Source organism: Trichosurus vulpecula, chromosome 8 (genome assembly GCF_011100635.1).
Source record: "Trichosurus vulpecula isolate mTriVul1 chromosome 8, mTriVul1.pri, whole genome shotgun sequence".
Classification (NCBI taxonomy): Eukaryota; Metazoa; Chordata; class Mammalia; order Diprotodontia; family Phalangeridae; genus Trichosurus; species Trichosurus vulpecula.
This window is the reverse complement of record NC_050580.1, coordinates 413,163-535,058: the sequence shown is the minus strand read 5'-3', so window position 1 is coordinate 535,058 and position 121,896 is coordinate 413,163. Positions and strand designations below refer to the sequence as shown.

At 48.1% G+C, this 121,896-nt stretch overlaps 2 protein-coding genes across 2 annotated transcripts; both read left to right on the top strand.

The window, feature by feature from the left end:
• Nucleotides 1–1,007: 1,007 nt before the first annotated feature.
• On the top strand, nucleotides 1,008–101,695 carry KNDC1 (kinase non-catalytic C-lobe domain containing 1). Its single transcript, XM_036737117.1, has 30 exons — nucleotides 1,008–1,185; nucleotides 7,361–7,559; nucleotides 8,554–8,612; nucleotides 28,241–28,387; nucleotides 30,686–30,803; nucleotides 32,371–33,236; nucleotides 53,448–53,562; nucleotides 55,312–55,383; nucleotides 56,158–56,219; nucleotides 58,566–58,724; nucleotides 61,621–61,698; nucleotides 62,762–62,861; nucleotides 63,389–63,551; nucleotides 63,635–64,401; nucleotides 64,801–64,945; nucleotides 66,549–66,649; nucleotides 71,659–72,035; nucleotides 78,203–78,296; nucleotides 78,405–78,502; nucleotides 79,282–79,502; nucleotides 86,043–86,156; nucleotides 86,590–86,737; nucleotides 86,876–87,055; nucleotides 87,321–87,527; nucleotides 88,580–88,662; nucleotides 89,365–89,515; nucleotides 99,495–99,617; nucleotides 99,718–99,777; nucleotides 100,610–100,767; nucleotides 101,298–101,695. The coding sequence occupies exons 1-30, from the start codon at nucleotides 1,060–1,062 to the stop codon at nucleotides 101,527–101,529; spliced, it is 5,523 nt and encodes a 1,840-aa protein (XP_036593012.1). The 5' UTR covers nucleotides 1,008–1,059; the 3' UTR covers nucleotides 101,530–101,695.
• A 17,620-nt stretch (nucleotides 101,696–119,315) lies between these two features.
• VENTX (VENT homeobox) lies at nucleotides 119,316–120,748 on the top strand. The gene is made up of 3 exons (XM_036734766.1): nucleotides 119,316–119,536; nucleotides 120,040–120,301; nucleotides 120,398–120,748. Exons 1-3 carry the CDS (start codon nucleotides 119,316–119,318, stop codon nucleotides 120,746–120,748), a joined length of 834 nt encoding a protein of 277 aa, XP_036590661.1.
• The last annotated feature ends 1,148 nt before the right edge of the window (nucleotides 120,749–121,896 follow it).

The following is a 121,896-nucleotide window of genomic DNA, read 5'->3' as shown; positions in this document are numbered from 1 at the left end:
TCCATCCATCCATCCATCCATCCCTCCCTCCATCCATCCATCTATCCATTCATTCACCCATCCATCCACACATCCACCTACCCCCATCTATCCACCCATTCATCCTTCCATCCATCCACCATCTATCCATCCAGCCATTCACCACCTATCATTGCTTTAAGAAGGTAATAGAGGAGTGCATTTCCCTCCATAGCCCACCACTGGCCCTGTCAGTGATCGGATCTGTTGGTCTGGGGAGGGGGGAGGCGGGGACATGGAGACAGACCACAGGATACGCCCCGCTCATCCCCCTGCCGTGCCACCCACAACGAGGCCATCCCGGTCGGGGTGCCACTGAAGCCCCGGAGTCAGGCCTCCGGGGTCCAGGGCTGGAGGGGTGGGGCATAGGGTCCCGAAAGTCAGGCCTCCGGTTCTGGTGCTTCAGGTGAGCCCCAAGTCGGGACTCCAGGTCCCGAGGCTTCTGGGGACGGGTCGCTGCAGCGTCCAAGGCCAGGCCCCTGACACCCCGCCACTGCAGAGGGTTGGTCGGTCCCCCGCCCCAGACAGCCAGCGCTCGGCCAAGGCCAAAGTCCCCCCTCCCCCCAAGGACAGCGCAGGCAGGGAGGAAGGAGGTGGTCACTGCGGCAGGAGCCGGGCGGGGGCGGAGCCAGCGCGGACAGCCCCGCAGGGAAGGGGGGGGCAGAGCCCCCGCCCCGCCCCCCCCCCCGCGCGCTCCCGAGAGCGCGAGCGCGTTGCCATGGTGGCGCAGCGTCCTTAGCCCGATCTCCGCTGGCGAACGGGACCAGAGGCAGCGGAGGGCTGGCGGACAGACGGACAGAGGGCCTGGGGTCGGCACGGCGCGGAGCCGAGCTCAGCGACCAGTCTCACACACCCAGCCGCCACTCCCGGCACAGTCTCTCTCCCCGCCACCAGGAGCACCATCCTCGGGCGGCCTTGGGGCCGCGGGGAGGGAGGCCAACGAGCCCCCGGACCCTGCCCTAGGGCGGCCCCTGCCGCCAGCCCTTGGCCGTAGGGGCGGCACGGGGAGCCCGCCGTCGCTTCATCGGTCCCAGAGCCGCAATGGACGCCGAGCTGGTCGAGCCGCTGCAGCAACAGCTGTACGGAGGCCAAGAGGAGGAAGAGGAGGAAGAGGAAGAGCTGGACTTCTATGACTTCGAGCCGCTGCCCGCCCTGCTGGAGGACGAGGTGAGGCCCCCGCCCAGGGAGAGCCCCCGGACAGGATTCCCAACTTTTCCCTTCCTGGGTCGGGGGCTCCTGGCGGGTCTGGACCCGGCTGGGCTGAGATGGACCCTCTGTCCTCCCTGGGAGGGGTCCTGGCCCCGCCACGACCCCTTGGGCTGGAGGCATCCTGGAACTGGAGAGCTGATGTGTCTGGGGAAGGGAGGGGCCACCGCACGCTCCAGTCAATCAACATTTATTGAGCACCTACTGAGAGCCAGGCATCAGGATTTAGAGATAACCCTAATTCGTAATATCATCCTCCTCCCGCCCCTTCCCAATCCCCCCCAGGAATCCTTCTTGCAGCCTCGGGGTTCTGGCAAATTCCGTAGGGCAGGTTGGACCCCCCCACACCCACCCCATGAGGGCCAGGAGGACCGCAGGAGCCCCAATATATGCTGTTCCCCGCCCCCCCCCCCAAGGCTGCTGAGACTGGGCTAGAACCAGGACCTCCAGGCTGCTGTCCTCCTCCCCCAACCCAGGCTGCTGAGGCTGGGCCAGAACCAGCACCTTCAGACTTCCCTAGGCTCAGCCAGAGGCTTAGTCTGGAGACCCTTCTGGGTTGGAGAGAGCAGAAGGGTTCCCTTCAGCACTCCCACGGCAGCTTCCAGGACCCCACCCCAAGTCCCTGCCCATGAAGCCTTGGGGGGGAGGGGGGAAGTCCTAGGGTTTCTGGGATCCGGCAGGTATGGACTCCTTTTAATAGAGTGGAACTAAACATTTCTCCAGCCTCCTTCAGATCTTAAGTATATCATCACAATTAATGACCAACGACCCCCCAGGTCAGCAGGTCCTGGTCTCAGGGGTGTGGCCATGCATAGTGGGGACCAGCCTTGCTGAGCCATGGAGATCCCATCAGATTAGTCTCAGCCTGAAAGCCAGGACTGGATTGTTGCTGCCCCCAACCTCCCCAATGACCCCCACCCCAGGCTTGTCTGCTTCTGGAGGACTCAGAAGTCCTGGCTTCCTCATTCTCTCTGTATTGGTATGAGGCTGTTTCCTCTTCTGTGAACTCAGGGAAGGTGGACCAGGTGGTCCCTGAGGCCCCTTCCAGCTTAACCCCCCAGGAGGGGCACATGCCCATGCCCTTACCAATTTGCAGAGCTATGGCTCATGAGGGACCCCCAGAACCCTTAGAGAGAATATTGGTCCTCATTACTTGGCATGGTTGGGAAATGGGGCACAGTCTGTCTCTGTGAAGGCCTGTTGACTTTGGAGGAGGGCTGGCACTCTGCACTGAGCTTACATAAGGCCTGGCTGCTCTGGCCAGGGTACCAGTTACCCAGAGAGAGGCTCCTTCGCTCAGCCTAGGGGCTGATTCCGTTTATGTCTCCAGTCCAATGGTCCCCTTTTCAGATGAGGGAATGCCCAGTTAGCCCTTCTCACACAGACTCCCTCCTAACAAGGATTTTGCCAATGTTTGCTTTGGGATCTCCTAAGAGAGAGGCCCCAAGAATGAGAGAAGGAAAATACAGGCTTAAAAAAAAAAGCCTGATTACCAACTGGAGTGGAGGCCTGGAGTCCACTGAGCTGATTTGGCTGCCTGGACCACTCAGGGGTCCTGAAAACATGCACAGGACTGGCAGAATCTCTGCCTTGATCCGACTTGTGACCTAAATTTGGCCAGGTGTAATGCTGCTTGGGAGGGGACCATGAAGATAAAGCTTTGTTAAGCACCTGGAAGGTTTGTCCTATAAAGGAATCTAGAAGCCCAGGGGAGGTGGGGTCTCCTGGAGACAGGACTACAGAGTTTCCTCCAAAGTGTAAGGCTTTGACTGAGGACTGGTTGATATCGGGAGGATTTGTAAAGGACAGGTGCTCTCCCTGGTAACCAGACAACCCCACACAGGATGATGAATGAGCCTTCCTGATCTGCTCCAGGATCCCAGAAACTGGAGACAAGCACATTCACTTACCAAGTTTGGACAAAACATGGTTAAAGATGAAAAAGTGAGTCTATGGGAGAAGGGATCTCAGAAACCCCACTTCCAAGACAGCAAAGAGGACTTAGTCTTTGGGGCTCCTGATGGACCCGCAGCCCCAGTCTGATCACTTGCTTCAGGCCTCTCTTTTCAGTAAGATGGGAAGCTCTTGGCAGACTGGGAGCCTCCCTGCCTCCCTGGCTCAGCCCACAACAGACCTCTGAGAGGGCATATTGGGTTGAGTTTCCAGTTTCCCTTTTTATCCCTAGTGCTTAGCATGGTGCCTGACACATAGTAGGCACTTGTTCTCATTGTTGAGTTGTGTCCAACTCACTATGACCCAATTTAGGGTTTTCTTGGTAAAGGTACTAGAGGAGTTTGCCATTTCCTTCTCCAGCTCATTTTACAGATGAGGAAACTGAGGCAAACAGGGTGAAGTGACTTGCTCAGGGTAACACAGCAAGTAAGTGTTTGAGGCCTGTTTTGAATCAGATGCTTTTGATCTGGGGCCAGTGCTCTATTCACTGCACCACCTTGCTGCCCTAGGAGTCTCATCTTCCCTGGGAAGCCTTTCCCAGTTCTTAATCTTAGAGCCTTCTTGTTCATACCATGTTTGTACCTCAGTGTTTGCATATTAATTCCCCTATTTAAATATGAACTTCTGGAGGGCAAGGACTGGCTTTTACCTTCTTTCTTTGCTTGTTTGGTTGGGTTTTGACCCCAACACTTAGCATAAATTATGGGTTGATTTGTAGTCAAATCATTGAGGTACCCTATTTAATGGGAATGAGTAACAGAATGATATTGGACCTGCAATAACCCCCAATAGCCTGTAAGAAAGCAAGAATTAACACTTCCAACTGGATGGGCCATCCATTGAGGAGACTAGCTTTGTAAGAGCAGGTAGCTTAGTGCCTGGTACATCTCCTTCCCTTCCTAACCTCAACAATTGAGATACCTGGAAATAGATGTGGAAATAGATGTAAAAGCTTTTTAGTAAAAACAGAAAATATGAAGATGTACTATTTCTCTGGTCTTATACTGCTTTCCAGACTTACCTGATTGTAGGTGGGTTAGGTAGAAGACCAAAGGCCTTTCTTAGAGAAGTGGATCAAGGGTTATTGTTGTTCAGTTATGTCTGACTCTTCGTCACCCCATTTGGGGTTTACTTGGCAAAGATCCTGGAGTGGTTTCCATTTCTTTCTCCAGTTCATTTGACAGATAAGGAACTGAGGCGAACAGGGTGAGGTAACTTGCCCAGGGTCACACAACTAGTAAATGTCTGGGGTCAGATTTGAACTCAGGAAGATGAGTGTTCCTGCCTCTAGGCCCAGTACTCTATCTAACTGCACAATCTGGCTGCCCATTAAGGGTTGTTACCAAACCTGAGAACCAAGAGAAACTCCTATTTTATTTGGGTCATTGTCCCCCTCCCCACACACACAGCCAAAGTGATTTGAGCTCTTGACTCACCAAACAGCTCCTAAGGCAGCCTCTTCTTTGTCCAACTTTGAAAGGAATTCTTGGTGCAACGAGAGTCCTCACCTTCTCTTTTAAGAAAGGATTAAGAAATTACGGAAGAGGCTGCTTGGCTTACTTACTTCTGGGGAACCTTTGAGTCCATTGGATGGTCCTGAAAGGAACTCATAGTGACCATTGTTTGGAATGCTATATTTTAGAATCTTATGATCTTTTCCTTGTTGAGAATTCTTATAAATGTCACCTCAGATTGTTTGAGTTAGACACGTGGGAGGGCATTGGGGGAATGCTGCCAGTTTGGCCATCTCCTCCTCTAGACTAGAAATGCTTAGATATTAGAATGTTAAATTAAATAAAGCTGTTTCTGGCAGACGTGCCTAGAATGTAGAGAACAGTATTAATATTTTGTCGCTGACACCTCCTGCTTGGTTTTCCTACCTCCTGTCCATTCTTCACACAGCTGTCAGAATGCTATTTCTAAGCTCCCCTTGCCCATGCCCTTTCTCCTGCTCCAGAAACTCCAGTGAGTCCCTATTGCCTTTAGGATCAAACATCAGCTCTTCTATTTGCATGTAACCCCCTTCCCAGGCTGCAGCTAGCCTTTCTTAGCCATCATTCCACTCCCTCCCCGTACTCTTTGGTCCAGCCAATGAAGCCTTCTGCCTCTTCCTCCCATGTATCATTGAATGTTGTTTCCCCCATGCTTGGGATGTACTACTTCCTTTGCACTCACCTCCACATCATAGGATCTCTCATTTCAGTCAAGACTTAGTTCCAACACCACTTCTTCCAGGAAGCCTTCCCAGATCCCTCTTCCTGCTAGTGAGTCCTCTCCCCCATTACCTTGTATATGTTTTCTATACTCTGCTATGTTGTCTTTTCCCTGTGGAATGGGCAGAGAAGGACGGTTTGTTCCAACGGCCATGAAGACAGCTGAAGCAGGAGCTGTGGAGCTTATTTAGACATCAAAGGTCATCTACTGCATCCCAGGCCATGTCCAGTCCTTCTGACTTTTGTCTGGCCACTGGACACTGGACACTGACTCAGGAAGAGAGAGTGAAGCTGACAACTTTGTGCAACTCTACCTCATTTCAATCCAGTTCACTCTCAAGTCAAGGCATCTCTTGTGATGTCATTGGCCCTCTTTGAAAATGAAGGACAAACAGCAGCAATATTGTCTCTCCCATAGGATGTAAGTTCCCGAGACCAGACTTTGTCTTAGGATTGCCTGCACCTCCATAGTGGTGCTTCATGAATGCTTGTCTGATTGAGCTATCCCCATTTCACATTCTTGAGTACAGCCCAATGATACTCTAACCCTTGGAGACCTTTGTTGGACCCTGATCTTATCATCTGCATATTTGATAAGGACTCAGTTGACACAGTGGAGGGGGTGGTTGCCTTGGAGTGGGGGAAGGCCTCAATTCCAATCCCAAGTTAGATCTTGGAAAAGCCATTTCACTTCTCTTTGCCTCAGCGTCCTCATGTGGAAAATGAGGGAGTTAGACTAGATGGCATTTGTGATCCCTCCCATTTAACTCTAATTCTATGCTGCCTTGGTCTAAGTCATCAGTAAAGAGCCCAGAGGCTGAGGGCCAGGCCCAGAATCCTGGGACACTTCACTGGACTTCTCCTTCTTCCTTCCAAGTAGACATCAAATTATTCACAAGGGTTACTTAACTTGTTTTGGCCAACTTCTGTTAACTAGTCTTTGGTTTGGGCCATTCCACCCTTCCTGGATCTACCTGATTATTCTCTCATTTGGCCCTAACCTCCATCATTTCCATGAGACTAGCTTGAGGAACTTCTCTGAAATCTAGGTAAGCTCCATCTACCTCATTCCCATGCCTTTCCAGTTTAGTTGTCTTGTCACAAAGGGAGCCTGGGTTCATCTGGCATTTCTTCCCAATGAAGCCACGCTACCTCTTTGTGATCACTGCTCCCTTTTCTAGAGTTTCACTAACCAACCCTTTAATAACACATTCCAGAATTTTGTCAGAAATCCAAGTCAGCTTCACTGGCCTGTGGTTTATAGACTTGTATCTCCTGTCCTCATTCCTTCTCTCTTCATGATCATTTGGTGACGTTTGATAGTGGCTCAGCAGTCCCATCCTTTCAGTTTTCCCATGTTGTAATTCATCCAGGCCAGGGTGACAGATGTCATCCAGAACTTGGTTGCTGCTCCTAGGTCTCTGTCTGAGCCTGTGAAAGGCACAATCTTCTCCCACTGACTGGCCTGTCCACCTTCTGTAGCAGGAGGACAGACTATAGTCCTGTGGACATTGGCCTGCTGTGGCCTCAGTTCCGTTCTATGGGGGAAGTTTCTGACAAGGCTGTGACCCACCTGCTGAGGCTCCCCAGTCACTGTGCTACTCCAGGAGCAGGAGAGAATGAAGGGGGCATCTTCCCCATGCTGCCAGTCTGGGGATTCAGCTGGTTTATGTTGTATTTCAGAAGAATTATTGAAACTCCATTCTCGGGATTCTTAATGACACTCTTCCTATATTAATTCCACAATCTCATTAGAATCCAAGGATATAATGACATAAAGTACTGTTTGTGGCAATTCCTTGGTTTTTCCCAGAGGGCCAGTTGTGAATGAGGTACAAAATCTTTGATTTCCAGAGGCAAAAGAATTTGCTCGAATTAGTCGTGGGGTCTTGTTTCTATTGGATTCCCTGTGCCCCCATTTGTTTCCACATCCTATGACGTGGAGTAATTTTGAATTCCTGTCTTGGCAGGAGAATGTGTCACTTGCTGACATCCTGTCCCTGCGTGATAGCTGCCTTACGGAGCAAGACATTTGGGCAGTATGCTTGGAATGCAGCCGCTCCCTGAGGAGCATCTCCCATTCCGCCATCTTCCAGACACTGTGCATCACCCCAGACACGCTGGCCTTTAACACCAATGGCAATGTGTGCTTCATGGAACAGCTCAGCGGTGAGTGCCAGAACCCCCAGAATGCAGGGCCAGCTGACAACATGTCCACTGCCCTGGGTACACAAATAGGTCCTGGGCTTAGCCATCCTATGGGCATCTCGGGATCTGTTTGTGATTCCATAGAAGAGCGTCATTTGTTAATGAATGTAATTAAAACTGGAACCCAGTTAGTTTGAGAAGTAGGTCTGCCTAGTCACAATAATTATGTCTTCACAAATGTTTGCAAGACAGCAAACCCATTTTACTGGATTTGCTGAAATTATTGTGTTGGGGGAGTAAAGCTCTAATTTGCTTTGTGCTTGGCTGGGGGATCCTCGACCCTGAACCTTTTGGGGACAGGCACTGCACTTCATTGGCTATAAGAACTCACATTCTGCTTGTGCTGGAGTCCATACCCCAAACCCAAGCAGGGCTGGATTTGGCTCCTTCTTCTCAGACAGCTCATGGCTTCTCATGTCTGTTTCCATTGATTCTCACAACTCAATGAATGGAAGTCAAGTTTTCCATTCAAAGTAAAAGCTCTTCTCCCAGCAGCTTCCATGTCCAGTGGAAATCTGCTGGGCCATTCCTGTGACCCTGTTTCTCCTCACCTCCAGGAGAACAAGCTTTGAGAATCTGGTGGCCAGAGGGCAGTGACATTTTTTAACTGCCTGGAGAGGCACAGATGGGGCAGGAATCCTGGTTGAGAACAAGCTAAAAACAGGCACCAAGCTCAGCTGATGCTGGATATAGAAGAAAGGGATCCCGAAGCACAGAATTAATTCTTCAATGGGATGAGTTGGTCCTCCAGAGGCCTGGTCTCTACATGTGACATTGGGCCTCCCAAGTCCTCAGCAGAATCCATCCTGGTGGCACAAATCTCAACTTAGGCTCCTGCTCCCACTGCTGCCACTGCTGCTGCTCAAGTGTAGAAGGGAATGAGCAATGGAGTTTGGTTTCACTACAGGGTAGTTGTACAAGGTTATTTATTTCTCTGTCTCTCTTTCTTCCCCAGATGATCCTGAAGGTGCCTTTGTTCCACCAGAGTTCGACATAACAGGAAATACGTTTGAAGTAAGTAAGAGCTGCTGTCTGCCCCAGATGTTGCCATTCTCTTCCCTAGCTTGCCATGAGCACCTTGGAAGAGCTTTGTTATAGTGAACTGTTGTGTCCTCTGTTGCCCTCTCCTGGATCTCTCCAGTTCACCCTGTCTCTAGCTAGTTTGTCCCTGGTTGTTTGCCTGTTGGCTCCCCCACTGGACATCAAGCTCCTTGACTGGCTTTCTCCTTCTTCTTCTGAATCCCCAGCACTTAGCACAGTGCCTGGCGCATAGTGGGTGCTTAATAAGAGCTCATTTCCTTTGTTTCTTCCTCTTATCTCTCTGCTACTCTGCTCCCATGAGTAAATCAGCAGCTGGCTTCAGAGGTCAGCTGGCTCTTGTAAACATTACCTTCCCTCCTTAGAGGACTTCGGCTCCTGGCCTCCAGAGCATCAAGGGTTTCCTACAGAAACTTGGATTTGGGCAGGGAAGAGAAAGGGGTGTCTAAAATTAACTAATAAACTGAAAAATTTATAAATAAACTGAAAAGTTTAACTAATAAGGTGATAAGCCCTAGTTTTAGAGTGAAAAAGCTGCATAAGATGCTCCTGGCGTGCCATGTTGATTGAAAATGCCCCTTCCATTGAGTTCTGCGTGTGAGGCAAAAGATGGTCAGTGCTGGCAGTAATCTTAGCAACTGTGTAGACTAGGGGAAATTCAGGCCAGGAGAGCAGATGGGTGTCTGGAGAGTAGATGCCTGTGTGGAATGTGCAGCCAAGTGACTGAGACTATGCTCGAGCTGCTGACTGGCAAACAACCTCCCCCACTCCGTAGGTATCAGGAGGATGAAATATGCCTTTAAAAATGGAGGAGACATGTAGTGGTGAAAATCATGGAGGAAACCAAGCTAGAGAGGCAGGGAGTCTTTCCCTGTGTTGGGGGATACCAGGAGCAGGAGGACTGGAGGAGGGGAAGTGTGGCCCAGAAGAGAAGTGGCTGAGGCCCCTGGGAGCCAAGGAATGAGCATGGTGTGCACTGTGTCCTTTAGGCAGTGAGGCTGGGAGCCCACAAGTATTGTTAGGTGAGGAGAGAAGACCATCCAGGTGGGGTCCAAGGAAGAGGTGGTGAGGACTGGTAGATAAGGAGGACTCCTTGCTAAGCAGAATCAAGGCACCAGAGGGAGATGTGCCATCTTCCCAGGGCACAGATCCAGGAGGCAACAGAGAACCTTGGTCAAATGGGGTGACTGCTTCCTCCAGTGCTGTGGTCCTCAATGATAATGGCACATGCATTGCTAAAGGCCCCTCTTCCCAGTGGAGACAGCACTGCACCTCCCCCTTGAGGAGAAAGGGATCCTATCTCCTGCAAAGATGGGAGGTGACAAGGCCCGTAAGCAGAACAACACAAAGACCAGGTGTGTGAGACCATCCAGTGGCTGAAGAGGGCCAACTGACATCATTAAGCCTGGCAGGCACCTTGCTTGAGGCTTCAGATGTCCCGTAGAGGAATTAATATTGTATGCTGGAGACAGTAGGGAGCTCTGGAAACTTCTTAAGCCAGGGAGTGACAGGGTAAGATATCAACAACCTTTTGTTGAGTGCTTACACTGTGCCAGGTACTAGGCACGCAGAAAGAAGGGGGAACGACCCTCCCTTCATAAGGAGATTACATTCTAATGGGGGAAGCTTCGAGGTGGAGGTTAGGAGGGAGAGCTCCATCCAAGGTGGGGAGCCAGGGCAAAGGCCTGAGGATAGATTATAAGCTCCCTGAGGGCAGGGCCTGTCTTCTGTCTCTTTTTGTATCCCTGGAGCTTAGCACACAGGGTCTGGCACACTGTAGGCACTTAATAAATGTCATTGATTGTAGACTGTGGAAGGAGCGGCCTACAGACCAGTATGGTTGGACTGGGGATGCGAACACAAGGCCTGGGTAGAGTGGATGGAGGGGAAAGTAATATGTAAGACTACAGAGATGGGATAGAGCCAAACTACTTAGAGCCTTGAATGTCAGCAAACTTTGCATTTTAGTCTGGAGGCAATAGGGAGCCACTGAGGTTTGTTGATCGGGGTGACATGGTCAAGTCCACACTTTGGGGAAATTGTTTTGGCAGCTGAGTGGAAGGTAGATTGAAGAGGGAAGAGATCTGAGGCAGAGGGCCACTTGGAAGGCTTTTGCTACAGTCCAGGAAAGATGTGATGAGGGCCTGATGACTGTGGGTGGAAAGAGGGAATATACATACACACGCACGTGCACACACTTGTACACACACACACATACACACACAAATGAGATGATGTGAAAGCAGGAAGAAAACCTGTCAACAGATTGGAGAATGTGGGGTAAGTGAGAGGAACAGAAGGTGATGCCAAGGTCGTGATCCTGGGGGGCTGGAAAGATGGTGGTATTGTCACTCACCATTTGAATGTCAAGCTGGCCCAAAGGCCCTGTTTTCAACGGGTGTATAGACTCATCTCTGAGCTGAATGCTGAGGTGATGGAAGCCTTAGAAAGGTATGTTCATGTTCACTCTTGAGAAGTCTGATTTCTGAATATGCTTTCCTTTCTTTGTATCCTTAGCATTTAGCACAGTTCCTGGCACATAGTAGGTGCTTTAAGATGCTTGTCGACTGACTGGTTGACCTCAAAGCAACCATTCCCTCTTTGCTTCTGGTAATCAACAGCCATGTTGTAAACAGTTGGAGGTGTCACCTCAGGGTCACTTGTGGGGTTTTTCTCTGACTTGATCCTGAATTTCCTATTGCTACCAAGTTCCACCTTATTCCTTATAGATAATTGAGATTAAAGGCCAAAAAAGATCATGAGTCTCACCAAGATCTCAACACAGGAAAAAATGAGAGGAGGGTGTTATGGCTGCTGTGGGGGTGGGGATGTCACAGACAGGGTGACATTTCCCTCTGGATTAAACAGAAATAACTTGGACATTTTCATTTGCAGAATAAATTCCCCCATCTAGTGATATTCTTGTTGGCAGCTGTTGCTGAAATAAATCTGGTTGTTTCTGCAATGGATATAGTTATGTTATTCAAAAAAGAGTTCTTCATGTGCACTTTTGGCACAAATATAGTATATAGAGAAAGGGACTCCATTTAAGCATTTTGAGACTTTGTGATGTAACATCTGTCATCATTTCCTAGAAGGGATTATTTTTCTTTTCTTTCTTTTTTAAATTCAGCTTTATTTTCATTTCCAAATTCTCTCCATCCCACCTCCCATTGAGAAAGCAAGAAAAACAAAAGCATCACAAATTTCTAATCAAGCAAAACAAATTCCTGTATTAGCCATGTATATTAGGAAGGCAGAATTTATGATTTCAAAGAGAATCTCATATGTGCCTAAAAGGTCCGGAACCGCAGGATATAAGGAATTCTCCAGGCAGAAGGCAGGAGAACTAAAGCATGTATTTACACTCCACAGTAACAATCCCACAAACCAGCATCCCCATTTTGATATTTTCATCAAAAGCTTCCAGGCCCAATAAGTCCGCCTCACAAGGGTAACCAGGAGGCCACAGAGAAGCGAGATGGTATAAGGCAAAATTGTATACATGCTTCCCCTCTATGGTAAGAAGATTACCCACTAGCCTCCAGTCAGCTCTGCTACCGGCAGCTCAGCTTTGGCTGTAGGCATCTCTGGCTCCAACTGGAAAAGGAAAGGAGGATCTTCAAGCTGTCCTCTCCCCTCTTATAGAGTTTTTGACATCATCAAGCGCCGCCTGAACAACCAGGGCCGATTGGTTCTTGACTTGGCCCCTCCCCCAGCATAGACCACATTAACACACCTCCCCTCAGCCAGCGCCATGACTCATCACACAGGAAGCTCTGGTCCTGCCCCAGAAGAGCAAGCCCCAGCGTCCAGGGAAGCTCAACGAGGCGAGCTGAGTCATTCAAAGAAAACAAAGTCCATTCTGGCTACACCATGTCGAGAAAGCGATAAAGCAACGATTCCTCAGTCTGCATGCTGAGTCCGTGAGCTCTCCATCTGTAGGTGAACTGCACCTTTGAGCATTGGTCCTTTGGAATTGTGCTTGGGCTTTGAGCTGATCAGATTTCCAAAGTTTTCCGAAGTTGTTTGTCTTTGAAACATTCTTGTCCTTGTATAAGCTGTTCTCTTACTTCTCATCGCTTCAGTTTGTATCAGTTCATAAAAGTTTTCCCAGGTTACAATAAAACTCCCCCCTTCATTATTTCTTGCAGCACATTACTATTACATCACCTTCATATACCATGACTTGTTTAATGATTCCTCCATTGATGGGCGCCCCCTCAATTTCCAGCTCTTTGCCACCACAAAAAGAGCTATCAATATTTTTGTACATGTGGGTCCTTTTCCTCTTTGATCTCTTTGGGTACAGGCATAGTTGTGGTATCCCTGGGTTAGAAGGTAAGCATAATTTAATAATTGGGGGGTGGAGGTGTTAGTTCCAAATTTCCTTCCAGATCGATTGCACCAGTTCATAGCTCCACAAACAGTACATTGAAGTACTTGTTTTCTCACATCCCCTCGAGCATTTGTTATTTCCCTTTTTTGTCAGTTTAGCTAATATGATGAATATGAAGTGATACCTCAGAGGTTTAATCTGAATTTCTCTAATTATTAGTGATTTAGAGCATTTTTATTATGGCTCATTATAGCTTGGATTGCTTCCTCTGAAAACTGCCTATTCGTATCTTTTAACCACTTATCTATTGGACAATGGCTCTTATTCTTATACATTTTAATCAGTTACTTACATATTGGGGAAAAAAAAAACATTTAACAGAGAAACTTGCTACAAATATTTTCCCCAATTTCCAACTTCTCTTCCAATTGTAGCTTCATTGGTTTTCTTTTTCAAAACTTTTAATTTTATGTCATCAAAGGTATCCATTTCATCCTCTGTGAACATATGTCTTGCTTGGTCTTGAGCTCTTTCCATATCTATAGATCTGACAGGTGGTTTCTTCCATGTTCCTTTAATTTGCTTGTGATGTCTAAATCACATGCCCATTAGGAGCTTGACTTGCTAACAGTGTGAGATACTGGCTTACACCTAGTTTCTGCCAGACTGCTTTCCAGTTTTCCCAAGCACTTTAGCTGAATAGCAAGTTCTGGGATCTTTGGGTTTATCAACCACTGGGTCACTGTGCTCTTCAGCATCTGTGTATTGTGTACCTAATCTATTCCACTGATCAACCTCTCTATTTCTAACCCAGTACAGATCGTTTTGATGGTCATGGCTCTTGAACATAGTTTGAGATCTGGTACTGCCAGGCCCACTTCCTGCCCACTTTTTTCATTAATTCCTTTAATATTCTTGACCATGTGTTCTTCCACATGAATCTTCTTCTTATTTTTTATTATTTCTCTACTCATGCTTAGTTCTTCATTACATAGTTCTCTACCAACCCTGCTCTTCTTTGTGTATCACCCTCAATATGGCAGGTGACCAAGCCATATGGGGAATCCTTCTGATGGTAGGAATCAGGCTGCTTGTTGACATCAGTATTTGAAGGCAAGATTGGTGGGGGGAGCACCCACTTTTTCTATACACCCTGAAATCATCCCCTTTGGGAGAGATGTCCAGGCAGAGCCAGAGGCGCTGAGCTGTTGGCTGCTGTTGAGGTCATTTTCACTATCCAGTGAACCAGGATTTGTAAGGCATTCGCCAGATGGCTGTTTTATGGCTGTCATGTTTTTTGGAATACTGCCGGTAGTTATTGCAGGGAAAGTGTTCTCTTTCCACTGGCACCTGTGTTCCTCTGGGTACATGGGAGTGGAATATCCTAAAAGAATTGCTTCTGTCTGATGCTAGCTTTATTTGCTTTTCCCTTTGGAGCCTCAGGTTCCTCATCTTTCAAATAAAGGTCACCCTCTAAGATCACCTTCAGCTCTACAGGTCTGGAATAGATTTTAGGAAAGTTGAGGTTTGTTTTAGTGGGGATAGAGGAGAAGAGGGAAAAAATACAGAAATTTCTACAGACCAAAGGTAATTTCTAGTGGTGCCCTGAATCCATGGGAAGCTTTCTAGTGAGGGCACAGCAGTAGCTTGGCTGTCTATCCTCTTCCCTTCCCAAGAGGAGTGTCTTTGCCCCCTGCCCCCAAACATCTTTTCATGATGATATGGAAGAGGATATCCCAGTAACTCAGGAGCAGCACTTCCCAAAACACACCTTGTGAAAAGGAGAGAATATGAACAGCCCTGGGACAGATGCATCCTAGGTTTGAGTTGGCACATTGAGCTCTGTCATGTTTAGTATCCTTGAAGCCAGGACTCTGAGGGAGCAGACCTCATGTTTAGTGGACAGGTGGCCTGGTTAATGTAAATAGGTACAAGGCTACCTAATAGTTCTGCCTTCATCTTGGGAATTTGGAGGATTTTGTCATATTATGGCAAATGCTTAATACTTCCCATTCTGCTCCTCTTCAGTGACTCTTCAGATAGGAGGAATCTTTCTTGCTGCTTCTAGAACTCCCTCCTTACCAAGTTCCTGCTGAAAATGGGATTAATGATGTGTCCCAGGTAGTGCAAGAGGGTTGGCAAGCAAAAAGGTTTAATAGGTTGATGAGCAACAACTCCCCTGAGCCTCAGATTCTTCACGTGTAAAATGAAAGAGTTGGACTGGATGATCCCTGGGGTTTCCAGCTCTAAATCTTAGGTTCTGTAATACCATACCTGGGGCTGCCCATGGAAGCCACACAAAACTGCAGAAGGAGACACCACAGAGAGCACCATCACCCATCAAGCATGAGGTGCGGCCTCAAGAAAGGAGACATCACCATGGAGAGCAAGCAGCATCATGGAACTTCTGGGGGAGGTGCCTTGGAGAGCAACCTCACCCATAAACTTGCTGCAGAGCAGGCAGCACCATGGAAAGCAGCATCATGGAGCTTCTTGGGGGAGGCACCATGGAGAGCAGCCTCAGCAGTGGACTGGAGATGTCAGGGAGGAGGCACCATGGAGGGCAGCATCACAGAGCTATCAGAGGAAGCACCACAAAGAGCAACATCTGTCTGTACTTGAAAGAAGCTGCTCAGAGCTGAGGGAGGGGCCCTTTTTGGAATGAAGACAAACTTGCCTATATGGGTTGTCTGGGAATCTCTACAGAATCTAAGCTGTAGAGCTGGGAGAGAACTCAGAGCCCATCTAATCGATTACTCCCCTTCCCTCCATTTTATAGATGAGAAAATTGAGAGCCATTGAAGGTTAGGTAAGTTCAGAGATCCCATAGGTTATAAGTAGCATAACCAAGGTTTGAACTCATGTCCTCAGACTCCCCAAACACTGCCCTTTTCTCTTCAGCACATTGAGAGGGAATGGAGAGAAGGGAATAAGCAGATATTTTTTTTGTTTTGTTTTGTTTTGTTTTTTTATTTAAATTTATTTATTTAACATATTTGGTTTTCACCATTGATTTTCACAACAGTTTGAATTACAAATTTTCTCCCCATTTCTACCCTCCCCCCCACTCCAAGATGGCATATATTCTGGTTGCCCTGTTCCCCAGTCAGCCCTCCCCTCTATCACCCCCCTTCCCTCTCATCCCCTTTTCCCTTCCTTTCCCATAGGGCCAGACAAATTTCTACGCCCCATTGCCTGTGTATCTTATTTTTTAGTTGCATGCAAAAACTTTTTTTTTGTTTTTGAACATCTGTTTTTAAAACTTTGAGTTCCAAATTCTCTCCCCTCTTCCCTTCCCACCCACCCTCCCTAAGAAGTCGAGCACTTCAACCTAGGCCACGCATGTATCATTATGTATAACCCTTCCACAATACTCATGTTGTGAAAGGCTAACTACATTTTGCTCCTTCCCAACCCATCCTGCTTTATAGAATTTTCTCCCTTGACCCTGTCCCCTTTCCAAAGTGTTTGTTTTGATTACCTCCACCCCCATCTGCCCTCCCCTCCATCATCCCCCCCCTTTTATTTGTTTTTATCTTCCTCCCTCTTCTTTCCTGTGGGGTAAGATACTCAACTGAGTATGTATGGTATTCCCTCCTCAGGCCAAATCCGATGAGAGCAAGGTTCACTCATCCCCCCCTCACCTGCCCTCTCCCCTCCTCCCACAGAACTGCTTCCTCTTGCCACCTTTATGCAAGATAATCCACCCCATTCTATCTCTCCCTATCTCCCTCTCTCAGTATGTTGCTCTCTCATCCCTTAATTTCATTTCATTTCTTTTAGATATCTTCCCTTCATCTTCAACTCACCCTGTGTCTGCTCTCTCTCTTTTACATATATACATATATATATATATATATATATATATATATATATATATATATATAAAAACACACACATATATATATATACATACATACACATGCATACATAAACACATAGATACATACATACATACACATTCACATATATATATATATATATACATAAACATATATATGCATATTCCCTTCAACCACCCCAACACTGAGGTCTCATGATTCACGCACATCGTCTTTCCATGTAGGAATGTAAACAAAACAGTTCAACTTCAGTAAGTCCCTTGCAATTTCTGTTTCTTGATTACCTTTTCATACTTCTCTTGATTCTTGTGTTTGAAAGTCAAATTTTCTATTCAGCTCTGGTCTTTTCACTGAGAAAGCTTGAAAGTCCTCTATTTTATTGAAAATCCATATTTTGCCTTGGAACATGATACTCAGTTTTGCTGGGTAGGTGATTCTAGGTTTTAATCCTAGCTCCATTGACCTCCAGAATATCGCATTCCAAGCCCTTCGATCTCTCAATGTAGAAGCTGCCAGATCTTGGGTTATTCTGATTGGGTTTCCACAATACTCAAATTGTTTCTTTCTGGCTGCTTGCAATATTTTCTCCTTGATCTGGGAGCTCTGGAATTTGGTGACAATATTCCTAGGAGATTTCTTTTTGGGATCTATTTGAGGAGGTGATCGATGGATTCTTTCAATTTCTATTTTGCCCTGTGGCTCTAGAATATCAGGGCAGTTCTCCTTGATAATGTCTTGAAAGATGGTATCTAGGCTCTTTTTTTTGATCATGGCTTTCAGGTAGTCCAATAATTTTTAAATTATCTCTCCTGGATCTATTTTCCAGGTCAGTGGTTTTTCCAAGGAGATATTTCACATTGTCTTCCATTTTTTCATTCCTTTGGTTCTGTTTTATAATATCCTGATTTTTCATAAAGTCACTAGCTTCCACTTGCTCCCATCTAATTTTTAAGGTAGCATTTTCTTCAGTGGTCTTTTGGACCTCCTTTTCCATTTGGCTAATTCTGCCTTTCAAGGCATTCTTCTCCTCATTGGCTTTTTGGAGCTCTTTTGCCATTTGAGTTAGTCTATTTTTTAAGGTGTTGTTTTCTTCAGTATAGTTTTCAGTATTTTGGGGGGTCTCCTTTAGCAAGTCATTGACTTGTTTTTCATGGCTTTCTCGCATCCTTCTCATTTCTCTTCCCAATTTTTTCTCTACTTCTCTAACTTGCTTTTCCAACTCCTTTTTGAGCTCTTCCATGGCCTGGGACCAGTTCCTGTTTTTCTTGGAGGTTTCTGTTGTAGGCTCTTTGACTTTATTAATTTCTTCTGTCTGTAAGTTTTGGTCTTCTTTGTCACCAAAGAAAGAATGCAAAGTCTGAGACTGAATCTGGGTGCATTTTTGCTGCCTGGCCATATTTCCAGCCAACTAACTTGACCCTTGAGTTTTTCAGTGGGGTATGACTGCTTGTAGATTACAGAGTTCTATATTCCACGTTTGGGGGGGAGGTGCCCACTCTGCCACACCAGCACTGCTCCTTCCCCAAGAACCCCCAACCCGAACTGGGCTTAGATCTTCAGCAGGCTGTGCACTCCTGCTCTGATCTGCCACTTAATTCCTCCTACCAGGTGGGCCTGGAGCCGGAAGTAACAACAGCTGTAGCTGCCCCACCTCCGCTGCCCCCGGCCGTGGAAGCCTAACCGCAAACTCCTTCCACTCCCGCAGCTTTTCCCACTAACCTTCTCTGCAGTCTTTGGTGTTTGTGGGTTGAGAAGTCTCGTAACTGCCGCAGCTCACTGAATCAGGGCTCTAGGGCCCCCTCCGCCCGGCTTCTGGTCTGGATGGTCCACGCCGCTCAGGCTGGGCTCTGCTCCACTCCGTTCCCAGCTCCCAGCTCCGAGCTCCGCTCCGAGCTCCGTGTGGGATAGACCTCACCCAGAGACCATCCAGGCTGTCCTGGGCTGGAGCCCTGCTTCCCTCTGCTGTTTTGTGGGTTCTGCCATTCTAGAATTGGTTCAGAGCCATTTTTTATAAGTTTTTGGAGGGTCTCCGTACGGAGCTCACACTATTCCCTGCTTACCAGCCGCCATCTTGGCTCTGCCCCTCGGAATAAGCAGATATTAAGCACCTACTATGTGCTAGAAACTGTGATAAGCACTTTTTACAAATATTATCTCATTTGATCTTTGGGAACGTATCCCATATTGGAAAGTGTCTGTTTTTCAGAATTTCTTTTCATTTGAGTTCTTTTCCCCTCTTCAATCCCTTAATAAAACTCCCTTTTAACTTCTCAGTCTGTGTCCAGGTGCCTGCATGACAACTGGTGCCCATGAGCCAGAGCAATGGGAAGCCCCCCTCCCCCCAAGGAAAGACCCCTCTGCTCTGGTCACTCTTCACATCCGGCTAGGCACATGTTTGAACCTTGGCCCCTGGGGGCTGCAATGAGTGAGTGGAAGGGAGGGCAGCTCTGAGGTTTCTCTGCACTTCTCATTCCTGCTAGCCTTGGACACATCCATTCTGCAGCATTCTGTCCCAGTCTTTTGCAACATTCTTCCAAGTAACTCTCTGTGCAGGGAGGGCTGGTCTGTGTTGATGGAGCCAACCCAAGGCAAAGCTACTGCACTGTGGATGGCCTGGCCAGGTCAGTATAAATGTGAGTGAGGCAGGCTTGATCCTGGCCCTCTTGTGATGGCCTGAGCCGTTCATCTTGTGGGTTGGCACAGCGAGGATTTAAGAGAAGGATGCTGCCTCCAGTTTGTTTCTTTAGAAAGAAATCCAGGTATCGGTCACTTGGGGCATTGTTGGGCAAAGGTCATGGAAACCCTTATCAAAGTAAGTGAACCCAGAGAAGCTGCTCATCATCCCTGTTGGATCAAATCAATCAGTCAACATTTATTAAGTGCCCACCATGTGCCAGGCACTGTGCTCAGAACTGCATCAAACATCTCTCAGTAAATATGGGGCATCTCTGTTGGCCTCCCAGCTACTGCTACCTTCTGCTAACTCTGTGGTTGGGGTGCCACCTACCCATTGACTTGCACAAGCCCAAGGAAAAAAGGAGAGTCAGGCACTGGGCCCTGAAAGCACTGTTTGCTCTGTTTGGGAGAGAAGTGAGAGTGATCTCTTTCTCCCCTGAAAACTAAAAGGCTTTGCCTGCAATGCCTGCCCATGGGCCACTGGACTTGCCATTTCAACTCCACCACATCTTGAATGCCTATCCAATTATCTAGCCACCTGTCATTGAGGCCCTACTCACCTCACTGCACGGCTGATTGGAGTTTCACTCCCACCACTCTCCTTTCTCCAGCCCATCTCCCATACAGTTTCCAAAAGCAGGTCTGCCCACCTCACTCCCTCCCTCATGATGCCCCTGTGGCTCCCTATTACCTCGAAAAATGAACATGAAATCCTCTGTTTACCATGGAAAGCCCTTGATGGTCTGGCTTCAGCTGGCCTCTTCACACAGTGTACATGACATACCATCTGCCACAACTATACCTTTGCCAGGGCACTAAATCCTACCCATGCCTGAAACAACCTCCCTCCTCAACACTCCCTCTTAGAATGCCAGATTCCTTCAAACACTCAGCTCATGTCACCTCCTAGACAAGGCCAAGCCTAACCTGCCCCTTAGCTGACCCAGCTAGCACTGCCATGGACATGATTTTGGTTTTCTTCTATGAGCATTTATGTCTCCTCCAATAAAATGGAAGGCCCTTGGGGGCAGGGACCATTTTGATTTGGTCTTTGGGTCATCAGTGCCTGGCCTACAGTAGGCACTTATTAAGTTCTTATTGCATCAATATGCTGTCCTCCTGCCCCTGAATGCCATCCTTAGTTGTGAAAGGCATGGGCCATTCACCATCCCAGAGGCACATGAAGCTTGAATGGTACCCATCATTCATTCAATAGTGAGCTCTCCCTGTACGTTGGAGCTGAATGAAAGGGACTGGGAATACCATTTCGAAGCTAAAACCCCAAATCTAAAGAAAGATCTTTGTTATTTTCATCCCCTTCTAAGATAAAGGGAAAGCTGTTGCCCCCTCTTCTAACACCCCAAGTGTAATAAGTGCTTGGTAAGTCAGACACAGCTTGAGATGGCCTCACGCATCTCTCTCGGCTCCTCATTTCTAAGGTGTCTGCGCCATCAGGCTCTGCTTTCTGCAAGGGTCTTCATTTGATACTCCAGGACATGGCAAAGGAGAAAATACTGGATTGTTTACTGTCAAGTAGTCCAGTGGCAGTAAGGTGGCTCCTGCTTCCTGGTGGCATCACCACACTCGAATTCTCATTCAGCCTCTTTGGCTCTGCTTCTTCCCTCTCCCCTTTCCAAAGAGAGAGTCTCTGCAGAGGCAAAAGGGGCCTAATAGTCAGGAAAGGCTCTGAGTATAAACTGGCACAGGCTGCCCAGCAGGGAGGGTCTCTCCTTTGTACAGAATAATGGCTTTCCCCACCCTTGTCAGGGCTGGCACTGTTGACTCACAAAAAATAAAGGGAGAAGCAGGTGGTATAAACATATAAAGCATAATGAAGAAAATGTATTTGTGCCCAAATTTGGAGGCTCCTACAGTGCAGTGAACCCTTCCTAAAATTGCTTGCTCTGAGACTGGGCACCATCTTGCCAGATGGTTGATCTGGCACATGTCCCACTGCAACATGGCAACCAGTCTTTCCACATCGACACGTGTATCTATTGAGAGGATATCGTGGGCAAGGCCCTGGCAAAGTCCTGGCTGATTCTCTATCACCCTCTCTCAGCATAATTTACCAGAAAAATTGGACATATCATTTGTGGCACCTTCTTCTCTCCAAAACTGTAATTCAAATCCTCTAAATTTCACCAGCCCATTCTCATATCCCATGTTCCAGTCCTTGAGGGAAAGGGGGCTCTTCTTGTCAACACTAAACCCTCTACTCTCAACACAAAACCCATCCCCTTGTCTCCTCCAAGATCTCGCTTCCTTGACCACCTTCCCCTTTAATCTTCAGTTTCCCCTTATCCATTGGCTTCTCCCCTGAAGCATGCAAACATGCCCAAAGGTTCCCCACCATTAAAAAAGCCCTCTGCTTGACCCTGCCATCCCCTCAAACTTTCATCATCTACCTCTCCTCCTTTGCACAAATTCCTAGAAAAAAAGCAATCTACCCTACTGTCTCCATGTTCCTCTCTCCCATTCACTTCTCAACCTTTAGCAGTCTGATTTACTACTCCACCACTCTACTGAAACCTCTCACCAAGACCTGTTTCTTAGAACCTTGACTGAGAAATCTGATGATCTCTCTTCAGGCACCCTTCTTGAGCTGTCTGTACCATTTCACACTATTGTGCACCCGCACCCTGGCACCTCCTGGGTGCTGTCAATTCTCTTCATTCTCTAACTCCTCTCTTTAACTTTCTTCAGTCTCATATTCTGTGTCATTGTTCATATCCCATCCCCTAATGTGGAGGAGCATTCCCCAAGGATCTGCCTTGGGCCTCCTCTCCTTACATCCCCTCACTTGGTGACTTTGTCATTCCCAAGTTGGTACATGCTAGCATCATTGAAACACAGAAACACAAGGCTCTGGGATTTCCTCACTTCCCTTTCTGGTACCTCTCTGCCTTCTAAATAAATCCCAGGGAGTTGCATACAGCATATAAAGCTTAAGTGACTTGCTGAGTTGTGAACAGACCCTTGATTATCAAGCTTTTGCCTTTTCTACCATCCAGTCCAAGTTCTGGAAGCTGTTGTCTACTGACCTCCAGGATACTCCCCTTCTTTCCTCAGTGAGTTCAGTACCTGGCTCAAAATCTTTCTCTTCTCCTCAGTTCCTCTCCTTCCCCTAGGGGCTTTCCATAAATATATGTACACTGCCTGAACCTCCCAGTTCTTCAGCTTATTTTACATGACCTACTCCTCCACTCTTCCACTACAGAAATGCCTATTGATATATCCATGGCCCTTGATCTTGTCATTCCCCATAAATATACCTCTTCTATGTTTAAGAACTCAGAAAATGCCTTATCTAACCATCATCTATTGGCTTTCCGCTTCTGCCTCTGACTTCCAGTACCAAACCTTGTTCCTCACTAACACCCCAACTTCCAATATCTGGACTCCTTGGTTTTCTCCCAAGTTATCACCTCTGCACTAACCACTCTCCCTTCCTTCCCCCTACCTTGACCCCTTGGTGAAACAGTTCAACTCTGCACTATCCTCTTCAGTCCCTAGCCCCCTTATCGTATCATCATTCTTGTCTTACTAAGCCTCAACCTTGTATCACTGCAATCATTCGCTCCTACGCACATGTTGCTGAATGTGACCATTCTGGCTGAGTCTACCACAAATTTGTTTTACACAAGCTCAGCCAGGCCTTCACTGATGCCAGACAGCCCTTCTATACCTCCCTCATTCGTTCACTTTCCACCTCTCCACAACAGCTCTTCCAAACCTTCTTACCCCTCCTCGAACTTCCCATGTTCCCCTCTAAAGGGGAAGTCCTCTAAGAACTTTGCTCCTTATTTTACTGAAAAATGGTGATCACTGATTGAGAACTCCTTCTTCTCCCTCCTCTTCATCTCAGATCACTCAGATGCCTTCTGCCCCTTTCTCTTCCTTCACCTCTGTCTCACATGAGGTTTCCTTATCCTTGACAGGGCCCAAACCTCTGCATGCACAAGTGGACCCATTCCATCCCATCTTCTCTAGCAGATTTCCCCCTCCACCTCACTCTCTCACTTGTCTTCAGTCTCTCCCTCTCTGCTGGCTGCTTCCCTGTTGCCTACAAACAGGCCCGTGTCTCCCTTATCTGTGAGGAACCATCACTTATCACTACGTCCTCCATTTTGTGGCTTGAGAATACCATCTGTGATAGGTGCTTCCACTTCTTCTTCTCTCACTTTCCTTAATATTCTACAGTCTGAATTCTGGCCTCAACCATTCAACCAACATTGCTCTCTCCAGAGTTACCAGTGATCTCTTAGTTGCCAAATCCAATGGCCTTTTTCTCAAAGCTCATTCTCCTTGACCCCTTTGGAGCTTTGGATGCTGTTGAACACACTCTTCTTCTCGATACTCTTCTCTCTCAGTTGTTGGGACACTGCCATCTCCTTGTTCTCCCCATCAGAGCACTCCTTGGTCCCCTTTCCTGGGTCTTCATCAAGGTCACACCTACTAACAGTGGGTGTCCTACAGGGCTCTGTCCAGAACCCTCTATGCTTTTTCACTTAGTGATCTCATCAGCTCCCAGTAGTCCAATGATAATCTTTATATTGATCATTCTCAAATCTGCTGACTCCAGTTTTGGCCTAACTGGTGAGGAAGGAGAGCTTTCCAGGCATGGGGGACTGCCAGTGCAAAGACATGAGTTTGGAGAGTCACGTGTCCAGGAAGGGCAAGGTAGCCAGCTTGCCTACCCTCTCCAGTTGTAGGAAGGGGAGCAATGTCTAATGAAGCTGGAAAGGTAAGAAGGAACCTGAGTTTGCATTTGATGCTAGAAGTATTAAGGTGCTGAGGGAGGGTTACTTATCAGGGGAGGGATCACTTAAATAGCTTCGTGGATATAGGTCAGAATGGGTAGATAACTAGCCAGTCAGTCAATATACATTTATTAAGCACTTACTATGTGCCAGGCACTGGGCTAAGTTCTGGAGATACAAATAAAGGCAAAGACAGGCCTGCCTTCGAGGAGCTTACAATCTAAAAAACAAGCAAACACATAAGGAAGCTACGTACAGGATAGGTCAAGAGGGAAGACACAAAATGAAGAGGGGTTGGGGAAGGCATCTTGTAGAAGGTGAGATTGGAGTTGAGACTCAAAGGAAGCCAGGAGGTGGAGATGGGGAGGGAAGAATATTCCAGGCATGGGGGATGGCCAGAGAAAATGCCCAGATCTTAGAGATGGAGGGACTTGTTTGTGAAACAACCAGGAGGCCAGTATCACTGGCTAAAAGAGAATGTGTTGGGGAGGAAGGGATAGGAAGCTTGGAGTTGTAGGAGGGGGCAGGTTATGAAGGGTTTGAATGCCAAACAGCACTTTCTATTTTGGCCCAGAGGTGATAGGGAGCCACTGGAGTTTATTGAGTAGGGGAGTGACCCGATCAGGCTTGTGCTTTAGAAAAATCACTGGTGGCTGGTGGAGAATGGACTGGAGTGGAGAGAGACTTGAGGCAGGCAGAATCTCCCCCCAGAAGCTACTGCAGTAGTCCAGATGTGAGGTGATGAGGGGCTGTACCAGGAGGGGACAGAGCAAAGGAGAGGAGGGGGATACTGGAGAAATGCTGCAGGGTGAGATTGCCAAGCCTTGGCAACAGCTTGGATATGGGGGGTGAGGTAAGAATGCAAGGACGACCCCAAGACTGGGAACCTGGATGACTGGGAGGTTAATTATGTCCTCAGCACAGTTTAGATGGCTGGGCTAGGGGATAAAGATAATGAGTTTGGTTTGGGCCATTTTGCAAAGCTAGTAAGTGTTTGAGGCAGGATTAGAGCTCAGGTCTTTCTCTGTCCACTGCTCTAGGACACTTGTCTCTGCTGTAGAGCATCACTGTACTACCTTCTGTGCCTGAGCTGTCAGGCTACTCTTTAGCCTTACAACAAGAAAGCCTTGTATCAGATGTGTCCCAGGAGCAAGGTGGCATTGGCTAGGATGGAGAGGCAGAGATGGAAGATACCTCTCAGGTGACTTCATCAACGTTTCTCAGCCTTCCACTTTGGCAGCATTCAAAGGGCTGAGGATGGCTTTTTCATGCTAGAAGTGTTTTCCTTCCAAAATCTGAAAAGCAAAATTACTTGGTATCTAAAAGGCCGTTGACTTGTATTCTAGGTCATCCTGCTTATGACCACCATCCATCCATTATGCAAACAGGGATAATCACCCCTTCTTTCTTCTTCATCTTCCTTCTTTCAGGGTCCCAGGTAAAACTCCTTGACCCACCCCACCCTTATAGCACTGAGAAATTTCACCAGGAAAGGTTAATCCCCAAAGTGTTCTGTGGCTGGATTCACCAGGCTCCAACTTCATCCAGCCTCTTCCCGCACTTCTCCCATTTTACAGAAATGAGAGGAAGTGTCACTGCAAATGCCAACCATTTCCCTAAGCTATGCTGCAAATCATTGCTATATCCCCAGGACATAGCCCTTCCAGGCTGCTTGTAGGCTCATTAAGCAAGCAGCCATCCAGACCCTAGATGCTTCCTTTTTTCCTCCCCCACCCTCTTCACCTCACCCCTAGTGGCACTTCCTAGAATTTCTTTCCCTCTTTGTGCTCATTAAAATGGGGGGGAGGTGGTGTCTCCCTGTAAATTCTCTCAATTCAGGACATCTGGGCTGGGTCTGACTACCCACTGTGAAAAGATCTCTTTTTTGTCGATGAGTTAACCACATAGTGGCATTTGGTTCTTCCACTTTCTTCTTTAAAAGTTTGATAGAGAAGAGATGAGCCAAGTGAAAGGATAGAGGGATAGACATCTGGATGGATGTATATATGTGGAGGGATGAATGGAGGGATGGATGGATAGACATCTGGATGGATGGATATATGGAGGGATGAATGGAGGGATGGATAGACAGCTGGGTGGATAGATATATGAAGGGATGAATGGAGGGATAGGAGAATGGATGCAGGGATGGAGGGGCAGTTTGCCTGCAGCTGAGTTATTCAGACTTATCTGTTGGTTTGAATGGCCCATGTCTGTGATACTGACTCACTGTGGTAGACTTCACTAGTCTGTGCTGTGTAAGAACAGTAACATCATCTCACTCTCACAGGAGAGAAGATGAAAGGGACTTTGGAAGCTGCTTCTTTTCTCTTGTATGGGTTGTTTTGGGGGCCATTTCTACTAGCCTTTTTCCAGGGGCACCCTCAGCTTTGCCTGGGGCCCTGGGATGACCAAGGCATTTGCTTTTCCCTGAAGGGAACAGGCTTCATCCTGAGTGTATCCAGTTCTCAATCTTGAGGTGGTTCTGTGAGCTAGAACTCCTTAATGGATCAGCTAACAGGATCAGTCAGTCCTTCCAGCTGGAATGAAAGGCGGGCTTCCCAAGTAGGTTTGAGCAATCTAAAAGTGGAGGGCTTTTCAATCCCTTTTTAATGCAGTAGGAGATCCTAAGGGATGATGAGGATTACATGGGACAGACCACAATATGCATCTGGGTAAAGAATGCCCTTGCTGAGGAACCCCTGCCTTTGCTGCAGAGTGGCTGAAGACTTGGAAGCTCAGCATGTACAGAATTGAAAACAATGTTTTCATCTGGGAAGGCAGGGAGAGGCCCCCAAGTCTATCCACTGCAAAGGGTTTGATTCAAGGTCCCACAGCTAGTTGCAATGGAGCTGGAGCTAGAACTCCTTCCTCCTGCTCTCCAGCCCCATGAAAAATGCTTGGTGGAAGCTTGTCTAGTCTGGGGTCAGTCCTGTGGGTGCCTGGTAGTATATCCTTTCCAGGACCCACCAACTTTATGGCTTCACTTAGAAGAACCCAAACTTATACTGGTGAGTTCTATTTATAAAATCATAGGAACACATCACCATGCCTCAAAACATTCCTTGGTCCCAGCATACAGACCATTAATGGACAGAGTAAAGCCTCAGTGGATCTAATAGGAATTGTTCTTGAGGACATGGTGGGGCTAACCCATCTCCATATGGCACTCTGGGATTTGCAGCATGCTTTCCTTGTGAGAACCCACTGAAATCTGAGTCACCCATGTCATGTCCCCATTTGGCAGAGAAAATCAGCTCAGCACTTAGTCTGGGGTTCATGCCCTTGGGCAGCTGACACCAAGTCCAGTGTCCCTCTTTCTTTGTTGCATCTGCCTCCAGAACCAAGGCTTACATGCCCCTCATGACTTTGGTTGACTGGCCGGGTGTTCTAGGTCAGGCCTCCCTCAGGAGATCCAGTGATTCCAGCTCAGGATTGGAACCACATGCCATCATGGAGGCCATGGAACCTTTTACACAAGGAAATGTCCTCAGCCGGTCCCCGAAACTGAGATATCTGCTCAGTGTCCTCCAGCTTCCCTTACCTCTACACCCTCCATGTTGGCATGCTTCCCTCACCACAAGGCTGTGCTGAGGGACTAGAGGAGCAGTACTGAGCCCTTCCAGTCTGAGAAGCCCTTGGACCTGTGGTAAACAGGGGGTTGTGGTAAGAGTTGAAGCCCTGGTCCTCTTGGCTGCTGAAGCCTGGAGGATGCTCAGCAGGGGTCTTCCCATCTTAGGCCATGCCTGATGAGGTTCAGCCTCTCCCCCAGGCTGACAACAGACTGGAAGCCTTGTGCAGTAGGCTCTGCTGGGACAATGGTCTGTGGCTCATTGTTATCAAGGGCCTGATGGACCTGCTAGAAAACTCGTTTTTCCAAATTGTTTATATTCTTTAGAGGCGCCAGGGGCCGTTTTTGCCTTTGAAGAATGGCTGTAGACTTGCTCACACCCAGCTGAATGACACCATTTGCTTTTTCTGCAGGCTCACATCTATTCTCTGGGGGCTACCCTGAAAGCCGCCATCGAATATGTGATTGAACCGGAGCTAGAACCAAAGTTCTGTAAGGACCTGGAGGCCCTCCTGGACCAGATGCAGGAGGAGAGTCCTGGCAGCAGGCCTAATATTGAGGTAAGCTGGAAGGAGGATGGGTGGTTGGGTTCCCTTTCAATGGAGGAGTGTGTGTCTGTCCACCTCATCCCAGGGAGTCAGTCAGCAAGCATATATAGGGGTGCTTGCTTTGTGCCAAGTACTGGACTAAGCCCTGGGTGTACCAAAGTAGGCAAATCTCTGCCTGCAAGAGGCTTACATTCTAATGGGCAGGGAGAGATAATGCCTAAAAGGGGAGGTGAAAGGGGGTAGGGGGTGGGTGGAGGAGGGAGGGAGAAAGGTACCTGCTAGGGCATTAGTCTTAAAGTTGGGAGTATGAGACATGGCTGGGCTGAGCCCTCCCATAATGGAGGTCCCAGGGAAAACCCACTCATGGAAAAAAGGGGTAGGGGAGGAGGAGCAGGCATCTAAGTCATAGTGGTGAAGTCCAGAGGATGAGGTGTGGCTAATCTGGTCCCTTCCCCAAAATAGCGATTCTGAGAACTCACCAATGGGACTAAGGCCCACAGGTTGGAGGGAGGAAGTTCCTGAGGCATGGTGGTAACAGATCTCATTGTGAGGGACAGTAGGGCACTTTCCCAGTGACTGCTCTGGGTCAGCTCCACCCTGCTCCCTGGGGATGTAGCCCTGTGGCCACACCAGATCTGGGTGTGTCCTGGCAGAGGAGGTGTTCCCAGGCGTTCCCAGTAGAAAGACATCCACTCATGCTGACTACCAATGCCATGGAGAATCCATTTGGAAGGGTCCGGTGTGGGCTCGGTGTGGGCTCGTGCACAAACCTGGGTGTGTCAAGAGATATCTGCCTGCCCATTCAGCCTCTGGCCCCATGTGGGCAGCGACGTGCCTCCCTCTGGTCCCAGGGAGATTTGTTTGTCTCCAGCTGGAAGGGCTTTCCCTTTTCACCCACTCCCTGAGCCCCCTCAGGGCCTGTTGTCCCAGCTTGTGGAGGCCCCTTCTTGTGCTTCTGCTCTTCTCCCTTGGCAGGTGGTCATAAAGAAAGGCCTTTCACTTGTCAGCCCTATTGGTCTTAGCGTCTCCATGATATGAATGTGCCTCAGTTTATTTCACCGTTGCCCTGTTGGTGGACGCTTAGGTTGCTTCCAGGTTTTTGCAATTCCCCATAAAGCTGCTATGAAAATCTGTGAGCAGGTAGCCCTTTTTTATAACCTTTTCAGGGTATATTCCCAACAGTGGAATGATTGGGTCAAATGATATGATGGTTTTAAAACTGTCACTGAATATTGCCAGAGTACCAAAAAAAAAAATCAAATTCTCTTGACAGTGGAGGAGTGCGCCTGCCTTCCCACAATTCTGTCAGAGCTGAATCTCATTGTTTCTAATTATTTGCATAAATTTGGTGGGGATCAGGTAGTCCAGCAGCATCTTTGATCATTAGTTAAATCGAACAATATTGTTAAGTGGTTGTAAACAATTTGAGTTTCTTCTTCTGAAAATGGTCCGTTCGTATCCTTTGACCATCTCTATCCATTGTGGCATGGGAATTACCACTGTTGGCATGCACTGATCAGTCATGAACAATGGACCAGATGATGCCCAAAGCCTTTGTTCTATGCCCAATGCTCATTAGCCCTCCTCATGCGAGTGAGTTATAACCCGTGTTCCTTTCTGGGAAGCCTTGCCTGAGTCCCTGCAGTGATATACAGCGTAGGACATAGCCTCTGACTCCACATCCCCACACTCCCCATCAGCAGGGTTGGATGTTCTGGAGCTCTTGTCACGTGGTTCACCCAAGCATGTTTCCTGGGTTACTCACTGAAACTCAAACTTCATCTCAAGCCTGATACAATGCTGATACAAGAAAGGGGCTTGTGGAAAATGGCTTCCTTCCTCATACTCTCACACTTAACTAGAGTGGCATCAAAATGATGAAGCAGGGGTTCATCCATCGTCCTCTGAGAATGGCTACCCTTTTATGGGTCCCATTCCTCTCCCCTATGATGTGCTTCAGTGCTTCAAGTCACACTGAGACAAAATACGTCCTGGGACCTTGGCTGGGCAAGAATTCTGTATTAGCACCGCCCAAAATCAGCAGGCTATCAGGAGGGGGTTAAAGACCCTTGTCCTAACCACATGGAGCCCTTGTCCTTGTCCTTGACCCAGCCTCTAAGAGTTCTTCCCAGTCTTCCCAGGGATTGTTGGCATGCTGTGGGCAAAATAGCTTTCATAAGGTGGGTGCCTAGGAGAGACTCCTGGTATGGAGAGTCTGGCCATTGCTGTGATTCTTATCAGCAAAAGCATTCTTGTGTGATGGAGAATGCAAGCCAGGAGATGTTTCTTTTGTCTCTGCCTTGTGTATAGAGCATCATTGCCTTGTGTGAAGGCAAAGTGCAGGCGGCCTCCTCCTGTGAGATCTGTCGGGACCTGTCTGCAGTTGGGAGAAGAGTACTTTCCATTGAATCCTTTGGGACTTTTCAAGGTAAAATGGCCTTGATACCTGTTTGAAAAAAAAGCTGCCATTTGTGAGCTAGGGAAAGCAGGAGCATAATGGGAAACTGAGAAGCAAGTCTTGCATGGCAGGTGTGAAGGCCAACATCACCCCAGGTCACTCCCACATGTCAGGGCATGAGAGGTCCATGGGGGTTTGGATCAGTGCTTTTCCCTGGAGACATGTCTTTGTTCCTTAGGAGCACAGGGAGGCTCCTGGAAAAGCCTTCCTGGAGCAGCAACAGCTTGCAAGGAGGTCAGTCCAAGGCCACCTGATGCAGGCTTCTGGATGTCAGCTCTGGCATCACTACCTTTGTCCTCTAGCCTGAAGAGAAAGGCCTTGTGGACCCCATGGCTGGGGCAGGGAAGGCAGGCAGAGCCCAGAGTTCTGCTTATGGCCCTTCCAGGCCGTGCCTGTGTGACCTTGGGCAAGTTACCAACTGCACCAATCCAGGCTGCCTCATTTTCCTTATCCATGTGTCTTCTGGCTCCCTGCTGCTCTTTCTAGGAAAAGGGGAAGAGCAGCGGCCCCCATTGGTGACATGTAGTCAAGAAACTCCTTTGTCCAAGGCTCCTTTCCCATTTGCTCCCTCTTTTATTTCCTGCTCTAAGATTCTTGGCACCACAGAGCCTTCCTGGGGTCACTCTCTGTAGAAGGCCCCTCCTTCATTCTCCAGCAGATTGACCCACCATTCTCCCCACCCTTTCTAGGCTTTCCCTGCTTGCTGCCTACAGTCACACCCAAGCTCTCTCACACCCTTAAAAACTCACTGAAGTGGCCCAAGAGGAACATGGGAAAGGAAGTTTCCAGCATTTGTCCTCTAGGCCCTTTGTAAGGCCCTGAATATGAGGAGAAGCCCATAGGGAAGGTGAGTGGAGGAGAAGGGGCCTAGCCCTAGCCATCCGGGCAAGCCCTACCCAGGGGAGAAGCTCAGGGAGCCTTCAGGTAGGAGGACTTGGGTGGCGAGACCCAAACTTCCAGAGCACTGGAGGCTCAGGCCATGTGCCTCTGAGTTTATCAGTCTCTGATGTAGTCATGCCCAAGAGGAAGGAAGAATTCAGAAGGGGTTGTTGGAAGCCACATGACATGGAACCCTCCAGAGTCCCAAAGCCCAAGATCTCAGGCTGGTTTCAGCACAGCACTACACCTAGACACAGCCCCTGCACCCTGTCCAGAAAGTCATATTCCTGCAGCTGCCTTGCTATTCCCTGAAAGATTTGATGTGGCTTTCTCAGCTCCAACCAGGGCCATCCATTTACTTACCAGTAAGAGAGAGGCTGGTGCCCTCATTGGGGCCATTCCTGACTAGGGTGATGGTGAGGCCCCAGGAAGTCTGAAGCATGAGAGGAGCTCTTTGGGTGAGAAAGAGGAATTCAGGGAAGCCAGGTGTGTCCTTACTCAAAGGTGTTCTTGGGGCTGGGTCCAAGGAGAAGAGCAACTGATTGTCTATGGCTGGACTTCCCATACCCTGACATGTGGGAGTGACCAGGGGTGATGCTGGTCTGCATTGCAATGGTTCACTGCCTAACATCATCACATTATTTTTGGTCACACACAGATGTGAATGAGAACATGTGGAGGGGGAGGATGGGCCCAAAAAGCATGGGACCCACAACCCAACCAGATGAGAAGAGGCCAGACAGTGATACATCCACTGTGCCAGACTCACGAGTTGGGGACAGCAACTCCACAGCCCACAGAAACCTGACTCAGAGGCCACCAACTGGGGAGAGGGATGACCAAGAAAGCTTCTCTAAGGAAAAACTGGCCAACTTCTTCTTGGATTCGGGGTATTTCCACAGTGACCTGGACAGAGGTCTTCTGAAGAAAAGTCGTCTGAGAAAAATCCAGACTTTCCCACGACTCCTAATGGAAGTCCCAGAATCCAGCAACTTCTGCATGTCTTTTCCAAGTGGGGGCTCTCTGGCTAGGAAAAATCAGCTGCCTGCATCTGAATTACTTCCCCCAGATTACAGAAAGATCTTCCCAGAGGGGAAAACCTGTCCTTTCCCCATAAAGACCCAGCCTAAGCACCGACTCAGGCCTGAGCGCTTGATTGACCCTCAAGGGGAGAAGTTGCTGCCTCCAGCACAGGAGCAAGCCACCAACACTCAAGGAAGTGGCAAGGGTAGCAGTGGCAGCAGTGGTTGTGATGGGGAGAACAGCACTAGACTTCAGGCTAGGCCTGGAGAAGAAACTCCTGACATGACAGAGAGGGCCAACGATGCCGAGACCTCAGGAGCATTGAACAAAAGTGCACTGTTGTCTCTCAACAAGTTGAGCTTAAGAAAGAATCCTGGTGAAGAAGGGTGCCTTCCAAGTCCCACAAGCCCACAGGAGCCAAGTGAAAATGTGGCAATGGTGGGCAGCCATGAAGAACATGGGCAAGGAGGCAGGAAGCTGGACACTGTCAGCAATGAGCAGGTAGGTGGTTACCTTGTGATTTCTATGTGGGTTCCAGAGATGCTGGGGCAAAAGGGGGACCCGAACCAAGAACAGCTGCCTTTGGAACCTCTTCCATGTGCCTGTGTATGTACCTACTTGGATGCCAGTCTGTCTCTTAGCTGGAATACCTTGGCCCCTGGGTCCAGGATCACCTGATGTGGGCTTCAGTGGCAAAGTCATGTGTGCAGGAGAAATCACTCCTTGTCTGAAGGTAGTCCCTGAAGACATTTCAGCCTAGACTCTTTGACACACACACACAGAAAATGGGGTCCAGAGGGCTCATCAAACAAACTGAGTCCCTGGGCCCCCTGGTGGAGCCCTCCTGAAAGCTCTGTCATTTCAGTTCAGCTGACTCCCAACAGGTGCTAGTTGAGCACCTTCCATGGGCCATGCAACAAAAACAGCAGCCCCTGCCCTCAGGGATCTGACATCTGGCTCAAGTCATTAGGAGACAAGAGAGCCCAGGAGGGGCCTCCTCCAGCTGCCGGGGGGGGAGATTGGGGCCCTCAGGTCTGTGTCAGATCTTCCTTGGGCCCTAGGAAAACAGAAAGCTCCAAAACCCTTCAGTGAGCCCAGTGAGGTCACAGGTCACCTTCAAGCCCCTAGTCCCAGCTAACCCTTTTGGAGTCAACTGGAAACTAACCTATAACTTAAGCATTTGAAGTCCATGATTTTGTGAACAAGCCAGTGGCTGGATTTTTGTCCAATTTGTTCCTCTTTTCCTTTGAACATCACGATGGTAATCTCTCTTAGGAAGCTACAGACAGATTAAATTTTAAATTCATAGTTTTACTCAGAGAGGTGTTAGCCTTAGAGGCAGAAAGACCTAAGGTCAAGGCCCTACCTCAGACCCATTTGGACTGTGTGATGCTCAGAAAGTTCCTATTCTTATCTTTTGCTGTTTTTGTTTAGTCGTTTTTCAGTCATGTATAATTCTTCCTGACCCCATTTGGGGTTTTCTTGGCAAAGATACTGGACTGGTTTGCCATACCTTTTCCAGCTCATTTTACAGATGAGGAAAATGAGGCAAACAGGGTGAAGTGACTTGCTCAGGGTCACACAGCTTAGAAGCATCTGAGGTCACATTTGAACTCAGATCTTCCTGACATGAGGCCCTGTGTTCTGTGCACTATAGCATCACCTAGCTGCCCTAGAAGAGACAGTGTCATGAAAACACAGAATAGACAGTATCAAGGACAAGGACATTGATGATTTTGGAGAGAGCTTCTTCAATTGAATAATGAGATTTGAAACCAGATGATAGAGAGTCGAGAAGAGAGTGAGAGGAAAGAGAGTGGAGGCATTTGTTTTCAATGGCCTTCTCAAGAAAGTTAACCACAAAAGGCAAGAAAAATATCAGACAATTTTGATAACACTAAACTTGCACAAACAAAACTAATGCAGCTAAAATTAGAAGAGAAGAGGAAATTGGGGAAAATCTAATGGCCTAACTTGATACCAGCTGGGAAAGAAATAGTTACCCATTACTAAATTGTTTTAACAAGGATGGCTCTGTGTGTAGTATAGTTTTGAGATCTAGTGCAATGGTCCCTCCCTTCCCGTCTTTTTCATTGATTGACTTGATATTCTTGACCAGTTGTTCTCCCAGATAAATTTTGTTACTTTTTCTAGCTCTATAAAGTAATTCTTTAGTAGTTTGTTATGCCAATGAATGAATAAATTATTTTAAGTAGTATTGTCATTTTTATTATATTGGCAAAGCTACCCATTAATAATGAATATTTCTCCAATTATTTAGATCTTTCTTTATTTGTGTTGGCAGCCGAGTGGAGCAGATAAAATACTGGGCTTGGAATCAGGAAGACTCATTTTCAGGAGTTCAAATATGGCCACAGACACTTACTAGCTGTGTGATCCCTGTTTGCCTTTAGTTTCCTCATCTGTAAACTGAGTTGTAGAAGTAAATAGCAAACCACTCCAGTATCTTTGTAGAGAAAACCCCAAAATTGGGGTCATGAAGAATGAGACATGACTCAATAGCAACAACAGCAACAACTCATTTGTGTAAAAAATGTTTTGTAATTGTGTTCATCAAGTTCCTGTGTGTTACTTGGCAGGTAGATGCCCAAGTGTTTTATACTGTTTACAATTATTTTATTATTATTACTATTGCAAAATTTTACTTTCATTTTCATTTCCAAATTTTCTCCCTCCCTTTGCCCTCTCCCTCACCCATTGAGAAGGCAAGAAATATACCTATTCTACATATGAAGTCATGCAAAATATACTTCCTCTAGACATCTTCTGAGGAAAAAAAAAAGAAAGAGAAAGGAAGGAAAAAAGAAGGAAGGAAAGAAAGAGAGAGAAGGAGGGAAGGAGGGAGGGGGAGAGAAAAAGAGAAAGAGAGAGAGAGAGAGAGAGAGAGAGAGAGAGAGAGAGAGAGAGAAGGAAAAAAGAAAGAAGTTTCAATAGTTCATTACCTCTTCCTGGAAGTGGATAGCATTTTCCATCATGAGTCCTTTGGAATTGTTACGGATCATTACATTGATTGGAATTGCTAAGTATTTCACAATTCATCGTCTTTACAATATTGCTGTTGCCGCGTATCTTGCTCTCCAGACTCTGCACACTTCACTCTGCATAGGCTATATATCTTCCAGAGGTTGTCCTAAAACCATCCTCTTCATCATTTCTTACTAGCTGGGCAAGAAATAGTTGCCCATTACCAAATTTAATATTGATGGCCTAAATGCGCCCTAAATGTGCACAATAGTATTCCATCACATTCATATGCCACAACTTGTTCAGCCATTCCCCAATTGATGGCTATCCCCTCCATTTCCAATTCTTGGCCACCACAAAAAGTGCTGCTGTAAATATTTTCATGCATATGAATCCTTTTCCTTTTTCTTTAATCTCTGAAAGACAAAGCTAATAGTGGTATTCTTGGGTCAAAGTGTATATAGTTTTATGTCCTTTTGGGCATAGTACCTAATTGTTCTCCAGTATGGTTGGACTAGTTCATGGCTCCATCAACAATGCATTTTTGTTGTTTTCAGTCATTTCCAACTCTTTGTGACCCTCTTTGGGGTTTTCTTGGCAAAGATACTGGAGTGGTTTGCTGTTTCCTTCTCCAGCTCATTTGACAGATAAGGAAACTGAGGTAAACAGGGATTGATGTCTTGGCCAGGGTCACACAGCTAGGAAGTGAGGCCAGATTTGAATTCAGGTCCTCCTGACTCCAAGTCTGATCCTGTATCCACTATGCCACCTAGCTGCTCAAAAGACAATCCCTAAAAAAAAAAAAGACAATCCCTGCCCTCAAGAAGCTCACAGTCTAAGGGGGGGAACCAACATGCAAATAATTATGTACCAACAAGCTCTATAAAGGATACATTTGGGGTAATCTCAGAAAGAAGGATCTAGCGTTGTTGATATTCAGCCATTTCTGTCGTGTCCAACCCTTTGTGACCTCATTTATTGTTTTCTTGGCAAAGATACTGGAATGGCTTGTCATTTCCTTTTTTAGCCTATTTTACAGATGGGGAAACTGAGGCAAACAGGGTAAAATGACTCACCTAGGGTCACACAGCTAGTAAGTGTCTGAGACCAGATTTCAATTCAGGAAAATTATTCTTCCTTACTCCGTGCCTGGCATTCTCTGTAGTTCAGTGCCACTTAGATGCCCCATATAGTACTTTAGTCTACCTGTTTTCCCACACCTTCTAGCATTTCTCATTTTCCTCTTCTGTCATTTTGGTCAAACTGGTAGGTGTGAGATGGTACCTCAAAATTGTTTTAACTGGCATTTCTCTAATTATAAGTGATTTGGAGCATATTTTCATATGATTATTAATAGCTTAGATTTCTTTCTCTAAAAACTACCTTTTCATATCCCTTGACTTTATCAATAAGAGAATGATTCTTATTTTCATAAATTTGCCTCAGTTCCCTATATATTTTAGAAATTAAACCTCTATTAGAGAAACTTGCTGCAAAATAATTTCCATTTCCTGCTTTTCTTCTAATTTTGACTGCATTTGGTTTGATTTGTGCAAAAAAAATAATTTTATGTTATCAAAACTATTTTATTTTCCATGATCCTCTCTATCTCGTTTGGTCATCAACTCTTCCCTTATTTGTAAATCTGAGAGGTTAATTTTTCCATGTTACCCTAATTTGCTTATGATATCACCCTTCATGTCCAAATCATGTACCCATTTGGAGCTTGACTTGGTGTATAGTGTGAGATGTTGATCTGTGCCTATTTTCTGCCAAGTGTTTTTTATCAAATGGTGTTTTTGTTAAATGGTGAGTTCTTGCCCCAATAGCTGCAATCTTTGTGTTTATCAAACACTAGGTTCTGTGCTCATCTGTTTCTGCATATTGTGTGCCTAATCAATTCCATTAATTAATCATTCTATTTCTTATCTAGTACCAAATTAATTGTTTTAACCATTACCACTTTTAGTATAGTTTGAGATCTCATACTTCTAGGCTACCTTTCCTTGCGTTTTTTCTCACTGATTCCCTTGATAGTCTTGACCTTTTGCTCCTCCAGATGAATTATGCTATTTTGTTCTAGCTCTATAAAGTAATTCTTTGGTAGTTTGATTGGTATGGCACTGAATAAAAGTAAATTAATTTAGGTATATTTAGGTAGTATTGTCATTTCGATTACATTGGTTTGGCCTTCAGTTATTTAGAGCTGTCTTTATTTGCATGAAATATTTTGTAATTGTGTTACTACAGTTCCTCTGTGTGTCTCGGCAAGTAGATTCCCAAATATTTTATATTGTCTGCAGTTATTTTAAATGGAATTTCTCTATCTCTTCCTATTGAGTCTATTCATAATATATAGAAATGTTGGTGATTTGTGTGGGGTTTGTTTTACATCCTGCAACTTTGTTGAAATTGTTCATTGGATCACTTAGTTTAGTTTGTTGGCTGGTTCTCTAGGGTTCTTTAAGTATCTCATCTTATCATCTGCAAAAAAAAGTTATTTTGTTTCTTCTTTACCTATGCTTATTTTAGCTTATTATTATAGTTAGAATTTCTAGTACAATATTGAATAATAATGTTGATAATGGGCATCCTTTCATCATCTTTGATCTTACTGGAAAGGCTTATAGCTTATCTTCATTACAGGTAATGGTTGCTCTTGGTTTTAGATAGATATTATTTATCATTTTAGGAAAAGCTCAATTTTATTCCTGCTCTTTCTAGCATTTTTTTTAAACAGGAATACATGTTGCATTTTGTCAAAAGCTTTTTCTGCATCTTTTGAAGTCATCCTATCATTTTTGTTGTTTTTGTTATTAATATGGTCTATGATTACAGTTTTCCTTATATTGAACCAGTCCTGAATTCCTGGTATGAACCCAACCTAGTCATAATATGTGATCTTTGTAATTATAATGCTATAATTTCCTTGCTAGTATTTTATTTAATTTTTTCAACGATATTCATTAAGGAAATTGGGCTGTTGTTTTCTTTCTCTGTTTTGACTGTTCTTGGTTTATGTATTAAAACCATATTTTTGTAATAAAAGGAATTTGGTAGAACTCCTTTATTTTTTTTCAAACAGTTTGTATAGCATTAAAATTAGTTGTTTGAATTGGTAGAATTTTATTGTAAATTCCTCTGATCCTGAGTTTTCTCCCCTTTGGGAGTTCATTTGTACCTTGTTCAACTTCCTTTCTTAAAGATATGGTTATTTAAATACTTCTTTTAGGTTTATTATATTCTTGTAAATATTTATCCATTTCATTCAAATCATCAGTTTTGGGGCATAAATTTGGGCAAAATAGCTCCTAATAATTGTTTTTATTCTTATTTGTCAATTCACAATTCACATTTTTCACTTTTGATACTGGTAATTTGGTTTCTCTTCTTTTAAAAAAATCAAATTAACATCTATTTTATGGTGTTTTTTTCCCTAAGAAACCAGCTCCTAGTTTTATTTATTAGTTGAATGGGATTTTTTAAACTTTCAATTTTGTTCATCTCTCCTTTGATTTTTCAGGACTTCTATTTTGATATTTTTTTTTTAATTTGTTGGTTTTCTAGAGTTTTTTACTTGTATGTCCAATTAATTGATCTGATCTTTCCCTCTCTTTTTTGGAGGTTTTTTATACCCTTAAAATATGATCAGTTTTTGTGAAGATGCCATGAACAGCCGAAAATAGGTATACTCCTTTCTATTCCCATTTGATAGTTTCTAGAGGTCCATTATATCTAACTTTAATAAAATTCTACTCATCTCCTTGACTTATTTCTTATTTTATGGTTAGATTTATCTACATCTGGAAGGGATAAATTGAAGTCCCATACTATTATAGTTTTGTTGTCTTTTTCCTCCTGAAACTCCTTTAACTTTTCCTTTAAGAATTTACATATGATATCATTTGGTGCTTGTCTGTTCAGTATTCATATTAATTCATTGTCTATGGTACCTTTTAGCAAAATGTAGTTTCCCTGTTCATCTCTTTTAATTCAGTGTATTTCTGTTCTTTGTTTGTCTGAAATCTTCGCTGCTATCCTTGCCTTTTTTTTAATTCAGCTGAAGCAGAATAGATTCTGCTCTGGTCCCTTATTTTAACTCTATGTGTATCTTTCTATTTCAAGTATGTTCCTTATAAACAAAATGTATTGTTGGATTCTGGTTTCTAATCTATTCTGCTATCCTCTTCCATTTTTATCAATGAGTTCATTCCATTCATATTCACAGTTATAATTGTGAATTTCCCTCCATCCTAAACTCATACTTTTCCTTCATTTTTTCCCATCCCCTCCTTAAGAGGCTCTTTTGCTTCTGACCACTGCCTCCCTTAATTTTCCATCTGTTTTAATCCCCTTCCCACCCTTTCCATTAACCCCTTTCCTTCCTACTTCCATTTGGTAAGATAAATTTCAGGGGTGTGTGTGTGTGTGTGTGTGTGTGTGTGTGTGTGTATTCTTCCCTCCTTCAACCAGTTCATATTACAATGAAGTTAAAATATCTCTGCCTTCCCCCCACTCTGCTACTGTCTTTTCCATTATATAAACTCTCCCTTGTGCACCACACTTCTGTTAGATTATTTTCTTTATTTTTCCTCTCCCCTCATCTCCCACCACATTCCAGTTACCTCAGTCTTCCATTCTTTTTTTTATATCACCCCTAACAGAATAGAAACATACTTTAATGTGAATGTATATGTAGAGCCTATACCAGATTGCATGCCATCTTGGGGAGGGGGAAGGAAGGAGGGGGAAAAAATTTTGGAACTCAAAAGCTTGTGGAACTGAATGTTGTAAATTAAAAATAAACTAGTTTTAAAGAAAAAAAACTAAGAAAAAACAAACAAACAAACAAACAAAAAAGAATAGAAACATACTCAGGCCCTTTGCCTTAATAGACTCCCTGTAAGAGCCCTGGTGATGATAAAGTTCTGAGGAGTTAAATGTATCATTTCTCCCTATAAGAATGTGCACAATTTAACCTTATTTAGTCCCTTAAGGATTTTCATTCAATTTTTACCTTTTTGTGCTGCTTCTCTTGAGTCCTGTGTTTCATATGTCAGATTTTCTACATAATTCTGGTCTTCTTATCAGGAACACTTAAAGGTCTTCTATTTTTTTAATGAACCCCTTTCCCCCTATAGGATTATACTTACTTTTACTAGATAATTTATTCTTGGTTATAAGTCTAGGTCCTTTGCTTTCTAGAAAATCAGCTTCCAGATGCTTCATTTCATTATCATGGTGGCTGCTAAATTTTGTGTGATCCTGACTGGCTCTGTGGTAGTTGGACTTTTTCTTTCTGGCTTTTTGCAGTATATTTTTTCCTTGCCCTGGGAGATCTGGATTTTGGCTACAATATTCCTGGGAGTTTTCATTTTTATGTTTTAGAATATGCCAACAGATTCTTTCAATTTTTGCTTTTGCCTCTGGTTCTAAGATATCTAGACAATTTTATGACATCTTGACCTATGATGTCTAAGCTCTTTTTTGTTTGTTTGTGGCTTACAGGCAGTCCAGTGATTCTTAAATTATCTCTCCTTAGTCTGTCCCCAAGTTAGTTGTTTGTCCTACGAGATAGTTCACATTTTCTTCTTCTTTTTTACTCTTTTTAATCTGTTTTATTGTTTCTTGATGTCTCATGGAGTCATTTGTTTCCAATTGGCCAGTTCTAATTTTCAAGGAGTTATTTTTGGGATGGATTTTGTAACTCTTTTACCAAATTGTTAATTGTTTTTTCATAATTCTGTTCCATAGTTCTCATTTTTTTTAATAATTTCTTTGCTCTTTTTTTTAACTATTGCTTTAACTCTTCCAGGGATTCTTAATGGACTTGTGTTCAATATGCTTTGAAGCTTTAATTGTAGGTGTTTTCAAGTTATTGTCATCTTCTATGATTTTTTTTTGTGTCTTGAATTTCCCTGTCACCATAGTAGCTCTTTATAGTCAGGGTCTTCTTTTGTTTGCTCCTTCTTCTGGCCTACATCTTGATTTTGGACTTTACATTAGTTCCAGGCTTTGTGCACTTCTGGGAGAGGATATCTAACCTGAACTTCATCCTTTTACATATCCTGTTGCTGATTTCACAGCTCAGTCTGGGACCTTGCAAGTTTTCAGTGCAGTGTTCCCCAAGTGATGTGATACAAGGAGATGTCTGTTCCTGCCTGCCTGGTCAAAATATGCAAGTTCCTACCTTAAGTTTGGGTATATTGTCTTATGTGTAGTTGAGTTCCCATAGATTTTTTCTGGACTCAGTCACTGGTACCTTGCTGGGAAGTTCTATAGTTTCAGAGCAGTTAAGCTAGCTTTGGCCTGGGTTTCTGGCCATGGTTATTTCACATGATGGGATAAAGGCTGGAATTGAGTCACCACTCTGCTCCTGGGCTCAGAGCCACATTTCTAGAACTTTTTCTCTCCCCTGTACACATCTAGGGTTCACTCTCATTCACAATTGCACCTCTCAACCCTGATCTATTACCCAAAACTGAGTAATGGGTGCCATTAGTGCCAGGTGGTATTGTTCCTACACCCAGGACTGGTTCAAGGATCCTGTGAGATCTTTTTCCACTCTGATGCTTTTTGCCCTGGTTCTATTTCTGAATTCTAGAATGCTCCCAGCCACTGCTATATCACTGCAGTCCTGGCCAGCCCCCAAACCCATGATTCATAAACCTTTCTACCTCCCTAAGCTGCCTTAGGCTGGAAAAATGACTCGCTGTGACCTTTTTCCTAGCTTTTCTGACCAGAATCTGGTGCATTTTCTATGTCATTTCTAGGTCACCTCTGGAAGAGGTGAGTTGGGCAAGATACACAAAAATATTACCTCTCATTCTTTTTTTTTAACAATAGACACTGATTTCTTTTCTTTTTTTTTCTTTTTTTAATTTTACCAGAACACAAATACAGAATAGAGAAAAGAAACAAAAATATATCATAAACTTAAATATTGAAACTTAAATACAAAATAAGAAAGAAAAAAAGCATATCATGTGCATAGCAGAACATGAGAGGATTCAAAATATGTAACAATAAATTGTCATTTCAAGAAAGGCTATATGATAAATAATACACATTGTGTTGAGAATTGTCTATCTTTTCTTTGCTTCCTTGTGTTTTCTTTTGTTCTCTGCAGTGCACTTTTTAACTCTGTTCTTTTTCCCCCTTCCCCTAACCCCCCAGAAGGCTACAACATAGTTTAGATATGTTTCTCGATATATACATACACATACAGATTATATATATACATACATATATACATGGGTATATAGACATATACTTTCGCAAACATATTCTATTCCTGATCTTTGTTTTCATGTCTGTACATGTGTCTTATTTCCTATCCCTCCTGCCTCCTCTACTTTACTTCTACCTACTACATCGCCCTCCTATTACTTGCCTTCCCCACTCCAAGTATCCCTCCCCTATCCTCCCGTTCCTATTAATCTAAACTCCCTTTACCTATTCCCTCATTCTCCCCTCTAAAAATCCCTCCCCTGTCCTAGTCCTTCCCTTGTCCTCTCCCCCCTCACTATACCCCTACCATTTTATTTCTTCTAAATTTAGAAGACTCTTATACTCTTCTAAATATTTATGTATTGTTCCCTCTTAAACCCATTCCCAATGAAAGTAGGTTACCAGAACTACCAGCCCTCCTCCCCCATCTAAATCCTCTGTATCCTTTCTTCCTCTTGCACATCTTTTGTGTAAAATAATTACTCTTTTTAGCTGTTTCTAAATGGCTTTACTTTTTAAATTCATTTCATAGTCAGGTTTATCCCTATCTTTCTTATGAGCTCACCAATTATTAATAAGAATCTTAGACATACATGTTGCATTTTATGTTATATAAAAGGTAAACAGTCTGTCCTTATGAATCCCTTATAGTCAGTCTTTGGTATGTACTTTATATTTCTCTTGGTTCTTGTATGTCAAATCTTCTATTAAGTTGAGGATTTTTTTTAACAAAGTCTTGAAAGTCTGAGGGTTTATCAAATGTCCATTTTTTTTTCATTCAAGATAATACTTAAATTTCAAGGGTATGATATTTTCAGCCAGATTCTCAGGTCTTTTGCTCTTTGATATATTGTGTTCCAAGACCTATAGACCTTTAATGTCTCTGCTGCTAGGTCTTGTGTAATTCTAACTGTGGTACCATCATATTTAAAGTGTTTTAATCTTGATGCTTTTAATATTTTATCCTTGAGGTGTGGATTTCTGAATTTGACTATGGTATTCCTAGAAGTTTTCATCATAGGATCTCTTTTAAATGGTATTCAATGGATATTTTTCTATTTCTACTTCCCTGCCTTGTTCCAATGCTTCAGGACAATTTTCTTTAATTATTTCTTGTATTATTTTATCAAGATTCTTTTTTTGATCATAACTTTCAGTTACTTTCAGATTATTTTTATATTTTCTCTTCTTGATCTACTCTCCAAATCTGTTGTTTTTCTTATAAGATGTTTTATTTTCTCTTCTATTTTTTCATTATTCATGTTTTGTTTAATTATTTCTTGATCGCTTATAATTTCACTGCCTTCACTTTGCCCAATTCTAATTTTCAAGGTGTCATTTTCCTCCTTGGGATTCTGGATCTCCTTTTCTAATTGGTTGACTTTCCTTTCAGAACCTTCTTGTTTTTCTTGGATTATTTTTCTTTTTTTTTTTAAGTTTTTCCTCCATCTCTGTCATTTGATTTTTAAAGTTTTTTTAAGATCTTCTATAAATTATTTTTGGGCAAGTGACCATTTGACGTCGCTCTTTGGGGATTTCTTTACTTCAGTGTCCTCCTCTGAAGATGAACCCTGGTCATCTCTATTCCTGTAATAGGTTTCTATGGTTGGATTCTTTCTCCTTTGCCTGTGCATTTTTTTTTTTGTGATAATAACTTGATTTTCATAATCACCTCTAGCCCTGGGGTATGGGAAATGGTGCCTCATGGCCCAGATCTTCAGCTCTTCTCTAGCCTGGAACCAAAGCCAAACCTCCAACCTCCTGCAAGTGCCCACAGCCAGTGGTTTTCTGTCCCACTGCTTCTGCACTCACTGGGTATGTGCTGGTTACCTCTCGCCCCCACTGCTCTTCCCAGCACAGCTGGGTCTGGTGTTCCTCATCAGCAAAAGTTCCCTCAATCTTCCTGGGGTCAAATGCAGGACTCCCCTCACTATCCTGGGGTGAAAAGTTCCAATGGCTGGGGCCGAGGCAGCCTCCCAACTAACCCCAGGGCTTGCCGCTAGTTGTTTAAGGAGCTTGCCCGCTTGTTGTTAAAATGAAACCTAGCCTGGAGGTGTTTACTCCTCCCAGGGACCAAACCTGGTGCTGGGATTTTTCTTCAGATCTTCTCAAACTGTCCCAGGAAGATCCTGGTTGTGCTCGTATTCTTCTTTGTCTCCACCCACCCTTTGTTTGCCCCAAGGTGCTGTTTTAACTCTTTTGTGGGGGAGAATCTTAACAGCTTGGAATTTTCTGACCTACTTACTCTGCCATCTTCCCAGAATCCTCTCCACTACCTTTCATTCTACCATTTTGACTCTGTCTCTCATAGCATCAGGTAGTTTTATGAAATGTAACATAAGATTCTCATCTGAGAGAGTTGGGAGGGGGAACTATGAGCGGCTTGAAGAGGGATAAAACATTTGGAGAAGCCATTGTGATGAGTGGGTTGGTGAATCAATATGGGAAGCATGAAAAGATTACCTAGCAGTAATAAGTATTCATTTGAGATTATATAACATAAACTTGTAGTGGACCCAATCAGCACAGTTTAACAATTTTCTCCAGCTTCATTCAGTGTTGCACGAGTGGGAACAAAGGCAGTAGATGATGGGAGTGATCCAAAGCTGAGGCTTGATGGTACAAGGGACTCAAGAGAAGAGGTTAATGTAGAGTTTACTGGGTTCACCAAGAACCAAGATAGGAAAAGGAAGAGAGTAGTGACGTCCTGGGAAAGAATGGAGGGATGGAGGAATTAAATAGTCATGGTTAGGACAAAGAACAACGTTAGGGGTCACAAAGCAGAAGAAAAAGTAGAAAGCCAATAGATCAGAGAAGGGAATTTCAGAGTTTTTGAACACAGAAGTGATGCATTTGTGGATGATGGCAACATCTAAGATATGGCTACCTCTGTGTATAGATAAGATGGAGTGGAGGAGGAGGTCATGAGAAATGACTCAGTTGAAAAATTTTGAAGTTAGGGTGTTTAAGGATATATGTTGAAGTCCCCTCATATGAGAACAGGAGTTGAGGAGGAGAAAAAGACTTAGCCAGGAACTGAACCCATCGAGAAAAGAAAAGGAGGAGAGGTTACGGAGTGATAGAAGTAGGGGGAGAGCCTGAAAATGGCAATGGGGAACAAGGAGTGTTCCAACTTCCCCAGCATGATCAGTGACTAGTCATGGGGGAAATGAAGGCAGTGCTAGAGTGGGTGGCCAGGGAAGCTGGGTCATCAAGTCTGTACCAGGTCTCACCAAGTAGAATAGGATGAACCAAGTAGGAAGGGAAGATATTTTAGATGAAAGCTACTTACCTATGGAATAGGCCAAAGAGCTCAATGGATGGAGTGCGTAGCTTTAGAGTGGGAGTGGTGAGTGCAGGGTTAGGCTGGGGGATGGGGATAAGGGAATGGGAAGGGGGAAATGGGGTTTGAACAATAGCAACAGTGGTGTTAGTGATGCCGAGTCACTGGGCTGTTCAGATGTGGAGAGGGCTGGCCTGAATTTTAGCATCTCTGGGTGAGGGCCTGAACTCTGCTCCTTTTGCTGTTTGGGGGGCTATCTAAGCAATCAGTAATGATTTAGTAAATGCTTATTGTGTGTTAGACACTGTAGATATCAAAAAAGGCAAAAAGAAAGTTTTTGCCCTCAAGGAGGTCACAATCTAATGGGTGACACAACATGAAAAACAACATATATACAATCAAGCTACAGAAGGGATAAATCAGAGATGAAATGGGGGAAATGGAGACCAAACTGGGACAATATGGGGTAAATTGGAGATCTCAGACAGAGGGCACCAGAGTATTGGTTTGTGAAGAAGAAGCCCGGGCTTGATTCCTCTGTCACTAACATGACATTGGGCAAGTGACTTCATCCTCATCATGACATCATCTGTAAAATGGAGAAGCATGATATGCCATTGCCTTCAGGGGCTTGTTGTGTGGATAGAACAAGATAATTCCTCACCCTAAAGAGCTATTATACCAGCAAGGGGTAATGTTGGGATAAAGTGCTTTATCCTTTCCAGAGCATTTTCTTACCTGCCCTTTGCCTTTCTAGACCCTCACCACAACTTACCCGAGAGGCAGGTAAGGCAGAGATTACTGTACTTACTTGATAGATGATGAAATGATGATGAAATGCTGGGATCTAATAGGCAACACAGGTTCCCTGAGCCACAGCAGCATTACTCAGCCCCAGGGCAGCAGAGTAACTTGGAGAAGAAACACCAGAACGGAGGAAGAGACATTATGGTGTAATTGAATAAGAAGGACTGAAGTCTAGTCATCACTGCTTCACAGAGTCACCACATGCAGGGAACTTCCTCTCTGGAACTGGGGTCCTTGTCTAGGAGAGCTAGGTGTCTGACACCTAGTGGCTGCTTCTGGGTCCCCTGTGGGTGAGCATTTTGTGACCTTCGGTAAACTAATTATCATGTAATTATCATCTCTGTCCATGATACTAGCAGTTGTGTATATAGCCTGATGGTTGATAATGATTAAGGATACCCCATTGCACTCTCTACAGTCTAGCATCATTGTCTTTTATATATATATATATATATATATATATATATATATATATATATATATATATATATATATATGTACACTACTAGTATTAGTATTATATTATTATATATTTATAATATATATTTTATATATAATAAATTATATATATTTTTATGTCTTCTGGTTTTTTAGATCATCACATTGTTCCCCAGCATTCCCTCCCCCTTCCCTTTCCAGAGAACCATCTTGCATAACAAACTATATTTTTTTAAGGAGGGAAAAAAACAGAACAAGTGGTGATACGTTCCAATTAAAAAAGTCTGAGAACATGTACAATGTGCAGTCTTGGGTTGGGGATGTCCTCTCATCTCCCTTCTCAATCTTGGTTGTTTTGTTCCATTCACTTCTGATTCGTGGGTGTGTCTGTTGTTTTCTGACTCAGTTGATTTCACTCTGCATCAGTTCATGGAGTTCTTCCCACGTTTCCCTGTGTTCAGCATGTTCATCATTTCTTACAGTACAGTGGTATTCCATTTAATTTATGTACCCAACTTCTTTATCCATTCCCCAGATGGTGGACATTGACTTTGTTTCCAATTCTTTACTCTCAAGACAACAAGAGCTGCCTCATTGTGGTGCTTGGGGAGGAGAGGGTGACCTTCTTTGGGGCCAAGCCTGGAGTGAGGTCTTTAGGTCCAAGGCTATGGTTATTTCAATTCCTGTCTTAGCATTGGCCAAACTGCTACTCAGAATGATTGAGTAGATAATTTGATAGCTTTAAAACAGTTGCACTGGTATTAGCTAAGAAATAATGTGGTAGATCAGTAAAACAGATTAGGCACAAACTGTATTATAGTAAATGACCATAGTGATCTAGTGCTTGATATACCCAAAGATCCAAGTTTTTGAAACAAAAACATTATTTGACAAAATTTCTAGGAAAACTTCGAAACAGTATGGCAAAAACTAAGTATAGGCCAACATCTCACACCATATACCAAGATAAAGTCAAAATGGGTACATGATTTACACATAAAAGGTGATACATATGCAAATTAGGAAATCATGAAATAGTTTACCTGTCAGATCAATGGGTGAGGGAAGAATTTAGGACCAAACAAGATATAGAAAGCATTACAAAATGTAAAATAGATAATTTTGATTATGTTAGGAAAATTTTTCCCAAACAAAACTAATGCAACCAAAATTAGAAGGAAAGCAAAAAACTGGAGTGAATTTTTTTGCAACAAGTATCTCTGATAAAGGCCTCATTTCTCAAATATATAGAGAAATGATTCAGATTTATAAGAATACAAATCATTCCCCAGTTGATAAGTGGTCAAGAGATATGATGAGCAGGCAGATTTCAGACAAAGAAATCAAAGCTATCTTGGTCATTAGAATAAATGCTCTAAATCAGTATTGATTAGAGAAATACAAATTAAAACAACACTGAGGTACTACCTCACACCTTTCAGCATGGCTAATATGGCAAAAAAAAAAAAAAAAAAAGGAAAATGTTGGATATTGAAGGGGACGCGGGAAAACTGGGACACTAATGCACTATTGGTGGAGTTGTGAAGTGATCCAACCATTCTGGAGAGCAATTTGGAACTATGCCCAAAGGGCTATAAAACCCTTTGCATACCCTTTGATTCAGCAATACCAGTGTTAGGTCTGTGACCTAGAGAGATTGAAAAAAGGAAAAGGACCTACATGTCCCAAAAGTATTTATAATAGCTCTTTTTGTGGTGGCAAAAAATTGGAAATTGAAGGGATGCCCATCAATTGGGGGATGGCTAAAGTATATGGTTGTGATGGAATATTATTGTGCTTTAAGAAATTACAAGGAGGATTATTTTAGAAAAACTTAGAAAAGACTTACAAGAACTGATACTGCATGAAGTAAGCAGAACCAGGAGAACATTGCACACAGCAACAGCAATATTGTATGATCAAGAACCGTGAATGATTTAGCTATTCTCAGCAATACAGTGATCCAAGACAATCCCAAAGGACTCTTCACAAAACATGCTGTCTGTCCAGAGAAAGAATTGATGTTGTCTGCCTGGACTGAAGCAAACTATTTTTCACCTTCTTTCTTTTTACTTTTTATTTGAGTCTTCTTGTACAAAATGACTAATATGGAAATGTTTTCAGTGATTACACCTGTATAACCTATGTGGGATTGCTTATTGTCTTAAGAAGAGGGAGGGGAGGGAGGAAGGGAGGGACAGAATTTGGAACTCAAAACTTAAAAAAAAAACACAAATGTTTAAAACTGTTTTAACGTGTAATGGGTGGGGAATAAAACATTACTATTTTTTAAAAAACCAGCTGCAGCTGGGGAGGAGTGAGATCAGGGCTTCTTTACCCGAGGTCTATGAACTTGGTGTTGTAAAAAGATTGTGAGGGCCACATTTCAATAGAACTGATTTGTGTCTGATCCTGTTTTTAGGTTATTCCTTTAAAAACTTGACTCTGAGAAGGAGTCACTAGGCTTCATCAGACTGACTGACAGAGGAGCCAGCACCCAGCAAAGGCAGAGTTTCCCTGGGTGTTTCTGACCCTCTGGGTCAAAAAGCCAATGGGGGGAGATAGGTGCTTTGGAAACAACTGAATACCAATTTTCTCTTCACAACATCAGGCTTAGCTGTTTACCCAAAAAAGCAGAGGGAACAAAGATTTCTCCTTAAGTAACTAAAACCAAAAGGGAGAAAAGAAAGCTGATTCAGTTGGGGGAAAGCAGTCCTCTTGAAAAGGCTCCACACCTAAGTGAGATTCTGTCAGGGACAGATCACACCGCACCCCCCCCCCCCCGTGCCCCGAAGGCCCCAAGACTATCAGAGTTAACTCAGCTGGCCTCCAAGCTAACCCAGAGGCACAGAAAGCCAAGCCAGGATTTTCCTCTTATTAGCTTTAGGGTTAGCTCCTGGAACTTCAGCTCTGCCTCAGAGTCACACAGCAACGTGTGACCTTGGGGGGGACTTTAACTATATGTGAAAAAAGGAACACTGAGATACAAAGACGAGGGATCCCAAGGCAAAAGCCAGCTCCCACCTTCAGTGACTTCCCAGTGAGTCTAAGAGTCAGACTCAGCCTCAGGACCCTCCCAGACTCAGCCCTGGCCCTGACCTCAGAATGCTCAGCTATTGGCCTCTTCGGTAGCCCAAGGGCTCTGTGATGAGGGAGGGTATCCTTGGGATGCACCCCACCAGTGGGGCCCACTCCCAGGTTCTTGTCCTGCTTCTGCACCCAGCACCACACCCAGCTTGCTTAACTAAATGCAGGACACCCCGCCCCCAGACTATTTGAATATATTGCCGTGGAACCAAAGGAGGAACCCCAGTCCCTGCTTTGTCTGCACTCATCCATGCACGGAGGAGCAAATCAGACTCTCCCTGGGTCCTGCTTTCTTGGGGGACAGCTGGTGGAGTGAAAGATTCCCACGGCTTCCCCTCCTCCCCAACACACACCTAAATAAACAAAGTCTAAGCTGTTGTTGGGGTTGAGACAAAACAGCCTCTGCAACAGTGCCCCCCCCCCCTTGCTGGCTCCTCCTCTCCCACTAAAATCCAGCCCTTGGAGCCTCGGGTCCTTGGCTGGCTTCTCTACGTGGTTCTGAGATGGAAGGCCATTACCCAGCAAGCTACTTCGGTCATCCGGCCAAATGTAGGCCCGACCCAGCACACAGTCCCTAAAATGCGGCATCTGAAATGGGACCCATTGGGCTTGTGGGGATGGCGCTGTCCTTCCTGAGGCCAGTGCCAGCCCAGGGGAGCAGAGGAGGAAAGGGTGAACAGAGACCCACGACCCAAACATCCAGCTGGTCGTGTGCTCCTCCCTACAGATGCTTGGCCCCACCGTATCTGGGGTTGTGTAACCCTGTTCTCATCAGTGAGGCAGCTATATCCTGCTGGTGCCCATTTCAAACAGACCCCTTCCTTTGAAACTTCCCCAGGAGCAACCATCCTGGTGGCCTGGGGGTGCTGAGCCAGAATTCCAGTCCTGGCATGGGGCCTCCAGGCTGCCTCTGCTTGGGCCTCTGCTCCTGTGCAGACAGGCCTGGGGTGGTTTGGGCCTCAACCCTTGTCTGGCTTTTTAACACCCTTTACTGACACCCCTTTGAAAATAACACTGCTGGCTTCCCGGTCACTCTCCCCCCACTTGGACCTCTCCTTTAGAACAAAGAAATTTAGTGAAGAATTGCATGATGAGAGGCAGCCTCAAGGCCAGGAAGAAGTTGAATGCAGATTGGCTGTGCCTCTAGACACATCTTGTAACCTCTCGAGGCTTTAAACTGACCCTTTCCTGCACCAGCCCCTCCCCCAGCTGCTGCCCACCATACAGGAGAGTCATGATATGCTCATGTCTTAACCACCAAACAGGGAGCCATCAATGCATTGGAGTACCTGGGAGAACACACTGATTTCCCTCCTTAGCCATCCCATTACAAAGTCCAAGTGCCAAAAGCCCCAGTAGTACTGCCCTCCCCCAGGATACACAGGGAGTCACCTGACCAGGTTGGTGTCCTCTGGGAGCCTGGGGGCAGATCCTGCCTGTCTGTCTCCAGTCAGCCTGGATGATACCGAGCACTCTGGGGTCTCAAGGGGGTCCCCAAAACGCTTTCCTCCAGGGTTCTTATGAGAGTCAAAGGGTGTGGAAAGCTAGCCACCATTATTAGGGCCACACAGTCACATAGTCTTACAGTCATAATCACAGTCACTCACAAGTCACGTACACAATCACACACAGTCACAATCACAATCCCAAATCCTTGCATAAAGCGACACACACACACACACACATGCACTCACACACATACACACTCATGCACTCACACACATATACACACTCACAGACTCGTACACATACATGCACATATACACACATACACACATGCATGCACAAACATACTCACATACACACTCATGCACTCACACATGTGCTCATACTCACATACACGTATACACACATGCATGTACACACTTATACACATACACTCACATACACTCACATCCACACATGTGTTCACATACACATGCACACATACTCATACACAGACATGTACACACACATCCACATATGCTCACACATGTGCTCATGCTCACACACACTCACATGCCCACACTCGTTCACATACATGTACACACACATGCATGCACTTATACACGCCCGCACACATGCATGCACATGCACATACACATGCACACATACTCATACACAGACACGTGCACACACATCCACATATGCTCACACACATGCACTCACACATACTCTCAGACTCACACACTTGCACACACATATGCACACGCACACTCGCATACACACTCACACATACACACACATACTCTCGTACACATACACACACATATGTGCACATGCGTACGTGTACTCACGCACACATACACTCATACACAGACACGCACACACACATGCTCACGCACATATGCACTCACACATACACTCGCACACATACATGCACATACACACACATCCACACTGACACATACACACATACATGCTGACACATCCACATAAACACATACTTGTGCACGTACACACATGCACACACTAACACATACATGCACACACACAGACACTCATACAGAGACACACACTCATCCACACGCTCACACACACACTCACACACATGCACAGTCACATACACACTCACACATATTCTTACACATATATACATACACTCATACACACACATATAGACACACACTCACATACATACATACATAGACATGTACATACACTCAAATACACTCACACGCATACACACTTGTTCACACACACACACACACACCCCTATGGGCATATTTACTTGGGCATTTTTTGGAAGCATCATGGCTGTAACTCTATGGCTCTCATTACTTCCTCTTTGTTTGAGGAGAGTTGGGTTTGACTGTGGTTCTGAAGGGGAGCCCAGTGGTAGCTGTGTTAATGGATTTCCTCTGCCCCCTCCCTGTCTTGTTTGTGTCTCCCACCCCACACAGTGGGTGTCTCTGCAGGAGCTCTTGTCAAGGCTGGGGAGGCCCTTTGGAGAGTATGAGCTATGGGCACTCTGTCGAGAATCTCTGTTTACTCTTCAGAGCTACATAGAATACCCAGGTAATCATGCAGGTGTCTGGGAATCTCCATTGCTGACCCCACAACAAGGGAGAACCTAGAGCTGGCTTGGGCTGTGGCCACAGAGCTGAGTGTTACGCTGATATCTGGGCCCTTCCCAAAGGCCGCAGGGTGAGCCTGCCTGGCTGTCAGTCCCCACCTGGAATTTAGGGCATCACCACCAGTGGCTACTTGGGGGCTGACACCACAGAACATAGAAAATGGGGCAGCCAAGAGGATGGAGTGCAGATATTACATTTTAATCCTCCACATTTATTAAGCCCCTGTTGTGTGCAAGGCACTGAGGTTAAAAAAAACCTTCTTTGGCCAGACTTCTTAGGTGCCTTCCCACTCAGAAACCGTGAGGAGAACGTTCGGTTAGGCATGGAACAGGGTCGATATTGAGGCTCTTTGCAGCTCAGTCCCCAGTCAAAGATCCTCCATTAACCCCTGCTGAGCCAAGTTTGTCCAAGGTCATCACCCTTCCCTCCCCCAAAGTAGTCAGGGCAGCCTGGCTGTGCCTCCACAGTGCTGCTCCCAGAAGCTCCCTCTGCTTTTCCTTTTCTTTTTCTAAAGGTCATTCCATTTTATTTGATTTTCAGTTCCAAATTCTCTCCCTCTCCCCCCGACTGAGAAGTCAAGAACTCATTACATATATGAAGTCATACAAAACATATTTCCACATAAGCCATAATCTCAGAGAGAAATGGGGGAGGGAGGGAGGGAGAGAGACAGAGACACAGAGAGAGAGAGAGAGAGAGAGAGAGAGAGAGTGAGAGAGAGAGAGAGAGAGAGAGAGAAAGGAAGGAAGGAAGGAGGGAGGGAGGGAAGGAAGGAAGGAGGGAACGAAGGGAGGAAGGAAGGAAGGAAGGAAGGAAGGAAGGAAGGAAGGAAGGAAGGAAGGAAGGAAGGAAGGAAACTTCAATCTGTTTTCTCTCTGGTCTCTCCACTTTTTCCAAAGTCTACCTTGGGGAGCAAATACATCTACATGCACTTATTAAGCATAATTCTGTGCTGGGCACTGAGCTTAAAGAAAACAGAGGTGACACAGGCCCTGCCTTCAAGAATCTCCTGTACCACTGGCGGCAGGGGAGCAGCATGCAGGTGCTATCTGCTCACAGAGAAGTTGTTGAGACTGGCTTGATGCAAATATTGATGGGGGATGGAAACATCAAGGAGGCCCCAAAAGGATGAGGCTCTTAAGCCAAAAGGCAGAGATGGGGTTGAAGGGAAGGATAGTCTTCCAGTAGCACAAGAAGACCTGGGTTCAAATTCAATCTCAGACACTTACTAGCTAGGTGACCCTGGGCACGTCATTTAAGCTCTACCTGCCCCAGTTTTCTTCTCTGTAAAATGGGAAGAATGATAGCACCTACCTCCCAGGGGGTTGTGAGAATCAAATAAGGTATTAAATTTCAGGTTCTTAGCACGGTATCTGGCACAGAATAGGTACTATTTAAACATCAGTTATTATGATTATCATTCTTAAACAGAAGAGTTTACATTTTGGCCTTCAGGCAGTGGGAGCCATGGAAGTTTCTTAAGCAGGGGAGTCACAGGTCATGGGTTAGTATCATTTCATTCCCTCAGTGTCTTTGGTTCCATCAGGTCTCCAAACTCATCTCTAGTCCTAGCAGCCACCTATACCGTAGATCTCTGTCCGTCGCTGCTGCCTGGTGCTCTCCTCCTGCTGGGGGGCAGGAGCTGCAGCCTCTGTCCCCTGATGCCACTAACATGTCCTTCCTTCCATAGCTTATTTGTGTTTGGACTCTGTGCTGGTAGACTCTGAAGGAAATGTTCTCTTTGGAGCTTTGAAAGATGCAGGTAAAACGTCCCCCCTGTGTGGGCATTTGTGTCTGCCCTTGGATTCTGGGTGTGTACCTTTGGGTGCTTATGTGGGTGCTGTTTGTGTGTCTTTGGGTTCTGCATGTGTGCATGTGGGTGCAGTATATGGACATTTGGGTGCTGTGTGAGTGCAGCATATGGGCATTTGGGTACAGTGTATGGACATGTGGGTGCTGCGTGGGCGCAGTGTATAGACATGTGGGTGTTGTGTGAATATAGTGTATGGACATGTGGGTGCAGTGTATGGACATGTGGGTGCTGGACATGTGGGTGCTGCGTGGGCGCAGTGTATAGACATGTGGGTGTTGTGTGAATATAGTGTATGGACATGTGGGTGCAGTGTATGGACATGTGGGTGCTATGTGGGTGCAGTGTATGGACATGTGGGTGCTGCATGGGCGCAGTGTATAGACGTGTGGGTGCTGTGTGAATATAGTGTATGGATATGTGGGTGCTCTGTGGGTGCAGTGTATGGATATTCAGGTGCTGTGTGGGTACAGTGTATGGACATGTGGGTGCTCTGTGGGTGCTGTGTATGGACATGTGGGTGTTGTGTGAATATAGTGTGTGGATATGTGGGTGCTCTGTGGGTGCAGTGTATGGACATGTGGGTGCTATGTCAGTGTGGTATATGGACATGTGGGTACATGTGGACAAGGGCTCACCTCTGTCCTAGTTTTCAGGAGCTGGTGGCCAGAGGACAAACATGCTTCCTCTGAAGCTAATTTTGACCCTTTCCTCTGACTCCCTCAGGCTCTTATAACCCATTTTATGTGGCTCCTGAAGTGGAACGAGACAAAGTTGTCACAGAAAAGGTCAGTGGGCAGGTTCCTGTGACCATGGTGCATGAGTGGGGCAGTGCATAGTGCCAGGGTGTGGCCTCAGGCCACACATTTGTATTGGTCCAGGGTCGCCCAGCAGCCCCTCTGGGCCTCTTCCCTAGGTCCTTCACTTCCAGCATAGTCTAGTGCCCTCCCCATCCCACTCCCTACACACTGGCAGTTCTGAAAAAGCAGAGCTGGAGGGACCAGTCTGGGGTGGGTGAGGCTGGGGTTATCCGCTGGCATGGTGGCCAAGGCCAGGCAGGGAGGCAGCTATCTATGAAGCATCCCAGCCCCTTGGAGAACAATTTTGCTCTTTTCCACACTTAGGAAAGGGCTTGGCTCCCTAAATCTGATCTCCATGTAATATGGAGACTGGGAGATGAGAGGTGGAAGGCATCTTTGTCCCATTCCCCCATCCCCACTTTGAAAACAGCTCCTTGTTGTAGCCGGCTCTAGTGAGGAGGAAAGATGAAAGAAAATGAGGAAAGAAATGAGCATTTATTAAGCATTCACTGTGTGCCAGGCCCTGCACTTGGCACAGTGTCTGGCACACAGCAGATGCTTAATAAGTGTTGATTGATTGGTTTATTGATTGGATACCAAGAAGGCCAAAACCTCCAGGAGATGCTGGTGACTTCCAAAATGGTGACCTTCCCCATGCTGCTTCCCTTCCCCCTGCCCTGGGCCTCTGGGTTCACAAATGGACCAGAGCATCTCCAGGGTCTTGGAATAGGACTAAAGAGTGGGGAGCAGCTGGGCGAAGAGGTCAGATAAGAGCGAGGCCACAAAGGGGTGGCCTCCAACTGCATGGAGTCTCAAATGCTGGCCACAGTCATGTAAACATTGTCTAGGAGGCAATAGGCAACAACTGGAAATATTTGTGCCGAAGTGTGATGCACCCAGATCCCTTAAGGAGATGCTTAGAGCAGCCAGGTGGTACAGTGGATAAAGTGCTGGGTCTGGAGTCAGAAAGACTCATCTTCCTGAGTTCCAGTCTGGCCTCAGACATTTGCTAGTTGTATGATCCTAAACAAGTCACTTTACCCTGTTTGCCTCAGTTTCCTTATCTGTAAAATGAGCTGGAGAAGGAAATGGCAAACCACTCCAGAATCTTTGCCAAGGAAACCCCAAATGAGATCATGGAGAGTTGGACATGACTGAAATGCCTGAATAACAAAACCATCACAATTCTGGACTGGCCACAGGGACCACAGGAAGGCATGAGAAGGACCTCTTCCAGGCAGGGGCAGTGCCAGTAGACAGGAGGGTGCTAATAAGACATTGTAAGTGACAGGGGGGCCAGCGAGGAAGGGGCCCAAGGGACCTGGCCATTGGTGCTGCCACGGACAGAGATGGGCTTGCCAAGGCAAACCCTTCAGTTCTTCTACTAGGGAGGAAATAGCAGGGTCCTGCCCTCCAGTACTTTCCTTCTTCTAGGGGACAGAGCAGCAGTGCAGATAAGGAGTCCATTAAATTCAGCAATTACTATGGCCTCCTACCTACAAGACACTGGGCTGGCCTCTGGACATACCAAGAAAACCTTGTCAGTCACTCAAGTAGCTGACATTCTGCTGGGGGGTGGGGGGACAGGATTCAAAGCACATGGGCTTAGGAGTTAGGAAACTCAAGTTCAAATGCTGTCTCTGTGGCTTACCCTGGGCAGATCACTTAGCAGACATGGACCTCTATTTTCTCATCTGTAAAAATAGAGGGCATCAGGGAAGGCTAGACCCTGGAGGCCCCCAAACTCAGTGAGAGGCGAATTAAGGCTTTCTGTAAGGAAACAGAGCTGTGTCTTCAGCAGACATGGAAGGAGAGGCTGCCCCACTCAGGAAGTCCTTGTTCAGAGGCCAGGGATGTTGTTGAGGGTTTCCTGTGCCAGTCTAGATGTGAATGGAGGCCTCTGAGCTCCCATCTCTAAGAGCTGGTGCTTATGGATCAAGGAAGTCTTCCTGGAGGAGGTCCCACTTGACCAGAGTCTTGAAGGCTGAGTGGAATGAGAGGGAGGAGAGCTGTGAGGGCCCAGGAGCAGGGCTTGTCTACCCCCTTCCTCTTCACTCTTCCCAGGTCACTCTTTCTCTCCTTCACCTCCTAGCTGCCTTCAGGTCTCTGCTAGAATCCCACCTACAGGAAGCTTTTCCTGATCCCCCTGAATCCTTAGTGCCCTGTGGGTTGTTGGCATGCTGTCTGTCCAATTAGACTGGGAGCTACTTGAGGAAAAGGTCTGTTTTTGCCTTTCTTTGTATCTCTAGCACTTGGCACAGTGCCTGGCATATAGTAGGCACCTAGTAAATGTTTATTGACTGACTGATGGACTTTCTCCTCCTTTCCTGACAGGCCTCTGTTTACTGTGTGGCAGCCATCCTGTGGACCGCAGCCAAATTCAATTTAGCACCTAAACAAAAGCTGACCTTGCCTCGGAAGCTCAAAGGTCTCCTCCTGGACATGGCCCGGAGCAGTGCTGTGGATAGGCCATCTGTAGCCCAGGCCATGAAGGTGATTACATGGCTGCCCCATCCTCCAATAAGCCAAGTCTGGGCAGGGGAGCATGAATCAGGAGGTCTTCAAGACACCCCCCCAGGGCAGATGGCCAGTGGTCAACAGAGGTGGGGATCAAGGCATGTTTGGGATGAGCCCAGACTGGTGCATGAGAGGGAGAGTTGGTCTGACACATAATTTTCCTGGCTTTGGTTAAGCTCAAGGACACGACTCTATTGCCTCTTTTCCCACTGCAGCCCCACATGAGTGATAAATGCAGGGCCATTTGTAGACAGGCACCCTCCCATACTGTGAGTGGTCCCAGTGGTCATCAGAGCTGAGCCAAGCCCCACCATTCCTTGCTTCAGGGGCTCCACCATCTCACTAGCTTCTTAAAGGAATATTAGGCTTCCCTTAGGTGAAAGGTCCAGCATGTATAACTCAGGCCCTGGACTAGCTGTCCCCTCTGGATGGAGGCAGAGGGCCTTCCCTCCAGTGTGTGCCTCCTTCTTGCCTCCAACCACAGGTGCCAGTGGCTTGTGGATCTCCCTGTCTCTCCTGGCCCTTCAAGTGGGATCTGGTCCTGTTGCTATGTGGGGGCCTGGAGCAGGTACTAGTATCTGCACCACAGTTCAGGATTGTTCCCTTCCAAGCCTGGCCTTGACACATCTTCCATTATTGTAGCTTTCAAATTCAGGCTGAGCCCATCCCACTTCCCTCTCTTTCCATTCTTCTTTCCTCAGAACCCAACAGAACCATTCCTAGACCTTGTGTCTAATGAGACTGACCCCACGATGATGATTGAGTTCTGAGGAAATGTGTGTGTCATCTCCCCATATGAGAATGTAAATAGCTTAATCGTGTGAATCCCTCACAGTCACACATTCACACTGACCTTTCTATCCTTCTCTTAACACATGGATTTGAATGTCACCATTTCAATACAACCCTAGTTTTTTGATAAGGAGTGCTTGGAAGTCCTCCAAATCATTAAAGATCAATTTTCCCCCTGTAGGATTGAGCTCTTGGCTGTTGGCCTATATCTTTTGCCTTCTGGAATACCATTCCTAGCTCCCCGCTCCTTGATGGTGGTGGCTGCCAAATTTTGGGTTCTTCTGATGGTAGCTCCTTGGTATTTGAATTTTTTCTGCCTAGCTCTTTGCAGTATTCCTTCCATGGCCTCAGAGAGCAGGATTCTGGCTATCACATTCCTGGGAGTCTTCCTTTGGAGATTTCTTTCAGGAGGTGATGACTTAATGCACTTTCTACTTTGTCCTCTGATCCTAAGGTCTGGGCAGTTTTCTTTTTGGTTGTGATATGCATGTAGTCCAGTGATTCTTAAACTATCTTTCCTCCATCTGTTTTCTTGCTCATTTGTTTTTGCTGAGTTAACTTACATTTTCTTCTATTTTTTAGTCTTTTGACTTAATATTTTGTGATGTCTCTTGGAATCATTGGCTTCTGTTTGGCCAATTCTCATTTTGGGGGAGTAATTTTCTCAGGGGAGGTCTCATACCTCTTGTTCAATTAATTCTCTTTTCAAATCTTTCTTTCATAGCTTGCCTTCCTCTTTTAGTTCTTTTTAATCTCTTGCTTTAACTTTTCAAGGAATGCCGCATTCTGACTGGCCTTATGTCTCAATGGCGTTGTTCTCATTAGCCCTGGCCTAGAGATCTTTCTGAGCCATTCTCTTTGAGTCTGGAGCTTCCCTGCCACCATCTTTGTAGTGGATTGGGCTCCCATTGTGTTGGCTCATTCTTCCAGCCTCCTCCTTGACTTTGGGCTCTGAGTGCTTCCAGAGGGAGGGTGTGAGCTGACCTTTGGTCCTCACTTTCTCTAAGCAGCCAGTGTTGTGTTATTCCAGGCTCTCAGGGACAGCTAAGGCAGGAGTCCTGCAAAGTGCTCCCAAAGTGATCCAAGGCACAGTCTGATCACTGCCTTCATGGGGGAAGGGGAACTTTACACATTTCTGACCTGGGTTTTCGTCTGAGAACAGGCCTAGAGGCTTGCCCAGGTTGGGGATTTGCTGCTGTACCTGGCCACCATCATCTCACTAGGAAGTGCAGATTGAGAGTAATCAGCCTGCTGGATGTCCTTTGTTCTGGGATTCCTACCCTGGTCATTCCTCTGCAGCTTCAGCCTGGGCTGGTGGCTTCAACTGAGCCTCTGCTCTGCTCCTGGGGTCAGAGCCACATGGCTCCAATTCACTTCTGAATTTGACTTTGCTCAGTGCCCAGCAAGGGCCCTGGACCTTGACCCCTCTTCTCTGCCACTTCTAGCTGCCACTTCCCTCCTCAGTATGCCCTGGTTCTGAGCAATGGAGCTGCCAGTTGGCACCCATACCCATGCCCCTCGACCTTCTTCCTGCCCATGCACCCAAGCCTCTGTCAGACCCTGGGCACTGGTATTTCACCCTTTGCACCACTGGGCAGACTCTGTGCCCAATGGTCACAGGTCTCTGTGTGTCTCCCTACACTGACCCGAGTTGGGACAGTGGTGCCTTGTGACTTTTTCACTTGGATTTCCCCATCAGGATTCATAGATCTAGGTGCATGTACTAGATCTTGGTGGAGATGTATCTGGAGAGGTGGGCTGTTCTTCCAGCCCATCTTCTTCACCATCTTTGTGACTCCTTAGCTGAAACCATCAGCACCTTTGTCTGGGATTGGGACATGGAGAAGGCTGTGTTGGCTCTGGGTCCCAGAAGGGGCGTGTGGATGCCTAAGACCCCTCCCTGGAGAAAGGTCTTTGCCTACAAGGTCAGATAGCAGTTCTTTCATTTCCTAAACACTACTCCCCTTCCAGGGTTGGGATGCTTGTTCAGACATAAAATGAGAAGTGCTAGGAGCATCAGGGAAACAGGTGCTGTGTCGTCATTGCTTCTGTGTGCCCTTCTCTGCTTTGCCTTGTCCAGGTGTGTAGCAGCTACCTGCACCAGCGAGGCATGGACAGCAAGAAGATCCTTGCCCACCTGAGCACATCTCCACTGCAGGTAAAAAGCCTTTTGGCTCTGGGAAGAACTGACCTTTGGGCTTTCTCATTCCTCTCAGACCTTTTCTTGGGGGCTTCATCTAGGCAATGACCACCCAGGGTGGCTCCACAGACAGGATCGCCAGGGTGATCCTCTCGTTGGCATAGATAAACCATGTCCTCTTGTCAGGCAGAGATGGTCTGGCTGTCTGTACTTTGTGAGAGCTAGGGCATCATCTCTCTGCATCTCTAAAGAAGATCAGGGATGTGTGCAGCCCTGCCTCAGTAGCTCCTTTAAGATTAGGACCAAAGCTTATTTAAAATGATCACCAGAACCATGAAAGATGAGTTGTCACAATGCACCAGGGGGTGTCTGGGTTTGCCCAGAGTATCATGGAAAGGCATGCCTGAATTACAAAATGGAGCTGTTTGTTCATGGCTAAGATTTGAAAGGTAGAGCTTTGTACCAGGTGCCAGACACCTGTCTCTTAAGAAGCTGTATTGTCAGCAGAGACTTTTGACATTAGCAAATGGTCATCCTGGAGAATTCCCTTGTGCTTCTTCTTTGTAAGTCACAAATGAGTCCCAGGGCCCAGCAAGCCCCTGAAGAGGGGAAGGGATGATCAGCAGTCCTAGGAGGCCTTTGTGAACTCGGAAAGTCATCGGAGGACTGTCTCCATCCTGCCCAGAGTGCAGGCACTTCTGGTTGGTGTCTGTGGAGGTAGCTGCAGCCCTGCCTATGGCCTGGTGAGCTGCTGGAAATGCAGAATGGTGTTTAAGAGCCTTGTGATGTCTCTGAACCATCCGTGGCCAAGGAGGCATAACACAGGGGAGGGGAGAGCCTTGGATTTGCAGTCCAGAGGACCCTGTGAGGTGAGGTCTGGAGGACAGAGCCTCAGTTTCCTCATCTGGAAATAGGGGAATTGATCCTGTAGTCCTCCCCTCACACAGCTATTGTGGGAACCAAATGAGATGGGGTCTGTGAAAGGGCTTCAAACCTCAAGCCTTTCCAAGGTTTGTTGGGCCTCTTATTTGTGATAAGGTAGCAAGCCTCAGTCCATGCCCCTCATTCTGCCTTCTGCCAGGTTTACCAAGAAGAAGAAACCATCGGCCTACAGAGTGCCCTGAGCGGAGCGGCCCTGGGAGCTAAAAGTGGTCTGGAGGACATAGAAGAGGCCGGTCCAGGTGGGCGTTCCCCTTCCTTGGATAGTGGTGCTCAGGTATTGGGCACTGTGGGTAACCCCTCCTCAGCCAAGGATGGTCCAGACCAGCATCCCCCTCCTCAGATGGTGTTGGTCCAGGTGGGTGTCCCCCCTCCTTGGGCAGTGATGCTTGGGTATTGGACATTGTGGGTAACCCCTCCTCAGTTGAGGCTGGTCCAGATCGGCATCCCCCCTCCTCAGATGGTCCAGGTGGGTGTCCCCCCTCCTCAGGCAGTAATGATTGGGTATTGGCCACCTTTTTCATGGGCACTGTGAGTAACCCCTCCTCAACCAAGGATGGTCCAGGTAGGCATTCCTCCTTCTCCTTGGACAGTGATGCTTGATTATTGGTCACTTTTTCCATGGGCACTATGGGTAACCCCCTCCTCAGCCAAGACTGGAATAGGTGGGCATCCCCCCTCCTCGGACAGTGCTGCTCAGGCATTGACCGTCTCTTTGATGGTCACTGTGGGTGTTTCGCTGATGCTGGGTCTTCTCATTTTATCATAGGGTTTGTTCCCTTTACTGGGGATGGCAAGCTGGTAGCTGTGGAGGGTTCAGTGCCTCACCCACTGTCTACATGCAGAGAAAGCCCAGTTTTGCCTGCTGCATTCACCTCTTCAGCCACTCACTTTAAGCCAATTGTTTTGGCACAAGAGGCAGATGTGACTGAGTGAGTACTGGCGAGGAGACCAGAAGTGGAGAGGAGGTGCCAGGCAAGCTTTACAAGATATGTTTTTCTCCTCTCTGTCTCAGGGAAGGCTCCACATTCCCCTCTGATCAGGGTGATCAGCTCGAGGGCCCCTGCCCTGCCCCTGGCTCTACAGATAGTGCTGAAAACAAAATGGCTGAGGAGCAGATGGCCACTGTGAGCCCAAAGACTCCAGAAACTCCCACACTACCCAGGACTCCACCAGGCTCCCCTGAAGCACTGCCCCCAGGCAGCTCAGCCCAGGTCCAGCCTTTAGCCAGACCCACCTCTTCAGGGAGCCAACATGAGAGTGATCCATCCACTCCTGGGGACCCTTCTGAGGCCTCTGGACCACCTACCACTCCCCTGAAGAATGGCTTCCTTCCCACACAGGCTATAGAGGCCAAACCAGTGTTGCAGGAGGAGCTTCAAGGCCCTGACCTTCCTTGTGACAGAGACCACAGGGACCATGCTCCCTGTGACTGTCTTCACAGCAGTGACCCTGTGGGCAAGGAGTCCAGTACCCCTGGGGCTCCAGGCCTGGAGCCCAAGGAACCCAGCAGCCACAGGGACTCTGCCTCTGCCGCCCCAAGTCAGCCTCTGCAGAAAAGTGTTCCCAGAAGTCGAGGAGGGGAGAAAGAACCCAGTAGTACAGGGCCTCCCCCAGACTCAGCAAAGTCAGGAGATCGGAGGCCACCTTCTTCTCATTCAGAAACCTCCTCTGGGCAGAAAAAGACAATTGGCCCTTCACTACAGAGAGTGATGCATCTCATCCAAGAAGAGTTTGCCTTTGATGGCTATCTGGAGAATGGGCTGGAAGCCTTGATCATGGGTAAGTGTATGGAGCAGAGTGTGTGCTAAGGGTTGGTGATTGTTGGAAAAGGGGATTGGCCGTTGTGGGCCCCTGTGCTTGCTGGGCTGGGTGGGCCCAAGGGAGGCAGTGCAGGCAGGGAGGCTCTGGCCCATCTGGGGACACTTTGGCCCCTAGTCTCAAGGAATTCATTTCCTCCCAAGTTGTTAAAGAAGCCCTGAAGCCACAGCAACCTTTTGGTCTTTCACACCATTTTCTAAGGCAGCCAGTAGACTACCCACCCCACCAAACCTCCCTCTTTAGGCAGACTTGGGAGGGAAGTGGGACACAACATGGGACCCTGGTCCCCTGAGGGCAACATTCCCCCAGAAACATTCAGAGGTTGGTAAAAATGATCTTTAAACTTTGATCCCCACTAAGGAGAATACATCTACGCCTTGAAAGATCTCACATATGCAACTTTCTGTGGGGCCATATCTGAGAAGTTTTGTGACCTCTACTGGAATGAGAAACTGCTTCAGAATCTCTTCAAGGTTGTAAATGGGAAAATGTCCCCACCTGGGAGGTGAGTGTCCCCCACCCCAGCCAGTTTCCATGCAAAGCGTGGCCTGCCCAGCATGGAGGCCTGGCCTCTGCTCCCGCCACTGTCACTCAGGGCTGCAGATCTCAGCTTTCTCTCACTGCTCAGCTTGACCACAGCCATGACTGGGAGGCAAGAAGTGCCTGAGACCCCAGCCACTCAGTGAGACCCTCCTCAATGGAACTTTTCAATCAAAGTCCTTACTTTTAAATCCAGAAAATCCTGTCCTCCATGGTATTTGTTTATTTGGGAGAAAACAGGAAGAGTTAGTGCTGCCAGTGGCCAGGGAGGGTTGATCACCCCTCATCCCGGGAGGCAGGAAGACCTTTTTGCCCCTTGTTCCAGCCCTGCTTCCCACCATGTTCCCTTTTTTCTTTTTCTTTATGGCCCACCATCCACCTTTGCCTCTTCCTCTATAGCCAAGCTTCTCCTCTATTCCTGCTTCTCCCTCCCTAACATTGTTTCCTGCTCATGTGGGAACCCACACCTAGGTGGCTGTTGGCCATGGGTGTACAACTGTGCAGATACTCTCAGACATGACAGTGTCTTGGCTCAGTTTTTTTCTCCCTTCTATGTCATTCTTTGTTATAGGGGATGGCTTTCAGGGTGGGAGTGAGGGGTGATGGTGATGATGGTATAAAGAAAATGCAAGGAAACCCTTTTGGGGAGGTAGGTCACAGAACATGAGAGCTGACAGGGACCTCAGTGACCTTCTCGTCTGACCCACACAAGACAGAAGTCCCTGCTAGGATCTCCCCCTCACCTGGCTCCAAGTTTTTTGTTGGACTCTAGGTCCCTGATGATTTTGGGAGTCCTTCTGTCTTGTCATGGAAGATAAGAGTGCAGAGTTGGGCATGGCACCACTCAGCACGCACATCCCTGAGGCCAGGCCCCACCACTCAACTCTTCATTTTGATCTTGCCACAGAAAGAGCAAGTAGACATAAGTGGCCTTGGCATACCAGCTGATTTTCATTTTCTTCATCATTTTTCTGATGGGTGTGCAGTAATATGTCTCATATTGACCATCAGTTCCAGCCTTCTTGGAGAGCCCTCCATCCATCCTTTTCTTCAATAACCCCAAACAGAGGGAACCCACCCTAAGTCTAAGCCTACTCCTTTTGGGGCAGCTGGCATCATGAGGAAGTTTTTCCTAATATCAAGCCTCTTTGCCAATGTCCCCACCCAACCACCATACTCTCATTGCTCCTGACTCTGCCTTCTGGGGCCAAACAGAACAAATTTAGTCCTTCACCTAGGCAGCTAGAGGACACAGTGGACACAACCCTAGGCCTGAAGTCAGGAGTACCTGAGTTCACATCTGACTTTTGTCCATGGCTACCCCCCGTAGTCTGAGCAGTCCTGTTTAGCCCCTGCTCTGTTCATGACTCTATCCTAGGCTGTGGGGACCCATGGTCCCAACTTCTTCTCTGCCAGGTCATTTGTGTAGTGGGGTCACCCCTAGAAGTCCAGTCAAGGGGGCTTTCCCCAATGCAGGCATGAACAGGGTGATGTTGGATGACAGAAGGAAACCATGGGCTTTGGCCCAGAGCCCTTTGAAATGTTAAAATAGAGGTTCTGATTTTCAGCATATTGGAAATGGATGACTCTGAATGGGGGAGTCAAGGCTATGGCAGACAGAAGCCAGTCAGTGGGCCAGCAGGTGGAAGACAAACAAAGTTTGAAGCAGGTAAGACACTCCACCCAGAAATGGGCAGGGAGCCTTTCCCTTGTCAGGGGCTTTTCTTGTCTCCATTGAGGTACCCCACCCTTCTTGCTGAAACAACAATTTATCACTGGGCTCATTCTTAAGCCAATCAATGATCAGTCAGCAAACAAATTATTTAGGTCACATGAGGAAGTGTCCTGTGTCAAGAGGGACAGTGGTGCATTAGGAGAAGGCTAGACCCAAAGCCAGGGATCCAGGGGGTGACACCTGCCTCCCATGGCTTGGTGTGACCTCAAGTGTCATTGAGAGCATGAAAGATCACCAGCAAGGCACTAAAGAGTGACATACAGATAGACAGATAGATGAATGAGTAGATAGATCAACAGAGAGATGATAGATCAATAGATGGATGGATGGATGGTTGGATGGATGGTTGGATGGTTGGATGGTTGGATGGATGGTGGATAAATTGATGATGGATGGATGGATGGATGGTTGGATGGTTGGATGGATGGTGGATGGATTGATGATGGATGGATGGATGGATGGATGGATGGATGGATGGATGGATGGATAGAAAAATAGATGGGTGGATGGGTGGGTGGGTGGTTAGATAGATAGCTCAGTAGATGAACAGATAGATCAGTAGATAGATAGATAGTAGATGGATGGATCTATAGCATAAAAAGTTTGAGAGACATAGATTCTGGGTAATTAATCATTTTATTAATCATACTAGAAACAATTAATAAAAGAGTGAGTGGCACTCTCGAATGCCAAAGACCCCTCATGGAATCCACTCATTGCTTATGTGCCCTTGGAAGAGTGCATGTTCCTGAGTGTACCAATCAACTCTTAACAAGTAATGAAACGAATATTATAATGAGGTAGGCTTATTCTAATGAGGGTCTAGGAGATGTGACTCTGATCACTCAGTTTTTCATGAAAGAGACTTATCCATGCCCATATCACCCCACCTGGGGCAATCTAGACAAAAGGAAGAATCCACTTTTTCCCAGACTTGTCTGAGTAAAACACAATTCACCTAAACTAAAATTTCTTTACCTTTTCAATAGATCTGAGTTTTCCCTCTTATTATCAGCCCTACACTTCAAAGGCTGCCTGAATAACCTATAAGGACTGGTTTCTGAAGGAGGAAGTAGAAAAGGGGAAAAACCTTAGTCTTAATTTAATATTTGTTTTAACATAAAAGAGAAATAATCATTTCTCAAAGAGAGAGAGAGAGAGAGAGAGAGGGAAAATATATAAATGTGAGTTTGTGTAGCCTGCCCTCCCCTTCTGGTCAGTCTCCTTCCATCCCCAGTAGAGAAGCCTTCTTGGAGATGCTAGAGAAATAGCCACTTTCCCTTTGGACTTGCCCCATTCCAGTAACTCACAGTATTGGCAAAGGGCAAAATTCTTCCAGCTAATGAATGTGTCATGCCTCAGTCCCTGCTGCTCCCCCAGATTTAGGACTATATGCTCAAGCTCCTTTCAAAGATACTGGTCATTTCCACACATTGCCCCAAATTTTCAGAAACTCAGAATTGTTTGGGAAATGTTCCCTCCTCTCTCCAAGAGGCTATGTCTCGTGGCTTCATCCTCTCCTGGGGCCATTTCGTCGAGAGACTCCACACCCTAGTACCCAAGACTGCCAGGTCTTAGGCCATATGCAGGAATGGCCTGATTCTACCACGCATCTCCAAGGCTGCCATTAGCAGCTCCGAGGGCATGTAGCATTCAAAATGCCCAGGCTTCTCCCTATGAGAACTGAGCTTAGCTCTGCCACCATTTTCTCTCTCTACTTAACCTTCTCTATGGCTGGCCTTGACACCCTACTCCTTGTATGAATCTGGTACAAAAAGGATGGTTCCTATCCACCATAGCCTGGGCCTAAGAATGAGTCTTCAAGGACCCAGGTCCAGGAGATGCTCTCAGTGCTCTCAACAAAATGTTAAAGGGCGCATCCCCACACTCCATAGGGAGACGCTAAACAGTGGCCCCAGCTATAGCTGGGCAGTGTGATTTATGGGAATGTTTTACCGACTCTCCTGATCAAACCTTTCTGTGCTCCTCCATAGTGAAATGTTTGTGCTCCCTACAAAGCTTACTGGAGGTCACCTGGGTACATGCTTCCCCAATCTGGATATTTCTTGGGGACTTAGAGGAGGGCTCCACAGCCTCAGGAAACTCCCTCAATGAAGCAGTTGCCCCCTCTCTCAAATACCTCTCATTGCCCCAGGAGCCATAACTGTCATCCATGATATTCCCCTCACAGTTTTTAGACACTCCCTAAATTATCAGGCTCTTGTGAGGGGGCTTCCCAAAGCTTAATGGCTCTGGTGCTTATACTCATTCCCAACACACCATTGTACAAGGTACCCTAAAGCCTGTGCCTACCTTAGTGTTTGCAAGGTTCTGACCTAAAGCTGAAACAAGAAAAAATGTCCAAATAAAACAGACAAGGGAGGGAGGGAGGGAAAGGGGAGAGAAGGATGGAAGGAGGGAGAGGGAAGAAAATACACTTCCTCCACCAAAGTAGGAAATACTTTGGGTGTTATAGACCTACCCATGTCCATTTCTAACCCTGTTCAAGCCCAGAAGGTGACACCAGACAGCTTTAATTTCACCATCTAGGAAATACATAACAATCTAAAGGCTCCATGACCTATAGCTAGCTAATCCAGTTTCTGGTGGCTTCCATCCTCACATGAGGGGCCTGTACAGGCCGCCATAGTGTTACCCTAAGGGCTTAGACCCTCCTTGAAAAAGAAATGACCTTGAGATTTCTGAGGAGTGATGCCCTCACCAGTGAGGTTTGAATGTGTTCCCAAGCCCCAGGAGACATCCTCAGTCTTGTTGCTGAGGCACATATCCATAGCTCCCAAAGGAAGATGCGACCAAAACCTTAAGAGAAGGCCTCATATCTATTCACAAAATAAGATGATGTGAATTTTCACATCTCATCAAGGGAACCAAGTCCTCCTGGTCAACCATGTACACTGTTATTCACGTGAACTCGTATAGAGTGTGAATGCTGAGTTTGCATTTAAAGTGTAATCAGAAAGTCCCCCTGATTCTGTTGCTGAGGTTCTTCGAGATTTCTGCTAGCTCCCTGACAGCCCCTGGAGTTGTACTGGGCCGCTTTCCCATTGAGACAGCATAAAACCGGTTTACCTGAGGTTATTCAAGCACGGGCTTGACTGCAAAGTCAACGGCGTGTTCAGTGAACAAAGAAGTCATAAAACTACCTGGGTCAAGCTGAGAGAGTATGGTTGGACTTGTTAGCCTCCTTGGTTCACAGCAGGGCTTCCCAGCAATCTTGATATATCATGGGACCCTCTGCTGGGCAGTCTGGGGCAACCCAGAAACCCCTTCTCAGAATTATGTTTTTAAATGCATAAAATAAAATTCAGAGGATTATAAAGAAGCCAGCTATTAACGAAATGAAAGAAATACAGTTATTAAAATGTTGAAGAAGAAAAAAACCAAGCTTTTTGGACCCGCAGGTAAAAAAAAACACCCTGACTGATTGCAGGGAACTGATTCAAATTTAAAAGAATAAGTGTGATTCCCCAATTGATAAATCCTCAAAGGACATAAAATAGGTAGTTTTCAGAAGCAGAAATCCATGCTATTAATAGACATGTGAAAAAATGTGGTATTACCTTATATTTATCAGATTAGCAAAGATGACCAAAAGGGAAAATGACAAACATTTGGCAGGGCTATGAAAAAACAGGTATGCTCATGTGTTATTGGTGGAGCCATGAACTGGTCCAACCATTCTGGAAAGCCATTTGGACTATGCCCCAAAAGGTATTACCAATCCTTTGTGCATACCCTATGAATCAGTGATAACACTAGTAGGCCTAAACCCCAGGGAGATCAGGATCCAGAATATTTTGGGCCAGAAATATTTTTTGTGGTGGCATAGCCTTTTTTGTAGTGGCAAACAATGAGAAACTGAGGGATTGCCCAACAATTCAGGAATATCTGAACAAGATATGATACATGAATGTGATAGAATATCATTGTGCTGTAGGAAATGATAAAAGGGATGATTTCAGAGTAATCTGGGAAGACTTGTATGAACTGATGCAAAGTGAAGTGAACAGAACCAGGAGAACAATTTGTACAATAAGAGCAACATTGTAAAAGCAAACTTTGAAGGACTTAGGAACCAAGCACAATTCCAGAGGATTCCTGATGGGCCGCACTGCCTGCCTCCAGAGAAAGAGCTGGTCCACTTAGTGTGCAGACTGAGGCCTACTTCTTTGGATGTGGCTAGGGAGAGAATTTATTTAGCTTGACATGTTTGTATTGGGTCTTATTTTTCTTGCTTTCTCAGTGGAGGGAGGGAGGGAGGGAAAGAAAGGCAATGAAAGAGAGAGAATTTGGACCTGAAAATAAAATTGAATTTTCTTTAAAAATGTGATCTAAAGCTATCTAGGCCACCCTCCCCCTCATTTTACAGATGAGGAAATTGAGGTCCACTGAAGTTAAGTGACTTGCCCAAGTCACCCAGGAAGTAAGCATTAGATGTAAGATTGGAACCCTAGTCCTCTGGGCCTAGTGCCATGGATATTTCCAGTCCCACATGCTGGAAGGAAGAAATTTCTTTGTGAGGTGGGAGGAGTTTGTGTGTTGAAAGGAGTGGGGTGAAGACAGGATGTCCCTGGAGGCCATTGTGATCATTAGTTTAAGGGACCCATTTTCCAGATGTGAAGTATGGCATGAGGGAAGCCCCAGTCCATCGTTTTCACTTCTACAAGCAGGATATATAGAAGTCTCCTTTTTGTCGAGCTATCCAAGGTAGTTTGGGGCTAGATCAAAAGAAGACCACCTGATGTCAGGACCACTGACTGACCCATTGGGGAGGGCCCTCTGTACACTCTCACTGGCAGCAGGCATGTGGTCCTGACTGTCATAACAATCATCCTTTGTGGCTAACTCTTTCCTGTTCACATTTCTGTCTGAATAAGAAAATTGGGGTGGGACTGGTTCTTTGTCTCATTCTTCTTTCCAAGGAAAACTGAGGCCAAGGGCCTCCCGCACCCCTGGGGCACCGCCTTCCCCAGCCTCGCTCTCTGAAATGGATGCAAATGAGCTGTCCCAAAGTAACTTTGAGGTGGGATTCAGGCCGCAGAAGATGACCAGCAATGAGAACCAGGAGCACTCCACAGAGGGCAGCTGCCTTCAGGACAGCCCAGGAGGGGAAGGCACAACCTACGGAGTCAAGAACATCACCCCCTCTCCCTGCCCAGCTGAACTCCGCAGCTGTAGCCCTGGCTGGTGCAGCGCCTTCTATGAAGCCGACTGCTTTGGTCCAGATGTTTACACTTATGTGAAAAAGCTGGGGAGGCAGAAAGATAACAACTCACAAAATGTAGATGCCCCGAGCCTGGTAAGTCCTTAAAACCATCCCTGGGAGTCCTGACCCCATCTCCTCGCCCTGGGCTGGCACCTCAAACACCAGCGTTCACACCAACAATCTGGCGGCTTTTGTCCACACTCACGTTCACTCTGGGGGTGGTTAAAGACCAAATAGGAGAAAACTGGTCCATCATCCTGGTCATGGTCCTCATGGTAAGGAAGATGTGCCATCCAAGTCTGGATTCTCGAGGGAGCTCAGGGGTCCCTGGACCTGAGGCTGGAGTCTGATGGTAGGGGTGCTTTGGTCCCAAGAACGAGAACATATCTTGAGACCAAGCTGGGGGACACTGGGGCTTTGGCAAGCCCAGAAAGGCCCAAGGCCAAACTCTCTACCAGCCAGCAAGTTCCAGGTCCACTACAACACCCCATTCCTGGAGCACACTATGGGGGCCCCCAATGATGTCAAGCATCCTGTAAGGCTGCACCCAGGAGACTGCAAAGCCCATGACAGGGTTTGAGCCTTGTCCAAGGGTCCCAAGAGCCAAATGGCTTCTTGCACTTTAAGGCATATCCTTTCACTGAGTTCCTGACAGTCATTTTTTCCTTTATCTTTGTCCTTCCGGTTTTCTGGGAATACAGTGACCTGTGTGGGTGGTCTGCTTGCTTCTGGTTTCCCCAGAGTGTGGCTCCAGAGCCAGGTGCCTCCACCTTGAATTCTGCCCACATTTTAGGTTCTCCAGGTGTAAGGAGAATAGACCCAGAGGAGGATCGAAGTCTGTGGCCAGTCCTAACATCCTCTCTGGAATGACCAGGCCAAGGCTAGACACACTCTCCTCTGGAAGTTATACAAATGCATGGCTGTCCATTTGCCAGTGGGCATCTTGCAGAAGTAGCAGCCATGAGTGGCATCAGGTGCATTTCTGGTTGGAAAGTGTTGAGCAGAGAGGCCTCGATTGAACCAGTGGGGAATCTCTTCCTGGGAGTCTTCAGAATGCTGCACTGAAGAGAGAAAGCTTAATGAGAGTGATTAGCTTGATGAATTTGACTGATATGTGAGCTGGAAAAGGCCTGCCCTGGCACCCCTAGGCTCTGGCTGCTCCTGCTTACACAGAGCCCCTCTCCTTAATGTTTGGGGGAAGTGAGTTGTCTCTGCAGGACAATGTTAGGCTTTCCAGAAGAGTTCTTTACCTTGGGTACTATAGGAATGAAAGTGTAGACAGGCATTGCTTTCCAGATTTTGCATTGCTTATAAAGGCCTTTTCTCCTTCTTGGGGGGCAGACAATCATGAGTAACAAAGAGCTCACTTTGAACTTTCTACATCTCCTCCTGGAATAAATTGGGCCCCAATCTGCTGTTAATGTAAAAAATAAACATCCATGATGTCCCAGGGCTCTGCTCTGTTTAGTGTGGCCTTGAGAAATTCTGGTGTGGGCAGAGAATTGGGGGTAGGGGTCCCAGTCATGATCTCATCCATGGTTCTTACGTAGCAGCTCAGCCAGAGAAGTGTCCTTTCTATAACAGAATGGAGGAGGTGTGGCAGCACATTAATTCCATTCAGTGACCACTTATGGAGACCACCTACCATGTGCAAAGCTCTGAGCAAGCTCAGAAATGAGTCAGTTATGGCCAGGTCAGGTAGGATTGAGCCCCAAGGCAGAATATTAAGTGGGCATCTCTCCTCCCACTCTGCTTTTTTTTTTTTGTCCCTTCAGTGGCATCCTCTTCCTACTTAAAGATGGATGGATGGATGGGTAGGTGGATGGATGGATGGGTGGATGGTGGATGGATGGTAGATGGATAGATGAGTGGATGGATAGGTGAATGGGTGGGTGGGTAGATGGATGGATGGGTGTGTGAGTGGATGGATGGATGGATGGATGGATGGATGGATGGGTGGGTAGATGGATGAATAAGTGGGTAGATGGATGGATGGATGGGTGAGTGAGTGGGTGGATGGATGGATGGATAGGTGAATGGGTGGGTAGGTGGGTGGGTGGGTGGATGGATGGGTGAGTGAGTGGGTGGATGGATGGATGGATGGGTGAATGGGTGGGTAGATGGATGGACGGTGGATGGATGGGTGAATCAGTGGGTAGGTGGGTGGGTGGGTGGATGGATGGGTGAGTGGGTGGGTGGGTAGATGGATGGGTGAGTGGGTAGGTGGATGGATGAGTGGGTGGGTGGATGGATGGATAAATAGAACATTTCTTAAACATTTACTGTATGCTAGGCCTGTGCTAAGACCAGTCGCGACCATTCTCCTCATTCCACTTGTTCCTCCTTTACATTGCCAAGAGTGGCTAACCTGAGTCCTTAGGTATCATGTGCAGGTTAACCAGTCACATCACCTTATAAAGACAAAATGGTGCCATTTCAAGCCTCAGGTCAGGATTTCTGAGGTCCTCTGAAGACTTATTTCCTTCTACACCCTAGAGATAGGGGTTCCTCACCAGCTGGTTCCACAGAGATTGTCAAAATCCCCCAAAAAAATTTTCTGAGGGTTATGCACTGAGTGGTGAGCCTGAGATGGGAGCTGTCCAGTGATCATGGCTATGAATCCAAATGAAGCCACACAAGCTCTGAGGATCTTTACCTCACTAATGAGCCAAGCCTCTAAAACAAGGTTACAGCTCCTCTGAGGATCCCAGAGGCACCCCCGGGGGTCACCAGGGCAGGATGTCAGTGGTTCAAGCCCACTTTTCAGTGTGCTCTCTCCAATGTTAACCAATCAGCAAAGGGATATTTACTAGGAAGATTAGCAAGAATAAGACTTCCAGAGGAAGCATGTCTGGGGAGAGGTCCCCATTGTCCCATCTATTGCCTCATTCCTTGGGAGAGAATGGGCAACTCATAGAGTTCACTTCCATAGGTTGAAGAATCTATGCCCCTGCTCTTGCTGGGCTGGGTTACACAGGTCATTCTTCAGAGCCTCACCTACACTAGGCCTCCTGCCAACCAGTTTTGGCTCCAGCTCCCAATCTTGTGATGCTTGCTGTTCTAGCCTTAAGTCCGAACTCATAAGGTTGTGGCCATCCCCAGTACTCCTTCACCTAAAATCAGGAAGAACGGACAAAACAAGAAGAGGGTCAGAGGGAGAAGCAGGCTCATGACCTCCATGGGGATATCAGGGCTGGAGGCTTCTTTCCCCACTCAGGCCAATTCAGTCCTTGCCTCCTCACCTGAACCCAGCCAGGAAAGTAGATGATGGGTGAGAGGCAAGGCAAAGCCTTGCTGCCTCTTGGTCATCTGGCATCCCCCACCTCTGACACTTGCCCCCCAGGGCACTGCTTTCTCCTCTCCAAGACAAGAGGTGCTTGGGAAGAGGGAGTCCTCCATCGGGGGTCCCTACACCATTCACATGCCAGGTCCAGTTGCAATTCTGCCCTTATCCTTCAGGGTGCCAAGGGGCTGTGGATGGCAGGAGGGTGACATCAGGTGAGCTTGTCCCATTTGGACAATGGGTGAGGAGGATGTGAGTTTCCAGGGTGTTTTTCACCTGGCACATTCCATGGGTTGTCAGAGGGCCAAAGGTGACTTGTCAGGGCCCTGACCCATACTCCCTATGGGTTCTCATGGCTGTCATGGTCCCTAGTACAGCCTGGCAGGATTCTCAGGAAGAGAACATCTCCTTCTTTTAGCCCTGCCGTGATCATCTGTGTTGGCTCCTTGCTGCCTCCTTAGGTTTCACTAGTGGCTCCCACTAGCCCTCTAGTTCTGTGGAGATCATATAGCCCCACTCTGGGGTGATTCTTGGCTTCTGCTTCCTTTGGTGCATTGAAGTGAGAATCTATTGGGCTAGGGTGGTCACTGCTGACTGGGACAGCTCTGCCCACCAATTCTGCCACAGCTCAAGACACCTCAGGGTCTCCCTAAAACCTCTAGGAGAAAAAGTAGACTTCTCTCCAACACCTAATGCCCTTTCACAATCTGGTTCAAGCCCATCTTTCCAGACATTTTTTTGTGTTCTTTTGTATACTGCCACAAAGCAGCCCTGCTCTGGACTCTGAGTGTCAATGCCCTTATTCCTTCCAGTGTGAAAGCTAACACCCACTTGAGAAAAAGATTAATGTTAAAATACCTTCGAATTAACCCTGCTTCCAACCCAAATGGCCAGCTGGTGTCTTAGCTGAAATCCCTGTTTATGTAAAAGGGGGGAAAGATGGCTATGGCATTTATGGTAAGGGAGGTAATGACAGTAATTTCTCAATATCCATTTTCTGCAAACACTGCCTGGTGGAGCAGTCTTCCCTCGAGGAGTACGACTGTAACCAGGTAGGTTTCCATGTGTGCTAACTCAGGTCCCCTCAGCCATTTGACCAGGACCATTTCATGGAGAGTTTGGGCTCCCTGTCCAGTCTATATAATCTGTCATTGGCTAAATTTTCAGGTTACGAGCTTAAAAAAAAACTTTATCATCTTGATGGAAGCCTTTAGTTGGGTGCCATATTCATTTTATTTCAGTATGTATCCTCTACCCAATGAGCCATCCCTTGTAGCTATGGTTAAAAACGAAAGAGGAAATGAGCCCAATTAGCCCCCACTTCAACCTTGTTGGACAGAAAGTGCCATACTCTCTTCCAGAATCCCTCACTTCTGCATGAACGAGGGAAGTCAACTTTCTCATCTCTTCTCTGGAGTCAAACTTGGTCATTACATTTAGACACTGTTGAGCTTCTGTTTTTCCTTCCATTTTCCCATTCACATCACTACAGATCACAGTGTCCAAGCTCTGTTGACTTCAGGTGACAACAGTTCATCATTTAAGTCTGTCTACGATTCTTAGAATTCTTTGTATTCATGATGTGCTACTCAGTGTTTTATTTTTAGTTAAATGTTTTATTGGAAACTTAACATTAAAGAGCATCATCACAAGCATCTCTGCTTATTTAAGAGCTGTTTATATTTTGATTTATCCCAACCCCCAAAGTAGCCTCATGCATTGGGAGTCCCCATGAGGCTCCTTTGTCCATTCTTTATCATTCCCCCTGACAAGAATTTCTTTGCCGGGGATATGTCCTAATGGGAATATGTCCAGAACAAAAAGACAGCCTAGTTCTAGGGCACATGGCCCCCTCTACAGAGTGCCTTCTCATATTGAGGAAGAGCTACATCCATTGGGCACCTTCATGGAGCAGGACCCTCTGGTGTGTATTGGGTGCACAGCCGTGAGAAAGACAAAGAAATCTGGAAAGACCTTTAGGAAATAATACGGAAGAGTGGCAAAGGGGGAGATCCACATGCAATGTTCTAAGCTCTCCTTAGTTAGATCCAGTGTACCTGGGAGAATGACCACCAAGAACGAAGGTCCCTGCCCCAGGGAGCTCATTATCACATCCATTGGTAGCAAAGCTGAATTGCAGACAAGAAAGAAGCATCAGCACAAGGAGCTCAGAATTGGTTCTGGAGTCAAAAGCCCTAAATTCAAATCTTGGCTGGGCCCCTTGGCTTGGCAAGGTCATGTCACCCCTCTGGGTATGCATTTCTTCATCTATAAAATGAATAGGTTGGGCTAGGTTCCCTCTAAGGTCCTTCCCAGCCCTAAGTCTCAAGTTCAGAGAAGACAAACACACACACTCATAGGGAGGGACCAGAGATCAGCCATTTTAGCTGACCATTAGCCCAGGGTGAGGCAGTATCATAGCAGAAGCTAGCGTGATCTAAGGCTGCTCAGTGTCCAAGGTTGGGGAGAAGGCCAACCACTCCACTGCCTTCTGCCCTGCCAGGACACATCTGACACATTCTGGTGCCCTCCCAATATCTTCCTCAGCTGGCCCTGGTGGGACGTTCCCCCCCCCCCATATCCTTGAGGGCCCCCCTCCCATTTCATCCTTTTTCCCTCACACACATCTTTCTCTTTTGACTGGAGAAAATATGGAACTGAAATGTTATTTTGTTGTTGTATTAATAGATGGCATGATTCAGGTCCAAAGTGACTGAGCTGAGTCTTTTTAAGTTTCTGTCTCTAAAATGGCCCTCACACCCACAAACTAATTGAGGTTTGTATTTGTGTGTGGCCCCTGTGGCCCTCAGCTCCTCTCTCCTGTGCACACATGAAGCCCCAGGTAGTCAGACGGCCAGTCCCTGCTTTTGTGGGCTGGTGCCCTTCCTGGATAGGGTTGATATTGACCACTAAGAGAAGGGTTTTAGCTTCAGGGAACGAGAGTCCCTCAAGAGCCATGACCTTAACATCTTCTCAGGAGCTGGAGCAGCAGCTGATGATGGAGAAACGAAACTACCGGAAGACCCTGAAGTTCCGCCAGAAGCTGCTACAGAAGGAGAAGAGAAGCCGAGGTAGCGGGCCATGGGCAAGAGGAGCCAGTGGGGTTGGTGGGAGGCAGGCATTTAAATAGACCCTTGGAGCCTGAGCTGTCTCTGCTGAAATGGACTTTACACCTTAAGGTTCCGAGGTTAAAACCATGTTGTCAAAACTGAAAGGACAGCTGGAAGAGACAAAGGCCAAGGTGCAGTTCCTTGAACTGGTCAAGAAGTACCTGCAGGTATGTCAGCTTTGGTTCTTTTTCCTCCTCCTCCCCTTCCTTTCTCTCTCCCCCTCTTCCTCCCTCTCCTCTTCCTCCTCTCCTTTCCCTTCTTCTTCCTCTTCCCCTTCCCCTCTCTCTCCTCCTCCCCCTTACCCTCCCTCTCTTCCTCCCCCTTCCCCTCCCTCTCCTCCTCTCCCTTCCCCTCCCTATCTTTCTTCCCCTCCCTCTCTTCCTCCCCCTTCCCCTCCCTCTCCTCCTCTCCCTTTCCCTCCCTATCTCTCTTCCCCTCCTCTCCTCCTCTCCCTTCCTTTCCCTCTCTTCCTCCCCCTTCCCCTCCCTCTCCTCCTCTCCCTTCCCCTCCTCTCCTCCTCTCCCTTCCTTTCCCTCTCTTCCTCCCCCTTCCCCTCCCTCTCCTCCTCTCCCTTCCCCTCCCTATCTTCCTTCCCCTCCCTCTCCTCCTCCCCCTTCTTCTCCCTCTCTTCCTTCCCCTTCCCTTCCCCTCTCCTACCCCTTTCCCCTCCCCCTCCCCCTCATTTCTTTCTCCCTCTCCCTCCTCCTCCTTCCTCTTTCCCCCAACCCCCTCCTCTCCGCGCCCATTCTGCATGTGCCTATGTGCTTGGCAGCTCTCACTTGTAGCTTGGTCCCACGGGGCAGAAATATTCTCTAGAGCTGACCCTGGCCAGGCAGTGGCTGCCCAGTCCTAGCACCACCCCTCCTCACAGTGCTGGAGCCCACGCCCACTCACACCAGAGGCTGGGTGGTCTCGACTCCCATAAGCACAGCTTGGCTTCTCGCAGGTGGCTTATGCAGAACAGTGGGGCCTGCAGCCATGGGCACTGCCAGTCATCGTGAACATCTCGGCTGCAGGGTGCGACACTCTGGACTTCAGCCCCCTGGATGAATCATCCTCGCTCATCTTCTACAATGTGAATAAGCACCAGGGGAACAACAAGCAAAGGAGGTCGAGGATCCTCCAGGCTGGGACCCCGCTCGGGCTCATGGCCTATCTCTACTCCAGGTACCTTGGGCCCGAGCTGAGGCTCAGAGAGGGTGGGAGGCTGCCCAACATCACACAGCCAGAAAGCATCTGATCCTTCCCTGCGTCTGTCAGGGTCTGAGCTGGGAAAGGCTGCTTCAGTAGGAGTGGCCCGGAAGAGGCAGCAGGGCTGGGCCTAGGCTACCCTTTTTCTCAAGGACACACCATGGCTGCCCTTTATGATGGAAGGGCCCCTACTTCCTAGTCTGGGGAGTTTTTAATCCAGTGATGAGGTCACTAGACTTGGAGATAGAATACCCATCCAGGTCTCACACATCCCATCAAGTCACTATGCCACCGTCAGCTTCAGTTTCCACATCTGTAAGATGGAGTCAATGCTGGGAGAGCCCCATGTGGGCATGCGTGTGAAATGTCTTTTGATCATAAAGCAGGGCAGAAAGAGGGAATTCCTTTGCCCAGTTGGTGACCCACCAGAAAAGCTGTTTACTGGATGCTGGCTACATGAGCTAGGTTCTAGGGAAACACAGACCAAAGAGAAACAGCTCTGCCCCTTCCCCTACCAGGGGTTTACATTGTCCTGTTTCCTCATCTGCAAAATGGAGGCTTCGGACTAAATGCCCTCTGAGGTCCTTTCCAGCTCCAGAGGCTGGATCCTAAAATAAGAAAGATACATAAAAAGTGAACCCCAAATAATCGGTAATTTGGTGGGTGCCCAGACTGTGCTTAGAAGGAAGCTCAGAATTGGGGGAGGGAGCATGGAATGGCATCTGTGAGATGCAGGGAAGAGGGGAGCTTGGCAGGGCAGGCTAGAGCCTTGCAGTGCTGAGGAGCCCCAGGTGTCATAAGCCCCATCTCCGTTGGGAAGACATATTGGAGAGAAGAGAGATGAGAATCAGTGAGACCACTTAGGAGGCACCAGAGAACCTCGGGTCAGAGAGACAAGAGCAGGACAGCCTTGAAACTTACACGTCATTTACTAAGTTACTTTGTTTTTAAGGGAGGGAGCGCAGCTAAATGTAGTAGAGATTTATGGTTTTATATGCTATCCTCTTTTTCTGTTTGTATTTGGAAGTGTTCATTTTTTATTCATGTTTGCTAAGTTCAGAATAACAATTTAAAATGTTTAAAAGTAGTCCAGGTTCAAGGTAAAGGCCTAAACTAGGGTGTGGAGGGAAGGGCTCGGATACAAGAGATGTGAAGACAAACTGAAGGGCATTCAGCAAATGATTGAAGACAAGCTATGACGAAAGATGCGATTGAAGGTTGCAAGCAGGTGACAGGAAACATGGCAGATAGCAAGTGGTGAATGGTGAGGGCAGATGGTAGATGGTGGATGGCAGATGGGAGGTGGCCATTGGCAGATGGTGGGTGGCAGTTGGTGAGTGGTGTGGGCAGATGGCAGACAGTGGATGCCAGATGGCAGATGGGAGATAATGGGTGGCAGATGGTAGATGGTGGGTGCAGGTGAATGGTGGGTGGCAGGTGGCACATGGCAGATGGTAGGGGCAGATGGTAGGTGAGCTGCTGGGCAGAAATCAAGAAGTGAGGGAAAGGGGCCAGTATGACATTGCAGGGGTGGAGGCAGGAAAGTTGGCTTCTGTAGAAAGATGAGAACTAGAAGTGGGGATTTCTTCATAGTCATCTTCATAGATCAACCAATTAATCAGCGAGGCATTGGAGATACAGCGACAGGAATGAAACAGTTGCTGCCCCCAGGGAGTTTCTATTTTGGGGGGAAGGCATATATATATATATATATATATACACATATATACATATATATATACATATACATATATACATATACATATATATATATATATATATATATATATATATATAGGCATAGAGAGGAAATAGATGCTCAGGAGTTCGATCAATGAGATGCTGTAGCTGGGGCCATCATGGAAATGATGAGGGAACCCATGTGAGCTCCTGAGATCCCCAAGAGAAAGGGTCTGGGGAGATGTTGTAACAAGTAGGCTAGCAGCTGCTATAGGGGTATAAAACCCACCAACAACCAGCACACAGAAAGCTGCCAACACAGGTTCTTTGATCTGCTTTACTAAGGAAAGCAACATTAAGGGGTTAACAGTCTTATTTTAATCCACCATATGCATATATCATTCACTTAGTTCAGGGGAAAAAGCCAGCACCCTGAACTTCAGAGCAAATACGAACAGAAATTACAGAGACAATATAAACACATCAACATTTCTGTCTAACCAAATCACAATATACATAGTTACCAGAGTTTAACAGCCAGATTTACAAGCTGGAGGTCTCTTAACTACAGCTGCCCAGAGTTTCCACATCAGCACTCTGCCAAGAGCGAAAGCCCCAAGCAAATATCTCTGTTCTCTCTTTTTGTTTGTTTTTTTTTTTGTTTTGTTTTGTTTTTGGCAGGGCAATTGGGGTTAAGCGACTTGCCCAAGGTCACACAGCTAGCACACATGTCAAGTGTCTGAGGCCGCATTTGAACTCAGGTCCTCCTGACTCCAGGGCTGGTACTCTACTCACTGCGCCACCTAGCTGCCCCATTTTTGTTTGTTTTTTTTTTTTGTTTTGTTTTTGTGTTCTCTCTTTTTATACACTCTTTAGTCGTCATCAAATGTCATCTGAGTGACCAGAACTTAGGCTCCTACTGTTGGCTCTGGTCTTAGCAACTCCCTTAGCACCTTGAGGTCTTCACGCCCACATTGGCTTAGCACCTAGTAGATAGGGGTTTGGGCCTGGGGTTTAGCACCTAGTAAGACTCAATCAAAGACACCCAACTTAATCGATATTACAGGAGAGAAAAGGAGAAGGCCCAGGACAGAGTCTCAGAGGACACCCATGGGTGGGGGCTGAGACCTGGATGAGGAACCAACCAAGGAGACTTCAGAGGCAGAATTCAGCACCTGCCACCAGGGGCACCCCAAGGGCTTGACCGTTTCAGCCAAAATATCCCTTTCTGCTATGTGAGCCTATTCTGGCTTGTAGTCTCCACAGTATAGATGGTGAAGGAACAGGCTTTAGTCTTTGTATGTTCTGAGGCTGCCAACCCACACATACAGGTAAACAGACACTCAGAGTTGGAAGGTGCCTCAGTGGCTACACCTGGTCCCAGTCATATGGAACAAGGTGCCCCTCCACAGCATCACAACAAGTTCCAACTTGAAGACCTCCATTCAAATCCTGATTCAACTGTATGACCATGGATTTAAAAAAATGCTCTCTGCCTCAGTTTCCTCATCTGTAAAAAGGGCATAATAATAACCCCTACCTCCAAGGGCAAACTAGATAGTATTTGTCAAAGCATTTTGCAAACCTTAAGACACTATAAAATGCTGGCTATTATGCTGAGTAGATTGGAGAATCACCAGCATGTTGGTGACAGTTGAATCCATGGGGGCTGGTGAAATCACTAAATGAAACAGCAGAGGGAAAAGAAAAAATGGCTCAGCAGAGAGCCTTCGGGGCCACCCAGAGTCAGCAGACATGACCTTGATGAAAATCCAGCAAAGAACACTGAGAAGGAGGAAAACTGGAAGGGGGTGGGGTGTGAAAAGGAGAGGGAGAGAGAGAAAAAAAGGAGACAGGAGAGAGACAGAGACAGAGAAAGAGAACACCGAGACAGAGGAGAGAGGACAGAGAGACAAGGAGAGAGACAGACAGAGAAACAAAAAGGAACAGCAGTATACGAAAAACCTAGAGAGAAGAGAGTAACCAGGGACAGAGAGTGATCAGCAGTGTCCGAGGCTGCAGAGAGATCAAGGAGAGAAAATGCCATTGGATTTGGTGATTGAGAGATCATCAGTAATTTTGGAAAGAACAGTTGCAGGGGTGATGAGGTCAGAAGCCAGACCATAGGGTTAGGGTTAAGGAGGGAAAAGAGAGAAAGTGTTTTCTTTCAGGAGTTCAGTTACAAAGGGGAGAAGAGATATAGGATGATCACTAATAGGGTTGGGGGTGGGGAGTTGAGAATGGGGACACATAGGGAAGCAGCCACGAGATGGGGAAGCTGCAGATAAGTGAGGACAGAGAAAACAGAGGAGGCAATCTGCCGGAGCAGATGGGGTGGAATGGGATCATTTGTCCATGTAGAGGGTTCTGCCTCAGCAAAGAGAAGGGCCACCTCTTCATGGGAGATGGAGCAAAGGAGAAACTTATGGCAAAAGACGTGTAGGAAAGGATGGGAGAAGAGGGAGCTCACTACCGATGGTCTCCTTTTTTCGGACCAGGTTCTCAGCTGAGAGGGTCTGGGGAGGGAAAGCCATAAGAGCTTTGAGGAGGGTTGGAAGCCTTGAGAAGAGCTGCTGTGGTGAGTGGGAGAGTGAGCCAGTGAAGGCAGGGGCAGAAGATTGCCTGGCAGCAGGGAAGACTCAGCGGAGGTGATAGTGTATAGGGATAATTCTCTTCTTTTGGAAAAGATGGACAGGTGGGGGCTTGGTAGTAATACAGTTGGGAGAATTTGAAAGTGGCTGAATGGCCAGAACTTTGGAATCTGTGCTTGTCCCTGTTCTTTTTAATAGTGGTTTGGTGGTGGTTTGGTTTTGAAAGCTCAAGTAAAGTCTGGTATCAGATTTGCAGGTGACCCAAAGTTAAAAGGTTCAGGTAACAAGCCGAATGACTGAGTCAGCATCCTCAAAGGTGATGGATGGCCCAGAGTAGAAACCAAAACTTATTAAGATAATCAGTGTGAAGGCTGGGTAGCACTGGGGGTATGTCTGTGTGTGTCTGTCTATATCTGTGTGTGTCTGTCACTGGGTGTCTGTGTGTCTGTCTGTATCTGGGTGCCTGTATGTGTGTGTCAGTATCTGTGTGTATGTGTGTGTGTATATCTGTATCTGGGTGTCTGTGTGTCTGTATGTGGGTGTCTGTATGTGTGTATCTGTATCTGGGTGTCTGTGTCTGTCACTGGGTATCTGTGTGTGTGTGTGTGGGTGTCTGTATCTGGGTGCCTGTGTGTGTGTCTATATCTGTGTGTCTGTCACTGGGTGTCTGTGTGTGCCTGTGTCTGGTGTCTGTGCGTGTCTGTTGCTGGGTATCTTTGTGTGTGTCTGTATCTGGGTATCTGTGTGTATCTGTATCTGGGTGTCTGTATGTGTGTGTCTGTATCTGTGTGTGTCTGTCGCTGGGTGTCTGTGTGTGTGTCTGTATCTGGGTGCCTGTGTGTGTGTCTATATCTGTGTGTCTGTGTGTGTCTATCACTATGTGTCTGTGTGTGTGTATCTTTATCTGGGTGTCTGTGTGTGTCTGTCTCTGGGTTTCTGTGTGTCTATCTGTATCTGGCTATCTGTGTGTGTGTGTGTGTCTGTATCTGTGTGTCTGTTGCTGGCTGTCTGTGTGTGTGTGTCTGTATCTGGCTGTCTGTGTGTGTCTGTTGCTGGCTGTCTGTGTGTGTGTCTGTATCTGTGTGTGTGTGTGTCTATATCTGCGTGTCTGTGTGTGTCTGTCACTGGCTGTCTGTGTGTGTGTGTCTGTATGTGTGTGTCTGTCGCTGGCTGTCCGTGCATGTCTGTCTGTATCTTCGTGTCTGTGTGTGTCTGTCACTGGCTGTCTGTGTGTGTGTGTCTATATCTGTGTGTCTGTGCATGTCTGTATCTGCGTGTCCATGTGTGTGTCTGTCGCTGGCTGTCTGTGCGTGTCTGTCTGTATCTGTGTGTCTGTGTTTGTCTGTCGCTGGGTATCTATGTGTGTATGTATCTGTCGCTGGCTGTCTGTGTGTGTGTGTTTCTGTATCTACGTGTCTGTGTGTGTCTGTCACTGGCTGGCTGTGTGTGTGTACCTGGCTGTCTGTGTGTGTGTGTGTCTGTTGCTGGCTGTCTCTGTGTGTGTGTGTGTGTCTGTATCTGTGTGTCTGTGTGTGTCTGTCACTGGCTGTCTGTGTGTGTGTGTCTATATCTGTGTGTCTGTGCATGTCTGTATCTGCGTGTCCATGTGTGTGTCTGTCGCTGGCTGTCTGTGTGTGTGTGTCTGTATCTGTGTGTCTGTGTGTGTCTGTCGCTGGCTGTCTGTGTGTGTGTGTATGTCTGTCACTGGCTGTCTGTGGGTGGGTGTGTGTCTGTATCTGTGTGTCTGTGTGTGTCTGTTGCTGGCTGTCTGTGTGTGTGTGTCTGTATCTGTGTGTCTGTGTGTGTGTGTTTCTGTATCTACGTGTCTGTGTGTGTGTGTCTGTATCTGTGTGTCTGTGTGTGTCTGTATCTGTGTGTCTGTGTGTGTCTGTCGCTGGCTGTCTGTCTGTCTGTCTGTATCTGTGTGTCCATGTGTGTGTCTGTAGCCGGCTGTCTGTGTGTATGTGTCTGTATCTGTGTGTCTTTGTATGTCTGTCACTGGCTGTCTCTGTGTGTGTGTGTCTGTATCTGCGTGTCTGTGTGTGTCTGTCACTGGCTGTCTGTGCGTGTCTGTCTGTATCTGCGTGTCCATGTGTGTGTCTGTATCCGGCTGTCTGTGTGTGTGAATCACCATCTGCGCCCCCATACTTCTCGTCTCCTCTAGCGCCATGCCGTCACCTCCCCAGAGAAAGGTGCAGGCTCAGTCAGGCCCCTCACGGCCACCCCCTCTGCTTTCCTTTTGCAGCGATGCTTTTCTTGAAGGTTATGTCCAACAGTTCCTCTACACCTTCCGATACTTCTGCACCCCAGAAGACTTTCTGCAGTTCCTCCTGGACAGGATCAACAGCACTTTATCCAGGTAAATCTGAGGCCTCTTGAGCCAAGCTGTGCCTGGGAAAGACCCCCTCAGCCCATTGGGCCCTGCAGTGCCCCAGCCACATCTTAGCCTCTTGGGATTGTACCTCTGACATGCCTCCAGAGCACATGTTGACAGTCTCTGTCTTCTGGCCCAGATCTGAAATGCCATTTCCAGCCGGAGCCAGAACTGGGGCATGGGCAGTTTGCTTCCTTCTCACCTTCCCACCCTCTGACCTTGCCTCTCCATGTCCCCCACCCCAGATCTGGGGCCCCAGGGAGTGGGGAGGCATTTAGGGAAGGGGTACTTCTGATGTGGGCACTTGGGGCTCCCTGCTAGTGTATCTCTTGGGTTCCCCACAGCTGAGATAAATGATGTGGTGCAATCCTGGGCCACAGGTAACCCCACCCTAACTCTTCCTTTTTTCTGTTTTCAGAGCCAACCAGGACCCCACATCTACCTTCACCAAAATCTATAACCGCAGTTTCTGCATCCTACAGGCCTGGATTGAAGATTGCTACACTGTCGACTTTACACGGAATGCCAGTCTCTTGGGAAAGCTCGAAGAGTTTATCTCTTCCAAGGTAACTCATTACAAGAGCCAGCAGATGACCAGGGTGGGCACAGGCCTGAGGAAGGGGCAGGGCTGGCACAGGTCGGGGGAGATCCCAGAAGGTGCCACCACTGTCCACCCCACTGACCACTCCACGTGCTCTGTCCAGGTTGCTCCCCTGGATGGCTATGGGGAGCACCTGCGCTCCTTTCTTGAAGTGGCCACAGATGGAAAGTGTGAGGGGCCTTCCCGCCTCGGTGACCTGGAGGACGATAAAGAGGCCGATGAGGACACACGGTCTCTGAACGCACTCTGCAGAAAGCTCTCAGAGGAGAACCTCTCTCGGAAGGTAGTGTTCTGTCTCCAAAGAAACGCACCCCTCCCCTCACTGCTGGGGTGGACAAGGTGGACCAGTGGACTTGGGAGAGGGCAGGAGCAGTTCCTATGGGCTGAGCAGAGCAACAGGAAGTCAGACTCTTAGCTTCCTTGGACCCCTTGGCTTGGGTCCCCTGGATGCTGCCCCAGAGGCTGTGCTCGGAGGGGGCCAGGGAATACCTTGTGCCTCTCTCTCCCTCTCCCTCTTCCTCTCCCTCTCTTTCTCTCTCTCTTTCCAGGGTTTTAATTGGAAGCTTCCCAGAGGCAATGGCTTCATTCTGCCTCATCATAAAGAGAGGCCATACACCATTGCCTCTGCCCTACCCAAGCCCTGCTTCTTGGAGGAATTCTGTGGTGCTTATGGCAAGACCAGCGAGAAGGGGCCGTACTTTCTCACAGAGTACAGCACCCACCAGCTCTTCAGCCAGCTGACCCTGATGCAGCAGGTAAAGGCAGTTACACCGTTATATACGGAGTAGGAGGAGCTGAGCCCAAGGTTCAGGTGGGCAGGGCTGCCACCTTGGTGCCCTCTGGAGACCCCAAGCTCCCCAAGATGGGGCCCAGCCCAGCCCAAGTCTGGGGCCATGCACATAGAGCTGCACAATCAGTGCATGTGCCAGAAGGGCATGGAAACCATGCCAGCAAGTTCCTAAGGGTGATGGGTCGAGCCCCCCAGGAGTTTTCCACTACTGTGTTTATCATGGCCCCATTTTAGGGGCAAGGAACTTGTCAAGACCTTTAAAAAAATCCCCTAGCCCTAAAGAGGGGACAATCCCATGTATGGATAAATGTCATTGCTCCCACAAATGACCTTTCTGTCCCTCACAAGGAAGACCCCACTATGTTCTAGCCTCTGAGCTCATGTCTCCCCTTCCCTAATGCTTTTCCCTTCTTCCTTCTTTTCCCTTCAGCCACTAGAGGGCCCCCAAGGTGGAAGCCAGAAGGCTCAGGGCTCCAATGTGAGCCAGTGGGAAGGGTTCTTTGATCTGAAATGGAGAATGGGGCATTCCTGCCCAGTGGGGAACACTGACAGTGTCCTTGATGCCAGGCATAGGGCAGCTGTATGCTAAAAAACTGCTGGGGGTGATGCAGGGGGAGAGGTGTGACCCATGTCTGGGATGCCAGGGTCCACTGGCTGGCCTTCTCCTGCCCTGCCTTCCTTAGCCCTGACATCTCATCTCCCAGCCCCATCCTGGCATCAGTACCTGGCCTCCCTGCGCACGCTGCCCTTTTGAATCTGACACCAGTTCCCCAGAGGCCAGCCCATATCTGGCTTCCCATGCCAGGAGGACAGTGTCAAGCCTATGCCTAGAGGGACAACCCCTAAAGGGACCTTGTCCTAGCATGGACAAGCCAAGGCCACCAAGCAGCAGAAAGTCAAGTAGGCCCTAAATGCGCCCTGGGTACCTTGGATAGTGCCTCAAGCAAGCTGGTTTAAAACTCAGGACATGGGGACATGGCACTACCATGTACTGATTATAGTGCTTTTTCTGCCAAGGAAATGTTCCAGAAGTGCCACCCAGTCCACTTCTTGAATTCAAGAGCCCTCGGGGTCCTGGACAAAAGCACAGCCATGCCCAAGTGAGTGTGTGCCCGCTCCCTAGCATCAGCCTGGGGGAAGGGGGGAGGGGGGCAGTTTGAACCCTCCTGAGTGCCTCAGGCTGCACGCCAAGGGCTGAGCACCCCTGGCTGCTGCTCAGAGCCAGTGGGTCCAGGCCCCTTTAGAGACCACCATCAACCACAGCTAGCAAGATACTTTACATTTGTTGCCTCACTCCATCCCTACAACCACCCTGGAAGGTGGGAGCTGGAATCATCTCCACTTTACAGATGAGGAAACTGAGGCAAACAAGGTGAAGTGACTTGCCCAGGGTCTAGGAAGTTCCTGATACTGGATTTGAACTCAGGTGTCTTCCTGACTCTAGAGCCAACATTCTGTGCACTGTGACCCTACCTAGCTGCCTGGGCCCACATCTCCCACTGCTGGCATACCCCTAGTTTGTGGCTGCTGCTATCATGCTCTATACCATCTACAGGTGTCAGCTCTGATGTCTTGAAGCCCTAAATGAAGTGCGGCTGAGTTCGTGGGTGTGCACGCATCAGTGCGCACGTGTAGGTGTACGTACATGCTAGGGCAGAGCACAGCAGAGAGGCCAGCTAAGCCTTGGCTCTGAGGGGCCCTGGCAGCTTTGGGGAGGGTGAGAGGCTGGCCCCCAGCTCACCCTCCCACTGTCTGCCCCTCTGCTCATCCCTCTAACGAGGGCCCACTTTCCCATTGCACAGATGCGCCTCCTCAGAGTCACTGTCGGCCAAGGTCGGGAGCTTGTTCCTGCCCAGTTACACCCAGGATAAGTACCTGTTACAGCTCCTAAGAAATGCAGACAATGTCAGCACCTGGGTCGCTGCTGAAATCGTGACGAGCCACACTTCCAAGGTTGGCCAATACCACATCCCAATCCCTGCCCATTCTACAGATGGAGATACTGAGCCCCAGAGTGGAAAAGTGACTAGCCCAGGGTAACCCAGGTATTAAGTGTCTGAGGCAGGGTTTGAACCTAATCCTCTCCAAATTCTGAGACCAGTGTTCTTTCCACTGCACTATACTGTCTCTCTTTGTCTGGTTCCTGGCTTTCATAGTTCCCTGGCCATCCAATAAATGGGTGGATGGATGGATGGATGGATGGATGGATGGATGGATGGATGGATAGGTAGATAAGTAGGTGGGTAGGTGAATATGTAGGTGGATGGATATGCAGATGGAAGGACAAACAGACAGATCGCTGGATAGATAGTTGGATGGGTAAGTGGGTGGGTAGGCCAATGGATGGATGGATGAACAGATGGATGGATGGACAGATGGACGGATGGACAGATGGATGTACAGGTGGATGGATGGATGGAGGGAGGGAGGAAGGGAGGGATAGATGGATGGATGGATGAATGCTAGTAAAGGTAGTTCTGATTTTTTAACTGTATGTGATACTTTTTTCCAACATCTTGTCATAACTAAGTAGCGGGAAAGGTCTTTTCCCTAGTCTAAGACTAATGCCCTATTCTTAGTTACCAGACACTTCCCAGTCCACAAGGAATCTGTGTGGATTTCTTGCTTTATCTTTAGTGTAAGAATTAGTTTTACCCTAAACAAGAAAAGCAGGAAACCCACTATCAGAGAAGGATCCATGGTGATCACTGAGTTCAACCCTCACCAAACCACCCATTTCCCAGAGGAGGAAACAGAGGCTGAAAGGAGGTTGCCCTTGCCCTAGAACCAAGAGCTCTGCCTCCAGCTCCATCCTTGCTGACATCGGTGGCACTATTTTGTCTGTATGACAGGCTGAGCTTGTGACATCCAGCCTAGAGGAGTCCCATTGTCAGGAGGGCTGCTAGGAAGGCTGTCAGTCCATGACACAGATGACATCAGGCTCTGAGTCTTGCTTCTGGGGTCTTCATTGACTTTTGAGGCAGATTCAGTAGGATGAAGGAAGCAGGCCTGGTCCCAGTCTGCAGGGGGTTTCTGGAGGAGGTACATTGTTGACCCTTCCTAAGGGGTAGCCCAGCTGGGGTGCTGGTCATGAGCAGCACTCTCAAGGACTCAGCTTTTATTGTTGTTGGAAGCTGTGGTTCAGAAAGCCTACTTCAGAAGTAACAGGGCAGGGTCGGGGCGGGGGAGTGGGGGGAGGTTCTGAATGGACCACAAGCTCAGTCTCAGTGAGCCATGGAATGTAGCAGCCAAAAAACAAACACCACTTTGGACTTTATTGAGAGGATTAGTTTCCAGGTCTATCCTTCCCTCCTCTGCCCTGGTCAGACAACATTGGAGACTTGGGTACAGTCCATTAATGGCCTGGTACGTAGTAGGTGCTCATAAAATTGGGTCAACTTAATAGGCTAGACCTTAAGAAAATGTCAGAATGAATGAGTGGATGAACAAAGCATTTGTTAAATGCTTATTATGTGCCAGGCACTGGTGATACCAACAGGACTGTGTGATGATCCCTGCTCTCCAGGGGCTCCCATCTGAATGGGGGACACAAGACATAGAGAAGGCTTCAGCTGCAAGTCCAGTGGAAAGGTCCTTGGCTGCTCAGGGGGCAGCTGCAAAGCACGTGTCAGACCTCTTCTTCAGTGCCATTCCCACTGATAAAGGCAGATCCATTTCCGATGCTGAACTGCTGGACAGGGCCAAGGACTTTGGTAACAAACACTTTCCTTTCAGGGTCTTCAGGAGCTGGGGCTACAGCCCCTGCAGAAGCCACCAGTCCCTAGCTATGTCTCCACAGGGACAGCTTCCGATAATGATAGCTGGGAGAGCCATGGCTGGAAGCCTGGCTCTTCCCAAGGCTATTGAGCTCAGGTCCTGGGCTGTCCCAATCACAGAAGCTAGATGGGGATCAAAGGGGTGATTGTGGTAGTGGTCTGCCCTGCCTGACCCAGGCTGCTGCCCCAGCATCTCCCTGAGGGGGCCTTCCTATGAGGTGGAGGAGCTGACGGTGCCTTAAGGTACAGAAGAGAAACCTCAGGGAGGCATAAGAGCTGCCTCCATGTGTTCGACAGATCACAGATTTTGAGAGTTGGAAGAAACCCCCCATGAAGGGGATCCCTACTACAACCTATCCAATAAGGGGTGAGGAACCCACAGGCTGCCAGAGCAGCCAGTTCTACTGTGGCATGGCTCTCCCTGACATCTAGCTCAAATCTATCAATAAGCCTCTACTGCTGCCTGTGGCCATGCCACCTTGAATGCACCAGATTGTGTCCAGTCTCACAAGCTGGATGTGGTCAGGACTGGTTAGTCCTGGGATAGGAGACCACCTGGGAATACTGGGTGCCATATGCTCTTTAACTGGGTGGTGCCATAGTACCTAGAGCTGTGGGTCTGGAGTCTTCTGAGTTCAAATCTGGCCTCAGACAGTTCCTAGCTGTGTGACCCTGGGCAAGTCACTTTGCCTTAATTTCTTCATCTGTAAAATGAGCTGGACAAAGAAATGGCAAACCTCTCCAGTATCTTTGCCAAGGTCATGGAGACTTGGACAGGACTGAAACACCTGGCACTGTGCTAAGCTCTTAGGATACAAAAAGAAGCAAAAGACAGTCCCTGCCCTCCAGGAGCTTATAATCTAGTGGGAGCAAACAACTGTGTACATACAAATTCTATAAAAGATAAATAGGAAATGATTAACAGAGGGAAAGGGCTGTCATGAAGCAGGGCGGAGAAAGGCTTCCATAGAAGATGAAATTTTATCAGAAACTTAAGGGAAGCCTGGGAAACAATCGGGTAGAGATGAGGAGGGAGCGCCCTCCAGGCAGGGGCAGCCAGAAGGAATGCCCAGCACTGCAAGGGGGTGGGTCTTGTTTGTTGGGACAGAGTCAGTGAATGGAAGAATCCCTAGTGTATAGTAAAGTGTAAGAAGACTGGAAAGGTGGGAGTGGGGGCCATAGCTGGTGAAGAGCTTTGAAGACCAAAGAGGACTTTGTATTTGACCCTGGAGGTCATAGGGAGCCACTGGAGTAGGGAGTAACATGGTCAGACCTTCAATTTAGGAAAATCACTCTGGTCACTGAATGGAGAATAGACTGGAGTGGGAGGGGAGACCTGAGGCAGGCAGATCCCCCAGAAGGTACTGCAGTAGTCCAGATGTGAGGTGATAAGTCAGCACCAGAGTGGGAGCAATGCTAGAGAAGAGTAGGGGCAGTGTCCAGAGATGCTGCAGAGGTGAAATCAACAAGGGAGGGAGCAGAAGTAAAATTGACAAGAGATGTTGCAAAAGTGAACTTGACAGGCATAGCACCATATTGGATGACTCCTAGGTTGGGAGCCTGGGGACCTGGAATGATGGGTATGCCCTTGACAGTAAGAGGTAAGTTGGGAGTGGGAATTAGGAGGAAAAACAATGAATTGTGTTTTGGGCATGTGAAATTTAAGATGTCTGCTGGAAGTCCAGGTCGAGGGCATTTGGAGATTGGAAGTCAGAAGAGAGACTAGGGTAGGAAAGTTAGATTTGTTCTTTATGTTTCCATTGTTGTGATCCCTGCATATGTTGTTTACCTGCCTCTGCTCCCCTCTTTGTGCATCAGCTCAGGGAGCTCTTCCGGGGCTTCTCTGTATTCATCATTTCTTACAGCACAGTAAGATTCCAAGTAACAACTTCTTTGTCCAACCCTCAGTTAATGGGTCTTAGCTTTGTTTGGTGTGCATCTACCCTTTCTTTCTTCTTAATGGCCTCCTTGGGTGTATGCCTCATGGTGGAGTCTCTGAGACAAAAAGAATGGACATCTTGGCCTCTTTATTTGCATATTTTCAAATTATCTTCCAGAATAGTTTACTAATACCAGCTCCACCAACAATGCATTAGTATACCTCTCTTTCCACAGCCATTCCAACATTGATTCCTACTCTTAACTCTTCTTTTTGTGACAATCTGCTAGGTAAAAGGTGAAACCTTGGGGTTGCTGTCATTTGTAATTTGCTTATTAGTGATTTGGAGCATTCTTTTATATGGTTGTTTTCCCGAGAAAATGGTGTGGAAAAACCAAAAGGTTGCTGTGGCCTCAGGGCTTCTTTTACAACTTGAGAGGAAATGAAGTCCTGGGGACTAGGGGCCAGAGTGGTCCCCAGATGGGCCAGAGTCTCCCTGCCTGCACTGCCTCCCTTGGGCCCTCCCAGCCCAGCAAGCACAGGGGCCCACAATGGCCAATCCCCTTCCCCAACAATCACCACCCCTTAGCACACATCCTGCTCCATACACTTACCCATGTTCAAGGCTTCCAGCCCATTCTCCAGATAGCCATCAAAGGCAAACTCTTCTTGGATGAGATGTATCACTCTCTGTAATGATTTCTGAATGAGAAGAAGATGGCCTTCAATCTCCTAGCTTTGCTGAGTCTGGGGAGGCCCTGTACTACTGGGTTCTTTCTCCCCTCCTCGACTTCTGGGAACACTTTTCTGCAGAGGCTGACTTCGTGCCCCAGAGGCAGAGTCAATGTCCCTGTGGCTGCTGGGTTCCTTGGGCTCCAGGCCTGGTGCCCCAGGGGTACTGGACTCCTTGCCCACAGGGTCACTGCTGCAAGGATGGTCACAAGGAGCATGGTCCCTGTGGTCTCTGCCACAAGGAGGGTTGAGGCTCTTCCTGTAACACTGGTTTGGCCTCTACAGCCTTCGTGGGAAGGAAGCCATTCTTCAGAGGAGTGGCTGGTGACCCAGAGGCCTCGTAAAGGGTCCCCAGGAGTGGACAGATCTCTCTCATGTTGGCACCCTGGGGAGGTGTGTTTGGCTGGGCTGAACTGCCTGGGAGCAGAGCCTTGTGGAGTCCCTGGTACAGTGCAAGCGTGCAGAGTGAGGAGGCTGTGAGACTTCTGGAGAGAAGGGAGGAGGTCAAACTTGGCTGAGACCCTCCTGAAATGATGGTCCAAAAGAGGCAGTCAGCAGTCAAGAGAGCATGGCCCAGAGTGGGTCACTCTTTCTGTGTGTGATGGGCAAGACCTAGGGCGAAGACACTATTGGAAAAGAAGCATCCCAGACTGTCCCAGAAAAATGTTGTATCTTGAGGCAGCCAGAGGCCAGCCAGGAGCGGGGAAGGAAGCTCCCCTGCTGTTAGTGAAGTCAGCATTTGCTCAGCAGCCCCTTCCTCAGGTTAGCTAGTGAGGAAGGTCTTCCCATCCTGGCCCAACCCCCTGACATGGATGAGCTCCATTGCACACTCAGCTTGGACAGAGGAGGGGCCTTGCCCGAGACCACTAAGCTAGCCAGTGTCCAGCTGGAGTCCCTAAAGGAGACACCTCCCACAAGCTGTCTGCTGGAGCCAGCTGAACCATTAGTCTGTTGGCACGGCTGTTCCTTGTATGTGTGTCCTGCTTAGAAGGACACCGGATCAGTTCTGCACCCAGGACACGTTTGGGAATTTGGGATGCCAAAGTCAGCTGGAGGGATATGCTGACTTCACCAACAACATCAGCCTCAGCCCTCCATCTGAAGCCCAGGCTCCTTTGTTTCATTCTCAGTTTGACCAGAGTGGGGCACCAGAGCTCACCATAACTGAGCTTTCAGAGGTCCGTAGCTGGATTCTCCAACAGCATCTGTTCTGGGTGGGCTAGACGCAGACTTGCTAACAGGAGTCCCTGAAGGACCTCACCAGCCATTGTCTATGGCCAGTCTCACTGTGACTAAGTCTCTGAAGTGGCCTCCCTTGAGGTCGGCAGCAACAATCTTTGGCAAGCATATGTCTCCCCATTTGATGCCTTATACACCAGGCAAGCAGAGGCCCTGAGGAAGAGGCAAGAGACAGCATGTGTCCTCACCACCAGCCCTAGACCAGCATCTCCCTTAAGGCCCTGTGAGCCCAAGAGCCTAGGGGATAGCTTTGTTCAGTCATTTCAGACATGTCCAACTCTTCATAGCCCCATTTGGGATTTTCTTGGCCAAGATACTGGAGGGGGTTGCCATTTCCTTCGCCAGCTCATTTTGTAAATGTGGAAACTGAGGCAAACAGGGTTAAGTGACTTGCCCAGGGTTACAGAGCTAGTGTCTGAGGCTGGATTTGAACTCAGGTCTTCCTGACTCCAGGCCCAGTGCTCTATCCACTGCACCATGGAGCCACCTATTACATAAATGAAAGCTCTTCTTACTCAATATTATTATCCCCGGCTCAAATGCCCCTCCCCCTCCTTCCATTATCAAGAGACAATATTGTAAAGTGCTTAGCATATAGCAGGTGTTTAATAAATGCATGTTCTCTTATCTCCCCTATTTTCACCATACCCTTCCTCCTCCGCCTCCTCTTCCTCCTGCCAGTCTCTGTTGTCTTAGGGAGATTCATTTCAGGTCAGTCATTTGTACCTCCCATACTCCTTTGGGAATTTTATGTAGATGAGTGGCCAAGGGCTAAGATGAGACTACAATCTACAGTCAATAACTAGCTGGTCTTTTCTTAAGCAAATAAGGTATTCACTGGGTGGGGATGCTGGCTGAGGGTCCTGGGCTGGAAGCCTGGCTATTCTCAAGGCTCTTGGGCTCAGGGTCCTGGGCTGTCTCTCAGGAGCTTAGGGGAGGTGGTGGTCCAGAGGGTGGCAGTAGCCAAATGAGCTGGAGAAGGAAATGGCTAACCACTCCAGTATCTTTGCCAAGAAATCCCCAAATGAGGTCACGTGGAGTCAGACATGACTAAACAACAAAATCATTTATAAAGTGCTGTAAAATTTGAAAAGCACTTTTAAAAATGATCTCATTTTCTTCTCACAATAACTCTGTTATATTTTATAGTTGAAGAAACTGAGGCAGGCAGAGGTTAGGTTTAAGTGACTTGCTCTAGGTCATGCAGCTGAGCAGCTGAAGTAAGATTTGAACTCAAATCTTTGGCACTAAACAGTACACCACCTAGAATCTCTGAGAGGGGAGTTTCTTATCTTCTGAGTGCAGGTGACAAGGCTTCTGAGCTAGGTCCTGCGGAATCAGCTTTGTATCTGTCTGCTGCCTCCAACTGAAGAGAGTCCGGTGTTGTGCCCAGGCAGGGCTGCCCGAGCTAGAAGCAAGCCCAGTGGAAAGACTACGATGCCTGGTGAGGAGGCAGCCCAGCCCAGGAGAAGACTGGCCCTTCCTTCTGAGTCATCACACACACCCAAGCATTCGGCTGAGCTGCCAGCCCGTGGAGGCAAGGGACCAGCCTGTGGAGGCAAGGGGCCAGCCTGTGGGGGCAAGGGGCCAGCCCACACAATGATGTGGAGACTTAGAACTTCCTGAGAACCCTCTGAAGAGAGTTTGAAATGGAGGCCCAGCAGCCCCAGATTAGGAGCTGTGTGGTCATGTCTGCCACCTGGACATCTTCCTCACAAACACCATCTCTCTCTTAGGTTTGTGCCCATTCTTCCCACCTCTTGGAGTCTAGGTGTATTGTGACCTTGGTGTTCGGAGAAGGGCTTTGTGGTTATTCCTTACTGTGTTGTTTGAGTGGGGTGTGTGGGATGTTCAGGAGGACTGCTACCTCTTGTGGGAGGGCTTGCTAACCCTAACCCTAAATCCGCACCCTCAAGCAGCTGTTTTTTTCCTCCTGGAAGATACTGTGGAAAATATTCCAAAAAGTGAAGGTCAAAGTAATGAGCGATTGAGTCTCTAATACAATGAACTGGGGAACTAACCTTGGAGGCTGTGAGTTGGGCCCTGGTGTGCTTGATTGGATTTAGAGCTGTTCAGTGGCTGACATCAAAGAGTAGTGGTCCAGGGCTTGAGGTCTGGCTGGCTGGTCTCCAGTGTTATTGAATCATCTTATAACGAACACGAAGCTAATGCACTGAACAGTGGAATAGGCCCCTTCTCTCCTCCCCGACCCTGGTGTAGATTCTCCTGCCCTCACCCCTGGACTATGGCAGTAGCTCCAAGGTGGGTCTGCCCTTAGGTCTCTCCCCTCCTGTCCATCCTCAACCCGGCCACCAAATGGCTTTTCCTAAAGCCCGGGTCTGACTGTCATTTCCCCCCTGCCCCATAACCTCCAGCAGCTCCCTATGGCCTCCAAGAACAAGCAGAGAATCCTGGATTCAAGGATCGAAGTTCCTCCAAACCTGCTCCCTCCTCCCTTCCCTGCTATCCACCAGCTACTCTAGGCTTCTCCCGGCTGCTTTCTCAACCTGGGCCATTTCCTTTCTGCTAGCCGCCTTTCCCAAACTACCTTAATTCTAGCACATTCTCTCCAATTTATCCTAGGTATAATTTGTTTGCACCTGGTAGTCTATACGTTGTCTTACCCGTTAGATGGGGAGCTCCTTGAAGGCAGGGACCTTCTTTTGCCTTGCTTTGTACCCCCAGGTTTTGGCACAGTGCCTGGCACGCAGTAGCTGCTTAATGTTTATTGACTAAGCCAGGATTCAAAAAGATCCTGAGGGCTAGAGCATTTGTTCTCCTCAATCTAAGAAGACAAAGCGTATTATCAATAAAGTCCTACCTCTGGCATCAAAAAAATCACCATCCCCTGAAGATTCCCACGGTCACAGTGACTGGAGAGAGGAAACCTTGGCACAATGTCAGAAGGGAGGAGAGAGGTGGTCGACCAGCAGCAGCTTGTGAGATGAAGGAGGCATCAGGGAGGATACCAGTGGACAAGGAGAGCCCACAAGTCGGTTGAGAGAGGAGTTGATTGAAAAATGAGGGCTCTCCCAGAGGACAAAAGGGGAAGGGGACCCTTCTCAGATCCTCAAACCAAGGAGAGGACCATGGGCTCTGAGATCCAGCATGGGAGATATACCTTCAAGGTCACTGGTTTTTGTTATTCAGTCAATTCAGTCATGTCTGACTCTTTGTGACCCCATTTGGGTTTTCTTGGCAGAGACATTGGAGTGGTTTGCCATTTCCTTCTCCAGCTCATTTTTACGGATAAGGAAGCTGAAGCAAACAGGATTGAGTGACTTGCCTAAGGTCACCCAGTAAGTGTCTGAGGTCAGATTTCTACTCCGGCCTTTCTGACTATTCACTGCACCACCTACAGCTGTCATGGAGTGCAAATCCCTTATTTGATCAAGGAGGAAACTGAGGCAAATATGAATCCAAGTCTTCCAGACTCCTCATCTGCCCTTTGTACCATTCAGATCTGGAGATCGGAGCTAGGCAAGGCAAAGGAGGTGGGGGTGGGGCCACTGCTGGGAGGGCAGGGGTTGGTGCTGGAAGCCTAGGAGAGGAGGGAAGTTTTGACCCAGCCCGATACAGCGGAACCACAGGCCTGCTAATGACAGTCCCCTTTCCTAGAAGGACAATTTCTCGGGACCAATGACTGTTTGCTCTGGTAGTCACTAATTGGTCCCTGGGAAACAAAAGAGCAGAGACCTGCGCTGCGGGGTGCTCGGGTGGAAGATAAAGGGTGGGGGCTCCCCACTGGGCCATTAGTGCTGGACTTAGAGTTAGCTGGACCTGGGTTCAAACCCTCAGTCTGCTACTTCCGGGCTTTAGGACCCCAAAGTCAATTAGCATCTCTCAGCCTCAACTTCCTCGCCTGTAAAATGGGGATAACAGTTACAGGATTCCCAGGAGGACTGAAGGAGACACCATGCATGGTGCTTTGCCACCCTGAACGTTCCATGGTCAGGTTGGCTCCAAAGCCAGAGGGAAGAAGACGGCTTGAGTCAGGAGCTCCAGAGCAAGCTAGCTGTCTCTCAGCTGTGATGATGGGGTCTGTGTATATTGGGGTGGGTGTTCCCAAAGGTTCTGAAGCTGCACCTGCTTCAAGGGGTCCCCTCTCCTCCACCCAGCCTCCTTTGCCCCCTGGGCATAAGTTTGTCTGTGCACCTGTGCCTGAGCAGGATGCAGGCTGAGGATGGAGAAGAGGAAGGGGGAGTTGTCAGCTAGTGCTGGGGTCTGGGGGAATGAACCCTCCTTCCCTCTCTGTCATGCCTGGGAGATGCTGGTTGGTTGATGCGGTGCTCCTTTCCTATCTCAGTTGCAGGTGAATCTTCTCTCCAAGTTTCTGCTGGTTGCCAAGGCCTCCTATGAGCAAAGGAATTTTTCCACAGCCATGCAGATCCTGGGGGGCCTAGAGCATCTGCTGGTGAGGCAGCTGCCGGTACGTGAGGAGTGCCTAGGTGCTGGTGGGAGGGCTCAGTAGCTGGCTCCCTCAGCCTCTTGGAATTAGCTAATAAGGTTTCTTTTTGTGTCTTTTAAAGGCTTGGAAAATCCTCCCAGCAAAGATTGCAGAAATCATGGAGGAACTGAAGGCTGTGGAGGTACTGGCGAGGGGCTTGGCTCCTTCCCCAGCCTTGAAAGCCAGGAGCCCTAGAACCCAGAATTGTTTGTACCTAGGGTTTGGAGGAGTCAGGGGAAGCAGAGGGGCTGCCTCCAATTAGGGTGGTTACATGGCCGCTTTCGGGGGTCCCAAAATATCTGCACCCTGGACCCAAGCCCTCACTGCTCCACCCTAGTCAAACCATGAAATTATGTAGGTGGGTTTAGACTTCCTGTGCTTGTTGGCTCTGCTGCATGCCTACTGTATGCCCCTGGGCAGGGCACTCATCTACCAGAGGGGCTGTCAGTGAACACAGTAGGATCGTGGCTGTGAGGCACGGGGAAAAGTTCTTTCAACCAGGAACCAGGGTGTTGCTGTCTCTTCCCAAAGGTTCGCAGTCTTGGCTGACAGACAAAAAAGTAGTAATGCACCATTTATCCCAATAAGCACTGAGGAGGCACCTACTATGTGCCAGGCACTCTTCTAGGTTCTGGAGACACCAAGAAAGGGTATGAGGAAGACGTGTAAATGACTGTGCACATACCTCCAGAATATAGAGTAGATGGGCCATTGTTTTAGCCTACCATGTGACCCTGAGCAATGCCCTGGGATCCTGGGTCCCTGAGGATGGAAGGATGGAAAAGTGAGGAAAGAACGACCCAGAAGCAGCATTCATTAAATGCCTGCTGTGTGCCAGGCATTGTGCTGACCAGTGGGGAGCCAAAGACACAAACAAAGCCCTCAGGCAGGTATCCCTTAGCCACCCAGGAAGCTCCAGCAGCCCGGTCACTACTGAAGCTCCCCTGGAGCAGCAATGCAGCTTTCCTCCCCAGGTGTTCCTCAAGAGTGACAGCGTGTGTTTGATGGAAGGCCGAAGGTTCCGAACCCAGCCCACCATCCCATCTGCTCACCTGCTGGCCATGCACATCCAGCAACTAGAGACTGGGGGCTTCACCATGACCAATGGGGCTCACAAGTGGAGCAAGCTGAGGTGTCTGAGGCCCGCAGGCCCGGGGCTGGATGCCTGGTGGGGAGGGGGCGGGCGGGTCTGGGCTGGATGCCTGGGGGATGGGCGGGGGGAGATGCCGCGAGTCCTCGCTGGGTGCCTCGGTGGGAGCAGCCTGGGCTGGATGGTGGAGGGAGGCGGGGTGTCTGGGCTGTTAGCCTGGAAGGAGAGGAGGAGGGGAGGTAGTCCTCGCAGATGCGGGAGGCGGGGCGGGGCGGAGTCCGGGTTGAATGATGGAGGGAGGAGAGGGGCGGGGCGGGGGGGGAGCGTCTGGGCTGGATGGGGGGCGAAGTCTTGGCTGGATGGTGGGGGAAGGGGGCTGGACGCTGGGGAGGTGAGGAGTCCTCGCTGGATGCCTGGGGAAGGAGGGAGGCCGGGCTGGATGGCGGCGGGAGGGGGAGAAAGGAAGGTGGGGGGAGGTCTGGGCTGTTTGCCTGGGAACCCGGGCTGAATGCCCCAAGGGAGCTTCCTTTCTTCTCCGCCCTCCGCCCAACACTCTGTTCTTTCGGTCCAAGGAACATCGCCAAGGTGGTGAGCCAGGTCCACGCGTTTCAAGAAAACCCCTACCCCTTTGCTGCAGACCACAAGCTTCAGTCGTATCTCAAGCAAAGAATCGCGCGCTTCAGCGGGGCCGACATTTCCCTCTTGGCTGCGGACAACCGGGCCAACTTCCACCAAGTTCCCGGTGAAAAACATTCCCGGAAGATCCAGGACACGTTGCGCCGCATGAAGGCCACGTTTCAGTAGCAGCTGATCCCACGCAGGATTCCAAAGCAGGGGCTCGCGGGGACGTGGCCGGGAAGGCTGCCTCACCTCTGGGAGTGCCAATCTTTCCTACCCCCTGAGCTTTCCTGCCCTCTTCCTCAGGCCCTTCCTCTGTCCCCTGCAGCATTCCAGAGCCCAGCCAAAGCTTCGGTGCCACCCAGAGAAAGGGGGTGGGGGCACTAAGAGCGAATGGGGGGAGGGAACAAGGGACAATGCCCGGGACAGCCATCCCATTGTTGTTTTAATCAGGCCTCTATGGTGGTCAGTGTCTGGCAGCTAGGTGGTGCAGTGGACAGAGTGCTGGGCTTGGAGTCAGGAAGATTCAAATCTGCCCTCAGACACTTACTGGCTGTGTGACCCTGGGCAAGTCACTTAACCCTGTTTGCCTCAGTTTCCTCATCTGCAAAATGAGCTGGAGAAGGAGATGGCAAAGCACTCCAGTGTCTTTGCCAAGAAGACCCCAGATGGGGTCACCGAGAGTCTGACATGACTGAAAATTGTCTTGGCCACATGTCCTTTTAGGCTCTGGCTCACCCTGCTTGGTATTCTTTTTTCTTCTCTACAGTGGAAAGACCTTCTGGCCACACCCCCCAAGGACATGCTAAGCCTCCCTGAGCCCCTGCTCCCTTCCTCCCTGGGCTCCTTGGGCATCTCCCTGCTCCCATCTGAGAGAGTCTCAGCTGGAGAGCCACAGATAGAGGGTAGGGGGATAAGTTCCTTTGTCCCATGGGCCAGGACCCCCCTGGGCACCCAGAGCCAGGTCCAGGGGAGATCAAGCCCCTGCTGGAAATTCAAATTGATTTCACACCACTGATTCATGATGCCTCCTACTGCCCCCCTCCCCCCACCCTGCAATGTCCAGCAACAGGGAGATCGAGGCTGTGTTCCGGCAGGAGTCCCCTAGTTGCTTGCCAAGGGTGCCAAAGCCCATCTGAACCCTGAAATGCCTCTTATCTGGGCCTCCTGCCCATCTTCAAATCAACTTTCATATGCCCCCACCAGGCCCCATACCCAAGAAGACTTTAGTCAGCTTTGAGTTAAGCCCCCAAGGGCTCCCAGGAAGTGCTCAGTACTGGCCAGCTCCCCTTATTCCTGAGCACCAGGGGTGGGCTCCCAGTGATCTGTACCACCACATGCATGGGCACTGGAGAGATGAGGCTTTGGCCTCAGGTCTCCACAAGGAACAGGGAGATTGGGGTATTCCTTGGGCATCTCCAGTTATGACTCCCTCTGGCAGGTCACTGGGTAGCTCCAGCCCTGCCCCACTGTGATCAGGGCAGGGAGTACTTGGTCACCCATTTCTGGGAGAGATGGATGACCACTGTAGGGACAGTGGAGGACACTGTCCATGTGTGAGGTCCAGCAGCCCAATGAAATGCCAAGGCTATGCAAGCAGAAAACAGCTTTGCATGGGTGTCGCTGCTGCTATGAGGTATGCATCTGTGTGCACACACACATACATACATACCCACCACCCTGGCCAGGCCTGGGACCAAGTTTAAAGGATGAGTCTCCTCAAGGCCCATCTTGCTTTGGGCCTCCTCCCACTGCTAAAGTCATCCCTGGTGGCTGTTTCCATCCCAACACAAAAGACAGACTAGCCTGAGGGAGGCTGCCTCTGGCTCCTCCCCTTCTCCATCTGCTAACCTGTGCGGCTTTGTTCTCAATACCCTCCTCCAATAATCCTCAAAGCCCTGGACCTGTTCCTGCCTAGAGTGACTTTCCAAAGTAGCCTGGCACCCTGCTTTTGGCCTCAATGCATGCTCACCAGCTCAACTGTAACAATCGGTGCCTCGCTGCTGCTTAGGGCAAAGACTAGCTCCTCGTCCTCTGAGACAGAACCAAGCATACCCAGGCTCCCTTCACTCCCAACTCTGCTGGAATGAATACCTTCTCCTCATGTAAAACTTACCTCCTCCCATTAGTCAGGCCAAGAGTATTCTCTCAGGGTGCCCGGGGTCTCTGAGGAAAGTGGTTGGTCTCTCCTCTTGGGGAGTCCTGACTCTGGTGCGAACCCTACCATCAGGGATCACATTGATATTGATGTCCCACTGGGAGAGCCCACGGGCTCTCTCAATTTCCTATCCATTATCTTGGGAGATTGACTCTAGGGATTTAATGAGTCCATGCATAGCCTACTTTGGGGATGGAGTGGGCAGACACCAGGGGAGCTGGCTCCAGCCTGGCCAGGGAGCAGACCCCAAGGGCCCTGCCAAACCCAGAACCAGATTTCCCTCACCCAGGAAGAAGGAAGAAAAGTCTTTACCAACACAAGATTCTGACCCTGAGGTAGAAGAGAGCCTGAAATACAATTCACGGGTCAGACACAGCCCTGTCAACCACCTCTAACCATGGCAGGGACCCTCAGGGAGGAAGCCCTCGAAGCATTACCAACTGTTGGCCCAGCAGTTTTCAAACAAGCCAGTGATCTAGGACCAATCCAGTACCTAGAGTCTAAGGCACCCCTCCTTTGGGCCTTATACATTCGTCTTCCCCAGCCCCCCGCCACCAATGTCTCCCTCTTATTCCTGTATTACCTTTTCCTTTTTCTGTCCCCTTTGGTTTTAAGGTTTGAAACAGCTCTGGGATGTCAGGTTGTCCCTTTGTGTGTCCACATGGCTCAGCCTCCACAGCCTTCCTTTGTGCTCCTCTCCCCACCCCTGCCCATCTCCTCCAGCTGAGATTCCTTGGCCCACACCAGCATGGCCAATGCTCAGGCTCACGCAATGTTCTTGCCTGCGTGTGTGTGCGTGTGTGTGTGTGTGTGTGTGTGTGTGTGTGTGTGTGTGTGTGTATCCCAAGGGAGGCTTCCCCTTTCACCAGAGGGATAAGCAGGTCAGCCTGGACCACAGGGCCCTGCCCACCAGCCATCTGCTTTGTTTTGGGTTTGGTCTAGCCCAGGTCCACCCCTGAGCCTGGACCAGAGAGGGCAGGCAGTACAGACTCAATTTAGTGATGGCTTTGCCTTTCTTGGGGAAGTGAAGGCGCTGTTCACCCCAGCTCTGCTGTCTGCATGTTGTCCAGTCCTCATGCCCCCCTGATTTCTAAATAAAACCATTTGTACCCAGACATGGCTCTGCCTGCCCCGTGTGAGTCCCAGTGGTCCCAGGACTTTCCCTAGCAGAGCAGCCTGGAAGAGCTGGCCAAAAGCCTGCCAAATTGGGGCTTGAAGAAGGATGCTTCCTTTGAATCCCGCATGGGCCTAGGAATCCTCAGATAATCATCTGAGTGGCTCCCGGGCTGGGGCTGGGGCTGGGGACTGACCTATCAGAGCGTAAGTCAATGTGATGTCCTGGCTACAGCACAGGCTGAGGCCTCTGGCAGAACTGGGCTTGAATCCCACCTGGCACATGCCCTAGCTGTGTGACCCTGGAGAGATCACTTAACCTCCCTCAGTCTCCTTGACTGTAAAATGTCTCATAAGTCCTCTCTGCCCCATCATCCCACAGCCAGTCTAGCTCCATCTTCACCTCAGAGTTCTAGGAATACACTGAAAGTTTTAAGACATCTCTAATGCTATCAGCTTGGCAGATGAGATGAGGGGCTTGGCAGGAAAGAAGGTGAATGGGAGAAGAGAAGAAAGGAAGGGGATCAGAGAAAAGGCCAGAAGGTCTTAGTCCCTTTCCTTAAAAGTAAAAGGCAAAGAACCTTCCTGGCCAGAAAGGGAAGGCTCTGGAGCCCCAATCATGCCCCTCCGGCCCTTTGGGGACCCTGAACTAAGCTGCCTTGCCTTTCTGAGTCCATCCTCTTTTGTAATAATGCTTGGCCCCCCTCCTGGGGAGCTGAGGATTGACAAAATTAGAAATGACCCATATGATGGATTCTTTGGAAGGTCTGGAGCTGATGTCACCACTGCTGCCCACTGCCCAGCCCCTGCAGATGGAGGCTTCACTTCTGACTGTTAGGGCTTTCTCCAGCTATCCAGCACCAACTACTGCTGGGAAAACTTGTTTCTGACCTGGAGCAGCTTCTGCTGACTCAACCCTCCCACTCTCTCCCTCTCCATCTCCACTGATTGGTGCTAACACAAAAGAGGAGAGAGAGGAAATCTGGGAAATGGTCAGGCAGTTCACAGGTCCCCATTTCTCTCTCAAGCCTAATGAGACTTCGCCAACGAGAGCAGAAGGATCAGAGATCCCATCCTGCATCTCCACTGTCCAGCCAGCAAGTGTTCAAGAAGCCAGATCCCTCTTGGGCTCAAAGTCTGAAAGTCAGACCAGAGCTAAGGCACAAAGGACTACAGCCCATGGGCAATGCCTAGGTGCTGCCCTCTGGGCTCTAGCCAACATGGCACCCCTGTAAAGGCCCACAACGTGTTGAAGAGGGTGGGCAGGGGTCCAGAAGGGGGAGCCAGCCAGCTGGGTGGGGAAAGTGCAGCCTTCTGGCCATTGGCTTTCCAGCCTACACACAAATAGTGCTAAGGGAAAGGGAGGATATGTGAGAGAGTAAGTGTCAAGGAAAAGAAATGGAGCTGATTCGAGGTTTGGAGAGAGCTCAGAATGGGTGCTGGGTAATACAAACAGGCATCACCCTGCAAGGCGGGGGGGGGGGGGGGGGGGGGGGGGAGGGAAGGAAGGGTGTCTATGCAGCCTGGGGCTCAGTGCCCATCCACTCAGTGCCAAGCAAGACTTGGGGAGCTATGGGGATGGCCTGAATGAAATGAGATGACTGAATGGATGTTCTGGGTCATTCCTACATGACCGTGGACCTAGAGCTTGGATTAAGAGGAAGTGGAGAAAAACTTGGGGGCCTATTGTGAAGTGGGTGCATAGTGATCAAGAGAGCTGATTGATTACATGTGTACTGTGTTAACCTGGAGACTCGGGGAGAGTCTACAAAATGAGCACCTTCACTAAAGTCCTTCCATGGCTTCCTAGGGGATGGAGGTGATTCTGGAAGTCTCCGCAGGTGGATAGTGGCACATTTGACCTCAGCCCTTATGAGGGAGGGCTCTGAATCCCAGCTGTTTCACGTGCTCTCCATGAGCCCTGACTCACTCCCTCTCACCCTCTGAGCCCCACTTCATGGTGTCTTCATCTGTAAAGGGGGGAGACTGGCTTCCTTGGCCCCTAAATCTAGGATCCAATGGTCCTATGAGGGCTTGGGCATTATAGAGGGGTCAGCCTAGTTCTACAGGCTGGGGGTGGAGAAAGGAATTCTTTTAGCTGGTCCTGAATGCCCAGAGGACTAAATTCTGGGTCGGAGGAGAACTTTAGAGCCCAGGAAACAATGTCTCTGCCCATCTCCCTCTCTTCCTCTCCCCTCTATCTCTCTTCATTTCTGGCAGTTTCTGTCTCTGTCCATCTCTCTCCCTTTCTCTCCCCCCTTCTTTTCCCATCCCCCCACCCTTCCTTTCTCCATCTCCTTCCTCTCCTTCCTGCTTTCTCTATCTCTCCCTCCTTTTCTTCCCACCATCAATCTCTCCCCTCTTTCTCCATCTCTCCAGCTCTATCTCTCCCTTCTTTTCTTCCCACCATCAATCTCTCCCCTTTCTCCATCTCTCCAGCTCTATCTCTCCCTCCTTTTCTTCCCACCATCAATCTCTCCCCTCTTTCTCCATCTCTCCAGCTCTATCTCTCCCTTCTTTTCCCTACCTTCTCCCAATAGATTGAGAGGGTACAATGGAAAGAGCGGCTCTACATTTAAAGTCATACGAAGAAAGTGCTTTCGCTGTATATCCCACAGGAGCTTCACTCTACTTCTGACATGGGGGCTTGAGCTGATCACTCCCTCTAACCACAGGGTCCCTCGGAGTTCTGTCTTGAGCCCTTTTCCTCTCCCTCTATACAGTGACCTCATCAGCTCCCAATCTCTATCCTGCCCCAATCTCTAGGCTAACCTCCAAACTCACATCTTCAACAGCCTTGCAGACATCTTAAATTCAATATGTCCAAGACAGAAGTCATTCTCTTCCCTGCTAAGCCCTCTCCTTCTCCCTGTCCCACCTTCTGGTCTCCTCCCAAACTCTCAGGCTACCCACCTAGGGGCCATCCTCACTCTCATCCCCCAGATCCAAGCTGCTGCTGAGGCCTAGCAATTTTACTTGGGCCTCAGCTCTCGAATGCTCTGGTCCAGGCCTTTATTACCTCCTGCCTGGACTAGGGCAGTAGCTGCTGGTGGGGAGGGAGGGTCTGCCTGCCTTAGTCTCTCCCCTATCCAGCCCATCCTCCATTCAGCTACCAAAGGGATCTTTCTAAAGTACGAATCAGAACATGTCACCCCCTACTCAATTACTGCCAGTGGCTCCCTATGGCCTCTGGGGCAAAACAAAATGTTGTTTGGCCTCCAAAGCTTCCTCCTTTCTTTCCAGTCTGCTTACACCTTAGTCCCAGACTCCTATTCTTCAGTCTGATGTCACCGGCCTCCTGGCTGCTTATCCCACAAGACCATTTGATGGGGCCCTAGTGACAGACCCCTAAAAGGCCTTGGACTTTCCCACATGGCCCAAGTCCCTGTCATGCACCTGGGGCACTAGCCCTTCCCAGTTAACAACCGTTTCAGCTTCCCTTTCGTTGTGACCACTCCTTGATTCCATCTAGACCCATTCCTTGACCAGTGTATATAAGTGTCCATCTTGCCCTCATTAGATGGCTCAGATTCTTAAAATCTTGCCCACCTCAACCAGTGTTTTAATAAACCTTGTCTCGGACAGGCTTGAGTCAAATTCTTTTGAGGTGGGACCTTTGTCTTTTGCCCTTGAATCTTGGGGTTCCCAGCACCTGTAGACCTCAACACCTCCACCTCTCTGGCTATGTCCAGGCCCAGAATGCTCTCCCTCCTCTGCTCTCATTTTCCCTCCTCCTTTAAGTCCTAGCTAAAACTCTCACCACCTTCCCCAACCACTCTCCTCCAGAACTTTCCCTTGGTTCATCCCCCCCCACCCCATTTATCATGTATGGAGTTTATTTGTACACATCTGTTTGCACGTGGTTTCCCCCTTAGATTGAGAGCTCCATGATGGAAGGGACTGTCTGTGTGCCTCCTTTTGTAAGCCCAGCATGAGGCACAGTGGCTGGCACACAGTAGGCATTTTGCTATGGATCAATGGGCTGATTCCTTCACTGCTGGGGTCCAGTGGGCTGGGGCAGGTAGACATGACTCTGGCCTGTCCTTATAATGCTTTTCTGTTTTAGGTGAGCTCCAGAAGGGCAGGAGACTGGGCTTCCTAGCATCCTGGCATCTGGGATCTGTAGGAATGAGGCCTCATCAGGCCCCACAGAGTGAACTTGGGGGGATCGATTCTATGGAACATTGTGCAGAGTCAGCCCATCCCTCCTCTCCCCAAACCAAGGGGCTGGGTCCCAGAGACATCTGGGAAGCCTTGTGGGAGCGGCTGCTGAGCAAGCAGAGAAAAACTGATAGATAAACCATCAAAGAAGGAAGCCCTGAGAACTCTGATCTGGGCAATGAGCAGCCAGGAATCCAGAGGGCTGGTAATGAAGCAGGCCCAGCTTCCTTCCTCATCATCGTCATCTTCACTGAGTTTTCCTCAGCTTTGGTGACTGCCCTCCACACCACCACACACTTGTCTCTGTCTCTCTCTCTCTCTCTGTCTCTCTCTGTCTCTCTCTCTCTGTCTCTCTCTCTGTGTCTCTCTCTCTCTCTCTGTCTCTCTCTGCCTACCCACTGATCTCAGTTCCCCGATCATCCCTCCCACTCAGTGGGGAAAGGTCCTCGCTCCATTGGCTTGAGGCTTCAATGGCTAATTCTCTGCAGATGACTCCCACATCTTTGAGACCAGTACTCAGTTTCACACTGCCCGAGAGCCCTTCCTGGATATCCTGTGGCATCTCCAGCTCAACACAGTCCTAAGTCCTAAATGAAATTCACTGTGTTTCCTCCAAGGCCCCACTCCCCCACCATTAAACACCCCTACCGCCAATAAGGCCGATCCACCCTCTCTCACTGCAGCCAAACCCAGCCCTTTCTGCCTCCATGCAGCGCTCTGCTTCCTGTTTCCTTTCTACTCAAACCACTCAGTATGCCCTAACCACTCCCCTGACTGGAGAAGGGAGAGGAGGAGGCATTCATGTGGCACCTACTATGGTCCAGTCTTACTGGATCTTCACGACAACGGCCAGTAGGTAATTGCCATTTTACAGATGAGGACACGGAGGCAAGGAGAGTTAAGTGACTTACCCAGGGTCACATAGCTAGTCACTGTTGCCAAATCTGAACTCAGATTTGGTGAATCTTCCACCAGCTGCCTCTATTAGCTTTCTAAGCAGTACCCCTGCCTCCAGTCTTTCTTCTTTCCAATCTATCATTGACCCAGTGGCCAAACTGCTATCCATACAACCAAAAGTCTTTGAGGGCCCAAGGTCAACTCTGGTCTATGATCAAGCCCTCTGTGACAGGACTCCAGGCCTGGGACACTGGCCATGGTCTCTTTGTTGCCTCTCTCCTATTCATTAAAGGTCCCTGAGTGGGGACAGGATAAACCTCGGTCTCCCTGGCTGTTCTCTCCCCAGGATGCTCTCCCTCCTCTCCTCCTCCTCCACCTTCAAGACTTTCCTCCTGCTCTAACCATAGAGCCCCCGGGAGGTATAAAGATGGCCTTTGATGAAGTCCTGTAAATAGCAGAAACCCCAGGTCATGAAGCCAACCAAGTCTGAAGGGGCTGGACCCTAAGTTTCAGAGAAACCTGTGCTTTTCTAGGAAGTCAAGCAAGTAAGAGTCTGGGGAAGATGCAGGTCAACAATTCAGAGGCCACTGAGGTCCCTAAGTGACAACTCCTCAGGCTACAAGAGCACTGAACCGACACACGCTGGCCCTAAGGTCACCCAGATGCCTAGACCAAATTCCCAGGCTCAAAGACCGTCAAAACTTACTCCAAGCTGGCCAGAATCACTGACCCCAAGGTCAGCCTAAGCGACCAAGCTACAGGCCTCAAGGTTACTAAACCCACCCATCCTGAGGCAGCCTGACAGGGCCACTGGGGCTAAGGCTAAATCCCAGGTCATTGAGTGTGACCCCAAGGTCACCAATCCCATCTAATCTAACGTTTCACTTAATAATTAACTAACTCCTCCCCCTTGCCCTGCAAGCCATCATTCAAACCGAATTCCCCATCACCCACTGCCCAATTCTTCATCCCCATTTCCCCCTTCCACTATGCCCTCTGCAATGCCTGCTCTGGAGGCAACAAGCCTGCTTTCATCTTAAGTCTTTCCCTTTGCTCTTCCTTCCACCTCTGGCTCTCATTAAGCCCTGGCTCCTACCTGAGGGCTCCCAACTGAGGCTCCCACTTGAGTGCTCCCACCTCAAGGTTCCCACCTGAGGGCTCCACCTGTCCCAGGCCTCTCTAGGCCACTCTGGTGGTGCTTGATACCAAATGCTCCATCATTCCTTCCTACCCTACCCCCTCCAGCCTTCCTCCTGAATCCAACCTTTTCTTTCTGTGGACTTTGGTATCTGGGCTGGTCCACCAACTGGACCCTCCGTGTCTGGGCTCCAGGGCATTCCTCTTGGCTTCCCCCAGACTCTCCATCTCCACCTCTCAACTTAGCCTCGAAGTCCGATCTTCTACCGGAAATCTTTCCCAACCCTTTCTAATTGTGAAGCCATCCTACTGATCATCTCTTTATCCAGCCTGTAGCTCGTTTGTACATAGGTGTGTGTTTGTTTCCTCCCCCATTAGATGGACAGCTCCCATGAAGAAGGACTGGCTTTTGCCTTCCTTTGTATCCCAAGCTTTTAGCGAAGTATGTAGTAGGCACTTAATAAATGCTTATTGACTGATTCCAAGGCAGCCAAACCCCAGGCTATCTGTCCTAAGGCCACAGAAGCTAAGGCCAACAAAACAGACTCTTCCAGAGCAAAGGACCCAGCCCATTTCAACCCTAAACAGTAGCTTTCTTCAGAGTACCCACATTCCTGACTTTGTACAAACAAAGGAAATGGAGGGACCGGGGAAGAAAGAGAAGCTTCCCTGAGCTCCGAGCAGGTGTCAGGAAGCATGTTCCCCTCCCCCATCTCTTCCAATTTCCTCTAAAAAAATGCTTTGTGCACATTTGCCTGAGTTTGCCAGGGTGTCTCTGGAGAACGGCCACTCTCCAGGGTTGGGGCTCCGCTTTTTGTCTGCTTCTGGTTTTAGTCTTAGCCTAGGAGCAAAGAGACAGTTAATGGGATCTATTTTTAGTGCTTTTCTATCTGCAAAACCCAATAAACCACATTTTTTTTGCCTATAAAATGGAGTCTTTAATCCCCATCAGCCCAACTCAGGAGGTGGAGGAGTAAATGAGACCCAGTGCAGTGGCTTGATACAAAGAGTCTTTGTCCTTCCCATTTTCTGGCCCTGAGGCCTGCATTCCAGCTTGGGAGCTACGGCCCACCCCTCCTCAGTGCGCATGCTCTGGCCCGCCAGACTTTGTTGGGGGGAGCTTGGGAAGTAGGGAGGGGCTTTGTTCCCTAACTCTTAGCAAAGCTCCTCCAGCTCTGACTCTCAAGCCCAGCTCACCTCCTTCCCCAATCTTGCCTGTAGAGGCTCTGTCCTGGGTCCTACCCACTAGGCTCTCGTAGCTGATAATAACGGCTGGTATTCTTGTGCTGCGAAGAGGCTTGAAAACCATTTTCCCCACGACCACTCTGGGATTGTGGGTGTTGTTATTATCCTCATTTCACATATGAGGAAACTGAGGCACAGAGAAATAGCCCAGGGTTACACCACTCCCAAGTATCTGAAGCTGGATTTGAACTCAGGTCTGGCCATCATTGTCCATTAGCTAGTTGTTTAGTTTCTCTCTCTTGATGAGCGCATCAGCACGTAATTTTTACCCACAGACTTACATACCACTTTACACATATCTCAAGTGATTCTAACAACCCTGTGAAATATTATAATAAACAAGCTATCATTTTCCCATTATAAACTATCATAATTAATAAACTGTTAAGGAAGTTGCAATGGAACCAGCTTCCCCTTTCTCAGGGCAAGGGAATATGCATTCATTAAGTGGCTACTGTGTGCCATTCCCCTCTACGTCCCTCCACATTTTTTGCACATCTCTCCAGCCATTGCCTAGTTCAACTGTTCTCCCCTGGAATATCACAGTGGCTTCCTTCCTCACTGTGTATCTCCTGCCCATCCTTTAACATTAATATGCTTCCCATGACATCATAAAGATGCTAATCATGCAGTGCCAGAGTCTCAAAGGAGCTAGAAGGTCCTGCCTCAATGGAAAGATTCAAGGCACTGTGCCCAGTTCACAGTAGGCATTTAAATACATACTTGTTCCCTGTCCCTATTGCAGCAGGAAGAGGTAACAGACAGGCAGCCGTCAGCTACCCTGCAGCATCCCTCCCACACAGCTCATTCCCTAGCGCCCACATCCCGTTGCCTAGGAAACCGTGTTGCGCAGCAGGTGATTTCTCCTCACTGCTGCTTCTAGCTCAGGCACTGGCTTTCTTTCCAAGCCCCTCCCGCCCCAGTTTGTCCCAAAGGTGCAGGAATCATTATGTGTGCGTTGATGGTTCTGCAAAGCTTGTCTCCCCATTAAAATGTAAACTCTGGAGGGCAGGCACCTCTGGATCTGAGGCCCGGGCCAGACCAAGGGGATGCTTCATAAAGGGTTGGTGACTGAAGCCTCCCCAGCTCCACTTTTCCTAGTGAGCCTGCTTTGTTTTGTTTTTCTCAAAGAAACCTTTAGAGCCACAGCCCTTTCTTTCCGCACAGCACCTAAGCAATACTGGTCACGTGCTGAGGGGAAGGGCAGACTGATTGATAATGAATCCTCAAGGGAGGACTGGGAGTTGGAGGCTCCCCACTCCACAGCCCCCCCTCCCAGGCTTTCACTGAAGGGGTTCATTAAGCCCTTCACTACCCAGAATGCCAAGAATATTGACCTTTACAATCCCACAGTCTCCTTCCTCTCCTAACCCATAGCAACTACAACCCATAGCAACCACCTAGGGAGGTTGCGAACTGGGCCATACAGCTGAAAGTGGCCTCTCCAAAGGTTCTGTTTCTGTCAGACTCTCTCCCCAAGCCAGGCTGAGCCCCCTAGGGTCAGCCACCAAATCTCCAGGACATTAGCATCCCAGCCATTTTTCTGGAGTTGTCAAGGAGTTGGTGACCCCTCCTTCCCGTTTGGTGTTTCCTTCCCAGAGTTTTCTGGACATATGGCCTCTTGATCCCACTCCACGTCAGCTCCTCTCCCAGCCCCAACTCCCTCACTTGGAGGAGCTCTAGGAGCAGAGAGAGCTAGAAAGGGCCTCAGAGGTCACCTTGTCCAAACTTTTCATTTTCCGGAGGGGAAACTGAGGCCCAAGGCCCCATGCCCCATAGGTAGTAAGTAGGTAGGATTGATCCCAGAGCTTCTTACTTCCTTCCCCCCTCCTCCCATTCCATCCCAGGTTTCCTGGATTCATAAAGAACTGGGAATGGGGAGGGAGAGAAGAGGAGAGAAGTGAGGGATCCTGATATTGGAACCTCTAAATGTGCAGATCTCTGTAGGGTCTCTTCTTCACTGGCCTCAGCTCAGGGCCTGAGCTCCCCCATCCCCCACCTCCACATGTCTTCCAGTGGCTCGACATTTTGGATTAAGGATGCTAAAACCAGGACCTTGCTAGCCAGCCTTTGATCTCCTACCAGAGGAGGGGAGGGGCTGGAAGGAAGTTGTTTGTTCCTGGGATTTGGTGTGTGCTGGGGGGAGCCCATCCAGAAAGCAGGCGCCAGCACACCAGGGAGGAGGCCTGGTGGCATTTGACAGGACCGTCTGAGGGAGATATGGCCAGCCAGACCTGGGCTTTGGGTACTTGCTGCTGAGTGGGACTGCTTGGGGTGGAGGCACACCTGAACATTGGCAAGGTACCTGATGTGCCTCACTTTGATGCCGTCACCTTCCCCTGGATTCCTCTTCCTCCTGGGGTGGGGGGGGGAGGGGCGGGGCAGGGTGCCGGTGAGTGGTGTACACAACTAACTGAAAGCAACCTGCCCTCCCCTTCTTCAGTCTTCCCCCTGCCTTTGTGTGCATTGATTTGGCCCCCAGCAGGATTGCTGCCTGATCCCTCATCTCTTCTCTGTACACATGTGGTATCCAAGGAGGCTTGGAGAGGCACTGTTGCAGCTAGTATTTCTATGTTACATACTGAGTGCCTTGCACTGGCTAAATGCTTTTGTTCTTGTTCAATCCTGTCCAACTCTTCATGACCACACTAGGGCAAAGATGCTGGAATGGTCTGCCATTTCCTTCTCCAGTTCATTTGACAGATGAGGAAACTGAGGCAAACAGGGTGAAGTGACTTGCCCAGAGTCACACAGCTAGTAATTACCTGAGGCAGGATTTGAATTCTGCTCCTCCAGACTCCAGGCCCAATGCTCTAGCCACTGCACCACCTGGTTGCCCAAATACTTTACAAATATTATCTCATTTGAACCTCCCAACAACCCTCCTTCCCATTTTATAGTTGAGGAAACTTAAGCTGAGGTTAAGTGACTTGCCCAGGGTCACAAAGCTAGCAAGTGTCAGAGGCCACATTTGAATTCAAGTCTTCCTGTATCCATCTCACTGCACCATCTAGGACAGCAAGGGCAGGATAGGACAGGACAAGACCCACAGACAGCCTGAGATGAGGTGAGGGGCTGGGAGTCAGACTTGGCTTCAAAGCCCACAGGCTCACCTCCCTGAGCTTTTGGCACCTCTAAGACTCTATACCCTGAAAAGACCTGCACTCTGAACTGGGGGGGAGGGCACAGGGGTCCCCACCCTGATGAAATCACAGCAGTACTGGCCACAGTTGGGTGTTTCTTAGAAATCATTTCCCACTCCCTCAGTGTTACATCCTCAGGAGTGTTACATCCAGTAGAGGGAGCCATTACCTTCTACTCTCCTCTAAGAGGAGACAGACCCCCCACCACACACACACCTTCCTGGATAGGTGATGGTGTCCAGCCTCTGGGAGAGATAGCTAGGCCTCCCCCACTACTAAAACAATTAGGCTGCCCAATCCCATTAGTCTGACCCATAAACAATGGTCTCATTCCTTTCCAGCCCAGATTCCAAGGCTGATCCCCTGGCCCTTGCCCCTGGGGCCAGGAATCCTGGGAAGTGGCTCCACTGGAAATCCACAATTAGTGAAGGGGTTGCTTTGGCCTTGGTCTCCGGGCTCACTGCCTGTCCTGCCCAGGTGCCCTCCAGAGAAGGAAAGGCTCTTTCTAAATCCCTCCTCCTCCCCTCTAGGGAGTCAACACTTGAAAGGCCTTAAGGTGGCCCTTCAAAACCACCAGAGCTGTCCAATGTGCTTATAAGCATTTCTTAAGTGCCTGTGATGGCCCACTGGAAGTTCAGCCCCAAATCACTCCTTAGCTTTTCTTGGTGTCATTGCTGGAAGCCCCAGAAAATTTCACTGACCACAGGCACAGCATTTCTACTTGTGGGTGGGACAGGGAGACAGAAGATTGGCAGGCTGGCTCTGTGACCCTTCATCCTCTCCCCAAGCAGAGCTTGTTTTCTACAAGTTGGGGAGAAGGTGTTGTGTAGTCTTCTTAGGCTGTGGAAATGCAAATGATTGTCAGACTGGTTCTGCCCTGGCTCCTCAAGTGGAGTGAGCTAACAATTCAATCACTTTATCTCAAATGAGATAATGTATGCAAAGTGCTTTGCAAAATTGCGACCCGAGGCTGTGATTATTCTGACAAGCCTTGGGCCCCAGATGGGGGGAAGGGAGAGGAGAGCTTCATCCACAATTAAATGGGTTCAGTTTCGGCCTCACTTTCTTTGAGGTTAAAACCCACCCACTCAGGGAATAGTCTTAGGACACCCAGAGCACTGGAGCCAGCTTAATGATTCACTATCTTTCTCGGCCAAGTAAGAGTGAACTGCCTTCCTCACCTTCGGGCCAAACCTCACCTGCTGCATTTGAACCTGAGACTCGAGGCCCCTTTCAGCTGCCCCCATACTCATTTCAGGCAGTGACGGGGACATTGTAACTTCTAAAGGTCTTAGAAGCCTGTTTTTTGAGTATACCAGGGACTCTTTCTAGAGATAAGGGTGCTCCCTCCCCTAAGGTGTAATTAGACCAAAATCTAAACTCGAGCTCGAGAGCACATACACACACACACACACACACACACACACACACACCTAATTCAGTGCTTGAGAATCCAGGCAGACACAATATCTCTGAATTTTAGACCTAGAAGGACTCCCAGAAATCCTCCCATTCAACCCTTCCATTGGACAGTTATCAAAATTGCACCCAAAAAAGAACATCAGCCCTTGGGGTAGTGATCCCAAAGCACCACTGTGCTTTGGTCCTTTCTCCTTAGTCCTTACTTTCCAAGATCACAGAACCATAGCTCTGGAGTTAGAAGGGATCCTCTAGTTCTTCCAGTCCGATCCTCCCATTCTACAGAGAAGGACACTGAGGCACCCACTGAGAAGTTAAATGACATGGCCACATTAACCACATTAAGAGGCAAAGCCAGGGTCTGAATCCCTGTTGTCTAATTCTTTGCACTAGGTCTTAGTATTTTTACTTACTCTCATATTCACCCTTTTTTGTCATAGTCGTTTTTTTGTTTTGTTTCATTCTAGTCCATTGTATTCCTCCCCAGGTCTAGGTTGTCAACATTCTTCCCAAAGCACTCCTTACCCTGGTTGCCCAGGATCACGGGGTTCAATCAGGACCTGAAGAACCACCCTCCCCCACCCCCATCCTCTAGCCCTTGTCCTCCTCACTATCCAGGTGGAGAAGCTGAGAACCAGCCCAAGAGGAGGCTGAAGGAACATGCTGAGAACTCACAGAGAATGAGGGATAGGATGGACCAGGATTCAAATGTTCACATACATATGGACTTGCATATAAGTCAATAAACCTTAAGCACTTACCATGTGCCAGGCATTGTGCTAAGTGCTGGGGATACAAAGAAAGGTAAAAGACAGTCCCTGACCTCAAGGAACTCATGGTCCAATGAAGGAGACAACAAGCAAACATGTCCAAACAACCTCCATGCCAAATAAATAGGAAATAATCAACCTGGGGAAAGGCTTTCTGTAGAAGGTGGAATTTTAGTTAAGACTTAAAGGAAACTAGGCAAAGCTCGGAGGCAAAAGTGAATTGGGAGAGCAACCAGGCACTGGGGGCAGCCCTTGAAAATATCCAGAGCTAAAAAGAGGAGAATGTCAGTTCAGCTCTGTGCCACTGCTCAGATCCTCTCCCTCTCTCTCTCTCTCCCTCTCTCTCTTTCTCTCTCTCTCTCTCTCATTTGTGTGTGTGTGTGTGTGTGTGTGTGTGTGTGTGTGTGTGTTTGTGTGTGTAGGGGGGTAATGTTAAAGACCAGAAAGGTAGGAGGGGCAATTTATGAAAGACTTTAAGTGACAAAAAATTTTATATTTGATCTTGGAGGTGATGGGGAGCTGTGACTAGTCAGAGCTGTGATTTAGGAAGATAATTTTCACAGGTAAGAGAAGGATGCACTGGAGTGAGGAGAGACTGGTAGTCAGACCAAAGCTATTGCAGTCATCCAGGTGTGAGGTGATGAGGGCCTGCACTAGGGTGGAGGCATTGTCAGAAGAGAGAAAGGGACATATGTGAGAGATGTGATAAAAGTAAAACCAACAGGCCTTGGTATGGTTGGCTATGGGATGTGAGAGAGAATGAGGAGCTGAAAATGACACCTAGGATATGAAGTTGGTGATGACCTCCAGAGTGATGGGGAAGTTTGGAATCTGGAAGGGAGAAGTTTGGGGAGTAAGGTCATCAGTTCACATTTGGGTTTCTACCAGACATACATTGTAAGAGGCAGTTGGAGATGGACTGGAGGTCAGCAGAAAGGTTAGGGCTGGATAAATAGGTCTGAGAATCATCAGCATAAAGATGAGAACTGAATACTTGGATGCTAATGAGATCACCAAGGAAAATAGTAGAAAGGTAGAAGATTTAGCTTCTCCATGTGTACAGGAGAAGGAAATGGGAAGTCACTTCAGTATCTTTGCCAAGAAAACCATACTGTCCATGGGGTCACAAAGAGTTAGACATGACTGAACAATGACAATGTATATGTGCATGTATCTGTAGATGTGCACAGCTGGGGGAAAGGATAACTATTAGTTCTAGGGGAAATGTCCTTTCCATTGGCTTTATTATATGGGTTGGATTCCAAGACCCCTCTGGAAGTCTCTAAACTAACTCACAAACCAGGTCAGTGATCGGATTATACCTGTACTTACAGGCATGTTCTCTGACCAAATTGTGACTTATATTTCCTTGGGAGAATGGCTGGATTAAAGTGGGACTTTCCAGGCTAGATAAGCAGCTACTCCTTCCTTCCAGTGTTAGCAGAGTACCTGGAATAAAGTAGGCCCTTAACAAAGGTTTTTGGTTGTTTTTTTTTTTTTAACTTTTTATTGACTGAGCTAGACAGAAGCCTCTAGGCCAATGGATTTTAAGGGAAGGAGACCTGGATGAGCCATTTTCTCCACACCCACTTTGGGCCAAGGTGTGTGGGGAACGAGTGGAGGAAGAACTAAGGAGTCCTCTGGAGGAGGAAGAGGAGTGCAGGCGAAAATAGGATGTAACTACAGGGATGTAACCTCCTGGAGAAGAAACTCAGACATCTAGGAGCCAGCCAAAGTGCGAGAGGCCCCCGGGGTGGGGCTGAATGTAGGACAATTAGGTGGTACTTATCGGAGCCTTTGAGGTTTGTTTATGCAAGCCAGATTGGGGGGTGGACCCTCAGTCGGTCTGCAGCTTATATAAGTCTCACCCTCTCGCTCCCCAGAGAGTCAAAGTATCCCCTCCCCCCTCGGTTGTCCAGCGTCCTCCCAATGACCAAGGCCCCATTCTCTGTGGAATGGCTCTCCCAGAGCAGCCGGAAGCCCTCACACCTTGGCCAAGGTGACTCTGAGGCTTTCATTGGAGAGGGAGGCCGAGGCCCCCACATCCTCGCAAAGGATCTTCTTTTTTCGTGGCCCCCTGATACCTTGGGGTCAGAAGGTCCTTCTACGAGTTCCCGGCCCCCGGAGCTACCTGCTGCCACCGTCGGAGGGTCTTCCTCAGTCAGTAAGTGCTTTCTCCGGGTGTGGGAGTCGATAGAGAAGGCAGTCTTGGATGAGGACAGGGCGTAGAGAAAGGCCAGAAGAAAGAAGAAAAAGATTGTGTTTGTAGGGGAAGAGGGGAGGAAGCAGGGGAGGAGAGACATAGATGACTAGAAGAGACCAGAAAGACAGTACCGGGGCCAGACTGGACCAGGCCGGTCCAACAGGGGAACTAACTCGCTGGTTCCGGCAAAGCCCGATTCCTTTTTGAGCGCCTTTCCTCCAGAAGGTCAAGGTCAGGTCGTCTTAGGGGCAAGCCGAGACACTCTGGTCTGTTCTACCTGTCATTTGGGGAGCTCCCCACCACTCTGGGCCATGTGTTTTGGCTAGTAAGGAAGCATACAGCCTACCCGCCCACCAGAGCAAGCTGTCATTTGAAGATATTCTTAGCCTTCCTTCCTGCGCGGAAGCTCGGGCCCCTGGGGAGGGTGTGGCGACAGGTCTGGGTGGGAAGGCTTAAACTTCCTAAGGGGCCTCCTGTCTCCCAAGAATCCAGATCTCTGGGCGAGGAGGCTTCCCCTGAGGTCAGCAGTGGCAGCTCTGGGCTACCGGAGGGCCCAAGCCCGGAACCCCATGGACGGGGAGCCCGCCGCCTTCGCACCGCTTTCACGACCAAACAGATCAGCACGCTGGAGAGCTCCTTCAAACGCCACCACTATCTGGGCGCTGCCGAGAGGCGCAAACTGGCGGGCAAGATGCAACTGTCTGAAGTTCAGGTACCCAGACAGGCGGGGGGCTCCCCACTCACCCACCCCCACTCTCGAGCCGCGGTCTGCAGCGATGCTCAGGCTTGGCTTGTTGGGCTCTCGCAGATAAAAACCTGGTTCCAGAATCGCCGCATGAAGCTGAAGCGCCAGCTGCAGGATTTGAGACCCCCAGACCCTCCTCCAGGCTTCCCCCTCCACCTCTACAGCCCCCTGCTTCTGCGCTCTGCACCAGTGCCGCCACCAGGCCTGCCGTACGTGTACCCCAGCTCCCCGCAGCTCCGTGTCCCCAGACTCGTCCAGGAACCCTTTGTTGGTGGCCTGGCCCTCCTCCCACATCTGCCCCCTCTGCCTTTACCCCCCAGTTCCTGCAAAGCGGCCCCTCCTGCCATCCCGTCTGTGCTGGCCTGTCTGCTTAGCGGTTGCCCAGACCAGGCCTCCTTCCTAAGAGCATTGTGACATTGGAGGCCTGCCCTTCTTGGGGGTGACATTGGTGCTGAGGAAGGAGAGAGATAAGGGACCATGGGACTGGACTGGATAGGACAGGACTCCTCCAGGAGACAAAGTCTGAGACAAAGCCTGTTGAAAGAGTTCTCTTTCCTCTGGCTTCTGCCCCACTGGAGGTCCTCCAAATATGAACTTATATGTATATATTCGCAAATTTTGGTCAAGTATACTATGTACAGAAAGAATTATTTATGGAAATATTAAAGAATAGTTATGTTTTTAACATGTCTTATGTGTGCACATGTAATTTGGGGTTTTGCAAAAGAAAACAGTCCACTTCTGCTCAAGATTTCATTCTAAAGGAAAAGCAACTTAGCAATCATTACAAAAGGGAGGTTTAGCAGCTGAGATGGCGGGGCAGAGAGACAGGAGGGTCAGCTTTTTGGGGGGAGGTATGTTCAAAACTCAAGGCAAGGACAAGAGATCAAAAGTGGGGGAGGTTTGGTCCCCTCCTATGTGTGAACAACATCCTGGGTAATGAGAGGGAAAGCCCTTTAAAATGTGCGGAAGAGAAGCACATATCCGAAACTGGACTAACAGGGGGAGCCAATGCAATTCATTTGCAACAGGTTAGATCTTCATAAACAAATTAGGCTGAGAATTCACTATGAGCCAAAGGCAGGGTGGGGAAAAAAATCTGGGCCTGCAGTTTGGGAAGTTGGGGGTGAGCAGAGAAAAGGGGGAGAAGTCTCTACTTATTGAGGGAGGAACTCCATAAATGGGCAAAACCTCCATTCAATTTCAGGCCCCTCTTAACTATAACCACAGTGCAAAGCAAGATTTTCCCTTTTAGGGCTGGCTTCTACCTACTTTGGGGGTCAGAATTTTTCTAGATGCTATCTTTTCAAAATTGGAGGAAGCCCCCATCCCTATCTGGGTGCAAGTGGACTGCTTCCTTCTAAATCACACTGTTTATAAATTCCATGTTTTGTTGGTGGCTCAATCAGTATTTGCAAACTAGTCAAGCTTGAGAGTGAAGGGAAGGGTCAGGTCCATTTTCTCACAGACCCCAGGGCTGCTCGGTCCTGAGCTGTGTGCTCTCCAGCTTGCCCAGGTCATTCCTACCTAAAGTGCTCAGAAGTGAATGAAGACTCCAGATA

Coding starts and splice junctions, on each gene's coding strand:
- KNDC1 (XM_036737117.1), top strand. CDS start 1,060: ATGGACGCCGAGCTGGTCGAGCCGCTGCAGCAACAGCTGTACGGAGGC. Junction 61,699..62,761: donor TGAGCACATCTCCACTGCAG/GTAAAAAGCCTT, acceptor GCCTTCTGCCAG/GTTTACCAAGAAGAAGAAAC. Junction 86,157..86,589: donor ATCAACAGCACTTTATCCAG/GTAAATCTGAGG, acceptor TTCTGTTTTCAG/AGCCAACCAGGACCCCACAT.
- VENTX (XM_036734766.1), top strand. CDS start 119,316: ATGACCAAGGCCCCATTCTCTGTGGAATGGCTCTCCCAGAGCAGCCGG. Junction 119,537..120,039: donor CCTGCTGCCACCGTCGGAGG/GTCTTCCTCAGT, acceptor CTGGGTGGGAAG/GCTTAAACTTCCTAAGGGGC. Junction 120,302..120,397: donor TGCAACTGTCTGAAGTTCAG/GTACCCAGACAG, acceptor GGGCTCTCGCAG/ATAAAAACCTGGTTCCAGAA.